We start from the raw sequence: 140,445 nt of genomic DNA, 5'->3' as shown, positions 1-140,445 counted from the left end.
TTTCCTTGCTATTCCCCTTGGCACTGCAGCTCTCTCTGTCTGAAGCCAAAAGACCCCTGGACTCTCTTTCCCAGACCACTGAACCTCTTTGCCACATGACTTTTCTCCCTGGGAACACCAATTCAGTGCACCAAAAACCAGGATTAGGGAATTTTTGACAAAATCCTGAAATATTTCAAAAGCTTAAAAAAAAAAATAAACCCAAACAACCCAACAGAATCACACCAATAAACCCACACACTTTTCACTACCTGGTTTTTCTCATCTGGTGAGTGTCAAAGAAGTCTTCCCTGAGCATCTTTTTGCGCTGGGGCACAGACAGAGTCTGCTGGAGTCAATGAAAAGATATTGCTAGGCCAGACTCATCGAGATTCCTGACATCTCATAGAGCTATTTCCCTATCTGCCCCTCTTTCCTGGCCTTACTGTCTTGCTCTCCCTTTGGAGGAAATTCCTTTCCTGGTGATAACCATGTCTGTAGCTCGTATTTCCTCTTTCTTGTTGACAGTTTTAAACCAATAGATTTATGAACTTTGAAGTAATAGAAATATTTCAGACATACCTACCCTTGCCCTTATCTAGACCAGGCAGGGATTTTTCTTTTGCTGGACACTGCACTTGTAACAGGAGACATTTGCCTTTCATCCCATCCTTTGGAAAGCCAAGCCAGCTTTGCTTAATGAGGGCTTTGGTAACCTCTGCTCATCCCAGTGTGAGTCCCACAGCTGTTGTGGCACTTTTCACTTCAGCTGGGCCCAGAGAGGTGAATCTGCTCTTGAGGTGGTGCCTCTGATGGGGGTGTGAGACCGGGGGTGATGGACGGGTGCTTAAGGAAGAAATTACAATTATTTCCCATCGAGGCTGGCTGGGACACCATGGGTGAGTGAACAGGTCCATGCCCTGCTCCTTCTTGCAGTCCCTGGCCCAAATGTCCCGCTCCACCTGAGAACCCCACGCTGCTTCTCAGATTCAGTTCCCCCCTTCAAAATGGGAATAAGCAGGTTTAAAGTGCTGCAGGCAGGGTCACCCCAGCCACAGCAGAGAGGGGACATCTGCTGTCCCCATGGCTGGAGTACGGCGGGCAGGGAGGATTTTGCACCTTCCAGCCCATCCCAGGGTGTCTGTCCTGGGCTGGACTGAGCACCCCAGAGCATTGCTGAGTGTAAATTCCTCCTTCGAGGACTTCACAGTCAGAAATTCTTCACTTTTCAACTCTGCAGGATGCTGAATTAATGAAGGAGGGTGGAGGGAGTAGCTGCTTCCTCTAGGAAGTGTTTCTCTCTGTCAGAGCTGATTTACTGCAGCCCATCCCACGAGTGACAGAGTTGGAGATAATTCCAGGGGCAGCAGCAGCACCTCCCCACCTGAATGGGAGTGCTGAGTCCTGGGGGTGTAAAACGCTTGGCACTAATTGCTGACACCTCCCTGAACTCCCGGGGGCAGAGAATAATGCTGCAGGAGGGACAATTTGGTGTTGAGATTTTGCATGGCTGTGACCTCCAGTGAGATCAATCTGGAGGAATCCTGTTCAAAAGCATCTCTAGGTAGGGCTGGATTTTAGGGGAGGCTGAGCTTTAGTTCCAGTGGTTCCAGACCCCAAAGTGATGCTGAGGATGAAGAAGTATCAGCCCTGCCAGGTGCTGCTGTCAGGTGGGAGGGTGGCACCACAAAACCTCCTCCTTGGCAGAACCCAGAAGCATTTCCTGGTGGGATGGGGAGGGTGTGAAGGCACTGGAGGACCCCAGGGTGCAGTGGGTGGTGCAGGGTTGTGAGGGGAGAGAGGCAGATCCAGCCCAAGCCAGCACTTTGCCCAGGAAAAAAGGATCAAAGGAGTGATCCCCAAAGAGCTGGAACAGCTCTGGGAGGCAGAAGGGGCTGCTGGCTGTGTGCTAAGGCTGTGCTTTTGGGGCAGGAGCCCAAATGAATCCCAAATCATGGAATGCTTTGGGTAGGAAAGGACCTCAAAGCTCATCCAGCCCCACCCCTGCATGGCAGGGACACCTCCCACCATCCCAGGGGGCTCCAAGCCCTGTCCCAGCTGGCCTTGGACACTGCCAGGGATGAGTGTGGGCACAGATCTGCACACACAGTGTTTGCCACGTGGTGAGCAGCAGGTCTAGTGGCTTTTTTTTCTTTTTAATTTTTTTTTTTTTTTTGTCCCAGCATTTTCCCCTTTCCTTACAGGATTCTGGTGGCTCTGATGCAGCAGTGCAGGGAGATCCCACACTGGTATTCCCCCAGCTGTATCAGCTGTGGGCTTAACAAAATAAATCATTTTCCAAGGCTATAAATCCCGGGCCTTTCAGCAGCTCCTACAGTAACTCCCATGTGCAGAACAACAGCAGGCTGTTTATCCAAACTCACCAAAGCCTCTGTAGCTGAGTTAATGATTTCCCAGCCACTCACACCCCGGCTGTGGGCTGGGAGCTGCTGCCCAGAGCATGGGAGAGGAAAGCAGAGGCTCCAGGGCAGGAGGAATTGCATTTCCCCTCCCAAAGCCCAAGCTGGGATATTTATAAAGTATTTTCTTCCTTCTCTGCTCCATGCTGGGATTCCTTTGCAGAGGCACAGGAGTTGGTAGGGGAAGGGTTAAGTGATGTGCTGGGATGTTCCTGTGCCTCTTGATCCCCAGTCTTGTCTCTGTTCAACATCTCCCCCTCTCTTTTGGGCTCAGCTCCTCTTTTACAAGGCTGGGCTCGGGGTTTCAGCCATCTCCCCATCCATTAGGGGCTGTGACAGCAGGTACCAGAGCACTTCAAAAGGACCTTCCCCAGCTCCCCTCCCCACCCAGCCCCTCCGACAGCAGTGCTGCAGCTCAGCAGAGGGGAAGCAGCTGCCCCGTGTCTTTGCAGGGCTCACCCACACCCCAACGGGCCCATTTTGGGGCTCAAGGCAGAGCTGAGCCCTGTGGCCACTGGTATTTTTTAGGGGCTGCAGGGCTGCTTGCCCAGAGAACTCTGCAGAGCAGCCCAAGCTGTCCCACCCCCAGAGGAGCTGGAGATGCTCTGTTTTATCAAACTGCTGCTGACCTCTTCCCCTGCACCAGCCAGCCAAGGCTGGATCATGTCCTGGCTGATCAGCAGAGCCCTGAGGAGCTGCACCAGCCTGGCTTGCAGCAGCTCACTTGCTCAGCCTGCCTTCCCTTTTTTTTTTTTTTAATTTTTTTTTTTTACTTCTGCATTTTTCCTCCCCTCCTCTCTGCTGACTCAGCCTCACGTTTCTCACATTCTCACAGCCTTACCGGCTGCCATCCCTCACCATCCCCCGGGCAGGACAGCTCTGCTCGTGTGTGGTCCTCACCTGGGGCAGCAGGGAGCCAGCCCAGCCCATCCCTCCTGCCCGGGCACCAGGCACTGCTGACCTGACAGCAGCGGCAAAGGGACATCAAAGAGCTGCAATGTTGGCTTGGGGATGCTCAGAGGGCAGCCCAAGAGGTGCCAGTGTGGTGCCTGGGCAGGGAAATTGGCAATTTCTTTCATTCTTTCCAAACAACCTATTCTTTCTGCCCCCCAAAAAGCTGAGTAATAAATAACCCTGCTATTTTTTAAGCAATATTGTTTTAAAGCAATTAAAAAAAAAAAAGAAGTGTTTCCTTTCTTTCCAAAAATCTATTCATTCTGCCCCTCAAAAAGCAGAGTAATAAATAACCCTGCTATTTTTGAAGTTACTGAGAAGTAGTTAGAAACAAATAGTAGTTAGAAACAAATCTGGAAGTGTGGTATGAACACAGAGAAGCTCCCAGACTCTGCCTGCAATTTCTTCCAATTATTAGTTTTTCCCACAAATAATAATGTAAAACCCCCACCTTCCTCAGAATCCTTCACTGATTTACAGAACTGGCTTCAGCTGCTGCAAAGCCCCAGCACAAAGCCCTCAGCTGAGTTCAGCTTCAGCTCTTTGGTCATCTGCCCTGGCTTTGCAGTAAAATCTTGTCCAGGTGATGGCTGAAGGAGCTGCAGATGCCTGCTGCCTGCCAGGAATGCTCACTGAGCCTTGCAGGGACGAGGAGCTCTGCTTTAATTTGCATTAATGAGTTACAGGGTGCCAGGTCACTGTGGGGCTGTGCCCCCTCTGCCATTCCAGAGCTCAGGTTTATGGCTTGTCCTTGTAAATCAGCGCAAAGCCAGTCCCAAAACATTCCCAAAGGGCAGAGGAGGCCAGGCTGCACCTGCCACGGAGCTCTTGGGGACATTTGTGGCTTCTGCTCCGTCACCCCTGGCCCTGCTGAAGTCCCTCTGTCCTGGAGGACCCAACTGCTGGGAATTGCTCCTTCAGGAACAGCTCCTGTGGAATTGCTCTGGCAGAATGGCTCTTAATGTGGGAATAATGACAGATTTTTAAAGGCAGAAATAGATTTCGACCCATGCAAGCCCCTGGGGAGTTCTTCCAATCTCCCCCTAGGAATGCTGATAACTTTTATTTTCTGTGCTTTGAAGGGAATTATCCAAAGGAAGCCACTCTCAGTTTATGGGATCAGTGTTTAAATGGGGCTTGACTGATAATTCAATGAATCGATTCTGTTTGTGGCTGGTTTGGAAATGGCTCTTTCAGGGCTCTCCCCAAAGCTGCCCCAGCACTGATGGCTCTGAGCACCCCAAAAACACAGGACCCAGGCATGTTTGGGGTGACAGAAGGGAAGGTGAGCAGCATTCCCTGCTCCAAATCCCTCCCCCAGCACCTGCTGGATCCGTTTCACCCTGCTGATCCCCAAACACCTCATGCAATGTCAGTGGCAGCATCCTCCCTCTCCCGAAATCTTCTTTTCAGATGGGGAAACTGAGGCACTTGTAAGCAAAATGAGCCTCCTTAATCACACCCAGGGCATTGCAGGGCAAGGCAGAATTCAGCCATTTAAATAATTCTGATTTCTATCACCCAGTTTTTAGGATGTTGGAGAAGCCACAGGACCCTCCAGAAAATGAAATAACATTGCCAAGGAGTTCCTTGTGCTGTCAACACTTCTGCCAGCTAAACAGCAAGAAATCCAAATTTTGGCAATTAAACCCTTCAAAAATTGAATGTCAAAGAGAGAAAAAGGCAAAATTGGGGCTTGGATCTCCGAGTGCTGAGCCCACATTTGGCTGAGCAGGGGCTGCTGTCACATCCCCGAGAATCCCTGTCCGTCTCCATCTGCCCAGCAGTGACAGAGATGGATGATGGTGGGGATGGGAACGTGCTGTCAGGCTGGGGCTGTCCTCCCAGGAGAAAGCTGGAGGCTCTAGGAGCCCCTGATGAAGATGTAAGAGCATGTTTGACACGCCAGCTCTTTTGTTGGGGCACTGGTGGCTCGTGCCACCCGCCTGCCACGCAGGAGCCACCACGCTCCTGCCCAAAAGGGTCACAGGCACGCGTGGCCCTTTCTCTGCCTGCAAACAAAGCTGGGCCAAGAGGAAATCTGCCCAGAGGAAAGCTTCAAGAAGCATTTTGGGGGGGGACATGGGGTAAAAAGACCAGAAAACAGCCAGGATGTGTAACAGGGGGAAGGATGCAGGGAGAAATGTTTGCTTGCCCTGCCAAAGTGGGGAAGGACGAGTGTGAGGCCTCAGGTTTGGCTTTTATAATTTTCAGATTCTGTGCTGCTTTAGTGTGTAGTTCTGAGCTTCATATCAGGGGATGGTGAACTCTTTTCAGAGCTGGGAGACAAAACAATTCCTGCTCTGCCTTGGGACCAAATGATCCAAATTTCAGGCCCAAGAGCACAATGTGGGACCAAATGATCCAAATTTCAGGCCCAAGAGCACAAACAATGTGGGCTGAAGTGAGAAAACAAGAAGGATGGGGCTTCATGGGTTAAAGCTGTAATTAGACAATTAACTTCAATATGCAAATGGAGCAGAACTGATAAAAGTGAGAGCCCCCGGGAGCGCTCGTGCATTTTGTGACCATTTTGGTTCATCTCGGGTGCAGCCCTGGCTGGGCTCTTGTGCTGCCCAAGGTGCATCCACTGAGGCTTTTAATAAATCCCTGCTTTATTCTGTAACCCTGTTCTAGGTCAGCCTTCCCAAGGCATCATCCCAAGAGGCTCTGTTGGGACAGAAGGATCTGGAAACCCCCTGGAGCAGAGCAGAGGGACATCCAGGCATCAGGAATTCACCAGGCACCAAGCGAGGAGCAGCCAAAGCCCAGAGGGGCAGAGCTGCTGCCCCTGAAGGAGTTAATTCCCTGAGGAGTGCACTAAGTGGTCAGCAGCCCAATAAATTAGGGCCTGGAAAGACAAACCCCAATCATCATTAGTCACGGCTCATTGGCCTGTTAAGTCTCCTCAGCTCAGCCGAGTTTATCTCTCCCCTCCCGCCCAGCACTGCCATATTTCATGCTCCCAAAACGACTGACCCGGGGGTCAGCCCCATGAAAGGCCCGTTCAGCAGCTCCTCCAGGGGCTGGGCTGGCCAGAAGCAGCCGGGGTCAGGAGAGCCGAGGGCTGCAGCAGCCAGGACCTGCTGCCCACGGCCCCACGGCCCCACGGGACACGCCAATCCCCCCAGGATCACACGCTAATTCCCCAAGGATCACACCCCAATCCCCTGGATCACACACCAATCCCCCCATGGATCACACACCAATCCCCCCATGGATCACACCCCAATCCCCATGGATCACACACCAATCCCCTGGATCACACACCAATCCCCCCATGGATCACACCCCAATCCCCATGGATCACACACCAATCCCCCCATGGATCACACCCCAATCCCCATGGATCACACACCAATCCCCCCATGGATCACACCCCAATCCCCATGGATCACACCCCAATCCCCATGGATCACACACCAATCCCCCCATGGATCACACCCCAATCCCCATGGATCACACACCAATCCCCCCCTGGATCACACACCAATCCCCCCATGGATCACACACCAATCCCCCCATGGATCACACCCCAATCCCCATGGATCACACACCAATCCCCTGGATCACACACCAATCCCCCCATGGATCACACCCCAATCCCCATGGATCACACACCAATCCCCCCATGGATCACACCCCAATCCCCATGGATCACACACCAATCCCCCCATGGATCACACACCAATCCCCCCATGGATCACACACCAATCCCCCCATGGATCACACGCCAATCCCCCCATGGATCACACACCAATCCCCCCCTGGATCACACACCAATCCCCCCATGGATCACACGCCAATCCCCATGGATCACACACCAAAAATCCCCCAAAAATGCCCCCCAAAAAAACCCCAAACAAAAAACTCACACTAAAACCCCAAAACAAACAAAAAACCCCAAACAAACAAAAAGCCCCCCCAAAAAAACCCCAAACAAAAAACCCACACTAAAACCCCAAAACAAACAAAAAACCCCAAACAAACAAAAAAGCCCCCCCAAAAAATCCCAAACAAAAATCCCACACAAAAATCCCAAAGCAAACAAAAAACCCCAAAGAATCCCCCCAAAAAACCCTAAACAAAAAACCCACACAAAACCCCCCAAACAAACAAAAAAACCCCAAAAAAACAAACAAAAAATCCACACAAAAAAACCCCTAAACAAACAAAAACCCCAAACAAATAATAAAGCCCTAAACCCCCAAACAAACAAAAAAACTACAGAAAAAACCCCGAAAACAAACAAAAATGCACCCAAAAATCCCCAAAAAACAAATAAAAAAACACACAAAAATCCCCCAAACAAACAAACCCACACAGAGCAACGACAACAAAAAACCCACAACCAAAAACCACCCAAAATTAAAAAAAATCACAAAAAGATTTGGAGCCCGTGCAGCAGAAGCTGCAACAGGTGCTGGGAAAGGCCCTGCCTGCAGAGCAGCAGGAATAGGGTGTGGTAAGGAATAACAGCGTTTGAAAAATGATTTTTGTAGGATATTTCCCCAATTCCCAGTGTAATTTGTGCATATAGGTATGGGAAAATACCTTGGAAAAGCTGGATAATTTGGAGTGGGATGGGAACTTGAGGGCAGCTTCCTCCATAGGATGGTTAAATTAAAGTTAAACTTTTGTTAAAGTTTCTACTGGAAGGCACGCAGTGGCTCAGGGTGAGCTCGTGGTTTTCATTCTGCAGCCATGTGGCAAATTAAAAACTCCAAAAATGCTCTTAAAAGAAAATTGATTGCCATGAAATTCAAATCCTGAGGATTAGCATCAAGTGGAATACTCACTCATCAGCAACACAGCAGGGCAGGGGTTCAGTTTTTGAGAAGGGTTTCTCCCTGGTGGGAAGGATAAGAAAGATGGTGAGGAAAATATAGCTAATTTTCATATTTTGGATATATGTTCAGTTCAGTTTTGGGCTACAAAAGGGCTCCTGACATTTCAACAGGAAGCTGTAAATATTTCAGAAATAATCCTCATTTGAATTGGTTGATTGAGACTCAAGGGTTTGACTGAGGAACAGCAGAGATCAAATCACATTCCTGTTTTACCAATCCCTTGGAAACCAAACTCCTGTTTTACCAATGCCTTGGGAGCCAAATTCTTGTTTTACCAATCCCTTGGAAGCCAAACTCCTGTTTTAGCATCCCCTTGGAAGCCAAATTCTTGTTTTACCAATGCCTTGGAAGCCAAATTCTTGTTTTACCAATCCCTTGGAAGTCAGACTCCTGTTTTACCAATCCCTTTGGAAGTTAGACTCCTGTTTTAACATCCCTTTGGAAGTCAGACTCCTGTTTTACCAATTCCTTTGGAAGTCAGACTCCTGTTTTACCAATTCCTTTGGAAGTCAGACTCCTGCTTTCCAGCCCTTTGGCTGCCAAAGCAGCATTGCTTTTAGGAGTTCAAAGCTGTGCCAAGATCTGAGAGCAGGGCAAGTTCACAGTGGAGGCAGCACAGGTGTTTGTTTCTGGCATTGCAGGTTTTCCTGGAATGTGCCTCTTCATCCCACTCCACAGCAACCTGTGCTCCTTTAGGCTCTGGAGGAAGATGTTGTACCCTGGAATATCATTTTCCTGGAGCTGGAGGTCAAATCTGGGGCTGAGCCCACGTTGCCATCCGTGTCTCTATTAAGGAAGGTTTCAAAGCAGCTCCCCCAATAACTCTGTCACTGAGCACCATGAATCAGGAGCTGCTGGCTCAGGGTTTTTCCTTTTTTTCCAGGCAAGCAGAGGGAGGGGTGAGTATCAGGGAGAACTCTGCCGAGATAATTCCTGCCCAAAGCAGCTCGTGGGGATCACATTTTAGCCCAGCTATTTGTCTGTCTATTTATTGCAGCGTGTCATGGGATGTTTGAACACAGAGCAATAGAGATGATGTGATTTGGGACATCCAATCTCCCTGCTCCCTCCCTAATTACAGGGAGGATAATGATGGGAGGATGCCAGAGGCACGCGTGGAGCATCCCAGCCCTGGAGCTCTGCCACGGGGGAGCTGAGGAGGAGGAGGAGGAGGAGGAGGAGGAGGAGGAGGAGGAGGAGGAGGAGGAGGAGGGCTGTGTTTGCTCCTCTTCCTGGGCTGGAGATGGGGCAGCTCCTGGCTCTGAGCACCGTTTGCAGCCAGGGATGTGCAGGATTTGGGTAAGCCAAGGCAGGAGTCTGAGCTCTGGAGGCAGCAGGGATGCTGAGGAGGGAAGGAGGGAGGGAGAGGTGTCCCCTCGCCTGGCAGGCTGGGGTTGGTTCTGGCTCCTCTGGCTCCCAGGGGTGCAGGATGGGGTCCCTGGGAGAGGGGGCTGCCTGGGAAGCTCTGCCTGTGGGATTTCAGGCAGCACAAGGAGGTGAGGGAGGTATTAGGGAGCTGGGGAAGGGGTGCCTGGGGAGCTCTGGAGTCTCTGTCTCTGTCCCCTTTTTCCATCCAGGCTTCCCCAGCCCTGAGCTCTGCTGTGTAATTGGGGTGACTGAACTGGGCAGGGTCATCCTCATCTCCTTCCCTGGGTGGGTCTGCCAGGAAAACTTCAAGCAAACAAAAAAATCTGTTCTAGATAAAAATCGTGGGGCTTTCCACAAGATTATTTTTTTTTCTTTACTTGGAGATGAAAATCTTCACTGAAACAACCCATTCTGGGAGAGTTTGTGTAAAACCTGCATCCCAGCAGGAGCTGCAGCCTCTGTTCCCAAGGGACGAGCCCTTCTGTCCATCCTGGATGCTGAGATGGCTCTGAGCCTCCAGCCACGGGGTTGGGGTGTCACCCCATGGATGCCACCCCCCTCCTGGAGCTGCTGGAGCAGGCCTGACCCTCCCAGCCTGCAGTTTGTGGGAGCCCAGGGAATTGGGCTGGGATATCCCAAACCCTGGCTGAGCACCCCAGAGCTCCCTCCCTGCTGGCCACCAGCAACTTCTGAGCACCAGGTGTGACCTGAGGTGGGGTGGATTTGTTCCTGCACAAGGGAGGTGAAAGTGGACAGCAAGGGAAGAGCCTGGGGCTGGCAGCAGCTAAGGCTTGGAATTCACATCCCTGCCCTCACAGCCTGGTGGAAAAGCAGCCCTGGGAGCGAGACAGGAGCTGGGACAGTGCGTGACACCTCTGCCTCTTTATTCCCTGGCATATAAAGAAGCCACTCAAGAAGTTGACATAATTAGCTGCTTCTGGTGGTGTTTCCATGCTGTTCCAAGGCAGGGCTGGGAGCTGCCGGGCTCTGCCTCCTCTCCCTTTTTCTGGGGCAGAAGCAAAGACTATCCTATTTTCCCTGCCTTTCCCCTCAGCCATCTCTCCCTTGCCAGCCTGCCTGTGCCCCTGAGGCTGCGTAAATGAAATCAGCTCCTTGGAAGGGCCTGGCTCAGCAAGGCACGGTGACAGCACAGTCCCAGCAGTGGGAGCAGGCAGAGCACGAGAAATGCCTGAGCAGGACGTCAGGCTCGGTGCTGCTGGAAAATTTACAGCCCCAGGCTCGGGCTCTGGGCCCCCTTTTTATTACATTTGACACCAGGCAAGCGAGATTGATTTACCCCCGTGTTTGCATCTGCTCCAGCAGGGCTTCTCCAGCTCCAAAGAGCACGGGGCTGGACGAGGAGCCATGGAGATGCCGGCTCTGGCCCTCAGCAAAGCCAGCAGAGCCAGGCACAAAGAGCAGGCGATATTTCATCAGCTTAGGATGGGATTTAGCTGTCCTGCAGAGCCCAGGGAAAGGAGCACAGCCAGCATTTCCCCAGGACTGGGGGAGTTAGCTGGATCTCCTCTCTTGTCCCCAGGTCACAGAGGCATTTTTAAGCTGTGTTTGCTGGCTCCTCCATCATCCTGCCTTTACCAGCTCTGCCAGCATGGAATCATGGAATATCCTAAACTGGAAAGTATCCACGAGGATCTCTGAAATCCAGCTCCTGGCTCTGCACAGGACAACCCCACAATCCCACCCTGTCCCTGAGAGTGTTATCATGACATTTGCAGGTGTGGGGCTGTGACCATTCCCTGGGCAGCCTGCACAGGGACACCTTAATAGCTGGCTTCCAGAATCACCCTGGGGTTTGGCAAGAGGATTGATCTGGGCTCAGGGCTTGGTGTGCTGATGTAGAAATGAAGATGCAGAAGACAGGAGATATCCCTTTGAGCCCCTTGCAGGTGGATTTCTTCATCCTGAGGCTCTCTGGGAGTATGAAATGGGGTTGCTGGAAGCAGGACAAGCTGCCAGGTGTTGGACTGGAGATGTCCAGAAGTCCCTCCCAGCCTACATGCCTCTCCAAATGCTGGCATTAAATGTCCTGAGAGATGCAGCTGCCTGCAGTCACCAAGAGTGGTGTTGGGATGTTTCCTTTTGCTTGGATGATTTCACACCTGGCACTTCACCCCTGCCCTCTCTCCTGCTCTGCCCCCAACTTGTCCACTCTTCCTCCAAAGAGAGCTGTGAGAAGTTTTGTTGCTCCCAGGCTGCCTTCTCATCCCTTATCCTCTCTCCTAGGAAAAGCTTCTTCTTGTATCTCATCCCTTCTCCCCTCCCCATGCTCAAGCTTTCATTCCTTGTCCTATTTCAGTTCCCTATTCCCTTCCTGAGCACACTCAGACTGGATTTTAGGGAATATTTCTTCCCTGAAAGGCTGGTCAAGCACTGGCCAGGCTGCCCAGTGCAGTGGTGGAGTCACCAGGGATTTAAAAGGAAGGGAGGGATTTAAAAGCCGTGTGGATGTGGCACTTGGGGACAAGGATTAGTGCTGGGGGATGGTTGGATGTGATGATCTCTGAGGGCTTTAGGATCACAAAAATCCCACGATTCTGTGGGCATGTGGAATGCTCCTTAGAGCCTTTCAAAGCAGGAGGGAGTTTGCAATCCTCAGCTGGGCTCTGTGGTGTCCCCAAGCCCAGGCTGGTAGTGCTGACAGTGGGAACTGCCTGGAGCATCCCTTCCCAACCTTTCCAAAGGTGGGAGCTCCACAGCCCCGTCCTGATGCCCACCCTGCCCCACCAGGGAGCTTCTCCTGGGTCTTGCCTCCTCTGGCTGGACTCTGCTGATGAGATCCTGTGATCTCAGTGTGGTTCTATCCCAGATGCCAGTGTAGGAACCAGGACATCCCCTCACCCATCTGCTCCCCACCAAGTCCTGCATTTAATCTCAGCTTTGAGTGGCAATATTTGCTTGGGCTCTGAGCCATCTCTGCCCTCTCCACGTGGAGGTGGCAGCTGAGCTGAGCTGCTGGGGCCCTTCCCTGCCCTGCATCCCGTAATTGGTCAAGTTTAATGGAGCTCCTCCACTTGCAATTTGTCAGGGCTTTATCTGAACATCTGCATCCCGGCCTCTTATTAAGCCCTTAGAAAAATAGAAGTGTCTGATGCCTGAATAGCTTTAAATTTGGAAGCAGAGTGGGAGTAGATGGGAGAAAATACATTGCCCTTGATGTAATCATCAGAGGAGGACAGTTCTGAACAATGACCAGATCGTCCTCGCCCCGACGATGACAGCAATTTCTGACTTATCACCCCCTAGCACTATATTAAGGCACTGAGATTACAGTGTTATTCATTAGCACCACATCTGCTGGAAATCAGCGTGGGGAAGGCTGCTGAGGGTGCTAAAAAGCTTCAGGATGGCACAGAGAGAACACTCCCCCAAAAGGGAGAATAATGTCCTTCCCCTGCCATAAACATGTGGGGCAGGCTCGGGCTGGGCTGCTGGGGACAGGGGACACTGAGAGCAGCAGGTGCCAGGCCTGCCCACCCCTGGGGGCTTGGCTGAGGCTCTTCCTTTTCCCCTGCCTGTTCCAAGTGGTCTCTTCTGTCCTGGCACAGCTCTTTGCGTGGCGCATCAGGTTTCACCCACGTCCCCACTTCACTTTCACACCGTGGGATGAAGATCCCGTTTCCTGCACGTTGAGCTTCTCAAAGATTCTCGGTCTCAATGCAGTCATCCAAAAAAAAAAAAAAAACTTTGGTTCCTAACAAATCCAGAGCAATAAAGGAGCTTTCTGCCATTTGTCCTGCCTTGCACAGAGACCTCCCTGCTCTAAGTGCCCCAAAAAGCCCTCGCCTTTTCTCTGACAGCTGAACTGAGCTCGTGGATAACTTCAGGAGTGATGTCCTGATTTTGTTTCCTGCCTGGCCTGCTGAGCAGCCAATCTCCAGGGCCCTCCTGGTTTATAGGCTGGAGGAAAAACCCCTTGCAGCAGAATTTGCTGATTCTGAGGTTGCAGCAGGATTTAAACAATTTTTTAGGACCACTCCTTGATTTTCCCAAGCAATTTCAGTCATGCAGAGAACACGGGATGAGGAACATTAGGGCTCCAAAGGTATTTCATGACCTTGTGGCTAAAATGCAGAACAAGCTCTGAACTCTGAGGGTCTCCTGGACCTGCCATGGTGGATTTTCTTCTATCCAAAGGCTGAAGGTGCTGTCTGAGCCTCCCCAGGCGCTGCAATCCATGGCAGCCAGGCTTTGGTTTCCCAGGGATGATGTGGAGGACGAGGAGCGCTGCTGGCAGGCATTGTGCTGATGTGTGGCTCTGCACGAGGGCTCAGAAATCCCACCCAGCCTTCCCTCAGGAGCCAGGGCCTCTGATCTGCAGAACCTCAGCTCGAGGAGCTTTCAAAGGACCATTTCAGCAGCTGGTGTGAACCATCCATCAGTGCTCCTGTCTTCGCTCTAACCCGCTCCATTCTGGGCTGCCTTAATTCAGTTATGATGAAATTTCGAGCAACTGCTCCTGACAAATGAGACTTCCTCTAGTGGGTTGCTTCTTTAAACTGTTAACACATGCTTAAATATTGTCAGAGCTCAGAAGGAGAACGTTTAAGTTCCCAAAGTTCCTTCATTATCAAAGGCAGCTGCTGGAGTGCAGGGGATCCCTGCTGCCCAACTGTGCATCCATGGGAGAGGATCCTGGCAGGGATCCTGCAGTTATAGGAACGAAGGCTACTGCCCTGGGAAAGGGGCTGGGGGCTGTGACAGCAGGGGTGGAGAACTGCTCACAGACAGAAGAGGAAAGGGCTGGAAATGCAGAGTGGACAATGCTGACTTCCAGGACATGGAGGGAGTCTACAAAGAAAAGATGGGGAGGGACTTTTTACAAGAGCCCAGAGTGTCAGGACACAGGGAATGGCTCCCACTGCCAGAGGGCAGGGTTGGATGGGAGATTGGGAAGGAATTGTTTCCTGTGAGGGTGGGCAGCCCTGGCACAGGTGCCCAGAGCAGCTGTGGCTGCCCCTGGATCCCTGGCAGCACCCAAGGCCAGGCTGGATGGGGTTTGGAACCACCTGGGACAGTGGGAGGTGCCCCTGCCATGGCAGAGGTGTGATGAGATGAACTTTAATGTCCCTCCCATCCCAAACCACTCTGGGACTGTGTGTGTGGCTTAGGACTTCTCCCCATTCCACATGGACCTCAAGGAGCTTTAGTTTTCAAGGAAAGGTCTTGCCATGAGAACAAAGGTTTTGTGCAGCTCCTCTCCCAGCTCAGCTGCCACGGCTGCTCAGCCTGTCCTGCAAAGAAAGGAGCCCCCAGGAGATTTCCCTTCTGCTCCTCCCAACCTTCCCCGGCCCAGTTTCCACTGGTGCTGCTGTGACAAGACTCTCTGGAGGGCACCAGGGGCTCTGGTGGCAAATCCTCATTAATTGATTCACCAGCAGCAAGGAAGAATCCAATCCAATTAGAGATAAATAATTGATGCCATCGAACGCCGAGATTGGGGCGTTATTGATCAAGGGCACGAGAGGGGCTGACAGCTGTTCCTGGTGTCAGAGCCACGGGGCCTGAACTGAGACAATGACCCCTCAGCAGCCCCTGGAGTGCCAGGGGACACCAGCCCGACATGAACCATCTGAGCTCTGCACATGGAAACCACCTCAGCTCTTTAATCCACACCGAGGGCACTGAAACCTGCAGAGCTCCTGAAGATTTCAAAGGATGCCTGAGGAATCAACAGGAGGCAACTTTTATCCCTGGGAGCAAACTTTAGTTTTTAAATTGACATTGGTCATCCTACTAAACCCATATCCTGGACAGAAATGAAATGTCCCCTCCAGAAGCACCAGCAGGGAACCCAGCTGGACAAGCAGGACAGGATAAGAAATTATTTTACTGCAGCTTGGTGGATTGGTGACTCCAGACAACACGGAAGGGAGCAAGAGGGAAAATCCTAATAAGAACGTGGCCTTGAAGGTATCCTACCCTGGGAGAAAGAGGCTGGGGTGTGTGGGGTGAGGATTCCTTTCCTGGGGATTGCTCCTCTGTGTCTTCCTAAGGGGGCATTTCAGGAGCTGGGTCTGGAATGTGGGCAAGGATTTTTTTGAGGAGGATCAGAAAAGTTTGGACTCTGCCCACCCCATCCTTTTCAGTGTTTTAATGGCTGAGGAATTGTTGAAAACATTTGAGCCAGACGGAGATTCACCCCCAGCTTTGGTGGAATGTGGGTTAGGCTCAATGGGAGTGGGTCCTCACAGAGCTCAGGGACAAGAGGGGGAAGCTGTAAGTGGCCCAGAGAAGTGAGGATTGCTCACTGATATCCCCTTGGAATGAGCACATGGGGATTTCAGGCAAAAGCAATCTGTTATTTCCACTCCAGGACATTTATTTTGGGTCAGGGTAGGGAAATTTGATTTATTTGCCAACGGCCCATCAGGCTGGTAAAATGATAACTCCCACACATGATTCTGTGTGTATCCTGACCAGGGCCTGGGTTGTGCTTATTACACTTGGCCACTCAGGGAGTTTTCTGTCTGCCCCCTCCCCTGAATTCACTGGAGTGAGTTTGCCCTGAGTGCTGCCAGGAGCTGTAAAACCACGGAGAGGGGCTGGAGCCAGAGCTGGTCCCAGCTCCTTGCAGAGCTTCCAGAGCACAGCCTGCACAGGGAAACACCTCAGGTCCTGTCCTCTGTTCAGGGACTCATTTCATGCCTCATCTGCCACGGATGGGAGCTGCTCCCAGCATCCCTGAACGGTTTGGGAGGGATCTTAAAGCCCATCCAGTGCCACCCCTGCCATGGCAGGGACACATCCCACTGTCCCAGGCTGCTCCCAGCCCCGTCCAGCCTGGCCTTGGGTGCTGCCAGGGATGCAGGGGCAGCCACAGCTGCTCTGGGCACCCTGTGCCAGGGCCTGCCCACCCTGGCACGAAATAATTCCTTCCCAATATCCCATCTAACCCTGCTCTCTGTCAGTTTGAAGCCATTCCCCCTCATCCTGTCACTCCAGTTCCTGATGAACAATCCCTCTCTGGCTTCCTTGCAGCCCCTCCAGATGCTGGAAGGCTGTTCTGAGGTCTCCACTCACCCTTCTCCTCTCAGCCCCAGCTGTCAGCCTGTCATCCTCATCCTCAGAGCTGTATCTCCCACAGAAGCAGGACAAGGGTTTCCCCAGGCAGGGCTGAGTGTGCCCTGTGTGATCCAGAGAGGTGCAGGGCAATGAGGATGAGCATTGTGAAGGTGCTTCATTGATGAGAGGACAAATTCAGATTTCCAGGCTGGATGAAAACAGAGCCAGTGGATCGGAGCCTGTCACCTCTGCTCTCTGGGGACCAGTGACAGCACACAGGGCATGGCTGCAGCTGTGCCAGGCAGTTTTGGGACGGATATCAGGGAAAGATTCCTCCCCCAGAGGGTGCTGGGCACAGCCCCGAGGCTGCCAGAGCTCCAGGGGCATTTGGACACTGCTCCCAGGAACAGGGTGGGATTACTGGGGTGCCTGTGCAGGAGACAGGATCAGGATCAGTGATCCCTGTGGGTCCCTTCCAACTCAGGATATTCTATGACCCAAATATCCCAACTCAGGATATTCTATGACCCAAATGGTGCTTTCCAGACCTGCATTCCCAGCTCTGGGCCACAGCCCTTCAGTGTTGGCTTCCTCAGCCCCAGAACTGCCTTGTGAGCTACGCTGGACCCTGTGAATTTGAACCTGTGCTGCTCTCAGTTCTCCTGGCTGGTTGCTGTGGGTGTGTTAGCACCAGGGCTGGCAGCTCAAGGCTCCTGCCTTCTACTGGCTCAACTCTGCTGCTTCTGCATATTGGGATTGGCCTGGCATCTTTTTTTTTCCAGGCAGGAAAAAGCTTGTTCTGCTGCTCTGGCACCACCACTGTAACAACCCCCAAGAGTGACTCTGAACACACATGCTCCTGCTCAAAGGAAGGAGAGAGTTTTCCTTTGTATTTATTCCCCAAAGTGGCCTGAAGCACCAGCCTGCTCCCTGGGCATTCTGCCGGCACAGCAGCCCCATCCCCAGCAATCCAAGGGGAAAGAGGTGCCAGAATCCAACTAAAAATCCCTGCTCCCAGTATCCCTGGCTGGCCGGTGCCTGCGTGCGAGCTCTGGGTGCCCAAATCCGCCCCGGGGCAGCCCCTGCCCTGCCCGTGCTGGGGATGCTGCATTCACTCCCGTCCAGGGCGTTGTGCAAAGCACTGGGAGGGATAAAAGCAGGGGAAATCCTCTCCCAGCCTGACCTGCGCTTGCTCCTTTTCCTGCTGCAGCCAAGGCTGCGTGCACGCTCCAGGTTAGAGCTTTTTCCGTGAGCACGCAGCATCTTCAGGAGGAGCAGGTGCTGTGCAAAGGCAGCAGCAGAGCTCACACATGGAAAACTCCCCCACAGGCGGATGGGAAACGAGTCCTGCTCCGAGGGAAGAGACCTGGGGGAGGTTTGCTCCCACCGAGGAGGTGCTGGCTGCAGAGATTTGCATATTTAGTGACTTCATGCACATCCACTCACCCACTTCCTTCCCCAGGCTCGCAGGGATTGCTCGTTATTTGTTTTCACAGCTAATTAAAACCTCCCCGAGCTCAGCCCCCTGATTAGGGAGAGAAGGCTGAGCCCACAAGCAGCCAGGGTGGAGGATGCCCCAGCCCACAGGCTGACCCCAGGCCACTCTGCAGACCCCACGCTGCAGTTGGGACATTATTTACCCTGATATTGCAGCGTTCTCTTAAAATATATTGAAGGAGAGATTGGGAAAATGAAGTGTATAAGATTTATCCTGCACTAGAGGATTTCAGCATCCAAGAAAGCCAGAGAGTCCAGTCCCTCAGACTTAATAGAAACCTCCTGCTTTATTAATGTTGCCTGATTTTTTTTTTTTTCCCTTGTCCACAGGTCCTGGGCAAAAAGTCAAAGCTGTATTTGAGGAGCTTTCCTGGAGGTTTTCATTAATAACAGGGCCAGGGAATCCACTGCAAATGTAAAAATAATAGATTTGAGAGCCCTAAAAGGATGGAGATTTACTCACTGTGGAAATATTAGGGAGAAAGCGGGAGTGGGAGGTTGCAGGGCTCGGCGCTGCCTGGCTGGGAGCTCTGGGAGCTGCTGGGAATGGCAGAGGAGGGAAGGTTGCCTCCGAGGGCTCTGCAAGGCAGCTGCCACTGCTGCGCCGAGCACCGAGCTCCGGGAGCCCCGGATATTCCCAAGGAACGGAGAATTTCCTTCTCGGGGTAACGGGAAAAGGAGGATGGAGAGCTTTCATCAGGCAGGGTGTTCCCCCTTGGAGCTGGAGGGGCAGGGTGATGCTGATGCTGATGTGGAGCAGGTCAGGAGGGACGCACAGGAATGAGGGCTGAGAGAGGGATTGCTGCTTCCTGCTGTGCCCAGATCTTGTGGGAATGCTGGAACCACGTCCTGTCCTTTGAGGGACTGCTCCTGCACCCCACACCCATCACCAGGCCACGCTGTCACCTCTGCTGGTGTCACCTCTGCCGGCAAACCTCACTTTGCAGAGCCAATCCAAGGAGTCCTGACAAGCATCAGCATTTCCCAGCCTGAATCCCGACACGTTTCAGTGGGTGGCAGCTCCAGCTGAGCCCGTGCACAGGAGCTCCTGCAAGGAAAGAGCCCCTGAGCCTCGAGGACAAGCGGCTTGCAGGGTTTGCCCTCCTCACCCCACTCCAAATTAGAGGAAGAAATCTTCTGAAGCTTCTTAGGATGGGTTGGTTTTACTGGTGGAAAATGGGTTTAGGTTACTCTGGAAAGAGGAACACAGCCTTTAACTCTGTGCCATCCTCGAGGTAGATGTGAAAACCCCCAAGGCAGAACTTCCAGCCAGCTGAGCCCTCTGGAAGCCTGAGGGATGGATGGAGGGAGGGAGCAGTGAGTTTTCCTTCCATTTGGACAAAAAAGGCAGCGACGCCCGCGGATGCAGACGGAACTGACTGCAGGGTCGGATGCCAAACGAGCCCTCCTAGGAATCCTGGGGAGCCCCTGCCAGCCCTGCTTCCCTGGCAGGCAGCGTCCAGCCTGCCCTGCAGCACTTCAGCTCCTCCCTCGGCGCATCCCGCAGCCCCCAGCCCCAGCCCGCTGCGCTGGTGGCCCGGGGGGCTGGAGGCATTTTCCCAGCGCTCTAATCTAACAGCACCAGTGGGAATGTTTACAGCACGCTGCCACTTGAGGGCTTATCAGTCTCGCTGCCTATCTCCCACCGCCCCAGCCTGATAAAGGGAGGGGCTGCTGGCACCCGGGGGAAGCGCCCGGAGCAGGGGATGGAGCTGGGGACCGGCCAAGCAAAGCCAGCAGGGCTGGGGACTCTTGCAGGGAGCCCCTCTGTGTCACCGAGGATGTGGTGGAGAGAAGGAGCAGAGCAGAGCGTTTCCCAAAGGATTCCTCAGAGCAATTTGGGAACAGCAGCGTCCAGGCCCGGGGCAGAGGGAAGATCTCGTGGAGGGGTGAGGGGGTGTGGGGGCACGGAAATGCATCCCTGGGAAAATTAGATGCATGCCCTGCAATCACAGATAATTTATGTGGGATCACCAAGTTATCCCAGCGCTGCCAAGGCCACCACGAAGCCATGTCCCCAAGTGCCACATCCACACGGCTTTTAAATCCCTCCGGGGATGGGAACTCCATCACCACCGCCTGGGCTTGACAACTCTCGGCTGTCAAGGGAATTTCCCTTTCATCCAATTTAAACCTCCCCTGGTGCAACTTGAGGATGTTTCCTCTTGTCCCATTACTTGGGGGAAGAGTCTGACCTCACCATAGTGGGCAGCTCCAATATTTCTATCAAGGAAACCAACTGCTGACACCTGCCTGCCTTGGGAACAGGTTTTCCCTAAATTAGCTTAATCAGCTGCGGATAAAACGCAGCTCGGCTGGGGCTCCACCCTCTGCTTCGTGTCGGGGCTGAGCCGCAGCAACTTGTGAGTGTCTGCAGGAATCCCGGAGGTGCGTCCATCCCTTACCCACCTGCACGCTTAAACCGCGCAGAGTCAGGGAACGCTCCATTCTTTTTCAAGCTTTAGGACGGGCAGGTGCCCTGCGTGTCCTTGCGGCCACCGGGCAGCCCGTGTGCCGCTCGGGGCGTGGGACACTCCACGATTGCCCTCTAGCGGCCCCCGGCCCGGGGAAGGGGCGCCCCCGGCCCGGGGCTGCGGGTGCCGCTGACAGCCCCCCCCGGCCGCGACCCCCGGGCTGGCTCAGCGCGACAGCGCCCGGCCCGCAGCGCCCGCTCCCCGTGGGACAGGGACACGGGCTGGGACACACACCCGCTCCCCGTGGGACAGGGACACGGGACAGGGGCACACACCCGCTCCCCGTGGGACAGGGACACGGGACAGGGACACGCACCCGCTCCCCGTGGGACAGGGACACGAGACAGGGGCACACACCCGCTCCCCGTGGGACAGGGACACGGGACAGGGGCACGCACCCGCTCCCCGTGGGACAGGGACACGGGACAGGGGCACGCACCCGCTCCCCGTGGGACAGGGACACGGGCTGGGACACGCACCCGCTCCCCGTGGGACAGGGACACGGGACAGGGGCACACACCCGCTCCCCGTGGGACAGGGACACGGGACAGGGGCACACACCCGCTCCCCGTGGGACAGGGACACGGGACAGGGGCACACACCCGCTCCCCGTGGGACAGGGACACGAGACAGGGACACACACCCGCTCCCCGTGGGACAGGGACACGGGACAGGGACACGCACCCGCTCCCCGTGGGACAGGGACACGGGACAGGGGCACGCACCCGCTCCCCGTGGGACAGGGACACGAGACAGGGACACGGGACAGGGGCACACACCCGCTCCCTGTGCCCCGGGCTGGGACAGGGACACACACCCGCTCCCCGTGCCGGGACACTGACATGGGACAGGGACACACACCCACTCCCCGTGGGACAGGGACACACACCCGCTCCCCGTGCCCCGGGCTGGGACTGGAGCACACACCTGATCTCTATCCCCAGGGCTGTGACAGGAGCAGAGCACTCGGTCCCTGTCCCCTGCGTGTCCCCTGGGCTGTGACAGGAGCACATACCTGGTCCCTGTCCCCTGAGTGTCTCCTGGGCTGTGACAGGAGCAGAGCACTTGATCCGTGTCCCCAGGTCTGTGACAGGAGCACACACCTGATCCCTGTCCCCCGGGCTGTGCCAGGAGCAGAGCACTCGGTCCCTGTCCCCTTTATGTCCCCTGGACTGTGCCAGGAGCACACACCCTGTCGCTGTCCCCTTTATGTCCCCTGGGCTGTGCCAGGAGCAGAGCACCCTGTCGCTGTCCCCTGGGCTGTGACAGGAGCACACACTGGGTCCCTGTCGCTATCCCCTGGGCTGTGACAGCAGCACACACTCGCTGTGTTTGTGGCTCGGTCCCTGTCACTGTCCCCGGGCAGGTTTGGGCTTCCCAGGATGGGTGCGCCCACCCGGCTCCATCCCAGCTCGGCTCTTGTGCCGCTGCCCCGCCCTTTGTGGTGGCTCCCCCACGCTGGGAATCTCAAAGTTGAAGTTTGGGACGGTGGTTGGAACAGGGAATTCGGTTTGGAGTCCTCCCCAGCTTTATTTGAGATGTATTTTTGCAGAATCACAGAATTATTAGGGCTGCAAAACCCCTTTAGGATCATTGAGCCCACCACAACCCTCTAGGCATGGTGACCCCACAGCTTCCAGGGCTTGATAATCCTCCTGGTGAAGAAATTTTCCTTAATATCCAACCTGAACCTCCCCTGGCACAACCCAAGGCTGCTTCCTCTCCTCCTGGTGGTTGTTAGCTGGGAGAAGGGAGCGATATTTTAATTTATTTGCGATAAGAAAGCGGCTGCTGCCCCTGGCAGCGTGGCCAAGAGGGATCCCCAGCTCCCACATGGGATTTAACAGAGTCTCCCAACACCAGAAACAGAAAATGGAGAGGCAAACTCAGGGAAGGAGGGAGGTTTGCAGAGGGAATGGACTTTGTGTAATTCCTGGGATTGATGGAGGGCCGTGTGAATGCAGGGAGGGAGAGGCTGGAGAATCACTTTGGATTTTCAAGGGTGCTGGAAGAACCATGCACGGCACATTTTGCCCATATTCACCCTCCCCCTTTATCTTAATACATAAGGACCTTTTGGAGAGCAAAAATTCCCTGCTCTTCCCAGAGTTGTGTTCCCAAAGTGTTGTTCTGAATGAATCCATCCTCCCGTGGAGCTGGGTGTTGCTATTCTGGTCCCTGCAGTAACAGGAGCCGTGTGCGTGACTTGTCAGGGCCTGCCTCACCCCAGACATGAGATCACAGCCTCGTTTCTCATTTATAAATAAATATGGTCCTGGCAGGGCTGGAGAAATGAGGGAAGTCTAAAGGAACGTTTCCTCCCTGGTGTGATCTCCCCTGAGGTGGTCCCGAAGGGCTGGGCAAGGGGAGAAGGTGCTGCAGGAAAGGGTGAAATGTGGTGCCATCCCAACCTCTGCAGATGTGTCTGGAGAGGTTTGAGATTTTGGGCTCTTCCTCCAGCCCTGGTTTATGTAGGGCAGGGATGGACAGCACTGGGATCATGATCCTGGTGTGTCCCACCGCCTGACGTGGGAAAGGGACAGGGCATTATGTGACACTTTAAAGTGTGTGGAAGTTTTTAATATCAAAGTGCCTCTAAGGAAAATCATAGATAATATTGTTTTTCTCCAAGAAGCAAGGACAGAGAAGGGAGCACATCACCAATGCATGCAAAACCAGCCCACGCTGTGACACTGAACACAAACTGCAGCCACGGGTGCCAGGTGAGGGATAAATCAAATGTGAGCTGTGGATTGCACAGAAAAACACAAAGGCAAGGAAAAAAAAAAAAAAAAACAAAATGAGAGACTGGGAAAGTGATGTAGAAAGTCAGAAGACCATGTGGGGGGGAAAAAACCAACCCCAGAGCAATAATGGGGGAGAGAAAATGTTTGGGAGAAAGCAAAAGGAAGTGAAGCCAGTGCAGAGGGTTTATTGTTCTCACCTGGAGTAGTTTATGTCCTCCATTACCTGAATCCCTCCCTGGGTGACTGTAGGGTTTCATTAACTCACTGTGTGACCCCTCAAGGGCTTTATGGCTCAGGACAGACCCCAGTGGGGATCATTCAGAGCCAGTGTTCCAGCAGCTCACAGGTGTCCCCGGGCCACACCAGCACAGGGCCCATCGTGGCTTTCCAGGCTGCAGGGCCAGAGCTGGGGTGCTCGGGTGTTGCTGCAGGGTTCTGGTGCTGCTTCCATTCCTCCCCTGGAAGCTGCTGTCCCTTCAGAGCAGGACAGGAGCACAGGAACATCCCTTAAAGCTGATTTTGCCATGCAGGAATCTCTTGTGTCCTCTTCCCACAGGCAGAGGGGAGGGAATGAGGAGCTGGGACAGGGACATCTCCAGCTGAACCCTGTGCCTGCATTGGAATTTTTCTCTCCCAGGGGAACCAGGGGTGAGGAGGTCTCATTTCTGAAGCTGCAGGCTCTCATTGTTGTCCCTCAGTGAGCCCAGGGACACTCAGTGCTGTATTTTTGTGCCTTCCAAACTGAAATCTGGATAACACAGCTCCCCCCTCCGAGGCTGATCCTTTCTTCCCTGACCAGCACCACCCTCCCTGGAGGCTTCCAGCCCCCAAACCCAGTTCCCCCGTGCTGCCCAAGACTCTGCCCTGCAGATCCCTCTCTCTGCCCTCCTGGGCTGGGTGGGGTGCCCTCTCCATGGGCACCCAGCAGCAGCTGCTGCTCAAAGCCTGCTGTGATGCTGTGCCAGCCCTGCGAGCGTGGATCAGGGCACCTCTCCTGCCCACCAGCCCGGGGGGAGCAGGAGCCAAGCCCTGCAGCACAAAAGGGGCTGTGTGGCTGCTGTTTGCCCTCCAAGAGCTGGAGGAAACTTGGCAGGGAGAAAAAAGCCTTTAGAAGCTCCCGGGATGGCCGGGATTTACGTTAAGCTGCTCTCAGGAATCAAGGGAATCTTGAGTGGGAGCAGGTATGGGCAAAGGGGATTTGTCTCCATATATCCAAGAGGAGAAAATCACGGTGCACAACTGCAGTTTATGTCCTCCTGAATCACCTTTGTCACCCGTGGGAGGCTGATCCTGCTCAGCTTAGAAAACACCTTTGGTTCCTGAGAGGACCTGGAATAAACCACCTCAGCCACGTATTTTTAACCTGAATGTCTTTAGGTCATGGAGAGCAGCAAGAAGGATGAAAACTCCCAAAAATCTTAGGGAAAAGGGGGCGTGGTGCATGTATGTGAGTTGCAGAGCTGGAGAACAAAACGGTTTGGAAAGAGGGGCAGGAGTAGATCGCACTTGAAGGCACAGAACATGGAAAAGCCTCTCCCTGGAGAAAGGAAAGCTCTGTCCTTGTGGCATTGTCCCAGGACTCGGGTAAAATGAACTTCCCTGGGGATGAAAAGCCTTGCTGTGAATTTATTCCCTGCAAAGGGCTGGGCCGTGGGTTCTTTTAGGCCTTGTGGTTAAGGGCAGGCTGTCCCCAGCCAAAGAACAAAATCAGTCTCCAGCCTGGCCTGACTGAGCAGGGCCTGAGCCTGCCCTGGGGCTGGGACATGGCCAGGAGGGTGGTGCTGTGTGCTGGCCAGGCTAGCACAGACCTGGCTTTGAGAGCCAGGAGCCTGCCAGGCAACCCCTGGATCTCAGCTCCCCTCTGGGGAATGCCTGTCCTGGTGGTCCAGCTCTCAGAGCCTCCTTGTGAGCGCTCCCAGGCTGAGCAAGGCACTTGCAGTGCTACAGAGAAGGCTGAGGAGGCTTTCCTGCAGCACCTTGTAACCCCTCTTACAGATCTGTGGGGGGGGATTCTCCTGCTTGCTTGGGCTTTATACCTTTAAATTTGAACCTGTTTTGCCCTTGGAGTGTTTTTTCTCCCAGTCCTGATCTCAACTCATGAGCCCTTCATTATTTTCTCTTTCCTCTGCCCAGCTACAGCAGGAAAGGGCAAATCAATGAACCTGTGGGTGCCTGGCATTTGGCCAGTGTCACACCAAGACAGACTCTCCCAATGCAGATCCCCTCTGTCCTGCTGTCTGTCCACTGTCTTCAGCTTCGTCCTGGTGCTTCTTCATTGTCTTCAGCTTCATCCTGGTGGTTCTTCAAGGTGGTTGTTGGGAAGGATGAATAAATATGGTTGCCTGGAAAAAGATGTACAATAGTACAGCCAGGATGAAAACAATCCCCCCACTGGTTGGACAATGCCCTTACCTACAGATAGGTCCAAAAGTCAAATGGACTGTTCCATCTCAACCCCCATAATGTACGGTTCATCCCACACCTGTAACCCTCCCCTGAAACATCAGGTGTCTGTGACCCCACTGGCCACTTTGAAGCCCCTTGATAAGGTCTCTGAGGGGCCAGACGCCCTCTTGGAACACCCACCCTCTTGGAACTTCCACCCTTTCCTGGAGCATCCTCTCTACCTCTGGTCTCTCCTCCATCCCCTCAAGCCTTGCCACATGCTGGGTCTGGCAGCTCCAAGCAGGACCTTTCTCCATCCGTAATAAACCTGATACCCCAAGAGCAGCCTGCAGAGATCTCTGGTCTCCATTCATCCAAGCTGTTCAGAGCCCAGCGTTCCCTACAGCTGGTGTCTCAGGAACCTCTGCTCTGAAGGGCATTTGTGTGTTGGAGCTGTACAAAAGTGCTCTTCTTCTGCCTCCCTGCCTGCCTAGCCCAGGGCTGTAACCTCAGCCCTGGCTCCGTGGGGGGAAGGAATCCCAGCCTGTCCACCCTCAGCCCAGCGAGTGGCACAGCTCTGGGAGCCAGAGCCAGCCCAGCAGCTGGGAATGACGGCATCCCGTGAAAGGCCTCCTGTCTGAATCCCTGGGGGCTCCAGGGAAAACCTTGGAACCACCAACTGTCCTGGCCGTGGTGGAGCAGCTCTGGTTAAACATCCTGCAGTACTGGGGGCACTCTGGCGCTGCTTCTGCACCTGGGTCCTGCCCATCTCCCCAGCTTTGGTGGCCAAAAACATTCCCTGGGGGTCTCCCTGCTGCTCTCCAGGCCCTTGGCTGCTGCCCACATTCCCTTTGTCCCCAAAGCTGTCCCTTTGCTTTCAGGCATTTGGCTTCCCGTGCCAGCTGCCCAGGCTGCCTGAAACTGTGAAACAAACCCAGGTTGGCAGCAATAACTGGAAGAGAGCAGCTCATGCCCCATGTTCTGTGCTCTCCCTTTTCCCTCCTCTGCCTCACTGCCCTCCAGGAAATCTGGTGGTGATTTATGGGCACTAAAAGGGAGAAGGAGCCTGAATTGGGACTTGCTTTTGCAAGCCCTCAGGGGAGCTTAGTGAGGCTCAGCTTGCCCGGAAGGTTTTCCTTGCAGGTGGGTGAGCCTTGCCAAGCTGAGAGGGGCAGCAGAGGAGAGTGAAACCATGGAATTCCTTCAGGCTCCTTCTGTGGGCAGAGCGACAGCAAAACCAACTCGTGAGAGCTCTGAAGTTGAGGATGGCTCCAAGCACAGCTGGCCCAGCTGCAAGCCATTCTCAGGACTTTTGCCACCAAATGTCCATATAATTTTATGGCTCTGGTCTATCCATCACGCCTAATACGTGGCTATATAAGCCAGGCTTAAGTAATGAGTTGTGGCAGGCTGTACATTTCTTGGTGATTATGGCATGTGTCATAAAGCAAAGAGCTGGAGGCAATAATCCCCTGGAAACACATTGCCTCAGGGTGTCTTGTTACCATTCTGAAATAAAATTACAAATGAAAAAATAATGAAAACAGTCAAGAACTCCAGCCATAGGTAGGGCAGGACTGTCAGGGAATCAATCCTCCAGCCCCAAACTGTGGGGAGCATTTAGATGCAGTGTCAGTACCCACTCTCCCACCCCATGGGTGTTGTTGACAGCCAGACTCTGGATGTTGCTGTCTCTGCCTCCAGTATCCTGGGAAAAGCAGCTTTTCCTTGGGGTGAGGGTTCCCCTGCACTCTGCTCACCCCCAGCTCACCTGGGGGATTTTCACCTCCTGGGAAATATTGGAGAGGTCTGCACTCTAAAGTCATTCAGTAAAAGCTTCCCTTTGAATGAGTTCGGTTTTGATGGCCCAGTTGGGTCCCTTCCAGCTCAGGATATTCTCTGACTCCTCTTTTATTTCCCTGCATTTAAGGTGGAGCAGCTTGTGAAAAGTTTGGGATAATAATCTTTCCTTTGCTAACTCCAGATCCTGGAGCCTGAGAGATGTGGAACCTCAGAATGGAGAGGCTGAGAGTGTCGCTGTCGAGGCAGGATGGGAATGAAGAGACTGACCAGATCAGAAGGCTGTGAGAGTAAAACTCTGATTTATTCAAAATACACTGCTCTTTTATACAGAGCTTCACAAGGATCAAATCCATCGGTTCTGAAGTGAAAACAATCCACACCATTGGTGCACAGCGCTTGACGCCCAGTGATAGAACTTAACTATAAACAATGTGAAAAACAAGAGAGATAAAGAATTATTTACATTCTTTTCCAACTCTTTCCCAGGCATCTGCCTGGCTAGAAACTCCTGTTTCTCTCTTTGACTGAATCTGAGTCCCACATGAGAGCACTTGGCATTTCCTTGGTTCCCCTTCTCCTGGCCTCCACTCTTTGATCTGCTCCTTTTGCAGGGAGCAAGAAGCTTTTCTTCCCAGAGAAAGGTGGGAAGAACAACTCCTGGAAGCACAGGGATACGACTGTCCTGCCTTTTGGACACAGCCAGGAGTGACCCAGATTGAATCAGTGGGGACCTTGAGCACGAGGCTGGACTTGAAACCCCCCAAGGATCCGTCTGAGCTGGTATTTCTGTGACTCCTCAGGAATTTGGTGCTTCTGGGGTGTTTAGGAGCACAAGTTGCCTCTCTTTTCCATGAAATCTCATCCATGAGGAAACCACTCCCACCAGTAGCAGGCACTGGTTGTCCCATGGGTTTTTTCTCTTTCCTCAGCACGAAATAAGGGATTGATCCTGCAGCCAGAGGTTTGTGGGAGGATTTTCACCACCCCGTGTGTGAGATCAACAATAATTTCTGTGCCCGTGCAGAGAATTCCCACTCTCCATGATGAGCCCAGGAATGTCACCTGCTCCTGTTCTTCTCCCAACAGAAGAAGATGCTGGGAAACTACAGCACAAGTTTATTTATTTCCTCTTTCTCCTCTTTTTGCTTCCCCCAAGATGAAGAGAAACACCCAACAAAGAAACTTCTTTTTTTTCCCCTTCTCACATCAACAGGATTTTCCAAGTGATGAGGGATGACCAAAATATGTCAAATGCCATCCCAAAAAGTCTAAATATCAAAATGGATTTGATATTCCACAGGATCCAGGTCTGTTTGCAAATTTGAGGTTTTTCAGGACAAAATCTTTGTCACCATTTCAATTTCCTCAGCTTGACAGAAATGGAGTATTTTCTATCTTTTTTTTTTTTTTTTAAAGAGAGCTTAAAAATTTTGGTGGAAATAATGGTCTTTCTCTTCTCTGAGAAAAATACAAGCTGAGGAATGCCAGTGCCTTGAGATCTGACTGCAGTCTTTTAGTTTGAAAATAACAAAATGAAATTTTTCCCTTCTGCAAAGCAATTAGAAACCAGCATTTTTCATGCAGGAAAATGGGAGAAAGTCAGTTAAGTGTGGAGGAAGTAAAAAATGTTTCCTGACTTTGGGATTAAAAAAAAATAATAATTTGTTTCAATAAAAATCTGCCATTTTACTAGGAGAAAATGTTTTGTTTAGATTTTTGTATACATAGTTGACATTTACCAGCATCAAAAAGCATTATGACATTTAATATATAATAATATGTAATTATATATTTTAATATTCTTTAAACAAAATGGTCCAGTGAAATAATGCCCAAAGTGAAATTAGATATTCCAGCAGTGCCTCTGGAAATCTGAGGAAAAGCTTTGAGCCTCTTGAAAAATTTCAGAGAAATTGAGAAGTACTTGCAAAATATTCAGATTTTGATCCAAGCGTGGGTTTGGAAGGAGCGAGAACTTCACTTCCAGGAACTCTTTGATCAACTCCTTTGGATCTGTGGCTCTCTAGTTGCACTTGGAACTCCAAAATGTGCTTTTTTGGTCATTTCCTTAAATCAAATTATCTCATCCCTCCAGAAGGAAAAGCAAAATTGGTCATTATCCTCATTTTACTGCCCAGGAAGCCAGGTTTTGGGGGAGGGAGGGCAGGAGGGAAGGCCAAGGTTTGGTGGCCAGCCTGGTGCTGCCCACAACGTGGATGTTCCCCCAGGCCCAAAGGAGGAACATTCTGGATTAGGGATTGTGGGAAGGACCGTGGCAATCAACTCCCTGGTAAATCCAATTTTGGGGGGTTTTGCTGTTCTGGAACCCCAATAAACTGGGATTTTTACACACTGCAGCCAGGCTTGTTATTCAGCTTACTGCCATTTCCCAGTTGGATTTTGCCATTTCCAGATTGAATTTTTGCCATTTCCCAGTTTGATTTTGCCATTTCCCAGTTGGATTTTGCCCTTTCCAGATTTAATTTTTGCCATTTCCCTGGTGATTTTTTTTGCCATTTCCCAGATGAATTTTTGCCATTTCCTGGTTGAATTTTTGTCATTTTCTGATTTAGATTTTGCCATTTCCCAGTTGGATTTTGCCATTTCCAGATTTAATTTTTGTCATTTCCCAGATTGATTTTACTATTTCTCAGTTGAATTTTTTGCCATTTCCCAGTTGAATTTTTTGCCATTTCCCAGCTGAATTTTTGCCACTTCCCAGCTGAATTTTGCCATTTTCCAGTCTAACCTCTCTGGCAAGGAGCTGCCCCCACCAAGAATTCCCTGAATATTCCCCAATTTTGTGTTTATTTGCTGCAAACTGGAAGCGTGGCCGAGCTGCTCAGGGTTGAATGAAGGTTGTGTCCTGTTTCCTCAGGCTCTCCTTGATCCTGATTTTAGGAGAAGCTTCCTGAAAATAACATGACAACTGTCGTTTGTCCCATCACATTCAGGTTTTGTCCCATCAAGTCACCCTCAACAGATCTGCAACCAGATTTGAGAGTTAAAACCTGTTTCTTTTTTATTTTTAAAGTGCCTGGTTTCGCCTGAAGGGGATCTCTGGAGTCCTTGGGAAGACTCAAGAGTGACTGAATAAACCGGGTTTTTTTAATATTAAAGTGTTAAAAACTGGTTCAGGGTGAAAGGGAACATTAGGAACATGATGAATTTCTTTCCCCCAAAATTCCTATTGAAAACAACCTTATGGATTGGCATCCATCAGGGTTTTTTTTCCATGGTAGCTAGTTTTAATAACCAAGATATTGATGTATGAGTTCTGGTCTCTAATGAGCCAGCTTTAGTTTGAAATTGTTGATAATAAATATAATAAATAAAATTAATATAATTTCCAAATTACAGTTAATCACAGCAGCTTTGCCCTTGCTGCATGAGGCCCTTTGACCCAAAACTCTGGTGGAGGTTTGAGATGAGCTGGAATTAAGGTTCTGGAGCAGGATAAGGTCCCACCTTCTGTATTCCGGGCTCTGTTCCTCTCCTTGGAGAAGCCAACAGGAGGAAGTCTCCACAAGGTAAGTGAATTCAAATATTTCTGCATTTTTTTGTCCTTTTCCGAGCACCATTCCTACTGCTGGATGTGCAGCTGGAGTCGTGCTCCCATTCCACTGATAACTGGAATCCCTTCCCAAACCTTCCCCATCCCAACTGTCCTTAGGAGGACCTGACTCCGCAACTCCCAGAAATGGCAATAACCGGGGCAGCTCTGAGGTTTCACCCAGCTGGAATTACAACAAAACCCTGCAAAAGTGACCCTGCAGAGAGATCCTGATGTCCTGTGGCAGGGACAGCCCTCAGTGCCAGCCCAAAGGGACTGACGGCGGGTGGGACAGACGGACACGAGAGATCTCTGCAGCCAGGGCTTGGAACTCGAGGTTTATTGCAGAGGGTGTGGAGGTGTGGGTGCAGGGCTCTGCTGGGGGCTGCCAGCCTTGTAAGATCAGCATGGATTCTATTGCCAGCTGTTGGAGGTGGGGCAGGTTTCTTCTCTCTCCCAAGAACAATGTCTCCCTCGGGGAGAATCTTCTGTTCATGGCCATTAATGACTCCCTGCATGACTGGGAAAGTTCCATCAGCCCATGGTGAGATGCTCCACCCAGAGGGAGGAGCCAAGCATTCCTACCTGCATAAAATCAGCACTTTTTGGGAGACAAGAGCAGCCCTTTGCTGGATTCCCAGAGGAGCAGCTTCTTCTCTGCTGGATCCCCAGAGGAAGAGCAGGCCCATCTACTCCATCACCAGACCTTCAGAGAAACTCCACCCTTCTGCAGATCCCTGCTCCAGCAGCATTTCATCTGCCACTGCAGGAGGAGCAGCCACCATTGAACTGGACTGTTCCCAACCCCCTGACTCCTCAGGGTGTCAGGTTTCTGACTCCAGCACTAGTTTTGTTTGTACTAATTACATTTTTTTTAATTTATTTTTTTCCTAGTAAAGAACTGTTATTCCCATTCCCATATCTTTGCCAGAGAGCCTTAAAATTTTGAAATTGCGGTAATTCAGAGGGAGGGAGTTTACTTTTTCCATTTCACAGGAGGCTTTTGCCTTCCTTCACAGACTCCTGTCTTGTCAAACCAAGACACAGCCACAGCTCGGAGCAGACCTGAAAGAGTAAGAGTGGGCAAGAGAGAGAAGTTCCCATTACAATACAATAAATTTTCCTCTGTGCTGAATATTCTGATTTTCACTAACCAATCTAGTACACGATACAAATCCTGTAGCATTTACACACAGCCTATAAGACTCACGACATTACCATACTGTGTTATATTTTAAACCCTAAAAACGACTCTTTGGACCCCTTCTGCCAAGCTAGCGGGGTCTGCTCTGCCCCTTGGAGCTGCCTGCAAGCAGAGGGTGTTGTTTCATCCAAAGGGAATCACCTTCAGCCAGCCATACCTTTGTTTTCCACTTGTTCAGTAACCAAGGCTTGGTCCTCAAAGCTTGCTTTCATTTCAATCTCGCTTACAGTTTCTACACTCTCAAAATCTTTTGTTAAGCAATCATATTTATGAGGCTGTCCTGTTTCATCTTCCCCGATAGTCAGGAATGAGGGAAGCAATAAATGGGCTCCTTGGCCACAAATGAGGAGTTAATTGAACACTTGTTTTCATTACTCCCCTCCTTGCACAAGACTGAGCCAGACTCAGATCCATTTGACAACGTGCTTCCCACTGGAGGAAAGGGGCATGGTGGCAATTTTTTGCCCTTGGTTGAGGCTTCCATCATTTTCTGCTTGGTTTAGGTGGTTTTTTGCCAGTTCTCTTTCCCCTTTTTTCACCAGATCCTCTCTTTTTCCGAGCATGGTGAGCTGGGAGGAGGATTTGGGGCACTGTCTGTGGAAAAGATGTCAATGGTGTCAAAGACTGGCCATATTTAGTCAATCCCAGAATTCCAGGATGGAATTTGGGTGGGAGGTTTTGGGGTGGGACCTCAAAACTCACCATGTTCCAACCCCCTGGTGGTTTTCACTATCCCAGGTTGCTCCAAGCCCTGTCCAAGCTGGCCTTGGGCACTTCCAGGGATGGGGCAGCCACAGCTCCTCTCGGTCAGTTCAGTTCCTTGGTGTCACATCCTGTGCAGCACCACAGACCATGGGCTGGATCATGGATTTAGGGGTGTTTTCCATCACATCCCTGCTGGCACCTTTGGATACTCCAGGTCTGGAGTGGCTTCAGAGGGTGCTGTGATCCCTGAGAGCAGGTAAATTGTGAGTGAACCTCCTTTTCCCAGGGGAAAAATATCTGCTGCTATGGAAAAGTGAGCTTTTAATCATCTTTAGCTGTCCCTGGCACTGGGAATTCCCCAGTCTTGCTCCTCCCTGGTTTGCAGCATCTCTGTCACCTGAAAATTTGGGAAACCTCCTAAAAATGATGAGAATAATGTTTCTGTGCCCAAGGAGAAGCAGGAACCCTGTGCTCAGTTAGGGACTGGTTTTCCCTGCCCATTTCTTGGTAGAAAGGACCCCTCTGGGTGCCCCATGGGTCTCCCCTTCCAGCTCTGATGTTTTAAATGGAATTAATCTCTTTTCCCTCAGGACTGCCCTTTCCTCAGCCCTTCTCCTGGGACAGTGGAACGATCCCTGCACGGGGCAGGATCTGACCTTTCCCAAGGCCATCCATGGGCCGATGGTCACCACCTTGCTCCTGATCTCAGGGACCCTGGTCCAGGAGCACATTTTGCAGCGAAACATGGAATTGCAGAGGAGATCTGATGCTTTCCTTGCCCTTTTTTGTCTCTCCCTCTCCTCCCCCAGCGTGGCCCAGCCCCAATTACAGCCTGGGGATGTTCAAACCCAACAAAGCCCCGTCCCCCGCCCTACAAAGGCGACATCTCCTGGGCTTGTGCCCTAATGAGAGCAAATTTTTTGTCCAAACATTTGAAGCGAGGAGGTGCCTTCTCCTGCCACCCCCTGCCGGGGCTAATGTCATTATCCAGTTGGCTCTGGTTGGGAATTAAAACAAGGGCATTCCCTTCTTTTAATGAGAGCTGACAGTGGCTCCAGCACTTCAGAAGGGAATTAGGGAAGGAGGGATGGCGCTGGGGTCTGTCTCCCTGGAGCCTTATCCACCAGCCCTGCTGCCCCGTGGGATCAAAGGCCACTTACCTGCTGCTGAGCACCAAATCCTTGGATAGCACGCTGGAAAAATGGCTTTATTATTTATTATAAATAACCATTTCAGCAGGCAAAGCAATCCAAGGATCCGCTTCGACAGGGCAGGAAAGCAGAGAGGAGCCCCTTGAGGTTTTGGACATCTTGGTCAGATCTAAAATAGGATTTTGGTGGGTTAAACATGGCCAGATTTTGGTTAGGACTTGGTGGGAACAGAAAATTGTTGGTGTAGCCAGGCTGGTGAAAATGTAGCAAGAGAAATGTTGTGGAGAAAATGATGCATATACTTGTTTTTTTTTTTAATTGAAAACTTTAAGTTTTCAATGGCACCTTTTGGGCTTCAGATAAGTGCTTCAGAGAAAGGGTTTTATTTTTAGAAATGAAAAAAATAAAAAGAAAAAGCTGATTAGAAATACCCACCAAAACCTCCCTGTGTCTTATCACTGAAAAACAGCGAGTTCAGCCCATCCTCCTCTCTGTCTCAGGATAGGTTTGATTAGAAACATCAAAAAAATGCGGGACAAAAATGTGAATTTTTAATCCCATTTTAAATGACCTTTACCCATGCGTGAACTCTCCTTTTGAAGTGCTGCAGTGGCTCTTGCCCAGTCTGCTCCGAGGGAGAGGTGCCCAAACAAAGGGAACCATTTGCACTGATGGTTACTCGTGGCAGGATTCCAGATTCCAGCGCTGGGACATGACCAGGAAATCCATTCCCTGGGATGCCAGGGCAATTCCTGGTGCTCTGGAGGTGGGGAGGAGACACTGAGCCACACAAAACAGCCCCCAGGGTGTGAGAATGGATTGAGCAGGCTGATTGCAGTGGTTGCAGGGAATTTTCTTGGCGATTTTTTGTGCTGGAATAATTTATGGCTGCCCTGGGAAAAGGACTGGGAGGAAAATGAATTCCTCCTTCATGGATCACAGAGAGGATGCTCGCTGCACTGCTCTGCCACGGAGCTTCAGGTGTAGCTGGGTGATTTCAGGAGCTGATACAGGAGAAATACAGCCCAAATCCCACCATTTCATGGAGTGGTGTCCTCCTGAGGAGCATCCCATAATAATTTTTTGTCTAGGAATTGCTAGCACGGATCTGGGGAGGCAGGAGAAGAAAATGGGAGAATTAATGGCTCTGGGGATATTTCCTTGCTCAAAAGGCCGGGTCAGAGGTGCTGCTGCTGGGGACCTGGTGGCTCTTGCTGTCCCCTTGGTAGCACTGGGACAGCAAATAACAGCTTTGGGGCACTCACCACACCAGGAAAACCTGGACAAAAGGACAAAATAACAGGTTCAGAACATTCACAACACCAGGAAAACCTGGAGAAAATAACAGCCTTGGGGTACTCACAACACCAGGAATACCTGGACAAAATAAAAGTTTTGGGGTACTCACAATACTGGGAAAACCTGGACAAAATAACAGCTTTGGGGTATTCATAATACTGGGAAACCTGGACAAAATAACAGGTTCAGAACATTCACAACACCAGGAAAGCCTGGAAAAAATAACAGTTTTGGGGTACTCACAATACTGGGAAAACCTGGACAAAAGAACAGCTTTGGGGTACTCAAAAAACTGGGAAAACCTGGGCAAAAGAACAGCTTTGGGGTACTCACAACAGCGGGAAAACCTGGACAAATGTGTTGCAGTTACAGCTGTGGTAGGGGAAAAAAAACTCCTTTCCCTGATGTGCATCACAGAGGGGAAAAAAAAATCTGCTTTTTTCCTTGAATTGGAAAGCTGAAAATGAATAATTAATTTGAAAACGAATGCACTTTTAGGCTTCTGGAGGAGAGGTTTTCAGTTTCAATGGCTATGTGACAGAGCTTAGGGAAAGCCAACGCTCTTAGGGGGAAATCTGCCCGGTTTGGTGCGGGGCAGGAGCAGTGGGAGCTGCAGGGAAAGGCAGAATTAAGGACCTGAACGTGCTCATCCACGTCCAGCAGGGCTGGAGCCATCCCATCCCCTCCCTGCAGGCTGGGAGCCCCTGGAGCTCAGTAAACAGCGTGAGGACAGCCCTCTCCATCAGGAAATCAATTCAATGGGAGCCTTTAGGTTGTTTTTTCCCCTCTTTTCCCCCTCTTTTCCATTTTCCAGGCAGGTGTGTGAGCAGGGCTGTGGCAGCAATCGCTTCTCGGGCAGCTGCTCTGCCCTCTGCTCAGAGCTGAAGTGCAGCACAGCCCGTGGCCCCGGGGTTTGTGTTCCACCCTGTCCCCCCATCCGCAGGGAAGCTGGGGATGGAGCTGGGAGGGATTCCAGGGTCACACTTTTGAGCTGTTTGCATCCCAAAGGAGGTGCTTTAGCCTTGGAGTTGGTCCTAACCAGCAAGACCCAGAGCAGGTTGTGGAGGTTTTCAAGCTCAGGGTGAAGGAGAGGAGGGTTTGGCTTCTAAGCTTGATCAGAGATGAGGAAAGGCAGAGAAGGGGGTTAAATCCAGCTCTGGTCAGGGAAAAGCACGAAAATGAAGAGGCAGCACAAGGGGTTTGGCACCAGGAGAGCAGAAAATTGATGGGTCAGGCTTGATGGGTTCAGCAGGGCTGGCTGTATTTGGGAGCAGACCTAGCCAGGGGGCTGGATCTGGGATTTGAGGGTGACACAGCTTTGAGACCAAATCTCTGATCTTTAGATACTCTTTGTCACTTGTCCTTGGTGGTCTGGGACCTTGCTTGCCTTGCTCCTCACGTAATCCCCCCAAAATCAAAAGTGCCCAACCCTTTCCACTGCTGGCTGCACAGAGACCTGAGCATGGGAGGAAGAGATGGCACTGGCTTAATCAGGAAGGGCCAAACTGACTTTAAGAGATCAAACATCACCAAGACATTGGATTTCAAAAAGCTTTCCTCTTTGAAAAATCAGGATATCCAGTGGTCTGGGCTGTAATGTCATGTTTTCATAAAGCAGAAACTGTCTGAGCCAAAATATCAGGTCTTCAATGGCTACTTGGGTCAGCAAGCCCAGTCATTCAGCCCAAATAATGGTGAGAAATGCCACAGTGAGGGCAGGAAAGGGGACAGAGCAGGGGACTGATGGCCTTGAGACCAGGTCCATATCCCTACCTGGGGGCTGGCAGAGGGAGAGACCTTGATATATCATCTGTCCCTCTGAACAACCCCAGGCCAGCCAGGCAGCTTCATTCATCTTCTCCTTCAGGCAAGGAAAGGAGCAAAGCTCAGCCTGGTCTGGATTCCAGATGTGTGGCAGTACCTGGGATGCTGAGGCTTAGCAGAGCCCTTGGATGTGGAGAGCACCAGGCCCTTCTGATCACAGCAGCACATTTGGGGGCACCAGAGCTGCTCCCTCCTCCGGAGCACCCTGCTCCACCTCCTGCTGGAGTTCCCACCCATCACCCAGTGGATATAACTGCTGCAAACATAAAGTGTTATTTAAATTCTTTCTCTGCCTAAAAGCTGAAGGAGAGAACTTCACACCACGGTCATTAAGACCCAGCTACCAAATCTACCTCAGCTGCTTTTAATCATCTGGACATCCCCTGAGCTCCCAGATGCTAGGCTCGGGTTTATTCCCCTGCAGGAACTTGTTAGGCTGTCAGCCCTAAATGTTCCAATATCCCAGGTGAGGCACCTCCCATCTTCATTTAATTATCTATCTCCACTCCTACATATATATCCAGTCTCGCAGCTTGTAGGGGAAAATGGATGGCTTGGAAAGGAAAGGATTGAGGAGAGTTTGCTTTGCCTTTTGTTCTCCAGCCATCAGGTCTGGATTGGAAACCACAAGCTGACAAAAAGGCTCGTGCTCAGTTCAGGGGGCTCGTACATCTGCTGCTTGCATGTCTGATCTGTTTAGGGCTGTGTTGGGCCACTTAAACCTGTGGTTTTCCTGCCCTGTTAACAAGGCTGATGTTGGGAAAGGAAATGTCATCCTGGTTCATTATTTCAGGGAGGGGATAGAAGGGAATCAGGGCACAGAACATCACCTGGCTTGGGCAAAGGGGGATTTTTCCTCTCTCTTTTTCTGACTTCATTTGGATTCTGAAGAAGAAAATTGCAGTTTCGTTCAAGCCAAACCTACATGGAACTATTATCTACAGAAAGCTTCAGAATGCTGTGGATTGGGGATTTTTGTCTGCCTGCACATGATGTCACCTTTTAACACTTGCCTGTGTCAGGCACCGTGTCTGCCCTCGGTGAGCCCGGTGTGGCCCCAGCACTGCTCTGCAGCTCATGCTCAGCTCGTTGTGTCCCCAGCTCAGTCCCTGGGAAGGAAAGATAAGGCCCTAAGTTATGTCTTTACCTCTTGGCTGTGTTTCCTGCTCCCCCCAAATTCGCTGGAAATGGGGAGGAAGATTCTCCAGGGATTTTTCTCCAGTTGCCTGCAAGCAGAGACTCTGCCAGGCTGGAGCATCCTCGCTCCCTGCTGCACAGCCCAGGAGGTGCCACCGGCTCTGGCAGGGAGAGGGAGGCTTTGGAAAACAAGCACATTTCTTCCGAGACCTCTGCTGTGTGTCAGTCCCTGCAGCCCCCAGCCCACCGCTCTTATTTCAGCAATCAGCTGCAAGACAAACCAGCTGGCCCCTGCCGAGGTGTGGAAAGTCCACCGGGGGATTAAGCTGGTCTTACCATCAGTCCTCACTTGTGAAAATACAACCTACTAAGTTTTCCTAGATGATGCAGTTTTCAATTGCTTTTGTTTGCTTTTCAGGCAGGTCTTAAATCAGGCTGTCAGTCAGGCTCCCTTCCTCCCCCCCTCGCCTCCGAGGCGGCTTCCAGGCGCTGCCGCAGGACTGCAATCTCTTTCCTAGTGCCATTTATTTATGGGGTTTTCCCTTCCTCCCGCTAGGAAGGGGGGGCACAGCGAAGCCCGAGCTCTGCAGCTCATTCCCTGCAGCTCCCAACCCGGGGTGCCGGGCAGGGATGCTGTCAGGGATGCGGGGGGACTGTGGGGACACTGTGGTGGCACTCGGTCTCCGTATCTCCAACTTTCTCCTTCACCATCTGCGATGCTACAGACTGAAGGGAGGGTGTGGAGATCGTTATCAGCGTCCGACAGAGCTCCCACACCGCTCTTCACACCTGCCAGGAGGATTTCCCGTGGAGAGCTGAGGGACAAGCTTTATCTGCCTTTCCTCCGCTCCCTCTTCTCCGCCCTGGGCTGTTACATCCCTCTCTTGGCTGCAAAACGTCTGTGCGGTGTCCTGTCCTAGTTGAGATGGAGACAATACAAAGCAACTCCCCATTTTCAGAAGGCTTCGAACCTGCTGTTATTACAGCATGCATGCTTTTTATACATTCTTCCAAAACTCTTAAGTTTACACTTCACTCATTGGTCAGGAAAGAAACAAAGTGCTTATTTGAATAGACAGCAGCAGGTTTCTCTTATTTATCCTTCTTTTTTTCTTGGTTTCTATGTCAACAAACTTGGTAGAAAATTCTTTCAGGGGGTAAACATGGATCCTCTTATCAAACTTCTCTCTGGCTCCCAGGAGTCACTGTAAAACCTCTTCCACAGCGTCCTGCACATAAAGAAGAGCTGAACTTTGTTAGAGCTCGTAGCTAGATTTCCAACAAAGAGCACCAAGGTATTTTGGAGGATGAAGTAGAGGCTGAGAGGTGCAGGGAGCAGCTCTGGAAGGTGCAAGCTGTGAGTGCAGGAGGAGCCGGCTCGGCCTCACACTCTGTCCCACCAGGCACGTTTTTATATCCTTAGGTGCTTGAGCACAGCCCTGTCAACACATGGGAAGGGAGGTGGTCCTGCCTGAGCGTGTGCAGCAAATCCAACACATCCCAGGCACACTCTGACTCTGCCTGACATCTGCAGCAGCTCGGGGACTCCAGGATGCAGCAGAGCTGCTCCGGGTACATCCAGGGAGGATGCTCCAGGATTTCTGCCCATCCAGAGTGTTATGTGTAGTAAACATAATTTGCGCCATTCCTTATATGAAATGTGTAATATTGGATACTTGTTAGATTATGCTCATTTGTATTAGCCCTCCTACTCTCGAAGGCGAGACTGGGTGTATATTAGAAACTGATTTACAAGTAAAAGGATGTGGAGATGGGCCATATCTGGAGAGATATGGGGACCCCAGGTGCTGATCATCGTGTGAACGACCTGAGATGGATCTCATGGAAATCCTCGGGCACATACATGTGAATGCAGCGTTCCTAAAGTAAATTTCATCAAGGGATTCAACAACTCCGGACACTGAATTGTTCTTCACCACCAAAAAAGAAAATCTATTAACCTATGAACTCTAAGTAGAAAAAAAGACTGATTGCTGAAATCTTGGCCTCAGGTGGAATTTTCCCTATAAAAACTGCTTGTGCCAGGATGGAGGTGTGTGGGCACAGAGGGAAACCTCTGCTGAGGCTGAATTCTTGTGGCACACCCAGGGCTGATCCCAGGCTCAGCTCTGTCCTTTCCTTGTGGCTGGCTAGGTAGAATTTGAATTGCAAAATAAATATTTTATTTTTCATTTTAATTTGGCTGGACAAATTTTCATTTATAACACAGAGCAAGGCCTGACCCAAATCTCTGGGCATGAAGTTACCTCTCTGAACCGTGGTACACAGAGGTTGCTGATCTCCAAGGGCCTCTACGAATCTGGCCCAAATCTTGCAAGCAGCCACATCTCTGGCCCCCACCCCGGCCTCAGTGTTCCAGGTGTTTTCTTCCGCCTGTGTCTCATAACACAAGTCACACAGGACAGAGCTCTTCCAGATACGGGAATCTGGGCGCCAAGCGCGCTCCCAGCAGCCCTCTAAATCCCAGCCCTCGATGTGATTGAAATTGCAGGGTTTGTGCCGAGGGGGAGGTGGGGGAGGCTGCTGGATTCAGTGTCACCTGCTTAACGAGCACACCGTGCTCCCCTTTCCCTGCAGGGACAGCAGCAGGCAGGGCCGGAGGGGTTTGGTGGCTCTGCTGCTGGAGAAGCCATTGCTCTGCTGTGGCTGGAATAACGCAGAGCTGGTGGAGCTGGGAGCCAGGGCTTGCAGCCTCCCCGAGCTCCTGGGGGAGCGCCGTGCTGAGCTGCTGGCACCTCTCACCTCTGATAAGGGAGAAGGCAGAGAAAACCCAGGGCCTGTCTCATGCTGAGGGAGCTGGATTTTTGGGTACAAGCCATGCAGAGTGGCCCCTTCCTGGCACAGAGGTGTGTTCTTGCCCTTAACACAGAAAAATGCAAATCCTGCTCTAATGCACCTCATTGTTGCCACAGACAGGCAAGGAATCATCCTCAAATGTTGGAATCTGTGGTATTGATGATCCCGAGGTTGTAGAAAGTCTCTGTCTGTCAGCCCCGCTGCCAAAGCAGAAGCCAGAATTGGTCTGTGCTGGTTTCCAGGTTGTTTATTCTGTTTATCTCTCACATGTTCTGCTGCCCTGCCCAGCTCTGTCCTGCAGGGCAGCGTGTGGGGCTCTGCCCTCAGTGGGATGTTACAAACATTAAATACCAGAAACTCCCTGGGCTGCATTTACAAGAACGTGCCAATATCTGTCACCTACGTTGGACAGTGTGTCCCCAGCCTGAACCAGCAGAAAAATGCCAACACCACAGTGAGACATGGAGGGCATGAAGAAGGAGAAAAAGGACAAGGCACACCCAATTTCCTCCATCTTGTCCCCTTTGGACCCCTCATCTAGAATCCTAAAATTTTACTTTTGCCCCCGTGCCACACTTAATTATTACTGATATCAAACACTCAGAGCTGGTAATCCATTCTGTAAGATTGAAAACTCTTTTCCATGGCCAGAGATCACAGACAGTGTCTCTGGGGGCTCTGTCCAGCGGGGTTCCTGACCCCTGCCAGGGTCCCAGACCTGCCAGGGCAGACAGAGGGAAGCTCTGGATTCCCACACTCAAATATTTTTTTAGTGAAAAGTATATCTACCTGGGCAGAGAAGCAAGGCAAGGTACCCTAAAGCTGCTTGAGGCCAGAGGAAGATTTGGGAATGCTGATATCCAAGTGATTGGTGGTTTTCTGGCTGGCTGTAGGGTGGAAGAAAGGGCTTCCCAGGCTTTTTTTCTGCTCTTGGCTGATGTGAAAATGGCTTGGGCAGCTGAAGAGTCACCATGCAGATGCATGGTCCCAGCAACACGGCTGACAGTGTAGCTGCCCCTGACTTTAACACCTAAATCCACAGGAGCTCCTCACTCAAAGCCTTGAGCTGGTTTTACATCTGATTTTAGCCAAGCCTGAACAACACTGGTGCTTAGTTAAAGCTTTGTTTTCCTTCTCTTCTTTGCATCTCCTCCCAAGCAGCCTGCAGATGGTTGGAGAAAGCTGCATCTTCCAGCACTCCAGAGAGCCAAGAGGGACCCAAATTCCTGGGCTTAGTGTTAGACTGGTTTTGTTCCTTGCAGCAGGAAGAAGAAAAACCCTGACTGAAACATGAAAGTGGCGGTGATGTTAAAGAGTCCAGCCCACAGAAGGAGGGGAAATACATTTTCCCCTGTGCCAAAGCGAGCTGAAACACCAAAATTCCTTGATGTGAAAGCCAGGTTGCCTCCCCACCACACATCTGCAGCACTGGTGCCTCCAGGGGGAAACAAGGCAGCCACAAGCCCTGGCAGCTGCCTCCAGCACAGCGTGGTGCCAGGCCTGGGGAGCTGGAGGGAGGAAGGCTGGGATGCACAGCATGGCTGGGAAGCCTTTGAGGGGTGCTCTGGGGGAGAGCTGCATCGTTGCCCCGCTAGCAGCATGGCTTGAGTGGCTTCATCCCCGGCAGCTTGAGCAGGGATTTATCCAAGCCCCAAACTCCCCAGGGATGTGGCTCACTCAGCTGGCTCAGCTCGAGGAAGAAAAAGCATCTGGCTGGTGTCAGAGCTGGTTGTGGCTGAGGGAGCAATGAGGCATCACTGCACTGTGCCTTGAACCAGGATCTGCTGGATCTGGGACCTCCTGTGTGCTCCCAAGAGATCTCCTTGTCCTGGGTATGCTGCTGGATTCATTGCTGATGTTACTGGGAAAATGCTGCTCAGGAGTGTCTGCCTGGGAGCTTGGCTGTGATGAAAATTGCAGCATCTCAAAGATGAAAAGGATTCCTGAAAGAACTCCAAAACACTGCTGTGGGATGCCAAAGGGTTAATGCTTGACTGAACTCCTCTTCCCATGCACCAGCTTCCCTGGGAACCTGGTTTTTAACCTGATCCAGAAAAATGGGGAAATGGCAAAGGGTTTATATTTTATTTGGATTAACCAGGAGCATCCAGAGGCAGCAGCATTCCTCAGGGGGCTCTGGTGGGGACAGCTGGAGACAAAGCAGGTTGTGCTGTGGGACACACATGGCACTGCTGTCCCAGTTATTGCAACAGACCTTGCAAGGGGATTTTGGAGCCACTGGAAGCAGAGCTGGCTGGGAACCTTTTTGATAAAGCACACGTTGGAGTCACTTGAAACTTCTCAGAGCAATGTGTGACGTGTGTCAAAGCTGAAGCTGGGAATGCTTCCCCCCATCAGAAGGGAGAAAAAAAGGGGATCGAGGAAGAGCAATGGATTTCTGGAAGTGAACCCAGGCTGAGTGCTGGCTCCAGCTCTCTGCAGTGGCCAGAAGCACAAGGAATGGCTGTCACTGATACCTCCTTGGCCACCCAAGACCCCTGATGTGGTGCCAGGACCCACCATGGTGTGCGTGTCCTCAGCGAGTGCCACGTGCCAGAGCCTCTGGTTCTGTGCATGGTGTCTTGGATAAAAGAATTTAGGTTAGAAGGGACTTTTAGAAGTCATTAAGTCCAATCCCCTGCCATGGGCAGGGCCATCTTCAACCTCAGAGCCCCATCCAGCCTGGCTTGGATGTTTCCAGGTATGGGATGAGCTGCCAGTGGGCAAAGCTCCTTAATCCCCACCTCGAAGCAAACTCTTGAGCCCAAGCCAATAACTCTCCCAACCCCCCTGCTCTCCTTTCCCTTTCTCTTTGAGAAACATTGTGGAGGTAGCTGCTTCCATGTGATGGGGAACAGGAACATTTGGGGAATTTTTCAGCAGGCCATCAGTGTTCCTGCTGCCCCGGGCATAGAGAGGCTGCTCTGAGGGTGAGCTCCTTTCAGCTGCTCCTCGGTGTAAATCTGACCCACGAGCTCACCCAGTTCATAGACACTGCCTGTTGGAAAGGCAGTAAATCAGCTGAAACCCTCAGTCAGAGCTGGCTTGGGGATGTTTTATGGTGGAATTAGAATAATGAATGAGGAGCCTGCTGTTTGTGTTAGTTTTGGCTTGGGAGCTGCAGAAAAAGTCTGGTACTGAACTTGGTGATAAACTCTCCTCCATCTCAGGTTGAAAACAACTTTTTAAAGCCTCCAAGACCCAGGAGGGTGAGAGGTTGGCACAGCACGAGCTGAGTGAGCACTGGGGCTGAGACAAGAGGCCTGGGTGTGTTTTGGGGCATGATGAACCCCCATTGCTGGAGGATCCAAGCTCTCCCAAGCTTTGGACACTCTCCTCCTCGGGGCTGACCCACCACATGCTGGAGGAGCAAAGTGAGTTGGCCAAACCTGTAAGAATCCAGCTATTTCCATGATCTGAGTACCAAAATGCTCTGGGATGCTTTGGGGTTGCTCCACACCTGGTGGCAGGTCACCCCTCACGTGGCCTTGGCAGGTTCCTTCCCAGCTTTGCTCTCAGATCCCTGCTTGAGCTATGGACATAAAATGAGCTTTGTGCCCTGACTCTGCCAGAGCTGCAGGGGCTGGAGAGAACCTGGCTGGGATCTTGCCAAGCTTTGACGTAGCTCTGGATGGCTCCTGGGTGGAGCTGGGCCAGTTTTCTTCTGGCTGGGGAAGATACTCTGGAAAATCCTGAGGAGCTGCTGTTAGTGGGACATGGTTTGGATGGATGGATGATGGATAATGGATGGATGGATGGATGATGGATGGATGGATGATGGATGGATGGATGATGGATGGATGATGGATGGATGGATGGATGGATGAATGGATGGATGTATGGATGGGTGGATGATGGATGGATGGATGATGGATGGATGAATGGATGGATGATGGATGGAGGATGGATGGATGGATGATGGATGGATGGATGGATGGATGATGGATGGATGAATGGATGGATGATGGATGGATGGATGGATGGATGATGGATGGAGGATGGATGGAGGATGGATGGATGGATGGATGGATGGATGGATGGATGGATGGATGGATGGATGGATGGATGGATGAATGGATGGATGATGGATGGAGGATGGATGGATGGATGGGTGGATGATGGATGGATGGATGATGGATGGATGGATGGATGGATGGATGGATGGATGGATGGATGAATGGGTGGATGGATGGGTGGATGATGGATGGATGGATGATGGATGATGGATGGATGGATGGATGGATGATGGATGGATGGATGGATGATGGATGGATGGAGGATGGATGGATGGATGATGGATGATGGATGGATGGATGGATGGATGAATGGATGGATGGATGGATGGATGGATGGATGGATGGATGGATGAATGGATGGATGATGGATGATGGATGGATGGATGGATGGATGAATGGATGGATGTATGGATGGGTGGATGATGGATGTATGGATGATGGATGGATGAATGGATGGATGATGGATGGAGGATGGATGGATGGATGATGGATGGGTGGATGGATGGATGAATGGATGGATGATGGATGGAGGATGGATGGATGGATGGGTGGATGATGGATGGATGGATGATGGATGGATGGATGGATGGATGGATGGATGAATGGGTGGATGGATGGGTGGATGATGGATGGATGGATGATGGATGATGGATGGATGGATGGATGGATGATGGATGGATGGATGGATGATGGATGGATGGAGGATGGATGGAGGATGGATGGATGATGGATGATGGATGAAAGGTTTGGGATCCTTCTTCTCCAAATCTTTACCCCAGCATATGGACCCAAATCCTAATTCTTCCACAGTATCAAAACCTGGCAACACTCAGTCTCATTTTTGCTTCCATGGTTGATTTTCTACTTTCTAATCAATGTCACCTTTCCAGAAATCCCTGCTCACCTGGCCTTGCTATTTTTCATCTTTTTGGTGTTTTTTCCCTCTGGATTTTTGAATTTTGCTTTCTCAAATTGTTTAAAAAAAAACGTTTCATGATGGGAAACAACTTTTGAGAGCTGCACAAAAGCCTCTTCCACCTGGTGAGCTGTGAAATGCAGTTTGCAGATGGAGCCTTCCCTTTGGTCCGTGTTGGATAAGCTGAAATCTTTGTGGGGGAAGCTGCTTATAGGGTGGGGGTTGAATTTCCAAACTTTGGAAAGGGGAAGGAATTTGGAAAGGGCAGGATTTTCTGCCCTGCTGCATCTCCTGTGAGTACCCACAGGGGAAGGGTCCAGCCTGGGCCTTTGCCACCATCCATCTCAAGGCCCAAGGACAGGAGAGTCCCCTGGCACAAGCGTGGTCCGTGCACACCCATTTTGTGCTCAGAGGCACAAGACAAGTCCCAGCTGAGCTCAGCTGGCTGATGCCAGCCTGGTCTGTCCTCCTGTCCTGGCTGGTAAGATCAGCATGGATTCTATTGCCAGCTGTTGGAGGTGGGGCAGTTTTCTTCTCTCTCCCAAGAACAATGTCTCCCTCGGGGAGAATCTTCTGTTCATGGCCATTACTGACTCCCTGCATGACTGGGAAAGTTCCATCAGCCCATGGTGAGATGCTCCACCCAGAGGGAGGAGCCAAGCATTCCTACCTGCATAAAATCAGCACTTTTGGGACACCAGAGCAGCCTCTTTGCTGGATTCCCAGAGGATCAGCTTCTTCTCTGCTGGATCCCCAGAGGAAGAGCAGGCCCATCTACTCCATCACCAGACCTCAGAGAAACTCCACCCTTCTGCAGATCCCCACTCCAGCAGCATTTCATCTGCCACTGCAGGAGGAGCAGCCACCATTGAACTGGACTATTCCCAACCCCCTGACTCCTCAGGGTGTCAGGTTTCTGACTCCAGCACTAGTGTTGTTTGTACTAATTACATTTTTTTTTTTTAATTTAGTTTTTTTTTTCCCTAATAAAGAACTGTTATTCCCATTCCCATATCTTTGCCAGAGAGCCTTTTAATTTTGAAATTGTGGTCATTCGAAGGAAGGGGGTTTACCGTTTCAATTTCACAGGAGGCTTTTGCCTTCCTTCACAGACTCCTGTCGTGTCAAACCAAGACACCTCCCTAGGCAGGAATTCCCTGGGGGATCCATCATGGGGACATTTTGAGCTGGTTTGAGGTTGTCTGGCAGGACCAGCAGGGCTTGGAGGGACAAGAGCACCACGAGGGTCCCTCTGTGTCTGTGCCACCACCACCAAGGGACAGCCAGCACCCAGCCCTGGCCTTGCCGTGTCCTTCCGTGCCCCTTCTCCTCCTTCTCCATCGCCCCTGAACCCCACCACGCTCGGTTCAGGTTGGTCCCAAGTTTATTTTGGAGCTGGACCAGCCTCCCGTGGCTGCCTCTTGGCAAAGTGGCTCTCTCAGGGGCAGCCTTTATCTCTTTGAAGATTAGGGGGCTTTAACATGTCTTTAAAGTGAATTTCATCCCCCCCCCCCCACCACTCCTCTGTTTTATTATGATAATTGATGACCAGCAAACTTTTCTTTTCCTTTATCTCTTAAATATGTTTCTTTACCCTTAAAAATGCAATATTTCTTTTAACTGGGAATATGGATGGGTCTGTGTGGAGCGGGGCTGCCTTGGAATCATCTGTCAATTTGATCGTGTAAAGCCTCTGTTTTCAGCTGGCATCCAGTGCAGATTTCAAAGCTGTGACTCACCCTTTCTTTGCAGAGTTAGGAGTGAAAAAAAAGGTAATAATTAAAAAAATAAACGTTTTCCAAGTGGTCAATTACTGACTTTTATTTTTGAGCCTCTGTATCAGGGAGTTTTGGGGGTGTGAGCTCAGGAAGGATTAAAAGCACTAAAAGATTTCAGTAGCAAGGGCTACACAATGAATGGTTGGCCTTGGAAAGAGGAGGTTGGAAGAAATAAAATTATTGTAAATGAAAGGCCAAAATTCAAAGTTTATTAATAAATGATAAGGCAGGAAAAGGGAAGTCATGGTAACAATAATATATAGTCAAAACATTTTATTTGAGTATAATGTAGATAAACGCATGTAGCAAAAGCTTGGAGATTAAACTGCCTTTTCCCTCCCTGCAATAACTGTATAAATAACTAAATAAATCCATATCTAATGGAAAAATATATAACTATAAATCTAAATAACTAAATTAAACCCATTCTCAGATGCAAAGGACGTGTTCAACTGAAACTCAGATATTTCAGTGAATATTCTCATATTCACTGAAAATTTGAATACGCTTTTTTTTAAAGCAAATTTCCCCCCAGTTTATATGATTTTACCTAAAATGCCATTTTAATCAGTGTGATCACAGCCCCACTGGGAACCAGTCTGTGTTTCCTGGGCCTGATACCCCACCCGGGGTGGTGCAGGGCTCCGAAGGCTCCCAGGAGGTGACAGTGACTCTGTGCTCTTGCCACCAGTGGTTTCTGTCCCAAAATTTCCTCAAGCCAAGTCTCCAAATTGTGCCAGGACAGAGGGGGAGCAGCAGCTCGGGGTTTCCTGGCTCCTCAGAGATTTTTGTGATGTCTCATCCTGGGCACCTTAAATCCACGTGTGGGGAAAGGAGGCACTAAAAATGAGCATTCATAAAGCCCGAGGAGCACCGGGGATGGCTCTGGGGCAGCAGGATTCCAGCAGCAGGGATGATTCCCAAGGGCTCAGGAATGTCACCTGTGCTGGGAGTGGCAGTGCCAGCTTCCAGTGCCCTATGCCAGAATATCCCTCTCCAGGATGGGTGAGCCCAGCTCCCTGCAGGTTTTTGGGGTGAACGCCACGGATGTTTGTGTTTGGAAGCTCCCACTGGGATCATTGGGAACCACCAAGGCAGAGTCAGCTCATGGTTAAACCACAGAATTGTTTGGATTTAAAGAGACCTTAAAAACCATCTCATTCCACCCCTGCCATGGCAGGGACACCTTCTGCTATCCCAGCTGCTCCAAGCCCCATCCAGCCTGGCCTTGGGCACTGCCAGGGATGGGACAAACCAGCTGCAACACCTCCAAAGACCCCAGAAAGACTGTGGGGCAGCAGAGCTGTGGTGGAGCCGGGGGTCAGGAGCTGGATGGGGATGCAGAAGCTCTCAGAGCACAAATCAGGACTTTGTAACCCCAAATTTGCCAGCAGCTGCTGATGGGAGCCCTTCGTGAAGCCGAGAAGAGCTGGCATTTGATGGCTGCTCAACCTCTGCAGGCAAGAGTGAGAGGGATGTGAAATGCAAAGATCCCACATGTCCACTCTCATTTACTGAATTTGCCACTCCTTGCAGCAGGCAGTGTCTGGAATTACTCCTTTCCTCAAGCACTGATGTTTCCCCAAGTGTTTTGCAGGTCGGCACCTCCAGCCTCCCTTCTGTGCCCGTGTGGGGAGTGCTCCTGCCCAGCTCTGCTGGCTCTTTGTGATCACCTGAGATGAGCCACTTTCGCCTTTCCTTTGCCATTTCAATGCCAAAATTCACTCCAAGCTCCACTTAGAAGTGCCTTCAATGTTGTCTGAGCCTCTGAAGACCAAGAGCTGCTCACCAGAAATGTGCCAGGGCTTCCTACACCCTCTGCATGTGGCCTAGACCTGCTGAGGGCTTGAAATTGGTGTTTTTCAAAATAGGGCTGGCAAACCCAGAGCGAAGGAGAAGATGAGATGGGGAGTGAAGGTTGGGAGTGAGATGGTGGGGTAAACAGAGAGGAAGGAGAGCAGAACTACCAGACTGAGCCCAGAACAGCCCAGAGTTTGGGTCTGAGAACAGGATTTTTGTGGTGACTCTGCGCTCTCTGGCTGATTTGAGAGTGAAGTGTTGGTACCCATCTCCTCCAAAAGCCTCCCCAACAGCAAGGGGTGCCTCACTGGTCATAGGGGTTTTCAAACCACCTCGTTCGAGGTGGTTTGAAAACCCCCATGACCAGTGAGGCACCCCTTGCTGTCAGGGGGGGCTTTTGGGGGCACCTCCAGCAGTAGCCACTGGCTGGGGCTGGATCCTGAGTGGAATCAGGGATGAAAAGCTTCATCACAGCTCCAGGGAGCCCACCCAGGGCCCTGCAGCCGGCCAAGTGCCAGGATGAGGATGGATCCAAGGGCCACTGAAAGCCCTCATCCAGCGTATATTTGGTTTGTCTTGTGTGACACAGAGAACCTGAGTTATTATTTGATCCTGCTCTGAGTAATAACCAGATAAATGGGCCTGCGGATTTCCAAATAAACACTTTAATAAATGAGGGGGGAATTAAAGGAGAGCTGCTCCCCCCCCCTCTCCCCTGCTGCCGATATTAATGTTCAAATGAAGGCAGGCAGTGTCTAACAGAGCCCCGTGTACTGTAAATACATTTCTTGCACTGTCACATATAAACACAGCAGAGACGGAGATCAAAAGGTCTCGCAGTGCCGAGCAGAGCCGTGTGATGAAGTGAACATGTTGCTTTGTGCCTGGGCTGGGGTGATGGGACGACTGAGAATAACAGACTGCCTGGAGACGGAGCAGCCCAGAAGGCCTGGGGGGCCTCAAAGAGGGGAAAAAAAAAAAAAATCCCCACTAGCAGCAGGAAAAATAAATAATTCCGTTATCTCTGATGAATTTCTGCCTTTGATCTGGCTTTTCCTCTCCCTCGCGCTGCCTTTTCGTTCCCTTTTCTCCCCCTTGCTCGCAGCCCCCCCAGCTCCCCCTCGGACACTTTTTTCCCCCCTTCCCCTCCGGGTTTGATTTATCCCACGGCGGCTCGGGGAGCCTGATGGGCGCTGATGGATGGGCAGAGCTCTTCTGCCCAGCCCTGCCCGGCTCTGCCGGGACATCCCGGCTTCCTCCCATTCCTGGAAAGCCGGAGAGCCCGCGGGCAGCGTTCGCTCCGTGCCTTCTGCTTCCCCTGGGCAAGATGCTTTTGTGCCTCTCCCAAAGCCCAGCCTTCCCCATGCCGGGGTTATTCGGCTTAACCTTGACAGCTGCTAAATAATTGGGTGTTTCTTCCACGGCCAGTGCCTCCTTCCTGAGCCACACGGGTGCCTCTGATATTTCCCTGCAGCATTGCCAGCAGAGGAAGAATAAAGGTGGGGTTTGGAAGCAGCAGAGCGGGGTTGGGATGGTGGAAGAGCCTGCTGAGGGGATGGACGGGGAGCAGGGATGGGATGTGGTGGGATTCGTCCTCCTCCGGGCTCGCCCAGCCACTGGGATGGTTCCTGCAAGGAGAGGACAGAGGAGCAACACCAAAATATTGCTTGTCTGCACCTCAGGCTCAGCTCAGCTCTGAAATTCGGGTCCTAGGAAGGCCCAAATTGCAGGAAAAGGCAGCAAAAGGGAATGACTCAGGGAGCTCTCAGGGCCCAGGTGAAGATGTCCTTTAAAAAACCCGAATTTAGTCTCTTTGTGCTTGACAATCCATCTGAACCACTCCATGGGCATGCTGCAACCCCCCACTCCTCTGCAGCTACAGAGGCAGCAGAATTGCGTGGCTCAGGCTGGAAGAAGCTCCCAGGAGCTGCAACAACCCCCTGGACACATCCCTGCTGCCCCACCCCTGCCCTGCCACCCCACAAACCCCTGGGCTGATGCATCCCCCGTTTCCTACAACTCAAAGCCAAAATTCACACAGTGCCTTGACCACTGCGTTGACCAAAGGTCCATTAAAACAAAAGCCTGGCAACTCTGCTTTGACATCTCCTGTCCCCCAGCCCAGCTGGTTAAAACTTCTGCTTCTACATCACACTTAATATTAACAATTTTCCTTAAAATCCCTGTGGAATACAGGACATTTCTGACAGATCCAGCCCAGCTTGGTCAGATGTTTTTATTTCTTCATGCCTGTGGTGCTGTTCTGGTTGGTCATTCCTGATTTTCCATCCCCTGGAGAGGTCTCAGCAATGGCAATCTCTCCCTTTGGGCTCTTTGGCCCTTAATGAACTCATCCTTTTTATTCAGAAGAGGATAACTTAAAAATTGATGCTCTACCTTTGGTGATTTGTATTTTAAGATGTTCACATTGATATAGATTTCACACATCCACTCCCTTTTGCAAAATCTTCTGTCCTCTGATCCTTTTATTTGTGCAATTCCCTGGTTTTGCTACCTACAAAAAGAAGTTTCTGCATGGATGAATTTTAAGGATTTTTGTACAGTCAGTGTGCTCATGGAACCTGCTGGCAGTGAAATCCCCCCAGACTTCTCATCCTCACCAAAAACTACCTAACCCTTGAAAATTCCTACATAACCAATGTTATAAAGCCCTAAAATCAGCCTGACTGACCCTGCAGGGAATTCCTGCCCTCAACACTCCCTGCAAGGGTGAAGAACTGATAGCAAAACTCACAAGGAGAAGAAATAACTCTGATAAGGGCCCAGAGCAGGTTGGAAGCAGAGCTGGGAGGAGAAATTTGGTCTCTCCCGGCACTTTTTGTGGAGCTGCAAGGTGAACAGTAGCAATTCCAGTGCCAGGGAAGGTCACATCCAGCCCCTGGAATCATCCAGATGTGCTTTGAAGACATCCAGAGATGGCAAATCCATCACTCCCCTTGGAGAGCTGTGCCAGCGTTAATCACCCTCACTTAAATATGTGTGCCTTGGCTTTGCTTGGAATTTGCAGGGCTTCAGCTTTTGATTTTTTTAATTTTTTTTTTTAATTTTTTTCCTTGCAGAATCCCAGAACCTTCCTGGCCTGACACCCTGAGCAAGGGCTTGGAGAGCTTTTCTGGGCTGCTTGTCTTGGATGCTTGAGTAATTCACTTTTTTTTCTACAGCTCAAAGCAAAACTCTGTCCTCTCATCATGACCTCCTTTTATTAACAATGAATAAAGAATTGTCATTCTAATTTAAATAAATAGATATATTTTATTACCCATGAATAAGAATTTTGGCATTAAAAAAAAAAAGTTCTGATTTAAATATATTTCCCCTGCCACTAGGTTTCCCTCAAATGATCACTCACAAAAAAAGACCCAGAAATCAACAATTAGGGAGGTGCCCTCTGTGTTTCTGTGGCATCATTTGGGTTTCACATGTCCAGGGTTCTGTGGAAAATACGACATCATTTGGGGAAAATACTTTTTAAATGTCATTTTATTTCCAGCCATGCACCACAGACCAACCATAGAACTCCACACACTGGAGAGACACAAGGAAATTGAGCTCCAGTCTGATTTTAACAAAGAATGGGATGTCCTGATGAGCACAGCTGGTAAAACACCCAGGAGGGAAGGAGAGAGGATTAATTAGCTGCCAGTAATCAGAGAAAGGGCAGGACTTTCCCTCCCTGGGGTGGCAAATCCTATATAAAGCCCAGGGACTGCAGCAGCTGCTGCAATGCTGCAGTGGGTGCTGGCATGGTGAGCATTCCCTGGGGTGGGTGGAGTTCTTTTCCACACGGAGAAGGGTGGGGAAGGTGGTGTTTGCTTGTCTGTGTTATTTTTGGGGGTAGAAATGTCCTGCCCTGGGCACTGCTGGTGTTTGGGGAGCAGCATTCAGGGGAGTGGCTGCAGGAACTGCTCTGAGCTGGACCAAGGGCCAGAATTAAGTCATTCCCTGTCCTGTTGAGTGATTCCATCGAGCCCCTTCCTCAGGCAGAGGCTGCTGTGTCCTTTTCCTGTCCTGTTCCAGCTGGATAATCCCTAAAAATCCTGAGAGCCTTGGCTGGCTGCAGAGCTGCAAGCAGGAAGGCACCATGCACGTGCTGGGTCCTAGTTTTGGGGTGTTGGCTTTTTGTTCTCCTGAATTCAGGTGGAGAAGCAGATCCCAGGGGCTGAGCGAGGCCTCTGCCCCAGTGGCCTTTGTGAGACTCTGTAAAATCAGAGTTTTGGGTGCGTTGTAAAAGGCAGGCTTCAGAGACAGCAAGATGGTGATTAGACACTAAGCAGAGGCTCAGCTGAGTCTGGTGTGTCCCTGAGCCCTGCTGGGGACACGGGGTGACAGACACCATGGTGAAGGTTTATAAGACCTTCAGAAGCCTCTTGGTTTTGGGAAAACCCCCCAGACTCTTTGGATGAAGCAGCCCATGGTGAGCAGAGCACTCAGGGGCAGCAGCAGTGGAAGCTACTGCCTGCTCTATAAAATAAATCCTCTAGCACAAATTTCTTGGGAAGTGACTTAACCTGGGAGGTTTTAACTCTGGAAGGTTTTTTTTTTCTGGGCTTTGACCCCCTGAATCTAACGGAGCCTTTGCTGCCCCTGATTTTCGGGCAGATGGAGATGGAGCTCTGGGAGCTGCTGGCAACCAGCTGAGCAGGCTGGGGCTCCCTTACAGCTGCTGGGAGCTGCAGCCTGAGGAGGAGGAGGAGGCTGCTGAAACATCTGGGGAGGAGCAGCTCGAGGAGGAGGCTGCTGAAACATCTGGGGAGGAGCAGCTCGCTGAGCACTTTGCTGAGTGACTCTCAGCAAGAGCCAGGCCCCGGCGGGGAGCGGCCGTGCTCAGCCAGTGCCTTATCTCTCCCCCAAACATCAGAGCCCTGATCTTGCTCCCGAGGCCAGGACCTGACAGCCTTGTACATTAGCACTTTTTTAAAGTGATGTCCACTTCTGAAATAGTACCTGTCCCGAGAGTGGTCACTTCATTTGACAAATGCCAGTGATGACAGCTGGAGGTTACAAAGTCCAGCCCAGCTCGCAGAGCTCGGGGGCAGAGCTGTGCTCCCCTTGGCTCTGTGGGGTTGTGTGGGTGTGGTGCCCACCCTGAGCCCACAGCCACGGTCCAAGGCCTGTTTGCACCTTGGATATGGGATGGGTGCCTGGATCCCACCGGCAGCACCGTGGGACAAACGGGGCAGCTGAAGGCAGGCAGAGAAGGAAAACGGGGATTTTCCCAAAAGAATAATGGGGTTTTGCCATCCTCTGTCTGCCCAGAGCAAGGAGTGAAGCCAAGCAGAAAACCCACTCATCTCCTCCACACACAGGAAGGTTGGAGCCGAAAGTTTCTGGATGAGGCCCCAGCTCCAAAGCTGCCCCTGGAGGTGTTTTGTCCTGGAGAGACCCTGGTGGCCCAAGGGACTTGGCTGGCTCCATGGGGTTGCTGTGGGCACTGTGCTGAAGGGCTGAGACCCCACACCTGAGGATCCCCTCCCTGCTCTGCTGGGCTGCCAAGAGCCCTTGTGCTGCTGCTGGCCTGTCCAAGTCACCACCAAAAGCTGCACTGAAGGAGCATGGCTGAAGTGACAAATGAAGAAAGCTGGGAAACACCACAGTTCGGGCTGCTTGATGAATTTTCTGCCTTTTATTTAAATAGGAGGCTAAATCCATCCACTCCCTTGGGTTGTGGTGGCCTGCAGAGGATTTCTCTGGCAGATGCCTGGGGGTGCTGCAGTGATGTTTGTGCTGTGTTTGGTGTGAACAGCCCACTCACAGCCCTGCCTGAGGGGTGCTGGAAGCAGCTGGGGTTTTCTGGCCACTTGCCTGCACTGTGGGATGCCCACCCACTGCAGGAGAAGTGAACTCAGCCCTGCAATTCAGAGGGAATAGACTGTGGATAGGAGCAGAGGGAGTACTTCACTCTTTTTGTGGCTACTGAGCCTCTCTCCAAAGTTCACCTCATTATTCCCATTTTCCCAGCAGGATGTTCCAGAGAACACGATGTGGCTGAGTGTGTGAATGCTGTGCTCTGGGGAACAGCAGCTTTGCCCAAAGTCCAATGTGTCTTGCACACCTTGGTGTGTTTGGCTCCTCGGTGCCAGCAATGGGCAGTGCCCAGCTGGGCATTGGACACCTCAAGGCAGCCAGGGACTCCTCCAAAAACCCCTCAGCATGGGAACATCTTCAGATAGAAGGAGAAAAAATGGTTTTTGGGAAACTTGGCCATAGCTGAACTCTCCTCTTGCTGATGGACAAAGGGAAAGGGTTTCAGTGCTCCTCAGGCCTCTCCCAGGCCCCTGTCTCTGCTCTCTGGGTTGATGCTCCTCTCTTCCCTGCTTCTCAGACTCTCCACAGTTTGGTCCCACACCCTTTCTCCTCTGCCAGCCCTCTCTCCCCTTAAAAAACGCTCATAAAGAATATCAGAAGCTGAAAAGGCTCCACAAGGGTCTTTAAGTCCAGCTCCTGGCCCTGCACAGGACAACCCCGACAATGCCCAGCCTTGCCTGCTGCCCAGGGTGGAACAGGGGTACCCTGAGAAAGGGTGGGTGTCTCTGCCCCCAGCTGGCCCAGGAAGGGGCTCCTGGCTCCTTTGTGCCCCTGGCAAATGGGGACTCGCAGCATCTTGTTCCAACTCATCAGCTCTTGGGCAATTTTGTGTGGGAGTGGAAACTGGATGAGTTTTTTCTCCCTTCACAGGCTCTCAGATGTTTTCCCCAAGCACCAGCTCGATGCCTTGTAGCCATCCCTGCATCTCTTGGTGCCCAGCTTCCCATGCAGCTGCCATATCTCCCTCCACCTCCGAGACCCAAGTTACAACACGAAACTTGAACACTTCTGGACAACTGGCACAGCCCAAGCTGAGCCTGCAATTTCCTGGCTCATAAAAACATGAGCTTCCTTCAGGCCCAGGTCTCTGCCAGGTCACACCGATCCAAGTCCCACACCACCTCCCCAAGGCCTCCCCACCCCCAAAATATTTCATGACACCAGCTATGAGCTTGATTTTTTTTCTTTTTTTTTTTTTAATTGTTCCATATGTTGGAGACACATGGAAAAAGGCATAGGAGAAATCCCCTCAGCCAGGGAGTGAAAAGCCCCCGAGTTTACAGGGTGTTGCAAATAATCTGAGGCAAAACAAATGTTTAAAGCTGCCTCAGCTGCCAATTTTGAGTGCATTATTTTAAATCTGGGAAAACAGGCCAAGGGGCAGTTGTTAATGGACCAGTAATTTTCTTCTTTTCTAGGCACCCCAGAGCAACAAATATCAAATATTCCTTGGGAAAGGAATCAAGCGTGGGGGCCTTTTTATTGAACATCTCCAAAGCCTTCATTGCCTCGCCCTCGGAGCGCTGCTGCTTCCAGCGAGAGCTTTTACGAGCAATAACCTGTTTGGGAAGCAGAGCAGGGAAGCCACACGGCCCAGTTTGCAGCTCATTGTTGGGGCTGGCTTTTACAAGCCCCAGTGGGGGCTCCCAACAGCTGAGCTTTGTGTAGCCCAGTCCATTAAACACGGCGAGCAGAGCTAAAGAGCGGCGGGGACGGAGCCCCGGGGATGCTGCCGAGCCAAGCCCTCTGCTCCTGCAATAAACTCCTGCATCCCTCTCACAATTCCAGCAGCAAACAGCCTGGGCACCGAGGCTAACGTATTGCTGAAGGGAAGGTCAAGTGTGGGAAGGGCCAGGGTTGGGATATTTCCTCGGGGTTTGGTTGTTGCTACAAGAGCACTTGGCCAAAGCGCTGCTGGCTCTGGAAATGAGGCAGGCCGTGTGTGTGTGTGACTTTGGGGTCCTTGTTGAGTTTTCTCTTCCTGAGATCTTGGTGTGCAGTGCAGGAGATGTGGCAGGACCCAGGGGACAGCTGGGGCTGTGCCAGGGCAGGTTTAAGATGGATTTCAGGAAAGGTTCTTCCCTCAGAGGTGCTGGCACTGCCCAGGCTCCCCAGGGAATGGGCACGGCCCCGAGGCTGCTGGAGCTCCAGGAGTGTTTGGACAATGCTCCCAGGGACAGGATGGGCTTGTTGTGGTGTCTGTGCAGGGCCAGGAGTTGGGTTTGATGGCTTTTGAGACCTTTGCACTCAGGATATTCCCAGGAGTTGGATTTGATGGCTTTTGAGACCTTTGCACTCAGGATATTCTGTGTGTGCTGGGCAATGCCCCCACCTTTCCCTGGACACGGTGTGGCCGTGCTGGCTCTGGGCAGCCAAGAGCACCAACAACCTTCCTGGAAGGTGCCTCAAACAAAGCCAGCCTGAATTTTGGGGATCTGTTATTTCTCTTTTGGGCTGCAGGAGAAGGAAGGAAGGCTGTTGCCTCCCAACCTCAGGTGAGGGACTCTCACTCTGTGGTGCTGTTGATGCTGTGAGAGGGGGGTAAAGGGATAAAAGGGATTAAGGACTTGGTTTTTACAACTCCCAGCTGCCCTCCCTGTGTGCCAAGGGCACTCTCTGCCTTGTTCACTTGCTGGATTTGCTGGTGTTTTCCCAAGAAACAGCCACCCAGAGCACTGAAATTCTTCCCTCAGCTCCAGCCCTTCCCTTCTCATGCAGCAGCGTGGAAATCCTGCAGAGCTGAGTCTGCAGGGCTTGGAGATCACCTGGCTGGGGCAAAACCCACCGGACTTGGTGGGGAGCAGGAAAAACCAACAAACCAATATTTTCACATTCAAATTGGCCTGGCTGAACCCTCTGCTGTCCTTCCTCTGCAGGGGCTGCCCTTGGTTCTCACTGCTGTCACTTGAGCTGAACATCTTCATGTCATCTGGAGAGGACCTGTGTCTTCTTGCCCTTCCCCCCACGCTTTCAGTGTTTTACTTGGAGGCTTTTACCTGTTGGCAGCTCCTTTTCTCCCTGCCAAGGCTGGGGGAGGGAAAGCAGTTGTTAGACAATGCCCAAGGACTGTGGGCTAACACCGAGGCTGGGTTGCAGTTTTCATCACTGTTTTTAGATGGTAAAAAATAGAGATTTGACAATCTGGGTGTGCTGTGGGAGCTCCAGGCTGTAGCATATTGCTGGAGAAAAGTAAATTTCAGCTTGGAATCCAAACTGTTCACTTCTAGTGTTTGCAGAATTGTCCTGTCATTTGTCTGCTTTGGAGCAACCTTGTCATTTAATTGTTTTTTATCTTTGAGGTTTTTGTTTAAACCAATTGAATTACTTCAGAGCAAAATAGCTTGAGTCTGTACTTTAAATACATTTCTGATTTATTCACTTGCAAACCCAGGGTTCTCTGGTGTAAATTGTGATAATTCCACTCAACCCCTCTGTGATAATTCAGCTGCACATTTTCCTGTACAGGTACCTGCTATTGTCCCATCGCTGGAAGTGTCCAAAGCAAGGCTGGACAGGGCTTGGAGAAACCTGGGACAGTGGAAGGTGTCCCTGTCCCTGGCAGGGGTTGGAATGAGACATTTAATGTCCCTTCCAACCCAAACCATTCCATGATTCTATTGCACTCCCGAGGTAGAAGGCTTAAAATGATGAGTCTGAAAAGAAGTTATTTTTTATCTCAAAAGTCTGGGCTGCAGTTTTCTGTGTTGAAGGAGGAAAAACTCCCGTTTGTTATGGAGTTCAGGACTGGGACTTGCAGGGCTGGGCTGTGCCTAGCATCCCGCGGTCCAGCGCGGGTCGCGGAGGGATGCTGCAGCCGGGGGTTGCCATGGAGACGGACACCAGCGAGCCCGGGATGCGATCTGGTCCCCGGCGATGTGGCCGGGGAGGAGGGGACGTGGCCGGGGACCCCTCGGGGCGCTGCCCCGGCCCCGCCGGAGGGGATGGCGGGGCGAAGGGGGCGGGTGACACCTCGTGGTGGCGGCTCCGGCCGGGGCCATCCCTGCATGGGGACACATTCCCGGAGCTCTCCTGCCTCCGGGACCATCCCGCTGACATCCCTGCATGGGGACACATTCCCTGCTCACATCCCTGCATGGGGACACATCCCCTGGGAACTCTCCTGCCTCCGGGACCATCCCTGCATGGGGACACATCCCCTGGGAACTCTCCTGCCTGCACAGCCCCGGCTCGGCCGCGGGGGGAGGATGGAGCTCAGCCAGGAAGCCCCGGTGTCCTGCAGGAGGCAAAAAGCCATTTTTCCCCCTCTTGCACCAATCCCCTGGTCTGTGGGTGTGAGTTTGGTGGCATGAGTTCCCTATAGTTTGAGTCTCTTTTTGGGGTGGGACCTTTTTGCTTCACCCAGTTCTGGGTGGGAGCAGGACTTAGAGTAGAGCTGGGATTTTGTGTTTGAAGGAGGATTACAGCTGTAGGTACTTCAATGCTGAATTAATCAAGCGGATTTTGTAGTGCTGGAGGGAAGGAGATATGGAGTGAGACCCCACTTTGGGGGTTGTGGTTCTCCTTGCCCTCATGAACCCCTGGTGGGTCCCCACAGAGGCTTTTGAGAGCTCCTCTCTGGGCAGCTGAGTTCATGGGCAGTTAATGATTCGAGAAGGATGGAAAGGTTTAACTCTACCCTGCCTCAGCCACCATTTTTCTGGTTGGGTGGGCAGGAGGCTTAAAATGCCACTTTGGCTGGCAGAGAGATGGGGGCCAGAGGAAGGGCAAGGAAAAAAGCTTTTACTTCCAAAAATAACTCTGGAACAAAATGAAGAGGGCAGAGGGCAAGCAGGGAAAGGGAGAAGTGCCTTCTCCAGGGACCAGCCCTGGGGTTCTCATCCTCTGAGTAGGAAAACTTGGCTGTATTAAAGACAGTCCCCAGCTGCAGAGCTAAAACAGGCACGTGTGAGAGCAGCAGGGGATGGTGGCACAGGGCACCTCACTTCCAAGCTCAGCAGCTCCCAACAAACTCCTCTTTTCCAGCTGGGACGTGGCCAAGGCACCCGTCCTTGCCTTGTCTCTGGTGATGCTGCAGCTGCTCCCCAGCCCCAGCACTGCTGTGACCCTGGCACTGGGCAGGAGAGGGCACCGAGGGGCTCCTGTGTCCCTTTTCCATGGATGTGGTCACATCTTGTGGTCCTTAATGCATGGATGTCGTCCCTTATCTGTGGCAAGCACATTTCTCTCTTTCTCAGGATTTTTCATAGAGGTGCACAGAGAGAAATGAAAGAGAAAACAATTTCTATTTCTGCTCCTTGTTTTTCCTATGTGGAATGTGTTTGGAGAATTGTTTACCTGCAGTGAATGCTTGATTGGATTCTGGTGAGGATTGTTTGAGCCTGGTGGCCAATCCAACCCACCTGGGGCTGGACTATAGGGAGAGGGTCAGGAGTTGTGTTAGAGTTAGAGAAAGTAGTATGTAGTTTTAGCATCCTCCTTTTATATAGTATATTAATGTATTTTAGCCATAGTTATAATAAAGAAATCATTCAGCCTTCTGAATTGAGTTAGACATTGTCATTTCTTCCCATTGGGTTCACCTACATTTACAATACTTATCCATGGATGTGGTCCCTTATCCATGGCTGTGCTGCTCCATGGATGTGCTGCATGGATGTGCTTGTGGTCCCTTTCCCATGGATATGGTCACATCTTGTGTCCCTTTCCCATGGATATGGTCACATCTTGTGTCCCTTTTCCATGGCCGTGGTCCCTTCTCCATGGCTGTGCAGCTCCATGCCCATGGGTGTCTGGCCTGGAGATGAGGGCTGGCACTCCCCGAGGCTGGGAAGGGCTGTGCTGTTCACCAGGGAGGGAGGAAGGGTCAGGCTCTGCTGAGGACACCTGAGGGCTGGGGACACATCTCCAGCCCCTCACAGAGCAGATCTGGACAGAAGGAGATACCTGTGGTGGTCGTGGGGAGCTCTGGCTGGAAGTGTTGCAGGTGGGACAGGAGGAACCTGCTGCTTTATTGATTATTCTTGCTGCTTTTTTAGTTTTTTGTCTCACCCCACTTGATCCAATCATCTATTTCCCACCTTCAGGAACTCGGGGCTCCTTGAAGATCCTGTTCCCTCCAGCTTGGCACTGATCCTGCTAGATCCCTCCTGTCAGAGGCAGCAATCCCTGACCCATGGGACCCAGGAGCTGGCAGCTTTTGACCAGGAAACCAGGGAAAATGGGAAAAATTCCTGTGCCAAAATGGCAAAAAATCAGAGTAACAGCCCAAAGAGGATCTCCTGGCCAAGAGCAGCATCCCTGCAGGGCACAGGGGCTGTCCTGCTCCGTGAGTGTCCTTGCCTGCATGTCCCAGTGCCTGATGCTGCAAAAGCCTCTTCCCTGAGAGCCCTCCCACCAAAACTGGGATTTTCGGAGGAAGATGCAGAGGGTATTTCTCAGAGCAAGCGTTGGTTGGGTATTGAATTGTCAGTGGTGGCCAGGAAATGCTGCTATTCCTTCCCTTCCCAGAGCTGGGAGATGATAAACACTGGGGGCTGCCTCCATTCAGCTGTGATCCATCAAGGAGGGGGGGCCTGGCCCCAGAGAGGGGGTGAGGAGAGGTCAGTGATTGTGTAAACAGGCACTTTAGAGTTCACCCCGAGCTGGTATTACTGTAATTCATTAGAGGTGTCAGCCTGCTTTGTAGTTCCTTGCTTGGAGAGCCCCTTTGCCTGGCAGCTTCCAGCACCCAGCTTTGCCAGCAGAAAAACAAACCTTTGCAGGAGGCAAAGTTGTAGTTGCAGCACCACCCTTAAGTAAAATAAAATTTAAAAAAAACAGCTTTAAAAGTGAGGTCTGGTGGCTCTGCTCATTTCCTGGCCGGGCATAGAAGCTTCTGCTGCAGTGGGGAATCTGGGCTTGGAGAAGGCTCTTTGCTCCTGCCAAACACGTGGGAGTGAGGTGCAAGGTGGTGCCTGAGCACCTCTGCTGGAAAGAAGGGATTTGTTTAGGGAAAACAGCACGAGGGCACAGAGCACACTGTGCTCTCCCACAGCCAGCATTTGCTTCAAGGAATTCCCAACCCTTCCTGGGCAGGACCTCAGGGACCACAGGAGCTGCTCCCTGTGGGCTGACCCGCCTGTGTGGAGCATCCTTGGAGCAAACCACCTGCACCAAACCTCACCAAATCAACGTTTTGTTCTGGCCAGGGCAGGGTGGGGAGCCTCCTCTGCAGCCCCACTGGGATGCTGGGCTTGGCAGGGAGCTTGGTGTCACTGTCAGCACCTGGGATGGGGCAGGGCTGTGCAGGGACCCTGCCAAGCCCTGGAGGAAGAGGAGGAGGAGGAGGAGGACTGGAGCTCTCCCCACTGCTGGAGCAGCTTGTTCTGCTGCAAAACAAAAGGACACCCCAATTCCTCCTCCCAGCAGTGAGGAAGCCCAGCATGGGATAGAAACTGCCAGAGGTGTCCAGAGAGGCTCACGTGGAGCCTACAGATTCTGGAGAGGATGGAGCACTATGGGAGAGCCCCACCACTCTGGAATGGAGGTGGTGATGCTGAAGACAAGGGGAAAGAGAGGGAGAAAAGTGATGTTCCACTCTGCCCAGAGGGTAATAACAGCTCCCCTTCCAAACAAATTATCCCTGCAGGTGTGCTTGGAGCAGCAGAGGAGGGGATTCTGCAGATGGAGGTGATGGCTGGCTGCTCCTCCCCAGACCCTGCAAGAGAAACCACATCCCAAAGGAGGGGCGGACACCCAGCCAGGTCAACCAGAATCCCAGGCTTGTTAAGGAAGTTTGTATTAATTAGAGAAATGTGTTAATACCGTGGGAAAGCCACCAACCCTGGAATGCTGTGCAGACACCTCCTGCTCCCCCTGGAACAGCTCAGTCCCTCCTCACCCCAGCCTTCCCCACTCCCCCCTGCACTGACCTCTGCCAGCTATCACCCCGCTCACTCCCATCTCTTTTTCACATCCCTGGGCCCAGAGGGTAATAACAGCTCCCCTCCCAACCAAAATATCCCTGCAGGTGTGCTTAGAGCAGCAGAGGAGGGGATTCTGCAGATGGAGGTGATGGCTGGCTGCTCTTCCCCAGACCCTGCAGCTGTGCCCAGGGTGCAGCAGCCTCCCCAGGAGGGATCAGGGCCTCAGCTGAGTGCTGGCAGGAGATGAGCTGAACATTGGGGGGGTCCTGCTGGGCTCTCCAGCTTGCAGGGTGTCGCTGTGTGGGTCCTGGTCAAGTCCAAGGTCTCCTGCCAGTCCTGGTGCAGAGATCTGAGAGGAGCAGGCAAAAAAATGCAGAGAATTCAGCTCCGTTTGCAAATGTGGGGACCTGGTGAATCCCTCCACAGAACTGGATTTCAGCATCATCCCACAGGTGGCACAGCAGCCTTAGGTTTGCACGTTGGCAGGCACTAATGAAGGTTTCTTTACCCCTGGTGCCAAGCCCTGTTTGCTCTCACCACACCCTTGCCAAGGGAGATGCAATGTGGTACCTGGCCATGCTGGTCTGGACAAAGAGAACAGAGCCCCCCACTGCTGAAATTCCAGAATTGGCTTGGTTAAAGGCTGGCTTTGATGATCCTGGAGGCCTCTTCCCACCTTAATGATTCCATAAATCCAAACAAATGCCTATTAAGCCAGGTGACAATTTCTATTTCTCCCTTATCTGCCTCCAATCTAATTCAGTCCCATCTCCCCACTCACCAAACTCACCGCTGTGGTACCAGAGTGCTGCATTCCCAAATAAATCCAACTTTTCCCACCCCACTGCCAGGGACTGTGTGTGAAGCACTCTGAGATGGGCCCATTCCTGATGCCTGGGAGCTGGAACAAGAAAAGTGGCAGCTCTCTGCTCTGTAATTGCTAAAAAACCATCTGGCCTTGCTTGTGCTGCTCCCACAGAGGCTCACTGAGGAGAGAGGGTGCCCTGCATTCCCACATGTGGCATTTCCCCAGGAGAATTGTACAGGGATCAATTGTGATCAATTATTGAGGGAATTGTGCAGGGATCCCAGGGCCTTTGGTTCCCGGCCAAGGCAGGCAGGTGCTTCCAAAATTGCCCTGCTCAGCCTCTCTGAGAGGGAAAAGCGTTTGCATGATGCATCTGGAGGAGGAGGAGGGAGCTCAGCCGGGGTAGGTGACAAGTCCCTGGTGGGGGCTGCCCTGTGGCCTCGTGTCACAGCTGTCCCTGTCACATCGGGCCCTGCCCGTGCTGCTGTCACCGAGTGTGGCCCTCCCAAGGTGTCAGTGGTGGCTGTCACCCTGCGCTGCCTCAGAGCAGCCGTGGCAGTGCCCAGTGCTGTCCCCTCCCCGCCACAGCTGCCCGGCCCCCACTGCTGCCCCTCCCAAATCCCCTCCACCCGTGCCTGGGGATGGGATGGGATGGGATGGGATGGGATGGGATGGGATGGGATGGGATGGGATGGGATGGGATGGGATGGGATGGGATGGGATGGGATGGGATGGGATGGGATGGGATGGGATGGGATGGGATGGGATGGGATGGGATGGGATGGGATGGGATGGGATGGGATGGGATGGGATGGGATGGGATGGGATGGGATGGGATGGGATGGGATGGGATGGGATGGGATGGGATGGGATGGGATGGGATGGGATGGGATGGGATGGGATGGGATGGGATGGGATGGAGCAGCTGCATCCCTGTGCTGAAGGTTCATTTCACAGCTTGGGAAGCCTCTGGCCACTTCCAGAGCCCCCACAAAAGTGAGGGTCCTTGGGTTGTCCTTACTGCTGGAGCACAAATAGTCCAGGTGTGGCAAGTGCTGGCACCCTGGCTGTGTCGCCAGGCTTTTCTCTGTGCCTCAGTTTCCTTCCCTGCTCTTTGGTGCAGGATAATGGGGGCTGTGGATCTTGGTTTGTGGGGGGTATTTTGGCAGGGGACCCCTTTGAGCTGGGACTTGTATGATGTGACTCTGTGGGGATGTGGCGGTGCTGATCACACCATCCCTCCTTATTGAACCTCATTTTTCTGGCAAATCTTTCCAAGGAGTCTTCAGGTTCACTTGCTCCCTGGGAACACCTAGCACCTCCTCAGCCCCATATTCTGTGGGTCTGGCACAGGGACACCCTATTCATTCCCCTGTCCTGGTCTGGAATGGGGCACCTGCAGCTGGGAGGGCTCAGCCTGGGGAAAAGGAGCCTCAGGAGGAGCTTCCTGCTCTCCACAACCCCTGAGCAGAGGCTGGAGCCAGGTGAAGGTTGGTCTTTTCTCCCAGTCAATAACTGACAGAGAGGAAACAGCCTCAAGTTGCACTGGAGGAGATTAATTTGGATATTAAGGAAAATTTCTTCCTGGGAAGAGTGTCAAGCACTGGCTCAGGGTAGTGTGGAGTCCCAAAGCTGGAGGAATTTAGAAATTGGGTGAATGTGACACTGAAGGATGTGGTTGGGCCTGATAATCCCGCAGAGTTTTTCCAATCTAAATGACCCCATGAGCTCAGCCAGCCCCTCTTGTCCTGGCAGCCTCTCCAGAGGCCTTCAGCTGGTGGTGGAAGCTCACTGGGGAGTCATGGGGGATCCCAGCCCACTGCTCCCACGGCTCCCTGCTTCCCCATCAGCTCTTAAACCCCAAACTCTCCATCCACACACAAAAACAAAAATGAATGCTCATCCCTGCCAGATTCCCAGCCTGGTGCAGGAACATTTTCACGTCTTTATTTTCCCAGGGTTTGCTGATAAATCCTGTCTCGGTGGCCCGGCTGTGATGGGCTCGTTATCAGGCACGGCAGGGCGAGGAAGCGACCTGTGACCCGGCCCGGGGACAGGGGTGACCCCGAGGGAGCTGCCCTTATCAGCCCTGGTAAAACTGCCCTTTTCACCATGGCACAGGAGCCTCGCCAAAGCCCAACAGCCATGGGCAGGAGGAAGGTGTGTCCGGGCAGCACCAGGGCTGCAGGAACATCAGGCACACGCAGTGGGATTATTCCTGCTGGGAATGGAGGGTGTGCTGAGGTTGGGAAGAGCTGGAGTGAAAGCCACGGCCACGGAAGAGCCGAGTGTTGCAGTGGAGAAGGGCTGGATGGAGCTCGGGGAGGGGGATGATTTGGACAGAAGCCTTGCCCGAGTCCCCCTGCTCCTCCAGGCAGCATTCCCACCTTTGGGATTGGCAGAGGGACGGTGACACGGGCCATCCTTGGCACCGCCACCGCACAGCTGGCACGGAGCAGGGCTGGCACCGTGTCCCCGCTGTCCCCGCAGCCCGGCCGGCTGTCAGGAGGGGCCCGTTTGTCTTCTCTTCTCCTCCCAGCTGTTTTTAGAGCAAACGACCTTTCCATCCATCTTTTTGGAGGTGATAAAAGTCTCAGGGCGTCGCTGCCCCTCTTTCCTTCAGGGAGGAGCTGCAGAGTTCGGAGGGTGGGATGATGGAGTGTCCTAGTTGAGATGGAGACAACACAAAGCAACACACTCCACTTCCAGAAGGCTTCAAAGTGTTGTTATTATTATAGTATGCATGCTTTTTATACATTCTTACAAAACTCATAAGTTTACACTTTATTCATTGGCCAGGAAAGACAAACAAAGTGCTTATTGGAATAGTTGCAGGTTTCTCTTATTTATCCTTCTTTTTTTTTCTTGGTTTCTATGTCAACGACCTTGGTAGGAAATTCTTTCAGGGGTAAACATGGATCCTCTTATCAAACTTCTCTCTGGCTCCCAGGAGTCGCTGTAAAGCCTCTTCCACAATGGAGAAGCACTGAAGAGATGGGAATTCCATTTCTTGTTGCAGAGGATAACGGGCTGCTCAGCACAGAGCCCTGAGGCGGATGGGGCAGCCCTGCTCCCCTCACCCTGCTGGGCACGGGTCCCTCCCTGTGACGGAGGGCTGTGCCTGTGGGGGTCCCTGAGCGACCCCCCAGCTCCCCAGCAGGGATTAGCTGGGATGGGTTTCTGCCAAGGCCCGGCTGTCACTGTGTTCCCACCTTTGATCAGGAGTCGGCATTCCTGAAGTGCTCCATCTCCCACATGTTGTGCTGATCAAAGGCAGCTGTTGCCTGGACCCTCCCCTGAGCCCATTTGCACACACACACACCCAAAAATACAGAAATAAAGGAAACTCAAGGCGGTGGAAGGGGTGATGGATGAAGGAGAGACCGGGCAAGGGCAGCAGCAGGAAGATCCCTCTCCCTGGGCTCCCCACGGAGGGTCCCATCCACACCCCTCAGGAAGGCTGGTGGGGAGTGTGTCAAGGTCTGAAGGGAACTGCTGCTTGGGGAAGCTTGGAAAATGAGTTGGATGTTATCTGTCAGCTGGAGAAGACTCTGCTGGGTGGGTGACAGCAGCAGCCTGGGCCAGCTGCAGCTGTGGCAGAACAGAGCCAACATCTCCCCCGGCTTTAGGTGGGGTCAGGAGAGAGCCTGGATCATCCTTTGCTGTAATCCCAGCCCAGTCTTGGCAGTTTGTGGGTGCTCAGTGCCAAAGTCCAGCCCATCTCCTCTGGGAGACACATGGGCTCTGATGAGAGGAGTGATGCAGAAGGGATTTGTCCTCGTGGATCATCTCCTTCAGCTCTGCCAGCCACCACCATCCACTGCTCCAGAAGGAGAGGAGGAAGGTCTGAGACCTGCTCTGGTGGTGGCTCCTCTCCTGGGCAGGTGTGGTCCCATTAACTCTTCTGGCAGATGAATTAATTGTTGCTCATGGACAGGGTTTAACCTCTGCTCCCCAGCTGCTGTAATGCAAAGCACTTGGATTATCTGGATTTCCAAGTCCTTTGTGAATCCTCCTCCATGGCAAGCCAAGCTGGCATCACAGCTGTTTGTGCCCGATGTGAGGGGGAGAATCCCCCCTGCCCTTCCTCATCCTCTCCCCTCTCTGCTGGCACTCAGCATTGCCGTTTAGCTGGAATGCTTTGAACAGACACAATCTCCACCAAAAACCTGCAGGTAAAAAGAGGGCAGAGAGCAGGAGCATGGACACACTCCCAGCCTGTCCCTCAGCTGCAGGTTCAGGTGAGGTAGGTGTGCTTGGAAGCCAAATTGTGCTGCCCACAGTGACACTGCAGCAGTCACACCCCCAGGCACCATCCTTGCAGCATCCTGTCCTGCTAGCAGAGGGTCTGGCAGGCCAGGCTGGGCAGAGTGCCAGGGATGAAGCCCTTCAGAAGGACAATTTTCCCTCCTCCTCCTCCTCCTCTCTTGGCTCCATCCCATTGTGCAGCACACAGTAGGGACAAGTGTCCTGGGCACTGCCTTTCCAAGCACCAGCTCTATCCTTAAAAGCAGCTTTTTATCTCCTTCAGGACTGTCAGGACAATTTGCTCATACAAGGAGGCTCTGGCCATCTCCCCTCCCAAAATTTAATGTCTCCAGCAGCAAAACTGAGGAGGTTCAGGCAGCATTTCCTATGGTGTTGCTATTAGAATAATGTTAAGGACTGAAGCAGGGCCAGCACACCAAGAGCAGGCTGTGATTGTTGCTGGGTCCCGTTTATCCCTGTCCTTGCTGCTATCTGTGGGTGAATTTAGTCAGTAGAAGGTCCTCAGCCAGGTAACAGCCTTCTGCAGCAGCCCCTCGAGGCTGAATTCCACTCATTTCCCACATCTAAATGAAAAGAGAAGGACTCAAGGTCTGAGTGCCAGGGAAACCAAGCACCTCCTGTGCTTTCTGCCATGGAGGGCTGTGGGTACACTCAGAACCCCCCAGAGCCCCCAGAGGTGCTCAGCAGCATCCTGTGAGCAGCGGAGGCTGCCTGGCGTGGGGGAGTCTGTCACAGCCAAGGTGACCCCGGCTCAGAGGGATCTTTTACCTTCCCTGAGCACCTCCAGAAGCGTCCAGCGGTGGCCGAGGCGCTCCCGATCCGACAGGCATGAAGGGCACCCTGGGGCTGTGCTCGTCCTTCTCACGGGGCTGGCAGTGCCAGGCTGGCCAGGGCAGGACACCACACAAGCAGCTGCTCTGGCTCGGGGTCATAGCTCTGCTGCCTGGCACGGCATGAGCGGCACCTGGAGAAGTCAGGGGGAACCTCCGGTGCCCCTTCGGGCACAGAACAAGAGAAGCACCTCTCCAAACACCACAGCAGCCTTTGCTTCTGACCTCTGCCTTCTCTCCTGCTCTGCAGCAGCTTCTTTCTTTTCTTCCTCTCCTCGGTAGCACTTTTCCCCTGGTGCCCTCACACCCCGGAGCACAACATCCCTTTGTCCCTCTGCCCACACCTGCCACTCCCTACAGAGACCTGGCCCTGACCCCGTGGTCCCCAGCTTTGCAAAATTCAGTTCCTTGGCTGCAGGCAGCCCATAATAGCCCCTCACAGCCAGGTGAGCCCTGCTCTGGTGCTGGGCAAGGCCAGGCACAGAACACACTCTGACAGTTCCCTGGCTGGAGCTCACCCAGGAACCCCATCCTGGCGCTCCCTCGGGGCTGTGGAGCCCTGGGTGCCCCTGTGTGCCCAGCGTGGCTCTGCAGGGTGAGGGAGAAGGGACAGTTGTCACCTGCACCCTGCCACCAGTCTGTGGGCACCTCAGCATGGAGTGGGGGGACAGCAGACAAGCTGTCCAGACAGCACCCGGCTGGGGGGATGTGTCACCTTTGCTGGACCTGTCACCTGCAGTCACCCTCTGTCTCTTGCTGCTCTCAGCCAGTCCAGGGAGCAAAGCCTGGGCACAGCCCTTTCCCTGCCCTGCCCCACCCAGCCCCCTCCTGCACCCACCCCAGCACTGCTGTGGGGACAGGTGACACACAGTGCGCTGGGACACGGCGTGTCTCATGCTGCCACCATCTAAAACAACCGTTCCCATGGGGAAAAACATCCCAAATCATTGGTTTTGACTCTTCCCCTGCCTCTGTTTTAGAGCATGTCTGGGTGGCCTGCCCCCAGTGAACCATCCACTCTGGCTCTACAGTGCCTGGTCTGTCCCCTGCCCGTGCCCTGTGCCAGCAGCACGAGGGTTAAGGATGATTTTCACAGCAGCCATTCAAGCACTGGGAACTTTCCAAAATGTCCATTGAGCACTCTCAGGACACGGCTTCAGTTTCCCTCATCTGCCCAGGGCTGGCATCTCAGGCTGGAACTGAGCCTGCCTTGGGAAGGACCTTCCATGGTAGAGCACAACCACCTGCTGAAGGGGCAGATCTCTTATCTCTCTGATCTCCTTAAAATCCCCAGTTCTCCAGAAAAAGGATATTCCCACTCTTAACATTTGTAAACTAAAAATCTTGACCCACCTTGAGGAGCAGAACCCACAAAGAAAATCAAATCTGAAGTCAGCATGTGTAAATCTTGTGCTTCTGTACTGAAGCTTTGCATGTGGGGAGGGATAAAATCAGTTGTTTTCAATTAAGTGAGACCAGGATTGGCCACGTTCCTGCATGGCCACTGGAATCAAGAGTCAGCTGGGTACCTGGCCTGGTCTCAGTTAAGCACTGCTCTCCCAAACTTCCCGGGAGCAGAGGGAGATCTCTTTCTGGTCCTAGGCGTCCTTAGGGGTCACACCTGTAGTGACTGAGCACTGGGGCCAAGCTCCCACCTGGGCAAAACCAACCCCGATTGCAGAAAAGGCAAGGGGGAGGCTGCAGGTGCAGCTGTACTGGGAGGTGGGGACCTGCCCAGAGCTCAGGAGCTGGACACGGGCAGGATCCATCCCTGCTCAGGGACCAGGAGCTGGACACAGATAGGATCTGTCCCTGCTCAGAGCAGAGCTGGACATGGGCAGGATCCATCCCTGCTCGGAGCAGGGTTGGACACGGGCAGGATCCATCCCTGCTTGGAGCAGAGCTGGACATGGGCAGGATCCATCCCTGCTCAGAGCAGGGCTGGACACGGGCAGGATCCGTCCCTGCTCAGAGCTCAGGAGCCGGACATGGGCACACGGGCAGGATCCATCCCTGCTCGGAGCAGAGCTGGACACGGGCAGGATCCATCCCTGCTCGGAGCAGAGCTGGACACGGGCAGGATCCATCCCTGCTCGGAGCAGAGCTGGACACGGGCAGGATCCATCCCTGCTCGGGAGGCAGGAGCAGGCAGGGCCAGCCCTGTCTGGGCACTGCTGCCAGCTGCACGCAGCAGGTGAAGAGGACACGGGACACGGGCAAGAAGACAGGGGACAAGTGTCTCGGAGGGGACAGGAGTGACAAGGGCAAGGTCTGGACGCGTTAGTGATGGCGTGAGGGTCCTGTCAGTGCCAGCCTTCGTGCCAAGTGACAGCCCTGACAGCCTGGCAAGGACGAGCAGAGGGCGAGGGGGAGGCAGCTGTGTGCCCGTGTTGTGACACTCTCGGTGAGGGGACAGAGGACAGCTCCCCGGCAGCCCCAGCCGGGGCTGCGGCTGGCGGGGGCTGTGCTGTGCGCTCGGAGCAGGGCACTGATGGCGTTCGCAGAGCATCCTGCTCCCGCTGCCCCGAGCCTGCCCTCCGGCGCTGCTCTGCGGTGGAAAATGCATTTCCCTTGCTGCTCACCGGGGAGAGCCGCGGCTGCACCCCGCTCCTGCCGGGACTTTGGCTGAGCTCCTTCATCTCTTCCAGCCGGGTCTCGTAAGCTCTCGGATAAAAGCATCACCCCTGGGACAGCTCAGCTGCCTCAGGTGGCACAAAAGTAGCAGGATGGCTCCCGTGACAGTGCTGGAAACAGAAAAGTTTTAATAAAAGGCAAAATAACAAAGCTCTTTACAGAGAAAACACGAGCCAGGGCAAGAGGTTCTTTCTCCTGCTAAAACACTTCACAAAAGCGATTTACTTATTTTGTTCTCTTCTTTTTCTAGGGAATTGCTTAGGCAGGACTTTTTGGCTTCTATCCAATTGTCTATCCTTAAGTTTGAGGTGAAGTCCCCAAGGTCTTATGAGGTGTCTTTTAACCGAATTGAGGGGAGAAACTTCTGGGCTTTTTTTTTCCTTTTTAAGGGGTCAAAGGATAATTTTTTCCTGTGTCAGACAGGCAGAGCAGGGCTGAGGGCTCTGAGCAGGAGGAGATGCTTGAAGAACAGTTCTGCTCGGCCTCCAGCAGTGGATAATGGAAAAATAAAATACCCTGAGTTGGAAGGGACCTACAAGGACCACGGAGGTCCTCTGGGGGGAAGAACCTTTTCCTAATATCCAACCTAATTTCCCCTGGCACAGCTGCAGCTGTTCCCTGGGGGCACAGCAGAGGTTGGAGCTGCCCCTCCTGAGGAAGCTGTAGGTGGATGTTCAGGTAGGAAAGGATCTGCAGTGTTTAGTAACCCTCCAGGGATTCTTTTTATTCTGTGATTTTGGAGCTCTCACAGCACAGCATCCTCTGGCTGTGGGGTTATTTAGCCGTGCCTTGGAGTGAATCTGCTTTTATTCATAGAATCATGGAATGGTTTGGATTTGAAAGGACCTTAAAGCTCATCATACTCCATCCCATGCCATGGCAGGGACACCCTCTGCTATCCCAACCTGGCACCTTGAAAACATCCAGGGATCCAGAGTTTCCCTGGACTAGACCCTCTGTCCCCCTTCTGCATGACTTCTAGGTGTGACATTGAGGCTCTCTGTGCCATCCCCCCGTTATGTGTAGTAGATATAATTCACGCCATTTCTAATATGATATATGTGATATTGAATATTTGTTGGAGTATACACGTTTGTATTAGGAGTGCCCCCACCCTTGCAGGAGAAACCTGGTGTATGTTGAAACCCGATTTACAGGTAAAAGGGAGAATGACCTGAGATGGATCTCATGGAAATCCTCGGGCACATACATGTGAATGCAGCGTTCCCATAAATTCCATCAAGGGATTCAACAACTTGGACACTGAATTGTTTTTCATCACCAAAAGAAGAAAATCGTATTAAAATATGGAATCTGAATGGAAGAAAAGACTAATTGCTGAAATCTTGGCCTAAGGCGAAAATTTCCCCATAAAACCGGCTTGTGCCAGGATGGAGGTGTGTGGGCACAGAGGGAAATCCCTGCTGAGGCTGAATTCTTGTTGCACACCCGGGGCCGACCCCGGGCTCGGCTCTGTCCTTTCCTTGTGGCTGGCTAGATAGAATTTGAATTGCAAAACAAATATTTTTTTTTTCATTTTAATTTGGCTGGACAAATTTTCATTTATAACACCCAAAGGCAAACTCGACATCTCTGGCGAGCCTTTGGCTCAGCGGCCGGCCGGAGGCGGGAGCGGCGGGCGCGGAGCTCCCTCCTGCGGCCCCGCCGAGCAGCGCGGGCGGGCCGGGAGGCTGCGGGGAGCTCTGCGGGGATCTCCGCGGGGAGCTCCGCGGGGAGCAGCGGGGCTGCCAGCGCCTCCTCCCGCCGCCCGCCCCGCCGGGCCGCCCCGGGCCGGGGCCGCTCCCGCCGCCCCGCAGGCCCCGTTGCTAAGGGGCCGTTGCTAAGGACCAACATCCGGGTCCCCGCGCGCATGCGCGGCGCCGCGCGCGGCCCACGTGACCCGGGAAGATGGCGGCGCCCGTGGCGCGGCGTGCGCGGCGCTGAGCGCTCTCTCCGTGCCCTCTCTCCGTGCCGCCTGTCGCTGCCATGTCGCGGCTCATCGTCAAGAATCTCCCCAATGGGGTGAGGCTCTGTGCTGTGCCGGGTCTAGGATGGGGCTGCGGGTGCTGCGGGGGGGAAGCGGAATGCCGGGCAGGGAGAGGCAGCGGGAGGGGAGAGTGTGGTGGGGATGGGGGAGAGCGGGGAGACGTGCAAGGAGAGAGGGTTTGGAGTGGTGGGAGGGTGAGCTTCTTCAGGAGATGTGCCGGGGGAAGGGGCTATGAGGGGATGCGGGTTGCGGTCAGTGCTGGGGTGGGGAACATGGGGACACTTCGAGGGGAGGATGGTGGGAGAGCTCCTGGAGGAGTCAGGAATGTGCAGGAAGCAGCTTGAGGAGCATGGCTGGCAGCCCCTCAGCATGGGCAGTGCTCGTTGTGGTCGCTGTGTCCCCCTCGCTGTCTGGGAGTTGGGTGCAGGTGCCCTCGGTGCTGCTGTGCCCGGCAGGATCCCGCCCTGTTCCCCATCCCCACGTGCGGATTCGGGGGTACAAGAGCAGGTTCGGTGGCTGAAGTGGGGATTTGGTTCCCAGTGTGCTTCCTGCAGCCTTCCAGAAGGCTTTTGAGACAGAATATGTTGGGTTGGACTTGTCCTCAGCGGCTGTGTGGGGCTGATTTCCCTTGCTGCTGCCTCCCTCCTTCTCCAGATGAAGGAGGAGCGTTTCAGGAAGCTCTTTGCTGCCTTTGGCACGCTCACTGATTGCTGCCTCAAGTACACCAAGGATGGAAGGTTCCGGAAATTCGGCTTCATTGGCTACAAGTCAGAGGATGAAGCTCAAGCAGCCCTGAACCACTTCAACAAAAGCTTCATCGACACCTCCAGACTCACGGTGAGCGGAGCTCCAGAAATATCTCCCTGAGACTCCTAAGGAATGGGGTCTTAGGGGGAGATTCTTCCCTGGGAGGGTGGGGGGGCCTGGTGCAGATTCCCAGAGCAGCTGTGGGTGTCCAAGGCCAGGCTGGACGGGGCTTGGAGCACCCTGGGACAGTGGAAGGTGTCCCTGCCATGGCAGGGGGTGGCACTTTAAGGCCTTTTGCCACCCAAACCATCCTGGGATTCTGTGCCTGCCCACTCCTGACTCTCCCGTGGTGATTGAATGTGTAGCTCTGTGCTTTTAAAAGTTGTTCCTGCACACTCCCTCCATCCCATCAGGAATTGCTGAGTGGAGTTCCCCAGCAGTTACAGCCCTGTGTTTAATGACCTGACTCATTCCAGGTGGAGCTGTGCAAGTCTTTTGGTGACCCTACAAAACCCAAAGCCTGGAGCAAGCACTCTCAGAAGGCCCCTGCCTCAGAGAAGCAGACCAAGGAGCCCTTGGCAAGTGCAGCTCCTGCAGGCACAAAGAAGGTGAGTCCTGCCTGATTCCCGGGGCTCTGCTGGGTGCCAGTGCCAGGGGAGGGTGGCCTGGCCGTGGGGAAGGGGCAGAGCAGCTGGCACACCAGATTCTGGACTCCTGGTGTTCTGTGCCTCAGGGTCTGTTCCCTGTGCTGCTGGAATTGCCTGTGCTTCTAATAAACCTCTCTGGGTTTTTCCCAAGGGTAAAAAGAAGAAAGATCCAGTGGATAACTTAAAGGAGGTGAGTTGAGGTTGGACTGCTGTCCCTGCATTCCTGCTGCTGAACTGCTCTTTTCTGTCCTCCTTCCCACGCTGCTGATTCAGGCTGGGGCAGCCCAGTTCTAGTGTAAAAAAATCATTTTAACAATCCCAACACAGGGATCCAAGTTTTTAATGGTCAGCTGCTCCTGTGAGCACACACTGCATCCAGGTCTGCTCTGTTTCAGCAGTTCTGGGGTTTAAACATATGTGAGTTGTTACATTTATCTTACCTGTTTTTTTCTCTTTTATTTCCTCTTTTTATTGTTTTGTTTTCCTCTCTAAAGTAAATTTTCTAAACAGCAATTATAAAAAAGAGTAGGAATGAGACACCTTTAGAAGACTTTAATCACCTTGTCAGTGAAAATTGAGCTCCCCTTAAGGGATTTTTGGTTTTAGAGTGCTGGAAATGAGGTGATGTCTTGGATTTCAGATTCACTATAAGTATTTTCTCTTTTTTGGGGGGGTTGTTTTTTTTTTTTTCCTTTTTGGGTTTGTTGGGTTTTCTTGTTTTGTTTTGGTTTTGGGGTTTCTTTTGTGGGGGGGTTTTGGGGTGGGGTTTTTTTGGGGTTTTTTTTTGTTTGTTTTTGGGTTTTTTTGTTTGGTTGGTTTTTTTTGTTTTGATTTTTTTGGTTGTTTTTTTCTTTCCCACAGCTAAAGGAAGATAAAACATTCCAGGAGTTCCTGGGGGTTCACCAGAAGCGGTCCCAGGTGGCCACTTGGGCTAATGACACCTTGGCAGAAGAGCCTAAGAAGGCAAAATCAGCAGCAGCAGATTACCTGAACTTTGATTCAGATGAGTCTGAGGAGCTGAGTGAGGGTGGGGATGAACCCTCTGAAGATGAGGAGGAGATTAAAGGTACCCGAGGGAGCTATGAGCCTTTGCTTGTGTCAGTCACAGTAACTCCTGCCACAAGGAGTGACAGATTGGGCTCAGTGCCACCAGGAGGGTGGGCTCTCACCTTTCTGCGTGCTGGCAATGTCTGCCTGTTTGCCCACATTTGGGGAGCTGTGGCACATGCAGTGTCTGATATTTGGGGGGTGCCATTTGTGCTTTCCCTGTGTCATTAGGGAGGAGTAACAGGACAAACACCTGCAGCTTTCCTTGAAGTGCTTTCCTTCTTGCAGCCCCTTTCATCTCCAGGATTTCCAGGGCTGGATGTGGTTTCTGATGGTTTAGGGACCTGTGGGTGGCTGGGAGCTCACCTGGGCTGCCTTTTTGGATGTTTCTGGAAACTGGGCCTGCCAGGGTGGAGGGGAAGGGACAGGGCTCAGTGTCGTGGCTCCTAAGAGCAAATCTGGAGTAGTGGGTGCATTCTGAAGGCTCCCAGCCTGGTGTGTGTGGTTTGGAACCCAGTGTCCCTGCAGCAGGGTTGGGTGTGGGTTTGGAGCTTTTCTCCCTCCCTCCCTCCCTGGGATGTTCTTAGGCTGCTCTGGTGGTGTGAGTGGTGTTTTCCCTGCTGCTCCTCCTCTCTCCTTGGGTAACTCAAGTGCAGGTGTGATTGTGTCCTTTTCCCTGTGAAACTAAACATTTCAAACCCTTCTCTGAGGCCTGCTTGGGATATTTAGTTAAAATTGTGACAAAATACATTGTCCTGCAGTAGCTCAAACCCCTCCCTAATGTGTTTTATACATGAGCTGTTGCTTTGAAATCAGGCTGTCAGTCTGGAAGTGCCAAGATGAAATTGCCCTGCTGTTCTGAAGCCTTTCCCATGGAAAATGTCGAGGATGAGGAGCTGATGGTCATGATTGTGTCAGTTCTAAGCTTTCTCCTGACCTGGAGGGAGAGCAGCAGCATCTGTGTGAAAAAAACTTCCCTGTTCTCTCCTCTCTCAGGAAAGAAAGAAGGGAAGAAGGCAGCTACCAGCAAAGGCCTCTCAGATATGGATTACCTGAAATCTAAAGTGGTGAAGGATTCTTCCTCCTCATCCAGTACAGAGGAAGAAACAGAGACTGAGGAGGAGGAAAGTGAGACTGAGGAGGATTCAGGCATTGCAGAAACCCCCCCAGAGAAAAGGGGGAAGCCAAAAGCCCAACAAACAGAGCAAAAAACACCAGCAGGGAAGAAGAAAAAGGGACCCACACTAGAGGTACAGCTGAATTAAGATTTGTCTTCTTTGAAGGAGCAGCTTTATTGATAGCAGGTGTCTGACAGTCCCTGCAGGGATGAGCTGACAGCCTGGGAAGGCTGCGGGGCCCACTGGGTACCAGCTTTCCTGGCCTTCTTGGTGTGACCCATTTACAAATTTCATTGAATCTCAGGGCTGACTAAGTTCCCAAAGATAGGACTTCCAGATAAGTGCTGCTAGTGCCCTTCTCAGAGGCTTTTTTGCAGGAAATGCTGTTCTGGAAACAGCAGAACTCAGTGTTTCATGGCAGTGTAAAAATGGCACCTCCTGCCCTGCAGCTGTGGCAATCTCTTGATACTCCCTCCCACTGTTCAGCCTCTTGTTTGTTGGCCAAGCCCAGCTGGTTGTGCTGTGATTTTTCTTCTTTCACTCAGCTTTTTGTCCCTTTTTCCTCCTCCTCTGTGCAGAGCCAGGCCAGCCCAGGGGAAGCCAGCACTGCGTTCACAGTGAAACTTCGTGGGGCCCCCTCCAGCATCACCGAGGCAAGTCTGGTTTCCCAGCTGGGGAGGAAGGCTCAGGGGTGGCTCAGGGTGTGCCTCTGCAAATGTCTGCAGAAACTGCTCACTTCTCACTCCTTTGAGGGCTGTCTGGGTGATCAGGGGAGCTGTCTTTGTGCAGAGATCTGGGTGTTTTATATATAAAAACCTAAACCTGCAACTTGCTGCTTTCTGTATCTGAGAACTTACTCAAACTTACTCAATTCTTCCCACAGCAAAAAATTCGGGAATTTTTCTTCCCTCTGAAGCCAGTGGCAATTCGGATGGGAAAAAAGGCCCAGGGGAAGAATTCAGGTGAGAGCTGTGTGTGGAAGGGGGGTGGGATCTGTGAGTTAGGGCACCTCTTGATCACCCCTCTGCTTCTTTAGTCTGCAATTCCATATCCCTGGCTCATGGCCTGATTCTTGGAGACCTTTCTGTGACTTTGCAGCTCTCCTGCCCTACTTGCTGCCCACAGGATGCCGTGGGCAGAGTAATGTTGGCTCTGCTCCCTTAGGAGTAGCAGCAGGAGTGTTTTTTTTTTATTGAGCTGCATCCAGAACTTTATTCTGAACACCCCAAACCATGCCTAGGAAAAGCCTGTTCCTCTGGGATAGCTGCAGCAGCCCAGGGCACTGTGCTGATTTGTGTGAGCAGGTCCTTGGAGCTTTGCTGTGTGCTCCTTTCCTTTAATAGTCTAACGGATGCACCTTTTATTTGCTCTCAGAGGCACCTGTGAAAGCCTCCTCCAGCTGCTAAGTAAAGTTTTTGTGATTTGTATAAAGAGAATAAGCTTTGAAAAGGCAGCCTTCCAGTCTGACATGGTCATTTCCAGGCTGGATTGAAACTTTCTATGGGAGCTGAATGCTCTGTCTATAGGAATCTATATTAAAGCAAGCCCAATTCACCCTTAATTACCCAATTAATGGCTGTGTGTGTTCCCCACATGATGCTCAGTTGAACCTTCCCTTCCTCCAAGGTTACATCTTTGTTGACTTGAAGAGTGAAGCAGAAATGCAAAGGGCCTTGAAGCGGAAAAAAGAATTCCTGGGTAAGGGCTGTTTGTTCCTCCTCGTTCCAGCCTGGGAGCTCAGCTGCTCGAGTGTTCCCTGCACAAGTAGCTCTGTGATTGGAGTTTTTCCCAGGCAGATGGGGGGTTGTTCCTTGGGATAAGTCAGGTACTGTGACAGGAGTGGGGTTTCGGGGCCCTCGTGTTTTGCCGTGTGCTTGAGGTGGTTCTGCTTGGGGTAAAAATAACACTGCTCGAGTCCAGCCTTGTACAGACAGTGCTGCAAGGCTGGGTTGGAGCCCTGGGCTTGGCCTAACCCTTGGAGTAACTTCTGAAATTCTGTTTGCAAATATTGTGTGGGCTGGCACAGACAGGCTGGGGCTCTCTGAAAGGAAAGGGGGCTAGTGTTGATACCCTGATTTTTATGAAGAGTGATTCTTACAGCCCCCACCTCCCCCTTATTTTTGAGTCCTGCTCAGAGCCTGTGGGGCTATAATTGTGTCTAACCCTGGGCTCTCTGTGATGCCTTGAGTTTTATCTTTCACATTATCCAGATTCTGTATTGCATTAGTATATAACTCTGAACTTCATATCAAGTTCTCCTCACAGCTTAGTTAGACAAAACAATCCTTTTCCAGTTCAGGCCCAAAAATATAAACAGCAGCAAACTGAGGGGAGCAATCTGGGAAGATGGGACTTCATAACCTGAAGCTGTAATTGGACAATTAACCCCAATATGGAAGTGGACCAAAACCTATAAAAGTGTGAAACCTCATGACCCGAGGTTGGAGCCTCAGCCAGGCTCGTGTACAGCCCAAGGTGTATCCTTTGAAGCCTTTTCCATAAATTCCTGCTTTATTCCTTTACCGCTGCCTAGCCTCTGCTCTAGGCAGCCACTCAAGGCATCATTTGCCCGTGGGTGTTGTTTGCTCGTGGCCTTGGGAAGCATCCAAGGTCCCTCTGTGTTCTTTGGGCATCAGGTGGACGCTGTGTGGAGGTTTCCCGGTGCAGGAACACCCCAAAAGAAACTGTTCCAGCAAAACCCGAGCACCAGCCCTGGCAAAGGACACTGAGGGATGATGAGGAGGAGGAGGACTTGTCTGAATCAGGGAGACTCTTTGTCAGGAATCTGCCTTTCACCAGCACTGAGGAGGACTTGGAGAAGATCTTTTCAAAGTATGGTGAGTGTTTGCCATGGGACTGGAACTTGCAGGACAATGTCTTTCTTTTGTCCAGAGGTTGTCCTGCTGGGTGGGGATGGACAAAGCTCTGTGTCCCACATCTCTTGGACACGGCCCAGCTCCCATCATCTTTATTTTCTGGTGTGATCATGTGAGCCTGCTTGGCAGGGGGCTTCCTGCAGGTTAGAGGTGAATCCTTGAGATCCACTTGGAATCCCAAACTTGGGGTGTCAGTTTGAAGTTTCCCTCTCCTGCCTCCAAATTAAACACATTTAAGGTTATCTTGGCATCCTGGGGCAGAGAGGGTGAGGTTGTGGAGGTGTTTATCCCTGACTGAAGGTGAAGGCAGCTGCTCAGAGCTTGCCTGGTTTGTGTCACCTGTCAGAGCCCATGAGCTGCCACACATGGACTTGGGCTGCTTGTGCTGTCCCTGCTTGTCCCTCTGCAGCTCCTGGCCCAGGCTGGTGGCTCACCACACATCCAGAGCTGCTCCCTCATCCCTGCTTGTGCCTGGGAGGTGCCAGTTCAGAGCTGTGCAGAGACATCTGTGACCACCGAGCTTTGCTTCCTGCAGGACCCCTCTCAGAGATCCATTTCCCCATTGACAAGCTCACCAAGAAGCCCAAAGGATTTGCTTTCATCACCTACATGATCCCTGAGCATGCTGTGAAGGCCCTGGCAGAGCTGGATGGGCAGGTGTTCCAGGTACAGCTTTTCCTCTGCTGTGGGCTGCAGCTGGTGGGAATGGTGGGTGGGAATGTGGCTGAGAGTTTGCTTCTGGGCTCTGTTCAAAAGGTTGAGGCTCTCCTGCAGGTTCTTTTGGCAGAGTAGCTTGGTTTGAGCAGCTTTGCAGACACCAAAATCCTGGTAGAGGTGGGGAAGGATCTCCGAGTCTGCCTCATGCTGTGTGCCCACTTTGACTTGCAGTTGTGGCTCCTTTGGGAAGGAAAATTCCCTCCTTCCACCAAGGCTGTCTGACTGGGAAAGGTGCCAGGAAATTTCCTCCATGTGGACATCTGTGGATTATTCCAAAGCTGATGGACCTCTCCTTCCTGTCTTGCAGGGCAGAATGATGCATCTTTTACCCTCCACGATCAGAAAGGAGAAAATGGAAGATGGAGATGCAGAAGAGTCTTCCTCCTACAAAAAGAGCAAAGAGGCCAAGGACAAAGCCAACAGTGCCAGGTACAACACAAGCTGCCAGATTCCCAGGAATGCATGTGGGATCTTCACAGGGGCTGCAGAGATTCCCAGAGTTGATGAAGCATTTGCTGTGCAGCTCTGTTTCCTTTCTCTCTTACCTCCCTGACTCCTCTGCCCAAGTAGCTGCAGTAGCTCAGTGAGCAGCAGAAATTGAGAGGTTTGAATGGCTTTGGTATGAGTTACCTCTCTAATAAGAGTTAGTCTGATTCTGTAATTCTTCAGAGGGTGCTTTCAGATCAGTTGGGCCTTGCTCCTCTGCTTGGCCACCTGTAATTCTAAAGCTTGTAGAGGCTTTTTCTTGCTGTGTGACAAATCAGTTTGAAATAAGTGGCTGATACTTTATATCTTGAAGGGAAAAGGGTGCAGCCTTGCCTACATGGAGTTGGTGGGTTTAGGAAACCAGTTGGAAAGGTGTGTTCCTCTGAGCCATTACCTGAACCTCAGCTGCAGAGCTGTGACCACTGAGGTCTGGGGAAGCAGAGCTCAGCTGCCTGCACTGCTTCCTCTTTGCTCCCCAGTCACATCTCTCATCCTGTCCCTTCTCTAGGGATCTTCCACCCTTCTTTCCCTTTCTCTTCACCCTGCCTGCTCCTGGTGGTGCTCAGAGCTGCTTTTTCCCAGGATTGTTGGCTGGAGGGCCCCATGCCTGACCCTGGCTGTGTTTTCTCTTGCCAGCTCCCACAACTGGAACGCGCTGTTCGTGGGCACAAACGCTGTGGCTGATGCCATGGCCCAGAAGTACAATGCTGCCAAAAGCCAAGTGCTGGATGCTGTGAGTTGGGTTGTGATGGATCAGCTGGGGTGGGACATCACTTTCCTGCTGTTTCTTTGTGGCCAGGGCCTTCCTGGTCTTGTACAGGAAAAGCCTCTGTGCATCCGTGGGCACTGCAGAGGCTGGGGCCTGTGGTGCTGTAGCACCTCTGTGAGTTCTGAGCCTATTGATCCCTTGGTCCCCAGCCTTCCTTCCCACTCTGCTTTCCTGTGGCAGAATTTTGCATTTCTACGTAATTAGAAGTTGGTGGGAATTGACACCCTAAAGCTCAGATCATTCTTGGAAATTTCAGTTTACTTTAGGACATGTTTGAATTCCAGCAGCTCCAGAGGAGCTGGAACATTTTACCTTCCAGCTGCCTGCCACATTCCCTTTGCCTGTGCTCCTGAGAGCAGCAGGTGACTGAATTCTTGCCTGCAGGAGAGCAAGGACAGCGTGGCAGTGAGAGTGGCTCTGGGAGAAACAGAGCTGGTGCAGGAGATCCGCCGGTTCCTTGTGGAAAATGGGGTCAGCCTGGATTCCTTCAGCCAGGTGAGAGGCTCAGCTGGAGGCACCAGTGGGGATCCACCTCTTCCAGTCCTGCTGTTCTCAGCTCTCTTGGAAATTGGGAACTAAATCCTCAGCATGTTGCAGGATTGAACCCTCCCTGATGAGTTGGGAAATGTATCCATTTGAAAATGCAGAGGCTCTTGGGTGGATGAAATCCATAATATGATGGCATGAGGATGGTGGGCTGTAGACAGGGAAGGAGCTCTGTGGATCTGCAGCTGAAACCTCCATCCATGAGATGTTGTTGTAGTGGGATGTGGATTTTCCAGGGAGTGTTTTCTAAATGCCTCTCAATCCTTTTGGATCTGGGAAAGGAATGACACAGAGAGAGGGAGAGCACAGCCTTGGATCTGAAGTCTATGTAGAAAATTGCTGGATTTGCTCTCTTCCATCCCATATTCTTTCTTTCCCTGCTGGCTGTGTCAGGCTGCTGGAGAGAGGAGCAAGACAGTGATCCTGGTGAAGAACCTCCCGGCGGGCACGAGCCCCCTGGAGCTGGAGCAGCTCTTTGGCCAGCACGGCGGCCTGGGCCGGGTGCTGCTGCCCGAGGGAGGCATCACAGCCATCGTGGAGTTCCTGGAGCCCACGGAGGCCAAGCAGGCCTTCACCAGGCTGGCCTACTCCAAGGTGGGGGCACTGCCTGGGCAGTGGGACCTTGGTGAGTTGGGAAGCTGCAGGAGGGCTCGTTCTGAGCGTGGGGGCAAAGGGAGTGTGGGAAAGGTTATCCCAGAGGCACTGATGTTCCCACCTGTGTCCTGTGGATTTAGGGGGGTGCCTGGTACAGCAGAGCAGGGCTCAGCCTGCAGAGGATGCTGGAGAAGGGGAGTGTGACACAGCTGGAGGGTTTCTTTTCCCTTTCACAATCCAGGAGTGATCCATGGCAGGCTCTGGTCCTGTCAGGTTGGATCCTTTTGTCACACAGTTTAGGCTCTGGTCCTGTCAGGCTGGATCCTTTTGTCACACAGTTTAGGCTCTGGTCCTGTCAGGTTGGATCCTTTTGTCACACAGTTTAGGCTCTGGTCCTGTCAGGCTGGATCCTTTTGTCACAGAGAGTTTAGGCTCTGGTCCTGTCAGGCTGGATCCTTTTGTCACAGAGTTTAGCCACTTGCAAAGGTTACTCAGCTTTTCCACTGCTGTTTTCCATTAGAGAGCGAGGTGAAAATGAAGCTGAGAGCAGAGTTTTTCCTTCAGGCTTACCCTTCACTCCTCATTTCTTTCCTGTCTTCTCTTCACAGTTTCATTCCGTGCCCTTGTATCTGGAGTGGGCTCCAATGGGGGTTTTCCTCAGCCCAGCCCCTCAGAAAAAGAAAGCTGGGGTTCCAGGAAGGGAGGATAAAGCAGGGCTGGTACCAGGTAAGATCTCTGGCTGACTTGCTGGGGGTCTCTGTGTTTCTCTGCTCTTGTGTCAAGCTCCAGGATATGTTTTGTCTGGGTGACTTCCCACTGTGAGGGCTGATCTTCCCTCCCTAAGTACACACCTTTCTCCCCGTCCCAAGGGCTCCTCCACAGTTTGAATGGGCGACTCCCCCAAAATTTGGCTTTGTTGCATCTTACAAAGTTGGGTTTATTCTTCTTGGTTCAGGTGATGCTACAAAAGACTCAGAGGAAACAGCAGCACAGGAAGAAGAGGAAGAGGAGGAGGAAGAAGAAGAAGAAGAAAACATTCCTGGGTGTACCTTGTTCATCAAAAACCTGAACTTTGCCACCACAGAGGACACACTGAAGGAGGTGAGCAGTAAGGACACAGTGTTTAAAGGATTTCAGCTGCAGCCAGTGTGATCTAGTGGGAGATGAGTGAGCACTGGGTTCTACTGGGACTGGGAACATCACTCCAGGTGTCAGTTTAGACAAATGCATCCGAAACTGTTTTGGTGGGGTTTAATTCCACCTAGAGACAGGTGGAGGCAGTAGGAAATCTTCCAATATTCCTGATTTCCCATGTTTTCTGTAATGCTTCTCCTCGGGACAGGCAGTGCTGCAGCTCTGCCACTGCTTCCTGTGTGAGAGGCAGTGAATGAATAAATAAATGATGATTTCTGAATGTGCTTTTCCTCTCAGCTTCTGCTGGCTGTGCTGCCTTGTGCTGCTTCACCTCAACGAAGCACTTGGGAGGGAGCATGGCATTCCTGAAGTTATGTGTGGTGTTAAGAGCAAAATAAGGAAAAGCAGCTGGAATTTCCCATCTCTGGCACTTCTTTTAGCTGTGTAAAATGCCACATTCCATGGCCCAAGCATCCTGGACCTGTGAGGCTCTGGAGACTCTGCTCCAGCTGTGGACAAATAAATATCCAGAGGAGAGCTGGGACTTGTCCCCTCTTCTTCTTGTGGCTTTACAAGGGAGTCAAATAAATAGCTGGCTATCTTCTGGCTCCCCATTTTTGGGAAGAGCTGTCCTCTAGGGACATCACAGGCAGCACCCACCCTTAAGGCTGAGGGCATCTTGTAATGCAGAGTGTTCCTGCAGAGCCATCTCAGATCTCTGCACTTTCTGAGGGGTGGTGGAGGATTTCTGGGAAGGCCTTTGATACCTTTCAAACTCTTTGTGCGTGTGTGGCTGTTTGTGCAGAAATAATTTGATGGGGAGAGGCTCAGCTGCACTGCTGGCAGGTGTGTGCTGGGGAGGTGGGCCTGTGTGGAAGAGGGCCACGCTGGCAGTTGAGTTACAAGCCTGTGACAAAGGGAACTGAATCACGTGTCCAAATTCCTTGCAGACGTTTTCCAAAGTGGGAGCCCTGAAGAGCTGCACAATATCCAAGAAGAAGGACAAAGCAGGTACTCTAGATGTTGCTGCTCAATTCCTTCCCTCAGCTGAGCTGAGGGCTCAGGTGTGGCATTGCTTCAGCACTCATCTGGCTGAGCATTTGTGTTCCTGCTGGCAAAATCCTCCGTGCTTCCACAAGTGTTCCCGTGGAAATGGCTGCAAGCAGCAGCCAAACCTTCCCCCAGGGTTCCTTCTGGAAGGTTAAACTCCATTGTGGGGTTTGTGGAGATGTGGCCTTCTCTTGAGAGCTTGAGATGGGAGAAGCCAAACTCCTTCAGGATCACAGAAAAGAGTGGGATGCAGGCTGACAGGAGCCAGTGCCCCGTGATGATTAAACCCTGCATTATCCTGGAAATGGCCAGCTCCTCAAGGATGCCTGGCTGAGAGCTGTGCTGAGTGGGCTTGGTTTGCCTTCTCCCTGGCAGCCCTGAGCCCCCCAGGCTGCAGGATGAGTGGCTGTGCCTGCTGTTGGCTGCTCTCACTTCCCAAGGAGTTGGATTAAGGCAAGCACTGGCTGGAGGGGCTGTGGCTTCTCCCTGGGAGCTGCACAGCTTTGTGCCATTTCCCCTTGACAGAGCTTCCCTGTGTGATACTGAAACTCAGATCTGCTGGGAGATAAAGAATTAAAATGAATTCTTCAGTTCTGCTGGTGGGTCTGAGCAGGCAGCACCAAGTGTGGGCTCATCTTGTAGCACCTGATCCCTTCTGGCACTGGGGTCATCTCTACACTCTGCCACTCCTGAGGCTCTGAAGTTGAAGATGGGGTGTTGTTTTCTCCCCTGGTTATTAATTGTCCCTTAATGATGGTTGCTGTGTTAGGCAGTGTGTTCCTCAGGGGTGTGGTGGGATTCAGAGGGGAAGAGATGTCTGCCCACTCCAGCTTGAGGGATGTGTGTCTCCACAACAGCATCTCTTCTGCTTTTGAGCAGCAGTTGCTTTGCAGAGTTTTGTTTAAGGAAGTTGCAACTGAGATGATGCAAAGCAAAACATTGGTTTTGTGTGCAACATCTGTTATCCCCTTCTCACATCTGCACCAAAACCAGCTGGTCCAGAGCAAAGCCTTGCTCAAAAAACTCAGCCAGGGTGCTCATGAGGTCAGCCATGGACAGGCTAACCTTTTCCATGGGATGTTAAGCTTTTGTCCCCCAGTTTTGACAATCAGTGCTTGCTCCTTCTGTTATCACTGCTTTCTTACCAAGCCCCCTGTCTCTCCTGACAGGCACTTTGCTTTCCATGGGCTTTGGGTTTGTGGAGTACAAGAAGCCAGAGGGTGCCCAGAAAGCCCTGCGCCAGCTCCAGGTGAGCCTGAGCCTGCCATTCTGGGGTTCTTTCCAGAAACTTCCTTCAAGCTGCCAGTTCAGAGTGTGGCTGAGGATGTCAGTGCTCTGGGTTGCACTGGACAGGTGGAGAAGCCTCTAAGTTGGGCCAGGTTTTTGAGGGAAGAGGGTTTGTAAAAGGACAGACTGGTGGAAAAGGGTGTTTCTTGATGCTGATCCAACGTGGAAATCCCAGAAAATGTGTAAGGATTTGAAATTTCATGAGTTTTCCTGTCAGGTGCCCTTTGCAGGAGGCAGAGACCCAGATATCCCCTCACAGAACAAACACTGATTAATGTTAATTCAGTGCTGCTTTGACTTCTAATTCTTCTAGGTACTTATTTCTATTAACGATATCCTTTTTTTTCCTGCTGTTTCTTTGTTTGCACTCCCAGGGCTGCAGTGTGGATGGCCATAAGCTGGAAGTGAAGCTCTCAGAGAGAGCTGTCAGGTGAGGCTCACCTCTGCTCTCAGTGACATTTCAGCTGCACTAATCCTTGGGAGCTTCTTCCTTTCTCCCCAGCATCCTGAGGGTTGTGGCCAGGAGTGCTCCAGCTGGTGAACACATCAGCCTTTGCTCTGCTTTACTGACTCAGTTTTGCTCAAAAGGAAAAAAAAAAAGAGGAATGAGCTGAAGCGGGGCCCCAAAAATGAGTCCAAAGTGAGAACCAGGCAGAGTTTTCTTCTCTGCTCAAGGAAAAAATCTCTGCTTTGGTGGCAGTTCAGGCAGCACTGTGAATCCCCAGGGGTTTAAAAAGTTCTTGCAGAGAAATCTTTTTTTGGTAATGAAGTCTTTTACTTGTTGATCTGAGATAACAGGAGCTTAAGAATAATATTCTAATCAATGAAGACAAAATGAGATTTCTTGCTTGATAAAAAAGTTTGGATTTCCCTCCTTTGGTCTGGGTAATCAGGCACAGAGGAGAAGGTTACTTGTGGGTGAATTTACTTAGAATTAGCCTCAGTTTTTAGGGATTCCTTCCTAGTTCTTACTCAGCACAGAATATTCTAACTGTAAAGTTGCAAATTAATCCAGGTACTTGGATGTTGGCACCTAAACAGTGTCCTTCAGACACTCTGGAAACCCTACTGGAAGTGATATGTGTTAAATGTCAAAATTTGTTTGAGAATCTGGTTCCTGGGGACCACAGGCAGTCTGACAGCTCCCTGTATCTGCACTTTGTATTTCAATTCTTTCATAAACCGTTTTTATCCAGTCTGATTTTGAAAATCCCTTCAGCAGGTATCCAGGCCACAATGGGAAGTGCTTTGCTTTATGGAATAAGCTGTTGTCTTTTGTGTTAGGTAAATTCTGACCTTGTCCAAATGGAATACAATTCCAGAGGTAAAAGAAATTTAATACTCTGTTACAAAATTTCATGTACTGTTTTATAAGCCAGGAGGAAAAAAAGGCAAAATTCATTTACATTAAGCTGATCTTAAAAAATATATTCATTAATGCATTCTCCTGACAATTAAAGGGCAGGATTTGGTGAGGAATGTGGCAAATGTGAGATGAGGACCTCAACTGGAGCAAGATGGGCTATTTCATTTCCAGATGTAGGACTTAAGGGTGGTTAGAATTTTATCCTTCTTGGTGTCCTGTGTAGCATTGCCACTGGCACAACCCAGGATGCTAGTGTGAGCTGGTGCCTCAATTTTCCACGTTCCAAATCCTGGGGGGGGCACAGGACTTTTGCTGCTCCCTGGTCTTTACCTGCCCTTCCTGTTGCTTCCAGGCCTGCTGTGAAATCAGCCCGGAAGAAACAGATTGCCAAGAAGCAGAAAACTTCCAAGATCCTGGTCAGAAACATCCCCTTCCAGGCCACTGTCAGGGAAATCAGGGAGCTCTTCAGGTAGGAAAATGCTTTGTTGTGTCTGTGGGTCACTCTGGGGCGGAGCTGCTGTGATTTTCATGCGGGGTCTTCCTCACATTGTAAATATTGTGAATTCTTGTGGAAGAAAACAGGGATTTTGGGATCACCTCTGCGTGTCCTCAGCCTTTTGTGTTGTGATTTAAGCCTTGTTCCATCCTGAAAAATAAGAGGAACTTTGAAAAATAAGTGGAACTTGGTGAAAGGAAAACCATCCTTGCTGCTCCCAGACAAGAATGTTTTGCTCGCTGCCCCAGGCCGTGTGCCTGCTCTGCTGTTGGTTTGCAGGAATTGTTGATTTTTCTGCCACAGGGTGTTATGCTGGGAGGTGGCCTCTGGGTCTGTCCTAGCAGAATTTGGGTGCTTTTGTCACATCTGGGGCATTCCTATGCAAAGGGGAAATTTGAGGTATTGCTTAACCCTTTAAAGCATTCTCAGTGCAAACCCCTGGCAGTGATTTGTGTTTCCCTGTGCTGATGGAATTGCACCTCCTGTATTTGTGTGAAGATGTGCTTCCTGTGTGGCTGGGGGGCTGTTTCCTTGCAGGCTGTGAGGGAAGCTCTGTGTTCCTACACTCATTTGGGAGGAATTCCAGGGGTTTCACTAAAGGCAAAGCGTGGCTTGGCTTTTGGACAGGGCTGTGATGATGGCCACAACAGCACGATGCCTCTAGAAGAGCAAAAGGTTTTTCTTGTGCAGCTCGGATGCTTTTGCTTCAGTTGTGCTCTGAGGGATTCAGGCAGAAGCCCAGGGCTGCCAGTGCCCATGCTGAGTTTCCTCAGCACGTGGAGCTCTGCTAATTTAAATCCCAACACTCCGAGCTACAGATGTGACCCTCGGAAAGCTTGAGCCAGCAAAGCCAGGACTAAGGTGAAGTTCAAGGTGTGGGAGGGTTTGCACATCACAAGCACAGAGCCTGTGGGGGGTTTTTGGTGTGGGTTTGTTCCCTCCTGTCTTGTCTAGCACCTCAGAGCTGTGGAGAGGAGGGGCAGGGGAAAATCTGATTAATATTGCAGCTTCCAGCTGGTGACGGCGCTCTCAGAGCATCCCTTTCATTCACCTGGGATGTTCAGAGCTGGGGTTTATCCTCCCAACAAAACCCAGCAGCTTGTGGGGACACATTCCTTTCACTCCTGCCATCCCTCCTTTCCTCCTGAGCAGCCCAAAGCAGGCACAGCAGTGCCCAGCACCTCACCCTCCTGCACTGCTTTGTTTGTGCCTTTAGTCGGCTGCCTTTGCTCTGGCCCTTTGGGCTTGCTCTGCATTTAGGAACCTGCCTTGGTTTGGCTTTTGTTAGGGATTGGTTGGGAATGGCAAGCAGTCCTTTGGCAGTGGAAGGGCTGGCAGAGCTGCAGGGGGCACTCTTAGCCTGCCCAGGAAAGCCAGCCTGGGGACAGCAAGGGACAGCCAGCCTGGGGACCACCGGGCCACTCAGCCAGGCATCACCACGCAGGGTGACAGCCCCAGGCTGTGCAGGATGAGCTTCTTCCCTATTGTCTCCCCTGCTCCAGAGCCACCTTCCAGCCCTGCAGCAGGAGAAAATTCAAGAAATATAAATTTCAATATAAATAAATACTAATTTTAAAACAAATATTAAATTAGGAATAAATATTAATTTATGTGTGTATTTATTCTACATACACACACATATTATATACATCCACATAGCATCTATATATATGTATTACCCTAGAAAAATACATAAATTATGCCAATATTGTTCAAAAAATATCTATAACACATTATATGTGTGTAGATATATTTATTTTTCCTCCCAAACAAATATTTCCACATTTTGAGCTTTGTCAAGGAACTCAGCCCCCTTCTCAAATGGCCCCACAGGAGGTGTTGATGACACTGGAACAGCAAACCAAGGGATCTGGGTGTTCTGAAGAGTGGATTTTTCAAGCTGCTGCGCCTGCCCAGCTCTGGCAGTTCAGGGATCCCTGCCCTGGCTGGTTTGACACTTTTGGATCTTGTTGTTTATGGATCCATCACTGAAATGCTCAGCCTTGCCCTGCACCATTGCCTGTGCTCCTACAGCAGCCTGGAGGAACTTCTTCATTCTGCAGTTTGGGGATCCCAAATTTGTTCTGTTTCCTGGATTGGAGAAAGGTGGTGCTTAATTAAGGTGTTTGAGGGGGGTCAGGAATGCTCTGATCAACAGCTCATGTCCTCTGCCCGACAGATAATCCTCTTCTGGCAGGTCCACAAGGCTCAGGTGCTGCCCTGCTCCCACCCCACCCCAGTGGCTTTGCTGGGGTGTGACTGGTTCAGAGCATGTTCTGCCACGTCCTCCTGGAGGTTCTGGCTTCTCTTGCACCCTCAAGGGATTTATTTATCTTGTTTTTTTTTTTTAAGATAGGTGTTATCTTCTTCAGAGGGAGAAATGCAGTTCAATTATAGGGGCCGCTTTTGGGCGAGGTGTGAAGATTTAGCTTTTGTGGGTGCTTTTTTTTTCACCCATTTTTGTTCTTGATTAGATCCTGCTCTTCTCTTTACTACCTGGAAAAATAACAAAAGGGAAATGGTGCTTAGTTCTTTGCAAAGAGCCACAGTTAGGGGAGGAGAGACAAAGGGATTGCTATCCCATGAAGGCTGCTAATTTTTCCTACCAAATTGTGGGGCTTTTATGGCAAGACTTTTTTTTTTTTTTTTTTCAAAAGGAACTCTAGACGTGGCAAGCTGAATTGGAGATCTGTGAAAGGCCACATTTTCACAGATTGGAGCCCTGGCAATTTCTGAAAATTGGGCTCCTTTAAGAATCTATCACATGAGATCCATGCAGCCTTCATTGGGAGTTCCAATTAACTCTTTGTTTCAGGGCACCCCTTCCCTCTGGCTGCACCAACTCCATGAAGATTGAAAATCAGGCTGTTTTGCAAGTGGTTTATAATGTTTTGAGGAGATGGGGGTTTCATTTTCCTCAAAAAGGGAATGATAAAATTTAGAAAAACACTTCTTAAAGGATTCCTGCCCAATCCAAGGCAACCTGGGGAATGGATTCAGTCCAGGGTGTGCTTGGAGTTTGGCAGAGCTGCTGGTCATCCCACCCAAGGATGGAGTTTTTGGAGTTGTGTGTTTGGGGGAGGAAGTAGTTTCTTCTTTTCTTTGTAGGATTTATCTGAGAACTTAACTATTTTGGTTTTATCTTTGATTTCTCCTCAATTTGCAGCAATTGTTAGTTCCAGCTCTGCCCTGACAATTAGCTGAGGGAGATCAGGACTCGGTGTGGAAGGTGGTTTATCATTGTCTGGCCATTCCTTGCCTTGCATCTGTAGGAACTGCAGTCAAACACGTTGCACAAAGCTGTTAAATCACAAAATTATCATCAGCTGGGAGGGCTGGACTTTAGTTTGACTAAAGAAGCAGTGAGCAGAAAAGCAATTGAAAGGTACTGTAGGGCAAAGAACAGGTTTTCAGGTGCACTTATCTCCATAGCCTGACTTTGCTGCAGAGAAAGTAACTCTGCTTCTTGCAAAGACCTTTGGGGGTGGGTGTCTCTTTTAATTTTATCTCCTTTGCTGACTATTTTCTTTGTCTTGACAAAGACATGGCATTTACAGCATCTGGCAAAGCAAGTGTCTGGGCCTGATGAGGAGGAAAAAGAATTGTTCCTTCTGATGGAGGGGAAAAGCAAAGTGGGACAAGACTTGGGAGTCAGCCCCTTCGGGGAGAAGAAAAAAATCTCTGCAGGGAGATGCAGTGGATAAACTGGCAGAGAGATTTTTTTTTTTTTAAGGCAGTCTTTAGGAAGTTAATTTTATAAGATGATGCCTTTCACTTCTTCTGACCTATTATAATAAAGTGTAGTTACCAGAATGGGCTTTTCATTTCCCATTATAAAGGACACGGTGGGATAATGAATCCGTCTGCCAGACATGCTTGCTGTTCACACCTTTCTCCCAGTAATGGAGTCTACATGACTGGAGACAATTTCTCTTTCCCCTGTTGAAGATGTGGAAAATCTGTGCTGGTGAAAGACACAAGAGGAGAAAAAAAAATTGAGGAAAAACATGTGAGTTTGTTAAGCAAGTGCTGGGCAGAGTTAATTAGAGCATTCCATGCAAACAGAATGTCCAGTGCTGCCAGGATTGCTGGGTTTCACTTTTAAAACCTTCCATGTTGTGCTAGAAATGGCTCAAAACCAATTGCTGCTGCTTCTTAGCTGCTTGAATTTTGTCCCCATGGTGTCCCCCTGCAGGCAGTGGGGCCCAAGGGCTTGGGGACAGCTGCAGAAGTCACTGGGCTGTGAGGGACTGCCAGGGGTAGCAGAGGGGCTGCAGGTGCTGGATGATGTTTGGGAGAAGCCAGGAGGAGACATCTGAGGCAGGACAGAGCTGCTGATGTGGTGGGGTGGCAGAGGAAGAGGCAGAGCAGGGGGCTGCAATGCTGACACCTCTGCTGGTCCCACAGTGCTCTGCTTGCAAGGAGGCAGTGCCCAGGAATGAGTCTTGGAGAAGCAGGAAGCAGCTGGGCCACCCTGAAGCCACCCAGCAGGGCTGGGATCCCACCTTGCTGGCCTCCCCTGAGGACTGGAAGGACTGTGCAATGTGCACCTTGCCTGGAGACACAGGCTGAGCTGGAAACCTGCCACAAACAGCTCTGGGAGCAGGGATTAGAAGGGGTTTCAGTGCTCAGATGTGTAGTGACAGCTGGAAGGTGCCTCTGAGTTGGATGTGGTGGTGAGTAGGGTCACCACATGTTCTTCAGGAAATAGGTGGGGCCATGAGCTCCCCAGGACATCATGTGCTGCTTGGCATCCCAGCACATGTGTGGCTGTGCTCTGGTGTTTCCAGCACTGGGCTGGATTCCCAAGCCTTGTTTTGGCCTGCCCTTTGGCATAACAATATTTTAGGGCTGCCTTCTGAGGGTGCAGCCCCTGCTGGGAGCTGGCTCAGGGCTGCTGCTGAGGTGGTGGCACAGAGGATGTGGTGCCTGTGCTGCCATTCCAGCTCCTCACTGGAATGAAGGGGCTGTCCTGGGCTGCCCAGAGGCTCAGGGGAAGCCTGCCTGCCTCTGGGGGCTGCAGGATGCTCCTCTGGTTGAGGTTTTTCCTCCTCTGTCCCTGTCACCCGTTGGCTGTGGGGTCCCATCCACGCTGTTTGAAGGTTCTCACAAGGATGGCACCTCTGGATGTGTTGAGTTTGGTTTTGGATAAAAGGAAGCTGCCTGGCTGATGGCTCTCTGTCCTGGCTGAAGGGCTCAGCCCCACTGTTTGCTGTTGTGTGTCTCTGCCTTGCAAGGGGAGCACAGGACACGTGGGGCTGTTGGAGTGAGTCCAGAGGAGGCCTCAGAGTTGATGGAGGGGCTGGAACCAGGCTGGGAGATGCAGGAGAGAAGGCTCCAGGGAGAGCTCAGAGCCCCTTCTAGTGCCTAAAGGGGCTCCAGGAGAGCTGGAGAGCAATTTGGGACGAGGGATGGAGGGACAGGACACAGGGAATGGCTTCCCAGGGCTGGATGGGATATTGGGAAATAATTCCCCCCGTGAGGGTGGGGAACCCTGGCGCAGGCTGCCCCCTGAACCACCCCATGCCCTCTGCTCTTCCAGCCCTTGGCACTGTGTGCCCTGGATCTCCTGCACAGCTGGTGCCAGGTGCATCCTGGCAGCCTTTTACCAATCCTGGTGTTTCCATGCCCAAACTGCAGTGCCAGGACAAGTTGCACAGGAAAATGCAGGGTGCAGGAATGTGCACCAGCCTCATGAGCTGCAGGTAGGAATACAGGATCTGCTGGGCTGCTTTTTTTCTCTATTTCAAACAGCATAAATTAAACTAATTTTATTTTTTTCCCCTCCTTCTTCAGATCTTCTCCTTGTGTACTGGAAACCCAAGCACAGCAGAATTGGGTTGATATTCAGAGTCCAGAAATGGAAGTGGCCACTTTAATTTGGCCACTCTCCAAAGCCAGCCATGGGGTAGGGGAGAGGGAAATGGGTTTGCAGTGCTGTTTTTCAGTTTGAATCATAAAGGTGTTTAACATAGATAAGGAAATGTTTAACTCTGTGTTATCTTGGCAAAGTTGCTTTAAAAGGTGGCTCTTCCCAAGAGCAGAAGGAAGATTTTCTTTTTTAGCACATCCCTTTCCTGGGTTTGAATATTCATTACATACTTGATTTTTATATTTATTTTTTTCCCCCTTTTCTGCTCTCCGTGTACTCCAGGTCCCTTTTCTGCCCTCCCAAAACCTGGATTTGTCCTGTGCAAATGAAGGGAATTTCTGGGCTGCTTCCTCCTGACTCCTGCCACCTCTCTCCAGGGCATCCAGCCGAGCTTCCCAAGGGAACTTTAATTAGCTTTCCACACAAATTCCGCTGCTCAGCGACGTGAAGGGGCTCAGGAGGGTGGAGTGAGGTGGGGAAGGGGCTGCTTTTGGAATGTCTTGTTCAAATGCCACTCTGGGGTTCTGCTTTGGGATTTGTGCCATTTTTTCAGTGCAAAAAAATTTCAGATGTGGGCAGGCGGTTCTCCATAGGGAACAAAACCAAAGCTTGCTTGTGCTGTCTCCTGCAAATAACCCACTCAGGGTTCTTAGTGTTACAAGGTGTCTTTTTGTCTGAATTAAGAGGAGTATGTGTGTGTCTAAGAAAGGAAAAACATGGGATTATTTTTTGCCTTATACTGCGGCCAGTTCTCGTTCATTCTCAGAGTTGGCCCTTTGGGGGCTGGCAGCTGGGGCACTGCACAATCTATAATGTTAAAATTACACTGGGCTGACTTTTGAGCTTGTGTCTCAGCCTTTCATCAAGGTACAGTCAAGATTATTATCTCCTTGCTCTTAAAATTCCTATGTCTGTTGGATTTGTTAACTCCAGTTCTTTCCTGGTGGTTTTGATGCATCCACCCCCCCTGTCTTTCACTTGTGTGGGTATTTTTCAGTCTCACTTCACCAGAAGGTCCTGAACAAGCCTCTAATGAATCACAGCTTTCTCCTCACGATGACATCGTGTCCTTTATTTGCATCTCTGTTTGCATCATTATTTTTTTAACCTCATGCCTGCTGCAGCTTTTCTCCCTCTCCCAACCTGGGGGTTTTTCAGCCTTGGGATGTGATTGCAATTAAAACCCTTCCATTCCAGAGTCTCTCACCTCCCCTGAGGCAGTGCCTGTGCCCAGGGCCTTTGAACTGTGCTGGCTTCTGCAGCTGCTGGCACCAGCAGCATTTCTGTCTGCACCTTGTTTTTCCTGAAGAAATCAAGTTAAGGCAGATCAGGATGACCATCTGTCTTCTCACCTCTCTTTCCTCCTCCCCCAGCAGTATCCTGAGCACTTCCAGGCATCTGGCAGAGGACAGGAGATCTTAAATTTGCTGCAGTTAAGTCCAGGAGGAAGCTGCTGAGCCTTGTCCTCTCAGGAAGGTGCTGGTGTGGGACTGACCCTTACCAGGCATCCTGGGATTCACATCAGCTGCCCATGAAGATGGGATGGTTTTTCTGACCACATTCCCATTTATTAGATACCAGGGAAGCTGGAAAACCACTTCTTGTGCTGCTGCCCATCCGTGGTGTGTGCACATCAGGCTGTGGGCTCTGGGCCTTGCCCAGGGGTGTTTGGAGGACAGCCTTGGGTCTCCTTCAGCCTCTCATCTTTTTCTTTTTGTTTTTGATATCTCTTTGTGAAACCTCACTTGGAAAAGCAGCAGTGTTGCCTTTCCCAAACCCAGGGGTGCCAATCTCGGCATCTCAACAGGCTGGGGCTGCTCACAGGCAGCACCACTGACATTTGTGCCAAAATCCACCCTGCAAATCCCATTCCAGGTGGGCTCCGTGGCCCTTCTCTGCTTCCCTTCAACCCACCTCTTGCTCTTCCCACTCTTTGATGCCATGCCAGCAGCTGAGGGGTTAAAAGAGTCTTTGGGGGGGCGAGGGGGTGGGGATGAGGAGTTTCAGCTGCTCATTACTCACTGCCAACTTCCCCCAAAATCATATTAATTTCACGCTGTCACGCAGGACTGCGCCGTCTCTGCCGTCAGCAGCCGGGAGGGTGACGGGGCTGGGGGGAGCGTGGGTGCCCCTCACCCCCCTCCATGGCTGCCTTTTGGGGAGCTCACTGCTGCCTCTTTCCTCACCCAGGTGGGGCTGGGGCCGCTCACCTTGCAGGGGGATGTGGGGAGCGCCGTGGGCTGCCTCCCCATGATCATTTTCCACCCCGCTGCTCGTGCAAAAACCCCATGAAATTGGGTCTGCTGCAGCAGTAAGGGCTGGAGGGGGAAGGAGGGAGGGAGGGGAGCTGCCAGCCTGCCCTGCCCTACCTGTGCTCAGCAGGGATGCTGCTTAAAAGTTGCTTTTTAACCACTTGCCTCTCTTTTTTAAGGCCAGCGAGCTCAGCCCAGCTCTGCCTGTAAAGACTGAGCTGCCTTTGCCTCCTGTCTGATTTCTCCCCCTTTTCTGCTGTTTGCTCAGTGCATCTGCCAGAGCTGTCACCTCTGCAGGGACTTGCTGCCATCAGCTGGGCCTCTGACAGCTCCCACACAAGCTCAGCATTGCTGAGCCCATCCTGGCTGAAGCTCACTCTCCGTGGCAGACATTCTGCTCTGTCCCCTGCCATTTGGATTGTTCTCACCCCTAGAGCCCATCTCACCTTTTTTCCAGGTGTGTGCTTGCTTTTTTTTTTTGTGGGTTGTGGCTGGAAGGATGATCCTTTCCCCTTTTCTCTCATCGTGGCCACGCTTCTTGGAGCTCTTGGCAGGGGGGTTGGACTAGATGATCTCCAACCCAAACCATCCAGTGACCCTGTGGAATCCCTGTCCTCATCCTGCACTTTGAGACAGGTGGGGAGCAATGAGCTTTCCATGAAATGGAGTGGAAACATCACCACTGAATCCCAGACTCCCTGTCCTGTCTTCTGGGACTTTTCCAGGTGACTGTAAAGACAAATCCCACTGTGCAAAGTGGCCTCTGAGCTTTGCTGTGCTCAGGGCAGGTCGGCAGGGGGTGACCAAAGGTCTGGGAGCAGGAGGAGAGCTCCCATTGTAGTTTGGGCAGCAGCCACACCTCAGTTTTGGGCACAAATGGGACTGCCAGCAGTGAAGAGACACCTCTGCTTCCAGCAGGAGCAGAAAATGGGATGTTCTGCTGTCTGTGGAGTGTGGTGGCTCCCAGCCTGCCTCAGCAGGGAGCTGTTCTGTGCCTGCTCTTCGTGCTGTGCCCGCTGTGAGCCCTGGCAGGTGGCACACGTGGCCAGCCTGGGCTCTGGGGGACAAGGCTGAGCTCAGGAGAGCTGGGCAGCCGGGCTGTGTTGGAGTCCCACCTTCCCCCTGTGCTTGTGTGCATTTCATCTCCCCTCCGTGTTTCTCCGTTCTCCTGATGAAAATAATTAATCAGGTTATTTTTCTAAGTCATCCTGCAGCTTTACAGGGACAGGACTTAAATAAGGATTCTCTTTAAAGCAGAGCTGGGTTAAAATAGCTGTGTGCCTATAAATATCTCATTGCTTCTATATTTATTCTCCAGCTCAGTGCAGGAGGTTCTACAGCTGAATAAGAGATATTTCTTTATTTTTTTTGATTGTTGATGCAGCTGGTATCTTTAACAGCAAGGCTGCCTTCTCCAGAGGATGCCCTGAGTACACCTTTGGGTTCCTTCAGTGTTTCCTAGTTGCTAGTTGTACAAATTTCCTCTTGTCTTTGAAAGGAGCTGACTCATAAGAATCCTCCAGGAGCAGAGATTTGCACCAGACTCTCCTGTGAGCACTATTTTTAGCATAACTTATTTTTTTGACCAGAGCTGCACTCTGATCAGGATTTTCAAAAGAGCCCAGGAGAGATAAATCCCCAAATCTCTGCGCTGTGGGAGCTGCAGGTTCCTTTGAAATCCTGACCCTCTGGTGATTAGGGCAGTGACTTGGTGGCTCCTAAGCCCTGGTCCTGCAAGGTGCTGCGTGCTGGGAGAATTGTGGCTTAGGAGTGTGAGCTCTGAGAAAGGCTTTGCAGGCATTGGAGGCTCTTGTTGAAGGCTGTGCAAGGATTGAGATTTCCTGAGGGTTGGGTTGTAGGGGTCTGTAGGTGACTGCTGCATTTGTACATCTCAGGGACAGCTGCCAGGGCAGCGTGCTTTGGTCCTGCTGTGCTCCAGGGAGGTGATGTGGATGAAGATCTCCTGATAGAGTTGGTCCTTTCTCCACCATCCCTTCTCCTTTTGTCTCCCCCAGCCAGAAAAAAAAAAAAAAAAAAAAAAAAAAAAGTAATTACTATTAGGAGTAACAGGAGTAACTAGTATTCTAGTATTACTAGTAGGATTAAGAAGGAAGATGTTGGATAGGTGAAATAAGGGGATTAGAGAGTGGCTGGCCCATGGCAGCAGAGGGGACAAGAGTCCTGCTGTGACCAGAACCAGCTCAGAGCTCTGTAAGATTGCCCAAGAGAAGAAAAGCAACAACAAAACCTGAATAATATTAAAGTGGGATTTTCCACCTCCGTCCTGGTTTGGGGTGACCTCTTCCATCACACACCCACCAATTATCTTTGAATCCTCTGAGTCACTCTTTTGGGGTGGCTTTGAACTCCCAAACTCATGTCAGTGTTCACGTTCAGCAGTGCTGCTTGAACCTAGGGCTTACTAAACTTGTGGTGTTCCCTGTGCCAGCTCTGCACCTTCTCCTGGCCCTTAGGAACTGGGAATTGTAGGCATTGAGGTGTGACATTTCAGGAGGAAGTCTGTTCCTGCTTTCATTAAGCAGTGAATCATCGTTGTCTGTAAAGCATGGAAATAAATGTGGAGAATAGGCAGGTGTCTTCCCCAGGAGGTGTCAGCGAGTCCTGGCTGCTTTTCCTTGATGTCACCAAGTCTAAAATAGATTTATGGCAAGAAGTGGATTAAAAAAATACTTCCCACCCCAGTGGTGCAGGCTTGTCCATCAGCAAGGAGCAGGAAACCAAGCAGGGCACGTGCAGTGCCCCGTGGGCAGGCACGGGTGGGAAGGGACATCCCGGGACCTTGCTTTGCAGTCGGACCAGAAGGAAGATGGGAACAATTCAGGAGATGGCCACATCCATCCCTCCATCCTAAAGGCACATGTGAGGCTCCTGCTGCAGGGGCTCCAGGGCTCTCATTCCTTTTTTCCACACTAAAATTCCAGCGTGGGAGCCAGCTCTGGAGGGTAAAATGATTGTGACAGTCACACCAGGTACCTGCCTGCCCCCAGGAGCTGGAGAATCGGTGTGGATTGGGAGGAGCAGGGGGCAGAGGAGCTGCAAAGGGAGCCTGCAGGGACATGATGCTCCTGCCACCAGCACAGCAAATCCAGGCAAGGGAAAAGCCCCTTTCCCCACCAGCCTTTAAAGCAGATCTCTCCTGATGTTAAAACCTCCCAAAGTTGGATTAAACACAGCAAAATTAAGAAACCAAACCTGGTTGCAGCACCTGCATAGAAATGACTTAAGTGGAGGGATATTAAAATTTTAAGACTTGCTGCTGTGCTGCTGATGGAGGATTTAAAAAAAATAATAATTACTGTTGGGTGGTTTTTTTTTTTTTCTTTCTGCTTGGTTTTCAGGATTGGTTTCTGTTTAGTGTGCGGCCTAATTGCGTAATTACACGATAGACTGGAGTAGAATTTAGTGTGTGTAATACCAGTTATAAAGAAGAGCCCTAATTATGTAGATCTTCTCAGGTAAATAATACATCAGGGGCATGGAGTGGCCTAATTACTGTTCTGAAAACCTGCCTAATGACTAATTTACTTGGAATTTCAGAACGCTTTTGATAAGGTCCCTCATAAGCAACTGTTAAGGAAAATAAATCGAGAAGGGATAAAATGTTTTGCTGTGTTTTTAAACAAGCCAGTTAAGCCACAGGAAGCAGCCACTGCCTCCTGATCCAGCATCTTGAGGGAAGATCCCCTGGCTGCCTCCTGCTCTGGGGCCAAAGCTTTTGTGTTCCTGATCCTGTTGCCATGAGATCCAAGGGAGGCTGCTGCCACTGTCCACTGAAAATGGGATTTGTAAGTCCCTTCCCAGCTCCTTGGAAGAAGCACATCCGTGTCCACATGGTCCCTGGCACTTGTAGTTGTGGTGTTGGGCATCTAAATAATTCCTGAAGATCAGTGCCAAAACTCGATAAATCCAGGAAGAACTAAACTTGGAGTTCTCCAGAAGCGCTGAGGGAGCGAGGCTGATCCAAAAGCTGGAGCAGCTTCCCCAGGACTGTTTTCTAGTGGATCTCATGGACTTCCTCCATGAGGAGGGAAGTCCAGAGCTGGGACCAGCAGCAGTGTTATTCCAGGGAGTGTGTGAGATGCTGCAGGAGGGGAGGCTGGCTTTGGCCCTGCCCCAGGAGCCTCTGGCAGCAAGGACAGGTGTGCCCAGAGAGCTGGGCTTGGGAAGAGACCCACAGCTTGGGGCAGCCAAGGAAAAGGAGAAATCACATAAAGCAAAACCCAGCTGTGCTGCAGCAGCAGACCAAGGGGCCTCCAAACAAAGATGATGCTCCTGGGCAAAGAGGAGAGGCAGCTGGAAAAACTGATGATCCATGGTAAAGAACAAGGTGCAGACGTGGCTGTCCCATGTCCCCCTGGCTTTTCACACAGATTTTGCAGGAGCTTTGATTATCCAGCAGGACATGAACGAATTTGCACTGGGATCTGCTTCCTGGTGTCACTTCATCTGGGGGCCAGGGGGACACTGCTCCCCTGCTCTGCTGCCAAATCCCTCCACCCACGGCTCCACCAGAGCAGGAGGGAGCCACAGTTTGACTGGGCTCCAGCATCCAGAGGTTTCCCTCCCACCTTGTCTTCCTGTGCCTTCATTTGCTGATTTTCAGAGGTGAAGGAGACATTATTGATGCTGCTGCTGATAATGGTAATAGGGAGATGGGTGCCAGATAATTCCTGAACTCTCTAACAGGATTTAAGCTAACAAGAGAGGAAGGCTTTTTTCCTCCCTCCTTCCCTTTCCCTTCCTCCTTTTCAGATATTTCCTGTGCTGGGGATAACAACACCAAGGAGTGTTAAATTGGCTCTGAATGTCCACCCCTGGCTGTCCACATTCTTGTAACGATTTCATTAGCTTGAATTATCCACGTTATTTTCTTGTAATGGGATTAGCCATCCTGGAGTCAGCTGAAGTCTTGGAGCAGGAGGCGGGAGGGCCCTTCTGCTGCGGATCCCATTAACTCCCTCACGCAGGGGGTGGAACTGGCCATGGCTCAGCCCAGGGGCAAAACCATTTGCCAGGGTCCTGCCTTCCTGGAGGAGGAAGAAAGAAAAAAAAGGACCATTACTGTATTTTTTTTTTCCTCCCCCTTTTAATCAGCAAATGCAGAGGCAGAGAGCGGCGGGGCCGTGGTTTTCTGGAGGGGGAAGGTCCTGTTTAGGGGCGAGCGGGAGAACAAGAACAAAATGAAGAGGAGCACTGCAGAGGGACTGAGTGAATTCCAGGTGGCTGCAGCGTGGCTGAGGCTGTGCAGAGAGGGGAGGGAAGGCCTTGTGTCTCTTTTGGACTCGTCATCCCTGCCCAGAGCCATTTGGGATGAGTGGTCACGCTGCCTGAGCTGGCCTGGGGCTGCCAGCAGTCACAGGGGTATTTGGGCAGGGCTTGGGATAGGAAAGCAGCAAAAGGAGATGGTGGCAGTAGATGGCAACCCAGGAGAAGCTTGGCAGCCTTGATAAAAGGTTTTCATAATCAGTTTTTCAACGTGGTTTTGCTGTTTTGTTTTTCTTGAAGGAATATAAACCAGAGAGGGGGATTTAGGACTGCTCTGTGCAGTGGGACCTCTGTACACACCTGCAGAGCACTCAGGGTGATTTTTGTGGCTCTTTTCCAAGGTGTTCTGTGGTTTTGGCAGTGCACAGATTCATGTTGTCAGTTGTGCCGTCCCCCTCTTAACGTGGCAACCCAAGAGTCCTTGATCAGCTCGTGACTCGGGGTGCACCAAGATCAAATGAGATGAACACACCTGTGTGTTTGGGACTTGAAAATACTCATCAGGGATGGACAGGCCTGCCTGCCCCAAGGGTTTTGCAGTTTAAATGCTGCTCTTTGAGACAGGGGAGGGGTTGAAATGGAGGGAACACTTCCCAGCTGGAGAGATGTTTATAATTTTCTTGGAAGAAACTTTTCCCTGTGAAGGTGGGGAGGCCCTGGGACAAGGAGCCCAGGGAAGCTGTGGCTGCCCCTGGATCCCTGGGAGTGCCCAAGGCCAGGCTGAACAGGGCTTGGAGCAGCCTGGGATGGTGCAAGGTGTCCCTGCCCATGGCAGGAGGTGGAACAAAATGGGCTTTAAGGTTTCTTCCAAACAAACCACTCTGATTCAACCCATGACCGAGCTGCCTGAAGCTGTGGGGTTTTCTGGAGAGCAGGGAGGAAGGAAGGGGAGGGAAGAGGTTTTCTGGAGCCCACCTGTATGCCCATTCTCCTCTGTGCTGGTGGAGGATGTGCAGGCTCCTCCTGGTGACCAGGCAAAGCCAAGTGAGCCGTGGGTTGTCTCCCGAGCTGGAATGTGCTGGCTAATAGCAATATAATGTCCTATAATTAGCAGGCAAAGGACTTGCCTCCCAGCTGGCCTGTGCCAGAAGGATATAATTACAATCCCAAGGAGTGCTGTTCCTCTGACCTGCAGCCAGCTTGCAGTGAGGAGGAGAAATCTCCTTTTCCTCCCTGTGTTCAGCCAGGGAAGCAGGATGGCAGCTGGAGGAGCTGCCAAAGCAGCAGGAGAGCAGCTGATAGCCAGCAGTGCCATGGAGAAATGCTGCATCTCTTGTGGGTGGGAGGGAGGAGATGGCCCTGCTGGCATCTCTGGGATGCACCCTGTGTTTCTGCTGAGCTTGGAAGGGGTGACTTGTCAAAGGAGAGCTCGGGGCTGTCTCTGTTCTGCAGCCCTGTGGATCATGGCTCAGCCAGGGCCAGCACAGGCTTTTTCTGGTTTCCCAGCAAATCTGGATGGGCACAAAACAAAGGTTCTCATTTAGGAAATAGGAGTTGCAGTGTTTGTGGAGGCTGTCATCCCTCCCAGCCAACAGCAGGAAATCGTGCCAAGCCTGGGAGAGTGAGGCGTGGGGACAGATCCGCCAGCCTGGCTGGCAGGGCCTGCAGGGACAGGGAGCCCAGGCAGAGCCACATCCTCCACTCCTCTGCCTTCCCCTCCTGGTCCTGATTCCACCTGGGATTTCAGAGAGTAGCCGTTGGACACCATTTTTCATGGATCTGTGGAAAGGAAGCTGGGAGCAGCTGTGTGCATGGCAGGTCACCAGGGGCTCTGCCATCCTGCTGCCTCTGCAGCAAAACTCTGCTTTTGGCCCCAGACCTTCCTGTGTTAATTGTGAGCAGCTCCATGGGGGTTTCACAAGAGATTTGGGATTGCTGCACACCTTGGCCACACTGAAATCCCATCCCAGCGTGGTGCCACCAGGAGCTGTGGGCATGTTCTGTCAGAAGTCCAGCTCCAGGCCAGGCACAGGGGTCTGCTGGGCTCTTCAGGACCGAGGTTCAAGTCTTGTGCAGAGTTAAGCCAGGCTGACTGCAAAACAGTCAATGTCTCAAGCCTGAAAGGGCTCTGCTCCCACAACCACCAGCTCCTTCAGCCCTGGTGCAGGGCCTCAGGAGCACTTGGAGAAGGCATGGATGGGTGGGTGAGTATAAATCCAGAAACCACTCTGGTTGACACTCACGGATGCTGGAAACCTCCCTGTGAGCCATCCTGCTTGAGGGAAGCACCCTGGCCTGGTGCTGTGCTCCATGTTGGCAGCAGGATTGCTGATCTCTGCCCACTTTGAGAGGAGAGAGGCACCAGCAACCAGAGAATCCCCTACCCTGGGCTGCCTGTGGGTTTTTCACTCCATCTGTGCCCATCAGAGCTCTGTGCTGGAAGGGGAAGGAGCTGGCAGCGCCACCAGGTCTGACTCAATGTGACACCACAGCCATCCCAGCCCCTGGGAGCATATTTCCAAACAGCTCCATGAGATCTTATGGCAAAGCTGCTTTCTTCCCTCCCATGCCATTATGCTCTGGTGTCACCTGGGTGATGTGCCCCGTGCTTTTCCTCCTCCCATCCCCATTGCAGTGGCTTTGCCCGTGGCACAATCCATGCCTGGCCGTCCTGGAGCCAGGATGCAGCTGGAGTGGGAGCAAACCTGTCAGCACCTGGCTTCCCTCTGGCTTCCCTGGCTAGGGAGCCTGCCACTGCAGGGGGTAATTGGGTTTCCTTCTGCCTCTGCCTCTCTCCTCCCTCAAATCCAGGAGAAATAATTGGAAAGGAGAGGTGTGAGTCTGTGCCTGGCACCGCAGAGGAGAACATGAAAGGCCGGAGCTGTGCCTTCATTCGCAGCTCCCGCGCTGGTAATTGCTGTGTTGTGGTTTCTAATTAGCGCCGCAGTGGGGGGGATCTGTCCCCCTGCATGGCCCCACTGGGGTCAGCCTTGTCCCCCCGGCTTCCCTCACCCCTCCACCTCGCCTGTTCCCTGGATCCATCCCTCTGGAAGCCCCTGCTGGCTCCCAGTGCCCAGGAAAGCTCCTGCCAGCCCTGCTCTGCACTGGAGCAGGTCTCCGCTCCCTCCACACCTCTCCACGCGTGGGTGGCTTGGACCGCTCTGAGCTGGGGAGGGAGAAGGGGCCAGGTTCTCCCAGCTCTGCCCAGGCTGATGTGGGTCAGCACAGCTTCCCTGGCACGCTGAATCCAGAGCCATCCTGCTCCTCTGGGTACCCCTGGCCCACCCTCAGTGCTGGACCTTGGTGTCAAAAGGACACGTTGGTGTTTCAGTGCACACACTGAGCGTTGTCCGAGACCTCCCTTTGAGCAAATACTCTGCTCCTGTTCCTTCAGCAAATACTCTGCTTCCCCCAGGCAATGTCCTTGATATTTTTCATGGGGAGAGAGAGACTGGAGCATGCCCATGGCTCCTACCTCCCATTTTTCCTAGCTAGATGGGCACCTCCATGGCTCAGAAGCTTTCTCCTTGCCTCTCCCTTCACCCAACTGCAGCATTTGAGGTGCTCCAGGGACCCTGGGAGTCCCTGTCACCCCCAGCCCGTTGCAAGAGGACCTCTGGAAGCCACAGGATCCGAGCATTCCCAGCAGCTGAGGCTGCTCCCTCTCCTGTGCTGGGGTTTGTTTGTTTGTTTGCGTGGCTCCAGCTCGGAGGGGGCAGGAGGGAGAGGGAGGGAAAGCACCGAGCGGGAGACGTGCGGATTCATTTTGAAGCTTCATAATGGTGCATTTACACACCACGTTGCCTAAGGAAATTGGGTGGATGAATGCCTGGTCATGCTGCCAGTGCAGCAGGTTAACTCCCAGGATTTAGCTTATATCATTTCACGAGAGCGTTTATGGCCTTTACTGTGTTTATTCCCAGGTGCTCTTTGGCACTGCTGTATCCCAGGCTCCTTTTGTGTATGCACGCCTGTGTGGAGATTTTCAAATAAAATAACACATCTCTTCAGACCTGGGCCACATTAAATATTTATTGCCTGCAGTTTGTGCATATGTGTTTGATAAATGGGTGCAAGGGGAGGGGAGGAGAAGGGGAAGAGGGAGCTTGGCAGCAGGGAAAGCGTTGGCTTTGTCCTGGAATTTCTCCAGGGGATGGCACTGGAGAGGGGAGTCCAGCACGTGCTGCCCTTGGGGCTAAGAAAAACATTTTTAGGGTTTTTGGACAAAGTGGGGTGGCTGCATGCTTTGGTGTTCAAGCCACAGGTTCCTTCTAGTGGAACAGGAGCCCCCTTATCTCCTCATTCTTGGCTTTCCATTGACGCTGCAAAACCTGCCTGAAATGCTGTTGGATGTGGAGGTTGTGTTCTCCTAGATTCGCCTATTTCCCTTTCTACATCCAGAAAGCTCAGATCAAACCAGTTTATTCCAGCACAGAAGCTGCAGGATGGGAGAGGCTGAAGGGTTAGAGCAAGGAAATCCAATCATAAAAAATGCCCAGGATCCCTGGACTTGGAGGGATGACACCTCTGGGGATGGAAGAGCTCTTCTGGAAACAGAATAATTCCCTGTGGGGCCATGCTCTGTGTCCTGCCTGTATCCTGTGCACTCCAGCCCCTCTTTAAAGGTGCAAATAAATCTGTTTCGGTGGGATCTGGAGCAGCCCTGGTAACCTGGAGATGCTTTACTCACCCTGAGCAGGGCATGGCATCCTGGCTGATCTCCTGAGGGAAGGAGGAGCAAAGCAGTTACATTAAGGAAGTTTTCTGTATTGTTAATTTTACATCCAGAATTATCCTTGAAATCCAAGCTGATTTTTTAGCCCATTTGCTTTGGAAATGGGGCTGGCAGGGCAGCAGAGTGGCTGCAGGCCACCTGATGTCAGTGACCCACTCAGTGTAGGCCTGCAGCTGGCACTGCCAGGGTTTGTGGGGCAGGGGTGACTCTTCCCTTCATCTCATGCTGTCCCTGCTTTTCCTTGGATTCACAGCACCTTTGGAGAGCTCAAGACTGTCCGGCTGCCCAAGAAAATGGCAGGAACAGGATCCCACCGGGGCTTTGGCTTTGTGGATTTCGTCACCAAGCAGGATGCCAAGGTGAGCTGTGCCCTTCTGCCTCTGCCCCAGGTGGGAGGGGAGCCTGGAGGCTCTGTCCCTCTGAAGCTTGGACCAGGTTTGGGCTGGTAGCATTCCCCAGGAAAGCTGCACTCAGGCTGAAATCCCCATGTGGGCAGCAACAAAACCCACAACCCAAACCCTAAAGGGGATAATTTTGGTGCAACTGGTAAAATAACTCAAAATTCTTATAATACAGAAGGACAGGAGCTTGTTTTTCATGTTTGTCAGCAGCAAGGTGAGACAGGATGGTTTTGACCCAACATTAACACATCAGGAAACCTCTGCACATGTCCCACCTCTGCCACCGCCTTGATTTTAGGGGAGTTTTGGATATTGTGGCTGCTCCCTAATTTGTAACCTGTGCAAGGCTTGTGTTCACCGGTTCTTCTGTGTGTTTTGAGAGCCCCCTGTGAGCAGCCTTACCCTGCTGCTTTCCCAGTGACTGTGCCAGAGGATCAGTAGTTATGAATTGGCCTGGTTCGTTTATTTTTGAAAGCTTTCCTATACATTTAAGTTCCATGTTTTTAGCAGAAACAAAGGGATTGCAGCCTGTCTGATGATATCCTGCTCTTACCCTTTGTCAGAGGTTCTGGGGCAGGGTGGATTTCATCCTGCTGCTGATTCCTGGTGATTTGGGCAGAGTCTGGAAGGGAGTGGCTGTAAGCACAGCCCATAGGACGTTAACTGCTGGGGGAAAGGGACCACATGAGCCCCTAAAACTCCAGATTTTCCAGACTGTGAGTGCAGATGAAGCAGAGAGGAGGGGGGAGCCAGCCAGAACCTGTGTTTATGTTTTTAGACAGCATTCATTGATCTAGGATCACAAGGGACTATTAGATCATCCCTTCCAGGCTGACCTCCTGTATAACACAGTACATGGAGTTTCTTTGCTAGTCCAGTATTGATCCTAACTCAAACTTTCCTCTGTTCAGCTTCCCTCCTCCCCTTGGGGGGTCAGCTGGGGGTGCAGGGTTCCCCCCAGGAGCCTGGTTCCTCTCCCTTCACCTTGAGCTATGCCTGTGGCTCTGCTTAAAGCAGCTTTGCTTTTGCCTCTGCTTCACTCCACAGTCATTCAGACTTTGTTGCTGGGGTTTGAAATAATCTTTTCCCAAGGAAACTTTAGGCTTTGGATGGGAAGGTACATAGAGGGATCTGACTGCTTCTTTACTGCTGCTGTCTGGGGGAAACAGGCACAGGCTCGGTGTTTGCTTCCCATTCCTTTTCATCCCCTCAGGGGCTGACTCCAGCTGCACTGGAAAATGGGAATTCAGTGATAGGCAGCCCAGCTACGGTGAGGGGAGAGAGCCAGGCAGGGCTCTGGCCCAGGGCACAGCTCCCAAAGCTCAGGGAGGGGAGCATGCAGGGAGAGAGCTGCCCCGTGGAACAGCTCTCAGCGGGGTTTTCTTCTTTCCCAGCAAAGCAGCTCTTCTTCCTTCTTCATATTTTTTTTCCACCCTCATCTCTTTGAGGGATTTAATTGTCTCACAAGTGGCACATCAAGTACACTCCATTGGCCGTCTGGAAGAGGATGCACGGTGTATTGATGAATAGGATCCTGAATATTGTAAACACGCTCATAATTGGCTTAGAGTTTATTGCTGAGTGAAATGAGAGAGGAGGGGAGTGGGCCTGGAGACCTCTGAGCTGAATGACTGTCAGTGACGCTTTTGCTCAGAGTGGTAATCTGGAAATTGCTTATAAGCATCTTATAAAACATGATGGGTTTGTAATAGAATAGTTAGGCTGCCTTTGTTGGGCATTTAAAGCCTGTGACCTCCCGTGTTTGTCTTTTTCTCTGAACAAGCACGGCTGCTGTGGGAGCGCACATGGAGATTTTCCACAGCCAGCACGGAGATGGGGACTCCTCCTCCCAGCTCCCCGATGCTGTGGCTGCAGATCTGCCCCATCAGGCTTGGCTTGATCTCCTCAGCCTCCCCTGCAACTCTGATACACTGGCAATACCAAATTAACTCCAGTTAAGGAAGCACTAAACATTTCCTGACGTTCCCTGTGCAGAATTGTTGCTGAATTGTTTTTATTTTTGAACTATTAACCGGGAAGCCGAGTTCCCACTTTTCTCCCCTGTTGATATAAAAATACATCTGGCCTCCAAATAGAAATTGCCCATTTGGGAGAGACAGCAAATGCTTTCAAAATGCACACACACGGAAGGAAAAATCCTTGTGTGCAGCTGGCATCATGGAGAGCATCCTCAGCTGGGACCAGCTCTTGCAAGGGAGGGATATTTATCAATCTCCTAATGTTGTTGACCCTTTGTCCCTCTAATGATTCCAGCCTGGAGGCTCTTTGGTTGAGTATTTAATAGGGCAAGGGGGAATCTGGAGGCAGAGCAGCACTGTCCTCCAAATGAGAGCAGCAGTCAGGGCTGGCGCTGTCACCCCCGCGGGTGACAAACACTGCGGTCCTGTCCCTGCTCCCGGCCCTCCCAGCACAGCAGGCTCTGCCCCAGAGCTCTGCCTGCCTCATCCCTGGCTTTCCTGGGGGTTTATCAGCCACCTCTTCACTTGGAAATTCTCTTTCTGGATGCCACAGATGTTTTTAAGCCGCTGTTCCAGCCTCTCCCTTCTCCCGCTTTTTCCCACCATGCTGAGCCGCAACGTTAAGGTTGAACTAAACTTCTCAAAAAAATGCTCAGAAATGGCATTTTTAAGCATGCTCACATCCTGTTCACGAGGAGGAGAAGCCCACAGTGTTTTCATGCAACCCCTGAAGCATCTGGAAAGGAAATGAGGCCCAGGAGGTTTGCCAGGGATCTGCAGGCTTCGGGTGGCCTGGCAGAGGGTGTTACCAAATTTAGCAGCTTCATCAGGATCGGGTTTGGGATTTCCAGAGGAGCTTTTTGTGCCAAAGGCTCTCCTTAAAGGTGTAGGAAGATATGGAGCCCTGGGAATCAGAGGGCTTTTGTGGTGAGTCTCTCTCTTGGATGAGCAGACACCACACCTCCCTTTATCCCTCATTTGGCTACAACTCCACAAACCTCTGGCCTTTCTTTGTTCCTCCAGAGAGGTGTCCTGGGAAGGCAGATGCTCACTTAGAGGAGCTGCACCCCAAAAATAGCTCTTGCTTTTTGTGAAAGCAGCCTGCTTCTCCTCATTTCATACTTGTCACCTAATTAAAATATATTTTTTCCCTACCTATCTCTTCATTTGGAATAGCAGCAGTGGCAGATTTCCTCTGCTCCCTGGAAGATTTCCAGCAGTGTGGATGTATGGGGATGGCATTTCTCCCCTTCATCCCTTTGTCTTTTAAATCATCAGTGCTTTCTCTTTTTTTTCCCCTCCTGAAAAAGTCTTAATTCCTGTCAGAGCAATGAACAGCTAGTTTTGTCTTAGCTTGTTTCAAAAGAAGTGCCTTCCATGTGTTTGTCACCTGAAATGTGCAGCTTCCCTTCTGCATTCCCAGCTCCTGGAGCCCATCTGGAAGATGGGGAGCAGAGATCTCAGTACAGGCTGGAGTTTTCCTTCATCCTGGGTGCAAATCAACTCATTCTGGGGATGTGTTTGGCCAGGAAGGGCCAATGTCACCAGGTTGGTGGCAGATGTGTCTCACCCAGCGGGTTTCCTGCACTGAACACAACTTGCTGGCAGCACCTGCCTTCTCTGTTGCCCCATGACCTTTCCCAGGGCTGCCAGCAAAACTAGAGGATTACAATCCTGTGAGGAGGAGAAAGTGAGGACAGAGAAGTAGCTCAGAGGATCAGAGCCCACCAAGCGCCACGTTCATCATGGCCTGCCCTCCTCCATGACTTGTGGAGCACAGATGGGCTGTGTGCTGTCACCCAACTTTCCTCTTCCTTGTGCTGTGGGAAGGAGGAATCCAAAAATAGGAATTAACAAAGGAAATGCAGTGTTTAGAGCTGTGGGTTGTGTGCCAGGCTTTGGAAAAGGCTCCTTGTGCCAACGCAAACATCCCTCATAACTCCCTCCCTCCGCCTCTCCCCGAGTGTTTGTTTAAGCCAACACATTGCTCTGCTAATTTGGAGATAGGCCTTGAAAACACAGCAGCAGCAAATAAAAACAGCTGGAGCCTGCAGCTCTTCCAGGAGGAATGTACCCCTGGAAAAGGGGGCACTCTGCCCTGCCAGGATAAGGGGAATTTCACCCATGCCATGGTGGAGCTGGTGCTCCTTGTCACTGTTTCATAGCACATGAGGGTTGTATGTGAAAGGACTTTGGAAAGAGAGGAAAACTCAGGTTACTGGGTGCTGGTTACTGAAAATGTTTTTTTTTAATGGGTTTCATAACCCAGCAGCTCAAGGAGGGTCCTGCTGTGGGCAGCAAAGCAGGACAAGCCCCTCTGCCCACAGATGTGGCATTTGGGGACAGCTGCAGTGGTTCAAATCTGCTTTGAGGAGGTGGCTCAGAGAGATGTGGGCTTCTACAGGACAGCCTGGGAGCTGGTTTGGGGCCTCCAGATGGGAACACAGGTCCCTGCAGGCAGCAGGATGTGTGTCTGATCCTACAGTTGACATTTTTGTTCCAGGGATAGAGTTTGCAGAGCTCGAAACTTGAGCTAATCTCAGCTTTAGCTGGGTTTTTTTAAAAAGCATTTGGGGCATTTCTCTCCCCGTGTGTCCAGCCTTTACTGTGGAGCACTTTGTGGGCCCCTGAGGATCAAAATATTTGGCCAGTGTGTTTGTGTATTTGCATTATGGGCCCAATCCTGCTCAGCGCTGAATTTCCTTGAAATTCTGTGGGAAATAAAGACAAAATCAAACTTCCCTGGACTGAGTCAGTGTTTTCTGGGTGTCTGCTGGTTGGCTAGGGGTAGAGGAAGCCATCTGAGCTCTGGTTGGCACGTTTGTATTTAACATCAGCAAGAGATTCCAGCTGTATGGATGTTACTAAACAGGACCTAACACCAGGAAACCTCTGGATTTCTGCATTAGAGCAAACCACCAGGCAGAAAGAGCAGAGCACTTCTGTGCTGGCTTCTGCTCTGCCACATTTGCTGCCAGCATGGCCAACTCACCAAATGGTTGACAGGAGAAGGGCAGTTTTCCATCTTGCTTTCAGAGCAGAAAGGAACTTCTCTCTCAGAGCTGAGCCGTGCTTTGCTGTGTTCCAGCAGAGAACAGGGTGCTAGGGAGCCACAGGGTCCCACCCAGCGCTGACCCAGAGCTCCAGAGGCTGCAGCATTCCCAGCTCAGCGTGGTCCCATCCTGTGCTGGGCTCCAGCCTGCCCCCCAGGAGCAGCAGCCAGCAGCAGTGGTGATGGGAATGTGCTCTGCTGCAAGTGCAGAGAAGATAAATGACCGAGTCAGAACCTCTGATGGAGATGGATCCTGCCCCATCAGAGCAGAGCCCTCCGAGTACAATGTTCTCCGGTGGCCCTTTCCGCTCCAGGGCACAGGGAGTGACATTTTTGCCTTCCCTCCTGTGAACCTGTTCTTATTTCCTCCTTTAATTTATTTTTTTTTCTCTTTTAATCCTGCAGAAAGCCTTCCAGGCCCTGTGCCACAGCACTCACCTGTACGGGCGCCGGCTGGTGCTGGAGTGGGCGGACACGGAGGAGACGCTGGAGGCCCTGCGCCGCAAAACCGCCCAGCACTTCCACGGTAACCCTGCTGCCACCGCCAGCCCTGGGGGCTGCCAGCTCCCTGCTGCAGCCCCAGCATGCAGGGGGAGGCAGCAGGCATCCAGGCCAGGCCTTTGTCTGACAGCTCTGCCTGTGAGCTGGGAACTCTGTGTGTGCCAGCCGTGCCCGGGCACCGCGGTGCCACCTGCCAGCCACGGCGTCTTTGCTCCCTCCCCTGGCTGCTGCCAGGTGGGGACGGGCTCTGTGCACGCAGCACATGGGTTTCAGAGGGAAAACTGTGTGCTGATGGGCTGGGATGCAGAAGGGGCTGCTTGGCTCAGGCTGCTGGGAGTGACAGCTCTGCAGATGACAGCACTGCAGGCTCCTATTGACGGCCATCGACAGGCACAAATGCATTGCTTGGCAAATATTTATGTAGGAAGGGCTCCCCTGGGCTGCAGGGCTAAGCTGGAGATCAATGCTCCTCCTCCTGCATCCCCTCCCTGCTTCCCCTCTCCATCACCACATGCCTGTGGCCCAGGGGTCTGGCAGCAGTTGTGGGGCTGCACATCCCTGGTGAGGGGAGAGCAGCACATCTCGGTTATTCAGGGATCCTGACTGATCCAGTGATCCCCATGTGCCTGAAATAGTGCAGGGCTGCTTATTCCATGCTGGGAAAGCTGCAGTTTGGTGGTGGCAGGGCTGAGGGTGGATGTGCCCAGAACCCAGCACTGGAGTCATGCACGTGTCATGCATGTGAAGCTCCACCTGGGTGGAGAAAACAGCAGGTGAGATGTTTCAAGCACCCAGTTTGATATTCAGGATCTTCTTGCCCCCTTTCCACTCTGCTCTGTGTAGGGAAATAAGCACTCTTGGCTTTAGGAGCCTTGCAGACTCTCAGCAGATGTGGCTGTGAGCTCTGCCACCTCCCCCAAGCTCTGTTTATTCCTGATTTTTGCCTGCCTTTGCTCCAGCCTCCTTGTCTGGGCTCTTCCTCACTGAGCTGGGGCCTTGGGGAGGGCAGCAGGAAGAGCATTTTCACATCCCAGCAGGAATGCAGCCTTGGAGCTGAAGTGGCTCCAGGGTCTCAGCTGAGAAACAGGAGCAAGGCTACACTCCCTCCCCATCTTTAGGGATGGGAAATAGGATGGCAGCACAATCCCTGCTGTGCTCCAGCCTGTCTCAGGAACTCAGTGACTCCAGGCCTGGCCAAACTGCCAGTGGCTAATGCTGTGGCAGAGCAGGGTGTGCCAGGACGGGATCTGTGCCAGGAAAGCCGGGCTAGGGCACACCTGTGGGCACCTGGGACCAGGTCTCGGCCTCTCTGTGCCACACTGGAGGGTCACAGGTGGGATTTTATTCCCCTGTGGGGTGCCCAGTGGCTCTGAGGTGAGGAGGGAGCTGCACCCTGTCCCTTCTGTGGGTGTGCAGAGGGTGATAGTGATAAAGAGGGGAAAAAAGGCTGGCACCACTCTGCCACTCTGCAGCCCTCTGGAAGGGGAATGCTCCTTCAGCTTTCCTCCCTGGCGTGGCTAGAGGCTGCTTTTCCCACATGGAGCAGGGATGGGGAGGATGCAGAACACACACAGCACCCAACAGCCAGACCATGCATCTCTTTTCACTGCTGGTACAGCCCAGAAACCAGGCTTTTTCCTACTGATCCCCATTTCCCCAAGTCTCCTCCTCTCCCCACAGGGCACAGGAGCAGCTCAGACATCCCTGTGCCGTGTGTCAAGGTCCCATGGGTTCTCTCCCAGCACAGTGTTGGTGAACTGTGAGGGTCTTCCCACAGCTGCAGTGGCCATGTCCCCATCCTGAGCTGGGAATGGGAAAGAAAAGAAAATATCAGGTCTTCAAGCCTCAGGAAACAATCAAGACCGAGGTCTGTGGTGTCCCCAGCTCTAATGTCAGTCTCATCATCTTTGTCTTAGTATTTCATGGTCCTGACTTGGGCTGTGACAGACGTGTCCTACCACTGACTGCTCTCTGCTGCAATTACACAACTTATTTCTAGAGACCACTTGGAGAGATTGGGCTTCCAGTTCCAGGTCTCTGCTGTTATTTGTGAAGGAGAGGTCTGGTCTCCCAGATCTTTTCTCCATGCAGGCATTTGTCATGGCAATCAAGCCACTTCTGAGCCGACTTTTCAATAGGTCTAATAGATGTAATAAAATGGAATAGGCTTCCTTCCCATTTTGTGTAGTTTTCAGGTCATTCTTTATGGCTTGTTCTGAGGCTTTGTCATGTTCCAGGAGAAAGTGAGGAGCCAGGAGTGGTCACTGACTGCCACGGGTGGTTTCAGTAGTTGTGTCAGGAGTGAAGCCACAGCCCAGCCCTGAAGCCTGGCACCTCAGCGCTGTCCTCCACATTGGCTCCCAGCCCAGTCTGGGAGGGATTTAAGGCTTTTTGCTCATTTCTGAGTGTATCTGCTCTTCATCCTGGGACAGGAGGCTCTTATATTAGGGGAAAAAAAAAAAAAAGACAATTTGAGTTTTAATTTTTAATTTGGAGGACCCACTGCTGCAAGGTGGTTGAAGGGCCCGAGGGCCTGGCCAGGGACAGGCTCTGTGGATAAAATTAGTGACTCAATGTGGGAAGGAGAAGCCAGGGAAAGCCTGGCCAACAGTTGTCCCTGGAACCTCTAGTGCAGCCTATAACCTGGAGTGGGGCTGTGACAAACGCCACAGCAGGGCAGGGACAGGTGACAAACACTGCCAGCAGCAGCATCTCAGCCCAGCTTGGGCAGGGGGATCCTCCCTTTGGAAAACAAGGATCACTGAGGCTTTGTTGGAATCTGAGCTATTGATGATCCCGAGGTTGTAGAAAGTCTCTGTCTGTCAGCCCCGCTGCCAAAGCAGAAGCCATAATTGGTCTGTGCTGGTTTCCAGGTTGTTTATTCTGTTTATCTCTCACATGTTCTGCTGCCCTGCCCAGCTCTGTCCTGCAGGGCAGCGTGTGGGGCTCTGCCCTCAGTGGGATGTGACAAACATTAAATACCAGAAACTCCCTGGGCTGGATTTACAAGAACGTGCCAATATCTGTCACCTACGTTGGACAGTGTGTCCCCAGCCTGAACCAGCAGAAAAATGCCAACACCACAGTGAGACATGGAGGGCATGGAGAAGGAGAAAAAGGACAAGGCACACCCAATTTCCTCCATCTTGTCCCCTTTGGACCCCTCATCTAGAATCCTAAAATTTTACTTTTGCACCCGTGCTACACTTAATTATTACTGATATCAAACACTCAGAGCTGGTAATTCATGCTGTAAGATTGAAAACTCTTTTCCATGGGCAGAGATCACAGCCAGTGTCTCTGGGGGCTCTGTCCAGGGGGTTCCTGACCCCTGCCAGGGTCCCAGGGCAGAGAGGGAAGCTCTGGATTCCCACAGGAAGCCAGCAGGGTGGCTGGCCTGGCTCTGGGACCGAGCGATCTGGATTTGCAGCCCTGCTGCCCGTGGGTCTGCCCTGTGCAGGGGCATCTCTCCAGACCCGGCCCTGCATGCCCAGATCGCAGAGAAGGGGCTGGGAACGGCTCCAGGCCCCTTTGCTCCCTGGCTCCGTGCTGGGGGAGCCGGGCAGGCGCTGGCAGCCCTGCCATGCCCTGCTCTCCCCGGAGCCCGGGGCCGTGCGGGGAAGGCTCTGCCTCCCAATCCCGGCGCCTCAGCCGGCTCGGGCGGCCGCCGCTCTCCCGCCAGGCCTAACTTGGGCAGCCAGCTGTGCCGGGCCGCTTTTCCTGCTCCTTGCCATCGATCAAAGAATTAAATTGACAGATGGGGAATTTCGCCACGCCGGGAGGGGAAGCAGCGACCTGTGGGGGGGTTGTGAGGAGGGGGGCGTGTCGGAGGGGGTTCAGCTGTGAGGGCTGTGGGTGGCTGTAAAGCAGCCGAGCCCCGCTGTGGCTCATCCCTGCTTATTTACAGTTGTTGTGGAAGCAGGGGGTTGCCAGGGAAGCCATGGTCCCGATCCTCCTGACAGGGAGGGAAAGCCTGCCTGCCTCCATCCCCTTTGGCAGATCGCTCCTCCTTTGGCCACAGACCCCCAGGTTTCCTTGTCCCACACCTCCCATCCGCTGGGCTCCCTTCTTTCTCCTTTGTCCTGTCCTATTTTATTCTTTTTTTAATTTATTTTTTTTTCTCGAGAGCATCTGTAACTAATGCAAACACATGCCGGAGCCGGAGAGTAAAACCCTGCAGGATTAGCGTGGCATCCACAACCCTGCCACGTTCTAATCCCGTGGTAATCCCCCTCCCAGCCCACCCCCGCCGGCTTTGCCCATTGTTTAAAGGAAGCAAATGGGATCGTTAGCGGGCAAACCTTAACCGGCTTGGAGCAGCAGAACGGAAGGAAGTCGAACCAATTTGCTTCCCCACCCTCCTGGGTTTTTATTTTCCCCTTGTTAGGCAAGAGGGGGGATGCTGCTGGTGCTGCCCATGGTGGAGCTGGTGAATGTGGGGGATGCAGTGGGGGGATTTCCCTGCCAGCCCCCTGCCCTGGCAGGTGCTGCTCTGCTGAGGGATGCTCCCAGTGCACCCAGTGTCCCATATCCTGCTTCTCCTCTGCTGTGCAGCCTCAGCATTGTGGGATCCCCACCAGGGGCCTGCCAGGGTCTGGTTGGGAAGGGGTGGCAGGTACAGGACACGCTCCTGCAGTGGCTCTGGGAGATGAGACCACATTTGATGCCATTCCAAAGCAGGAGAGCTGGGAGCAGAATAAAGGAGAGGGAGAACTGCTGAGCTGGCACCTTCCTCCAGGGTGGGTTATCCCTTGTGCCTATAGGTGACTGAACTGGGAAGAGCTGCTGGAGGGTCTTGGGGTGGCACCTTGTGGCCCCCATGGCTCCCCCAAGCTCGGTGGGGTGGGTACTGGGGGGGCAGCAGGGTCCATCAGCACCCTCATCCCCTCCCATCCCCACAGCCCCCAGGGAGAAGGGAGGCAGGTTCTGGCTCTCTGTCAAGGAATTAATTGAAAAATAAAATCATTAGATGGGAACTCCAGAAATGCAAAATTGTTGGGAGTTGGGGGGAGGCAGAGGGGGGGGGGATGTGAGCTTTTGTCAGGTTAATTTCTTCTGTATTGATGTTTTGTGACATTTACTTGTTGTTTATCTCCCGCAGCAGCTGTAATACTAAAAGAAAATGCACAGCTTGTTCCATTTATTTATTTTACACCTTTTCTTTAGTCCTATGGTATGTTTGTTTGTTTGAGAAACCCAGCGAGGCTTTTGATGTCTGAAAGCAGGATTTAAACAGCTGTTCTCCATGTGCTGCGAGCGAGCTGGGGAGCCAGGGGGGGAGAGGGGGCTGTGCCACGGCTCCTGCCGGGAGGGCACTGCTTGCCCAGCATAAAGGAGGATATCAGCCTCAGATCAGGGACCAAATGGCTTTGTCACCTCACAGCCAGGCTTTGGGATGTTCCCTCAGGTGCTGGCAGCCCCCCTGTCCTGTGTGCACTGGGAGGGATGTGTGCAGGGTGCTGTGTCCCTCGGGAGCTGAGGGATGTGCAGGGTGCTGTGTCCCTCGGGAGCTGTGGGATGTGCAGGGTGCTGTGTCCCTCGGGAGCTGTGGGATGTGCAGGGTGCTGTGTCCCTCGGGAGCTGTGGGATGTGCAGGGTGCTGTGTCCCTCGGGAGCTGGGCAGTGCCAGGGCAGCGCTGTGGGGCAGAGCAGGGACATGGTCCCAGCCAGGTGAGGGATGTGCGCTGGGCTGGTCTCAGCCAGGCTGTTGGGGCTGTGTCCTGCCAAGAGCCCTGATGAGCTCCTGGTTAGGCTTGCAGCCATGTTTCCACATGTAGATTGTGAATTCCATGATGAATTGGGGTCAGCAGGAAGGGTTGGCATCACCATCAGCTGTGTGGGTGCTGTTTGCTCCCAGCCTGTGAACCAAAGCACGGGTGGGAGGTGTTGCAATCCCAGCTCCTTCCAGGACCTGCCAGGGGAGGAGAAGTAGATGATATTGACCTTCACTTGGCAGGGTATCCTGCTCCCTCCAGCCTCCTCAGCCCCTCCCAAGGTGGGTCCAAGTTGTAATTTTTGCTTTTCTCTTCTCCCCCTTCACTCCCACCTGGGCCTGGACAGACTCCCCGAAGAAGAAAAAGCGATCAGAGATTTTGAATGAAATCATGGAGCACCTGGAAGAGCAGGACAATAACAAGGACGAGGACATCTGACAACTGCCTGGGGTCTGCTGAGGTGGGTACTGGGGCAGTGAGGCCAGGATGGACACAGCTGGCCCTAAAAGTCACAGTGTCCTGGCTTGCTGCAGGATCAGTAGTGCCAGAGGCAGGAGAAGGTGGAATTCCAAAGGCTCAGCAGCCTCCAAGCAGGAATCCCTCCCTTTGCCTCTCTCCCCTGTGACCCCAGAGCTGGAGTTACAACCCAGATTTGACTCAGTTTGAGCCATGTTGAAATCCTTTTGAGACCCCCCGAGCTCACCCTGTGTGGGTTCAGGAGAGGTGAGGGGGTCTCATGGTGTCCTTTGTCTGTGTTTGTGGCCACAGTGGGAACCCTGAGTGTCTGATGGGCCCCTGTTCACAGCATCTGAGCTGGGTGAAACCAGCACTGCCTGCTCCATGCAGGGCCACTGCAGGAGTGCCAAGGCTTTGGGGTGCCATCTGTCCTCCTCTGATTTGGGGATGCTGTGCACACCTCGCCCAGCAGGCAGCCCGAGGGCACGTGGTGCTGCTCAGAGCCCAGCCCTGTGCTTGCAGATGTGTCCTGTCCCAGCTTTCCTGCAGAATCCCAACAGGGCTCAGCACTGGGCTGCAGTCCCAGGCTGAGCTCCTGCTTGGGGACTAGAGGTGTGACACCCCTTGCTGGTCCCCCAAACTGTGCTGCAGCTCCAGAGCCCTGCTGCTGCCACGGAGAGGCTTCCCAAACCCAAGAGCAGCCACTCCTGCCAGGACCTGGCAGTGCTGGCTCAGGGGACAGAGCAAAATTCAGGACTAGCCCTTTGGGATGTCTCAGGGCTTTGGTGTGAAACCCTCATCCTGTGCAGCAGGGTGGAAACTGAGGCACAGGTGTGGAAGCAGCGCTGGCAGAGGGGGTGGCAGTGCCACCTGCAGTGGTGACAAGCTTTATTCCCCTTTTTTTTGCTTGGCATTGATGAGTGGCATTCCTGTCCCTGTTCCCCACTGCCTTCACCAGGGGGTCACTGCAGGGAAAGCTCAGCCTTAGCCCAGTTAAATTCCAGTTCAGCAGGGATGTTTGACCACCCTGGCTGTGCAGGAGCAGCCCCTGTCCAGCACAGAGGACAGAGGAGCTGGGCAGGGTCTCCTCCAGGCACATGCATCACCCAGCACATGATTTCAGCAAAGCTCTGCAGCATTGCAGGTTGGACTTGGATTTTCCTCTGGGTTTTTTTTTTCCTGTTTTTTTTTTTTTTTTTTTTTTTTTTTTTCTTCCTTTTTCCCTTCATTGTCTTTTGTGGCAGGGCAGGTTTCTTGCTGAGTGTCTCTGAGGTCTGCAGCGGCGACGAAAAGGATTAGCACAAGCAGAGCATGTAGGCTTTAGAGAACAGAGCAGAGTTTGGTTTCAACATCTAATTCAATTTGTTCTGCCGAGATTGAAATATGAAATGGTTGCCAGTCAAACGTTCAAAGGGGGAGGAGGGAGGAAAGAAGAGAGGGAGCCTTCTCAAATTTAAATTTTAATGAAAATTAATTTAACCCTTTGATATGTTTTAAAACATGTTATTTCCCAGGCTGGGAACAGGCTAGAAAACATTCATGAGGGTTTTTTTTTTTCCCTGTACCTTCAAACATAATGAAGATTTTCTTTTTCCCTTAATGATACTTATCTTGTGGAGCAGTTTGACATTGGTTAATTTTTCAGGCAATTTGGTATCAAGGAAATCTGTTTGATGTGAGCAGGAGGGGGCTGTGTATGTGTACACAGATATATATGTGCCTGGACATTAATTATGGAAGTGCTGATCACAGCTCTGGAGAACAGTTGGAGTTAATTCCTGCTCCACTTCTTTGTTACGTATCGAGAATCCCACACGCTGCACCCCTAAAATTACAGCAGGAGTTTTCTAAAAACGAGCATACACCTGAATTAAAATGATCACTTAAACAGGTCTGCAGAAATTCAGCACTCCCCACTGGCTGTTTTCTTTTCCCCCCCGATCTGAAGCAATCTTAATGATAAAATAATGCAAACTCTGTTACCTGTCCATGGAGCTAAAGCAGGGAGCAGCCTCCCCCTGGTCCTTAACCTAGCTGTGCTGCTGGGAGGGGATAATTTCTTTTCTGCTGTTCAGGAAGGTTTTGTCTGTACCAAATGATTGCACACTGCTGGTTCTACCTGGGCTGGGATGAGCTGTAGCCCTGTCACCCCTCAGCTGCCCTGTGCTCCCTGGGCAGAGCTGGGCACAGGGGGGTGTGATGCTCATCTGGGTGGTCTTTTTGGGGTGTGAGTGCTGTAGCCAGGCTGTGCTGGTGGCAGAGATGAGCAGCTCCAAGCCAGAATCACCCATCAGCTCTGGCTCTGCAGGTGAGAGCTGGGGCACAGCCACTCCAGATAGGCTCTCTGGGCTGTGCACAGCCTCTGCTCTCCCCACCAGAGAGCTCAAAGCAGTGCTTTACACTCAGTTCTGGCTGCTGGGATGTGCTGCAGGGTCCCTGGGGGCTTGAAGCCCTCTGCCTTGGCCAGTGGGTGTCTGTCAGGTTCTGACAGCTCCATGCAGGGTGAGACCCTGGCGAGCTGGACAGGGCAGGAGCTGTGGTGGCTGCAGCTGCTCCCCAGGCACGCTGCAGATCCCCCTCCCCAGGGCCAGCTCTGCAATTGGATTAGGAATATCCAATTTCCCTCCCATTCCCATTCAAATGCAGCTTTTTTTACTGAATGAGAGGGTTAAGGGGTTTTAATGTAGAAGCAGCTCTCCCTCATTGCTGCCAGAGGCCTGTGTGGGCTTTTATCTCCTTACGGACACAGCCAGCAAAGCAAGGTGAGGCACGGATCTCCAGGGAGCCTGGGTCTGCTGGGCACTGCCAGCCCCTCTGCTGTGCCACGGTGCCCTGTGAGTGCCCAAAGTGACCCATTCCCTTTGGAAAACTCCTGACCACCATCTGTGTTTTCCTTTCTGTGCCACAGGAGAAGGCAGCAGAGCTGGCAGGGACAGGCAGGCAGCATCTCTGAGCTCTTGGTGGTTTCTTTTCATCACTGCACTCACTGCTCCTACAGTTCAGGAATTCCAGCTCTTCTCATCCCTTCAGGCCCATCTTCCCTGCTCTTCCTCCCAGGTGTGTCCCATGGAATGAGGTCAGGGAAGCACTTCAAGGCCAAGCAGGCACAGTAAATGCCATTCCCTCCCCCTTTGCAGGGCTGCAGGAAAATCCTGCCTCCCTGTGTCCTGCTGCTGCTTTCCAGCACAGCTGCTGACTCCAGGAGCTCTGGAATCTCCAGAGGCAGCTTCAGTTGGACTTCAGGAAGAATTTGCAAATGTAGATTGAGAGAGTTGACTTGGATGCTGGCTGGGAGATTTGGGGAGCTTCTCCTTAATCCCAGAATCCCAGGAAAAGCTGAGTTGGAAAGGACCAATATTCCAACACATCTGGACTTTACCCTGGGTCACAGCATGACCACTGTTTGGCACCACATTCCAGCATCCACCAGCACCTTCCTCAGCAGAAAATTCAGCAGGAGGAGGAGGCAGCGTGCAGCTTCCCTGGCTGAGGCACTGCCTCCTGTTTTCCCTAAATATATGCATTGGAGAGGAAGAGAAACCGCATGGCCGGGCTTGAGAGCTCAGCCTTCGCCAGCCATGAATAATAATCAGGCTCAGTAATTCACAGTAAATAGGGATCCAAATTGGCTAATCAGGGAGGCTTTCACCCCAAACTGGAGCTGGGAAGGGAGACAGAGCACAGCAGTCGCTGGGGGTGTGCAGGGTGTGACCTGAATTGGTGACAGACGGGAAGTGATGCCAGCACGGGAGCAGGGGCGTGGGCAGCACCCTGGAGAAGGGAGGGTCTCACCTCCCCTGGGAGCTGCAGGAGCACAGTCCCTGCCTTCCACGGGCCATAATTAGTGCACTGTAATTAGGTTTGTCTCTCTGTTCCAGCCCCAGGACCATGGTGGGCTGCTGGGGATGAGTGTGGACCAGGGGGTACAGAGCCAGCGTCACCAGGTCCCCACATGTGACAACATCCCCAGCTCAGGGTTTAGCAAAGCTGCTGGGACAGAGTGGGAGGGCAGTGAGGGCTGTGGTGTGTGTCAGGAGAGGTGATCTGGTGGGGAAAAAAGGTTTTCTTTGTGTTCCCTCAACTAAAATTTGGCATTTTCGGGTTCATTTTCTCCTGCAAGAGCAAGCAGGGCAGTGGTAGGTGCTGTGTTCAGCTGCAGTGGGTGGGGCTGGGGGTCTTCATCTGCCAGCAGCATGCTCTGACAGGCAGGAAACATCCCATGGACACCCCCTGTGAGCAGGGAATGGCTCCCAAGTGCCCAGCACTGGACAGAGCAGTGACAGGCAGAGTCCTTCCCTGCTGCTTCCCAACAAATATCCTTCCAGCAGCATCTGACAGCACTGTTAGATCAAGTGAAGATAAAACCATGGAAAAACCCCTCAGCCCAGACCCGCTGCAGACCTCAGCCATGGTTTGGGCTATTTAAATATGTGGAGTAGGAGCTGGAAGTGCAGCTGATGAGGAGCTGGAGGAAGGCTGCCCCTGCAAGGTGTTTTGCAGCTGCTGGATGACTTTGGAAATTGGGGAGGAACCTCCAGCCACGTTCCCAGTCCCCTCAGCTTCCCTGTCTGGGGCAGCACAGTGGCTGCAGAGCACCACACTGCTGCTTGCCTCCTTTCCCAGCTCTCCCAGAGCAAGGAATGGCTCTGCATTCACCTACACCACAGCAGCTCTGTCCAGAGGCCATTTCCCTCCTGCCCTTTCCCACCCTTTCCCATCTCTCACCTCCTGGATTAAGAACATTTCCCCAATCCAGCACACTGGGAGGGACAAAGCAAACAAACTCCTTTAGCTTCCTTTCCTCTGGGACTTGGCTTCTTTCAGTGGCGGGGGTTTGGGATGTGCAGTGCTTCTCCTTGGGGTGGGATGGGTGCTGCTGGATGCCTCAGCACCTCAGAGCCTCCCCATCCCTCCCTGACAGCTTCAATCATCCCTCAGAGCCCAAAACTGGGGTGGGGTTTAGCAGGGGTAACAGCTTTAGGAGCCATGAGGGATGGTGAGTAAAGCAGGCTCCTGCCTCTCCCACATTTGGTGACCCCAAATCCTTTTGGAGGTAAAGTGTAGCCCCTGATAACAGCCATCCCCCTGGTGCTGGTAGGGCTGAGAAATCCAGGGCTTTTCTACTTCATCATCTTGGAAACCACAAAACTTTTTGCCACAAAAGGCAAAAATCCCTCCAGGAGAGATGTGGGGCTAGGCAGCCACCCCCTCAGAGCCATCCTCTGCCCCCAAAACCCAGCAGCAAAGTCCAGGCTTAGCCTCAGCCTCAGCAAGGCTGAGCCCACACTGGAGCTTCACACCTGGCTGGGACAGGGATCTCCCCTGGTGTTTTGGACAAAGCATTAATTAGTTTTTGCATTTTGTGGTTTGGTATTAAGCTGATGATGTAGAAAACTTTGAAATTTCTTTTCTCCCCCAGGCTCTGGGTGCATGTGTGGGATGAGCTGCTGCCATGGGCTCAGCCTGAGCTGGGCCCCCCTCTAGCCCAGGGCTGGGAGAGTCCTGTGGATGTGAATAACCCTGGAATTTCCAACAGAGCAGGCACAACCCATGGAGTTACTTTGGTGGCCCCAAAGTCTCTGTGACACCCAGTGGGGAGGCAGGAACAAGGCAGGAGATGCTTTAATTCCACTTTCAGCCCATCTCACCCCAGGAAGCAGCAGGGTGGACTGTCCCAGCAGCAATTCCAGCCACGTGCCAGAAGAACTGGTGCAGGGCTGCAGAGGCATCAGCCCGGGGGGTGTCACAGCCCATTCTGCCCCCAGCAAGATAAACAGGACAGGCACATCAGCCCTGGCAGCTGCAGGGCAGAGCAGGAGCTGAAAAACGACACCTGGGGAGTTTTATGATTTAAAAAATGAGAAACCAAATCAGCCCGGTGTGTCAGCTGGGGGTCTCAGGCCTGGGTGGCAGCAGGAGGGGCCTCAGCAGGCAGGAGCCTTGGACTTCGTTAGGATTCAGCCCTTGGATCTCTCCCTTCCCTCTGATGGCTGAGTGTGATTGACACTTACAAATTACCCAGCCAAAAGTGTCGAGTCTTTGACCCCTGAGTAACATCTTTGGCAAGCCTGAGATTTGCCAGCGTTTTGTCATCTAATTACTACAAATCCCTTGAAAATTCACTGGCTGGTGAATTTTTAATGCGGGACAATTTCAATGTGATGCAGGGCCCAGATGGGCACGCGCGGGCTCCTTCCCTCTCCCCCCACCCCGCTTCCCTGCCTGCCCTTCTCCTGCTTCCCTCCTTTTTTTGCTCCCTTTTTCCCCCCATCCCATTCCTTATCTCCCCCCTGCCTCTCTGCATCCCTATCCATGGAAGTGTCCCAGGATCTCAGCTCCTCCTGGGCTCTCCATCCCAGCTCGGTGTCCCCCCAGCCCAGCTCTTGTCCTCGCTGAGGGGGCTGCCACATAGAATTAATTGTTTTCTTTTAATTCATTTTTTTACATTTTAAAATCATTTTTTCCCACCTTCTCAGGTCTGTGGCTGATGGATGGAGCAGGAGAAGCCTCCATGAGGAGCCAGCCCACTTGTTGCCAGTAGAGTCCACTCATGCTGTGAACCCAAGGGCTGATTTATGTCCAGGTCCTGGAATTCCCAGCCTTTGAAGGGCTTTAAACTCAGAGAGGAAGGAAAACCCTTATCTGCTGGCAGCTCATGAGCATCACTTCTTAAATCCAGGCATGGAGTGATTCCCTTCATCTCAGCCTAACCTGAGGGAAGAGGAACCTGGAGCAATGGACACTTCCCTGCAGACCTGGGGACTCTGACAGAACCTGCTTTTAATATCTGAATTAATTCCTGTACATTTAAAACCACATTCTGTACATTAAAAACCATATTTTTAGTTTCCCAAACTGAGCCACGTCTCAGTTTTGGTCGGCTTTGTTTCTTCTCCACAGCCAGGTAGTTTTTTGGGGCCAATAGGGAGATGGGAGCATTTTGGGGGCCAATAGGGAAATAAGAGCAGTAATTCCTGTACATTAAAAACCATAGTTCTTGTTTCCCAAACTGAGCCACATCTGGGTTTTGTTTGGCTTTGTTTCTTCTCCACTGCCAGGTAGTTTTTGGGGCCGATGGGGAGATAAGAGCAGTTTAGGAGGGAGGCCTGGGCTTTGCTGTGCTGGGCTTTGTGCCTGTGTCATTTCTGTCCCTGCTCCCAGGCAGTCGCCTCCCGTCTCTCCTTTCCCAGCTTTCAAAGGGAAAGAGGCTTTGCTTTTCAACCAGGGTACTGCTTTACATATGTAGGCAGCTGATAAAGTATTTTCACTTCGCCCCTTTCCCCTCTGGGAATCGCTGTCTTACGGCAAAACTGTTTTGTCTGACAAGGGTTGCAACAGATTACACATGTTGGCTGCAAACACGGGGCCTTTTTTTACCCCCTCCCCCCTTTTTTTTTTCCTTTAAAAAAAAAATAAAATCTCTATCTCTGCAGTGCCAGGAGGAGCTCTGTCTTGCCTCGAGCCCCCAGGAGCAGCCCCGAGTCAGGATCTGCTGGTGGCATCAGACCCCCTGGGTGGTGCCTCTGGCCAGATTGGATTTCTCACTGAGGTGAATTTGAGCCTGAATCCATGAAAATGCCACTGATTCCATCAGGGCTGAGCACATCAGATGGGCTGGCTCAGGGTTTGGGGTGGGGGGAGATTTAAGGAGTCCTCAGCATCCGAAAATGCTGCAGCCACAGCATCCCTGGAGGGCAGGGGGAGTCAGTGATGCTGAAGGCCAGGCTCCCAGTGCCACACTGGGGACCACATCTGATCCACTCAGCAGCTCGGGGACATCCAGGACACCCCTTCCCAGCCCATGGGCCACGGGTTTCTCCCATCTCCAGCTGGGATAGGTTTACAGTTTGCTTTTCAAATCATCTGTTCAGGCATTGAAAACCTTAAAATCCTCAGGTGGCACCAGCAGGAGATGAGCAGCGCTGAGAAACCCCTGCCAGGTTTGTCCCCTGGCTCCACCTCCTGAGCTGCCCCTTCCAAAAACCATCCCTTGTCCTCTCAGCAGCTCTGGCACCCGGAGGGAAGGGCTGGGAGAAGGTGGGATGAAGGAAACACCAGGATTCAGGGATGTTTTGCTGCTCAGAAGCTGCACACCAGGATTGAGACGTGCCCAGATTTCAGAGGGAGAGAAATGAGGACGCTGCAGTGGCTTGGAATGGGGACTCAAATCTGGGGGTGCCAGAGGAAGGTTTGGAGGAGGGGAGCCCTGGGAGGGGGGCAGCTCATCAACTCACCCAGGCAGTGCCTTGGCTGCTTTTTAAAGGGGAAACATAAAAGTTTATGATGGGTTTGAAGGATTAGGACCTGGAGTCACCCCAGGGTGCCTGGAAGGACCCAGCAGTGCCAGCAGCTCTCCCTGTGCCACCACTGAGGGACAGCTGCCTGCTCCCAGACCTCTGGGGACCAGCACTGGGCAGTTTGGACACATCCTGAGCTGTGCTCAGCCCCAGGGAGTCCCTCAAGCCCTGGATCCAGCCAGCCTGGGGGGATCCCACTGACATTCCTGTGGGACCAGCACCCTCAGAGCACAGTCTGCCTCTGGGCACCTCTGCTGGGCATTTTCACACCCAGGGATACCCAGAAGTGATGCAAATCCTTACCTGCTCCTTTCCACACTTTCCCATGTTTTTCCCCCATTTTCACATCTTCACTCATGAAATCCCATGGAAGCAACAGGTCTGGGCCCAGGGAACGTTTGGCTTGCCCCAAGTGGTTTGTGGAAATAATTAACTTTGTGTTCTCAGCTGAAACCTGCCATGGCAGCCCGGGGCCTGTGCCATCCGTGGGGGATGGACTGGGAGAAGCACGGTTGGAAAACACAGGAGGAACCAGCTGAGAGTGACCCTCCCTGGGCTGTTTCTTGGTCTGTACCTGTCCCTCAGGCTGGGCCATGCAGTTCTGGGGACATCCTTTGTGCCCCTTCCCAGCTTCTCTGTGCCCCACGGGAGCCAGGGATGGGCACTGCCTCCTCCCCTGCCCGTGTGGGTGCAGCTCTGGTGCTTTTCCCATCTTTCCCCAAGGATTCCTGCCCCTCAGGCTCCCATGACCTCACCCCACTCCTGTCCCTCAGCCCAGGGCACTGCTGCTCATGGGGTGACACTGCTGGCCTGGACAGGGCCCCCCGCACCCCAACACCCCCCCAGGGTCTCCCCAAGGCTGGAAAGGTCCTGGTGCCCCTGGCACTCCCTGGACCCCCCGCTCCCGTCGTGCCTGGCTGAGGAAGAAGTAATTAGTGCCGCTTGCTCCAGCAGGCAGTGCCCAAATGTCAGCAATAGCAGAGTCATTAAGACCCGGTTTTACTCTGTGTTTGCTCCCAAAGTCTGTGTGTGAGGAAATTTTGGGGGGGGGTGAATCCAGCTCCAAAGCACCAGGAAAAGTCCCTTCCCCTGGCTGTGCTGCCCATCTGCTGCCTGCCTCAGTTTCCCTTGCATCACCTCTGTAAAGGACCCAGCAGAGGGGAAGATCTCAGGGTTATGTGATGGGGGCCAGTGCTGCCCTGGGGTATCCCCAGCATCCCTGCTTTCAGCAGCTGGGCTGGGCTGGGGTGGCTCAGCAGCCAGGAAAAAGCTCCTGCTCCCATTAAAACCACATCAGCCTCAGTGAGCTGTCCTTGCTTGGTGCCCACCCGAGTGCCCCCACGCTCCCAGAGCTGCTGCCCCAGGCCTGGGCAGGTTTTTGGGCACAGGCAGGCACAGGGTCCTGCAGCAGGAGCGTGCTGCAGCCTGCTTCCCATCCCTGCACCAAGCAGGAGAGGGAGAGAGCGGGAGGGAAAGGACGTGTCAAATCAATCATATTTAAACAAAAGCCTCTTCGGCCCAAGGGCCCTTTTAAAAGCTGCTTATTTAATTAAAAGTCCCATTTTCCATATTTATGGCCCTTATTCAGTTAAATATTAACCGCCTGGGCCAGGGCTGGTTTATTCTTTGGGAAGAGGCAGAGTTGGGAGGTTCATTAGGAGGTTATCAGGCAGATGGATGGACGGAGGGATGGACATGGATGGATGTGGGACAGCACATGTGGGCTCGTGATGGTGCCTGGGGGCTGTGGGGGTGACACCACCACTGCCCTGTCACCTTCCAGCAGGACACAGGGTTAAAAACAGGGGAACTGGGGCTGTTGGGATGGTGTGGGAGATGAGCAGGGACAGCTCCTGTAGGAAACCACCTGAGGCACAACACCAGGCACAGTTTATGCACCCAGATCCCCTAAGCTGTGGCAGAATGATCACCAAAACACCTCCGTTTTTCCCTGGGGCCACCAGTTCCTGGCCAAACCCTTGCCAGGACTGTTTTTCCCCAGGATATTATTGCCAGAAGCGTGTGAGATCCGTGGGTTCTGCTGGGTTTGGACATCTCAGAGCTGGGCAAGACCTCACTGAGGGTTCATCTGTGGTGTCACTGCTCCAGGCTGGAGCTGGGAACAAGGACCTCTGGGGATGTCCTTGGAGCCATGGAGCGGCCAGGGCAGCTCAGCTGGCCCCAGGGAGTCGGTGATGTGGGAAGAGAAGATGTGGGAACTAGGAGAAGCCGGAATTTATGTTTGGGTTGGAAGGGACCCTCAAGACTGGGTGGTTCCACCCATCCCCATGGGAAGGGACACCTTTCCCTAGAAGGGGGGAAGGGAAAACCAGGGAGCAGAGGAGCAGCCGTGCTCCAGAAGGTGTCCATGGGGCCAGTGCCTCACTGGCCTGGTGCTCACCCTGCCATGGGGCAGATGGGGAGCCAGGATCCAGTCCTTGGGGCTGGATCCTGCAGGAACCCTGCTCTGGATGTGCTGGGACGTGCCCTGAGAAAGCTGCAGGAGAGCAGAGGAGCTCATCCAGATGGACCAACATCTTCCTCTGAGCTCTGTCCACCCTTTTCCCCTTGATTTTTCGGCAGCCCGTCGAGCAACCCCGTGCAGCTCCTCTCCGTGCGCGGCAGGGACTGCAGGAGCATCACCTCCATCCCGGCAGGGTGCACACAGAGCAGCTCTCCTTTTCCCTTCCACCCTCACTGATAGGACAGCAGGGAACTCAGGAGCATCACCTCCATCCCGGCACGGTGCACACAGAGCAGCTCTCCTTTTCCCTTCCACCCTCACCGACGGGACACGGACCGGCAGCAGAGCCCGGTCCCTGCCCGGGGAGGGTGGTGCCGGCGGGGCAGGGAGCGAAACGGAGCCGGAGATTTCCTCCGGGGAGCGGGGGCTTGGCTGGCGGGGAGGGGGTGCCGGCAGGAGAGGGAGAGACACCGGGTTATCAGAGAAGTGTGAAGACAATAATGCAATCTGACATTTCTGAAATGAGACCCCCCGGTTGCCCTGGCAACGGCTCACGTGGGACCGGCTCCCGGGAGACGGCTCCGAGATGTGCTATAAATGATGTTTGATTAGAATTTAAATCATTTAGGCGGAGAGAAGATAGGCCTTTTGTCAGCGCGGGGACCCGCGGGGGTCACCCCCCGGCAGCTGCCGGCGCGGGGAGCCGGCCCAGGGGTGCCCCGGGATGGAGCCCGACCCTGCCGGGCTCTGACCCCTCCAGCCGGGACAAGAGGGAGCTCCCGGCCACAGCAAACGCGGCACGGCAGCAGGACGGAGCCCCGAGTGCCTCTGAGCCCTGGCAGTGCACCTGGAATCCACCTGGCATCTCGGCAGGGTCACCTGAGCTTTGGGGTTTCTCCCTCAGCCGGGGCAGAGCCACCAAAACTCTGCCCTGGCTTCTGCCAGCTGAGAGCCTTGGCTTTTTTTCCGTGCTCTAATTGAGATAATGACACTTCCGAATTCATTCTGCCTCCCTGAAAGTTCCCTTCAGGTGCAGGAATGGTGGCACCTCCACGGGGAGCCAGGCTGCCTCGGGGACACGTCCAGGCCTTGCCACCACCTGGGAAATTCTCCAGCATCCAGAGCTGCTTGGGGGCAGGAATATTGCTGGACGACGAATCCCTTGAGCATTCCTCGCTCTTTCACTCCCTGGCGCACACAGTGAAGGCCTTTTTTTGCTGCACAAAGCCTTCCTTGGGATGAAATTTATTCCCCTGGCTGCGGGGGCTTGCAGGACGTCACGCGCGGAGCAGCAGAGCTGGAGCGGGGTCAGCGGCCGTGGTTTATGTTCCTGCCTCGGCTTTATGGGCTGAGGGCTGCAGGGAACCAGTGCAGGGCAGCCCCACCTCGGGGCAGGGGCTGTGCTTGCTGCTGCAGAGGGGTTGGGCTCACCCCAGTGCTGCCCAACCAGCCCAGTGTCAGCACCCAGTCCAGTGAGGAGACGACTAAAAGGCATCTGGACTTTCTTCTGAGGTCTCACGGGTGGTGGCACCATCAGAGCCAGGAGGCCGCCCCATTTTGGGAAGCTTTGAGCTGTTTATTTGCTTTATTATCAACCAGCCTGGACCCTGGGCTGGGGCTGAGTGAGGAACAGAACTCCCCAGCTGGTGGGACAACGGTGTTAGAAGCAAACCAGCAACAGGAAACTTCTTTTCCTGGAAATTTTTAGAATTCTTTGCTCTTTAATGCCATGATTTAGAGCCAATGAGTCTTTAGAGCTTGCTTTTCAACTCCCCAAAAATGCCATCTGATCATGAAATTAGAGCTAAACTAATACGTCTCAACAAATATTAATCTAATGAATTTAGCTTCTTTCTGTTTGCGGACCAGCAAAGAGGGGAATTGCAATGTTCTCATATGTATTAATTATGTGAATGTATTCAGCAAACCTTTCCTGACTGCCTTGGTCATGAATATTCTGAGTTTTGTTTCGTGGTTGTGCCCACCCTGCACATTCAGCTGAGGGTTTGGGGGAAGAGTTAAACCAAGGGGAGCCTGAATCTTAAAATCATTAAATGGTTTGTGTTGGGAAGGTCCTTGAAGCTCATCCCATCCCAACCCCTGTGGTGGAAGGACACCTTCCACCAGAGCAGGTTGCTCCAAGCCCATCCAACCCGGCCTTGTCTTGCAAGCTCTGAGCTTTGCTGTTGAGTTCCCCACTTCTGATGGTCTTTTACTTCAAATGGACTCTGGGTGTCTGTGGGATGAACTGGGTGGGAGGAGAAGCCTTGAACGATGCAGGTTCTGGCTGTGTTTTGGGGTGAGGGATGCACAGGGCTGGGCTTGGGGGCTGCAAGAGGCTCCTGGATGCCTCTGGGTGGTTTTGGTGGGATCTCCACAACTGTAAAATCACTGATGAGCATCTGTGGTACCTCCAGCCAGGTCTGGGGTGTTGCACTGGGATTTATTGACAGATGTTGTATTTGGAATGGTGGTGAGATCTTCAGCTCAGCTCTCATCTGGGCAGGGCAGTGTTGGGGCTGCTCCCCAAACCACCCCAGCGAGCTCTGCCAGCCCAAAATCCCTGCTCCTGCTCTTGAGTGGGGCTCAGAGCCAGCCCAGGGGCTCAGACAGGACCCCAGGAGCCCTCTCAGCTGGAGCCCTCCTGTCAGAGCCGCCTCTGGAGATGGGGTGTGGAGCAGGAGGCTCCCTGGCAGGTCCTGCCTGCTCCCAGGGCACAGCAGGGCTGCTCCTCCCACGTGAGCTCAGGTGCTCTGCCCAGCTCCGCAGCCTCTCTTCTGGGAGAAGCCTGGCACTGGGGCTCTGGGGGCTGGATTCTCCTCCTCCAGCTCATCCTTTGGGATTTGGGACCCCCTGTTTGGAGAGAGGGGCTGTGTGTGCTTTGCAGGACAGGCTCAGGGTGTCACCTCGTTAATTGGCACAGGCTGGAAGTGCAAACCCCGGCAGGAACGGGCTTGCCCTGCCCTGGGAAGCTCTCCTGGGCATGCACAGAACGTGTTGGTGCTGCCAGGAGGGCCAGCAGGAAAAATAACGGGGTTTGCTGCAGATCAGAAGTGAATGAAATACCCCCTGATCCTCCTCCAAGCCGTGTGCCGCTCCACAGAAACACAAAACTGCTTCTTGTTGTGGTTGTTCTCTTTGCTTTTGGGGCTCACCCTGCACACACAGGCCCTGAGGACACTTCCCTGGGTGCCACCAGCTCCTGCCCTCCTGGATGCTGATCCCTGGCAGGCCGTGAAGGAGCTGAAGAGGCCCAAGGTAATAAAAACTGATCCAGAGTGGATATAAAACTAAATATACGGCTGTGTCTGATTAAAGACAAATTATTTTTGGCAAATATTAATGTTCCAGCAGGAGTGGCACAGCAGCCACTTCAGCGCTCCTGGGAACATCTCTTTATTTCCTTGCAGCTTTTCAGTGTGATGTTTGAAATACCCACCCAGGACTGCTGCATCCTGCTCTGGGAAAGGCACCTGGGGCTTCGGACAAGGACAGGGAGAGGCAGCCCTTGTCACCTCCCTGGCACTGGCTGATCCCTTTTTCCTGCCTGGAAGTGTGGGGAAAAGCTGTGTTTGCACCTCAGCTGAGGTCTGCAGCACCTGCCTGGTGTGGAGAGGGTTTTCCTACTGGGAAAATACCTGTGCAGGGAGCTGGGAAGGTCAGTGCTTTTGTTTTTATCACAAAAAACCTGCTGGCAATGGAGAGGGGAGCTTCTGGTTGTGGTGGCCTTGGGAAAAGCTGATTCTTGGGAAGGGTCAGGGCTGGTTGAGGGTGGGTGCTGTTACACTGGCTTGCACTGGAGAAAGCTGGAGAGGAACTGGTAATAAAGGCCTGGAGTGCTGGGGAATGGACTTACATTGACAGAGGGCAGGGTTGGATGGAATATTGGGAAGGAATTGTCCCCTGGGAGGGTGGTGAGCCCTGGCACAGGGTGCCCAGAGCAGCTGTGGCCCCTGGATCCCTGGCAGTGCCCAAGAAAGGGGCTTGGAGCAGCCTGCAACAGTGGAAGGTGTCCCTGCCATGGCAGGGCTGGAATGGGATGAGCTTGTAAGTCCCTTCCAACCCAAACCATTCCATGATTTCTGAGCCCCAAATCTCTGCAGACGTCCCCGGCAGAGCGGAGAGGTCCCAGCCCCGCTGCTGGGAGGGCTCTGAGCAGAGCCCGGAGCCGGAGCTGCTGCCGGGGCCGGGAGTGGCAGCACCTCTGGCTGCCCGGAGCACCTCGGCAGCACCGAACGCTGTGGCCCCCGGTGACCTGTGACACCTGAGCAGGAAAAGCAGGAAAAGCAGGAAAAGCAGGAAAAGCAGGAAAAGCAGGAAAAGCCATCTTCCCGCTTGGTCTGGCTCCTCACAGCCGGCTCTGGCTCACGGCAGGGCTGAGGGGGGTGACAGACGCCAGCCCGGGGACACTCAGGGCAGCAGCTCCTGGAGCTCTCCTGGAGCTCTCCTGGAGCTCTCCTGAAGCTCTCCTGAAGCTCTCCTGCTCCCACTGTCTCCTTTCCAGGTGTCCATTTCCCAAAGCAAACCTGTGCTCAACCCTTTGCACACTCCAACCCCTGCAGGATCCACCTCATGAACTCGCCTGTTTTTTATCTTTTTTTTTACTATATCTATATTTTCTTTATCTCCAGACATTTGCTGCTTCCCCTGGTGCTAATGCAGGCATCTTCCAGCCCCAAAACGCCTCCGGGGCAGAGGCAAATGGCAGGGATAGCTCTGCAGCCTGCCGGGACAGCGGGGCACCGGGAGCAGATGGGGCCGCTCCTCCTCCGCCAGCGGCAGCTCCAGCCGCTCGGGGCCTCTGGTTCACCCACCCTCTGACCCCCTCGGCGATGCAATTCCTCCTCTTTTCCCAGTTTTTCTTGGAGCATCTCCGCATCCCAGCCCTGTTTTATTTATTATTATTATTATTATTATTATTATTATTATTATTATTATTATTATTATTATTATTATTATTATTATTATTATTATTATTATTATTATTATTATTATTATTATTATTATTATTATTCCGCTGCCCAGGAAGATTCCTTTTGGGAGCCCAGGCTGGGGCTGCTTGGCGCTGCAGGAGCCTCCCAGCCGATGCCGGTGTCCCGGTGGTCGGCCCGGGGGTTTGCGGGCTGGGGAGGACGGTGATGCTCGCTGGGAAGGGAGAAGAAAGTGGGCCAAGCAAAGCCATTTCTGCAATTGTCTCGCAGCTCGAGAGCAGAAATCCCTTCATTTCTCCGAGGGAAATCGCGGGATGGATCCGTGCCGGGTCCTGCTGAGGCAGCAGTGTGTGAGAGGAGGAGTTTTGGGGTGGCTCGGGGGGTCCCACACCTGGCAGTGCCATGAGGAGGGGGCTCTGAGGCCCGGACCCGTTCCGTGGGGTCTGCAGGGATTCCCTGCTCCTGCTGCTGAGGGGATGGGCACCTGGAGGGGTGGCACGGGGTGGAGATTCTGCCTGCTCCGAGTGACAGGGGACATCCCAAAAAAGCCCTCTGGAAGCGAGCAGTGCTTGGATAGCCACGCTTTGCTGCTGGGCCCTGCTTCCCAGCCCTCCTCCAGGTGAGGGATGTCCCTTAGCATCCCCCACCCGCTCTTCCCGGTGCACGGCTCCGAGCTGGGGACGCAGCAGCGCCCCGGAAAATAAACAACCAGAGCTTAGTGAAGCTGTTCTGCCAAATTTACACCCTTTGCCGGCGCAGGGAGGGGGCGGCAGGAGCCGCGGCCGCTGCCCCTGATGGCCGCATCCATCACGGGGTACAAATGGCCGCGCTCCCGGAGGTATCGAGCGGGGACGCGGCGGCGGTGGCAGCTCCCCTCGTCCATCACCGGCCGGGGACAGCGCTGGCAGCGACACCGGCAGCTCGGGGGTGCTCGGGGAGCGGGGGGAAGCGGCAGCATCCATCCCGCAGCTCTCCCTGCCGGCAGCCCCGCGGGGACCGGCGTGGCACAGTCCCCTTTGATTTGCGCCTTTGGAAGGGACTTTCACAGGGATTGCTGCCAACTTTGCGGAGCTCGGGAAGGCAGCATTGCTCCAGCTCCTCGATTCTCTTGGAAGCCGCGGTGCTTCTGTCTCCCAGCCCTTGTTTTGTCTCCGTTCCCATCTCCTCCTGCACGCACCGTTCGAGTGCCTCTCACCTGTTTATTTCCTCTAATGGCATCAGGCTACAAGTGGCTGAACAGTTAAAATGAGCACCATCGCGATGGGTTTCTCTTTTTTTTCTTTCTCTTGCATCCACGCTGGAAATGAAGATTTTTTTTTGCTCTCCTCTAGCTGCATTCCCAAGGGATCGAGCCTGTCCCTTTCCCTCTGTCCCCTTCTGAATGTCAGCCAAACTCCAGGAATGCAGAGGGGTCTGGAAATGCAGAGGTCTTAAAATGTGGTGCTCCTGTGCTTTTGGGGCGCCCGGAGGGAGCAGATCCTTGGATTTGTTCACCAAATGGAGCTGGAGGAGCAGTTCTGGGGCTGGGTGCCCCCCCTTCTGCAGAGAGAGAGCTTCAGAACGGGCATCAAACGGGGTTTGGAGGGCAGGGACGGGGTTGTGTGGACCCCACCTTCTGCTTGGTGCTCCCGGTGTTTTCCTGGCTTTCCTCAAAACCCCCTGCCTGCCATCCTGCTGGGATGGAGGTGCTGTGCTCCTGTGAGCCCTGGGAACCAGTGGGATTCTGGTTCTGGGAGCACGGAGTGGCCATGGAGAGCAGCTCCTGGCTGGGCTGGGGGGTGTTCTGGGGGACAAAGGATGGGGGGTTCAGGCTGGCACGGGCTGCTGTGTCCCCGAGCTTTCCCTGCACCATTATATAACTCCATAGCCACATATTCCAGCTGCCTGAGTGATTAATGCAGCTTGGCCCCTCCAAGTTTATTGCTCAGAAGTTCAGACCAGCTTCAGACCCAAAAAAATGTTGGTTTCCCCTCTCTGAACTGTTTTTCTCTGGTGCTGGCAACCAGCAACTGCAACATCCCAAACCTAGTGAGGACGGTGAGGGATCTTCCTCCTCAAGGCAGGCTGAATGAGGGAAAAATAAACGAGATTGCAAACAAACCTCTTTTAATTTATGGGGTTAACAGAAACATCTCTGCTGGATTTGAAGGAAACAGATAACATTGCCAGGCCCCACTGTGAATGAAGCCCCCTTTCTGCTGTCCCTCCCTTCTCCCCACTGTCCCCAAACAAACCATGAGTGGCTCCACAGCTACAAGACTTGAACACACTCAGAATGAAGTGATTTCTGAGGCAGAGCGTGTTTGGGAGAGGTGGGAGCTGCTGGAGGAGATCCAGCCCCTCCAGCCGGGGCTGCGTGGCACAGCTTGGGGTGCCAGGGCTTGGGGATCACTCCCAAGGTGGCATCTGCTGGCCTTCATGGGATCCCAGGCGGGCAGGAGCCCCTCTCCGTGCCCTGGGGCTGGCTTGGGCATCCTGCACAGCAGGGACAGGGAAAACTCCCGTAAGTGGGATTTGGGGGGATCTGGATGGTGCCGGGGGGGTTCCCCACAACCTGAGCTCATAGTGCCCGTGTCCCCCCGGCCCAGACCCTGCACCCCAGCTCTTGTCCATCCCCAGCTCCTCATCCATCCCCTGCCCTCATCCATCCCCTGCCCTCATCCATGCCAGCCCTCATCCATGCCAGCCGGGCTCTCCCAGCTGCAGGGCACCTGGAGCCGGGTTTGCTCCGAGCTGTTGGTGCCTCGGGCCGCCTCTCCCGCCCCGGCTGGGCGTGCTCCATCCCCATCCTCCCCCAGGGCTCTCCTCTCCTGTTTCTTCCCTCACAGCTGCTTTCTCCTTCTGCTCCTGCTCCCCTCTCGCTCCCTCCACTCTGCCTCAGAGACACACATAACTCTCCCGTGAAATATATACAGTGTAAATATATAAAAAGCCGGCGTTTGCCTGCTGCTTATGTATTCATGAAATAGTAAATAAATTTTATGGGATAATGTGAAGGCTGCCAGGGAGCAGGAGGATGAAAACTAACCCCTAATGAGGCTCCGTGTCAGTTTGGCACACTCGGGATCGATCTGCCGCTTCCATTTAGCGCCCGAGCGTGGGGGGAGGAGGCGCTGCCCCGGCGGGGACGGTCACCGGGTCGCGGGCTCGGCGGGGCAGCGCGGCCGGGGCTGCGGCTGCGCCCCGGGGCTGCCGGGCTGGCTCCGGGGCAGCTCCGGGAGCGGCGAAGCCGTGATGGAAGCGTTCGTTCCCGGGGAGAGATGTGGGGGCAGAGGCAGGCAGGGATGGAGGCAGGGATGGAAGGAAGGACACAGGAAGGGATGCAGGAAGGGATTCAGGGAGGGATGCAGACAGGGATGCAGGAAGGGATGCAGGGATGCAGGGAGGGATGCAGACAAGGATGCAGGGATGCAGCAGGGATGCACAGATGCAGACAGATGCAGACAGGGATGCAGGAAGGGATGCAGGGATGCAGGGAGGGATGCAGACAAGGATGCAGGGATGCAGCAGGGATGCACAGATGCAGACAGATGCAGACAGGGATGCAGGAAGGGATGCAGACAAAGATGCAGGGATGCAGACACGATGCAGACAAGGATGCAGGGATGCAGCAGGGATGCACAGATGCAGACAGGGATGCAGGGATGCAGCAGGGCTGCACAGATGCAGACAGATGCAGACAGGGATGCAGGAAGGGATGCAGACAAGGATGCAGGGATGCAGCAGGGATGCACAGATGCAGACAGGGATTCAGGGATGCATGCAGACATCCCTGCACAGGCTTCCAGGCCGCAGAGGGGGCACTGCCCTCAGCAGCAGGAGAGGAGCTCTGGGGTGCCAGTGTGGGGAGGGGCTGCAGAGCTGGGCCCAGCCGAGGGAGAGCCAAAGTGCAGCTCCCCTGCCAGGGCTCCAGCCCAGCTCAGGAGGGGCCGGGCTCCATCCTTCCACTGAGACCCTCCCGGGGGAAAAGGAGCTCCTGGGGCCTGCCCAGGGCTGAGCAGAGCTGGGCTCTCCCTGCAATCCTCCCCAGGGAGCAGCAGCTCCAGCAGGGATGGAGGAGGGTGATGGCTGCCCCAGGCACGTGGAGGTGCCCTCGATCCCATTCTCTCCTCCCGGGAGGAATAGTGGGAACACAGGGTGTGGAGAGCACTGCAGGGGGGAAGGGCTGGGCTCTGGGAGAACCCACAAAAGCCAGTGAGACCCTGGGCACCCCACAGCCCTGTGGGACTCAGCCCTCCCACAGGCACTGCCCTGTGTTGGAAGGGCTGTGGGTGCAGCACAGCAGGATTTGCCCCAGTGCTGGGTCTCCCAGCCCTGCCTGCTGCAGCAGGGGATGGTTTGGGGTTATTTGGGGTATGCTACAGCTTTTCCTTTAATTCAGTGTTTGAGGATAACAGGGGAAAGGCAGGAAAAACGAGTGTGCGCTTCCAAACACCTGGGGGTGTGGGAATCATCGGGCACACCTGAGAAGCTCCCTCACCCAGGGAGGGATTTTAGGATTTTTTGTAGCTAAAAACCCAGCCTGGGTTGGAAAGGAAGCCGAAATGTTGGTCTGGTTAGTGCTCAGAGTCAGCTGCAGGTCAGCAAAGTGGGAACACCACACGAGGCACTGGGCTGGGCCTGCATCTTTCCAGGCACCCCTGGAAAATGTGGGGCTTCATTTAGAGAACAGCCAAAGCACCTGCTGGAATACCAGGGGGATGAGAGATATTTACACACATAAATCCATTGAAGTTTTCTCCTCTTTGCTGTGCCCAGTTTGAAGGCACCTCCTGGTGCAGAGTGGGGGAGTCCAGCAGTGCTGTGGGATGCGGGATGCTGCTGCTGGAATTTTGGCTTTGGATGGGTTTTCCATTATGGAAGTGAGGAAAAGCAGATGGAGATGCAGACAGGGATGCAGAAACTTGGGTGAAGCAGCAGCTTTTCCCCTCCATCATCACCCTGCCAGCATCCTCACCGAGCTGCCCCACGCGAGGCACAGGGCTTTGGAAAGTCACCATATTTGGGGTATTTATCGCGCTGTTTCGTCCCCAATTCCCATCCTCGTCCGGAGGAGAGCTGGAGCCTGCATCTCGGGTGTTTGTGCGCCCTGTGGGGAGCTGCAGGCAGGGCCGGGCTCAGCCCAGCCCCTCTCCCGCAGCCCCGCGGGGCGGGACGAGCTGCGGGTGCCGCTGGCTGCCCCCAGCATCCGGCCCCAGCCCTTCCCTCCCTCCCGCGCCGCCTCCTCCCTCCCTCCTCCCTCCTTCCCCCCTCGTAGTTTTTTTTTTATGGACGGAATGAGATGGAGAAGTAAAAATTATTAACCCCGAGGTCAGCGCTGGCTGCCTCATTCCTCTCTAGCTTCAAGCACTTTCTCCCTCATCTGTTTCACAGACAGCGATGTTCGCCTCAACACATTTGCATATACTTATTGCATTTTTTTAGTCTTTATCTATTTATTTATTTTTAAAGAGACAGAGCTGCTCCTGCCTCTTTTTCTCTTTTTTTTTTTCCCCTCCTGTGAGTTTTCTCCAGCCGCTCTTTGGGATTTGATTCAGGCACAGCTCGCTGAGGGAGGCAGGGGAGTGCAGGACCTGCAGGGATGCTGGGCTTGCCTCTCCTCCTCCCACCTTGATTTCTGCGCTGCTTTTTCCACGTTTTCCCTAGGAAATGGCTGAGTTGTCCCTCTTGGCTGCGGAGGGAGCAGGAGCAGGGTGGAGGATGGCCAGAGGGATGGATCCATCTTGCTCTTCATGGCCCTGCTTCCCCCTGGAGAAGCGATGGAGA

General features: G+C 52.6%; 1 protein-coding gene and 1 long non-coding RNA gene across 2 annotated transcripts; one reads left to right on the top strand and one right to left on the bottom strand.

Moving 5' to 3' along the window:
• Positions 1–65,039: 65,039 nt before the first annotated feature.
• Positions 65,040–71,069, bottom strand: LOC146765997 (uncharacterized). The gene is made up of 3 exons (XR_014958652.1): positions 70,652–71,069; positions 69,237–69,432; positions 65,040–68,368 (listed from the first exon to the last, which is right to left on the bottom strand). It is a non-coding gene; the product is annotated as an uncharacterized LOC146765997 (long non-coding RNA).
• Positions 71,070–73,829: 2,760 nt separating this feature from the next.
• Positions 73,830–125,842, top strand: RBM19 (RNA binding motif protein 19). Its single transcript, XM_021549838.3, has 25 exons — positions 73,830–73,954; positions 74,574–74,756; positions 75,143–75,274; positions 75,465–75,503; positions 76,175–76,379; positions 77,357–77,610; positions 78,057–78,131; positions 78,362–78,440; positions 79,105–79,176; positions 80,115–80,315; positions 80,890–81,020; positions 81,379–81,500; positions 82,194–82,290; positions 82,711–82,821; positions 83,266–83,466; positions 84,075–84,192; positions 84,422–84,567; positions 85,551–85,611; positions 86,820–86,899; positions 87,312–87,367; positions 88,656–88,772; positions 107,138–107,243; positions 112,722–112,842; positions 118,878–118,991; positions 125,464–125,842. Exons 1-24 carry the CDS (start codon positions 73,919–73,921, stop codon positions 118,967–118,969), a joined length of 2,835 nt encoding a protein of 944 aa, XP_021405513.3. The 5' UTR covers positions 73,830–73,918; the 3' UTR covers positions 118,970–118,991; positions 125,464–125,842.
• Positions 125,843–140,445: the final 14,603 nt, after the last annotated feature.

The sequence above is a fragment of the Lonchura striata genome, chromosome 15, assembly GCF_050655825.1.
Source record: "Lonchura striata isolate lonStrDom1 chromosome 15, ASM5065582v1, whole genome shotgun sequence".
NCBI classification, from domain to species: Eukaryota; Metazoa; Chordata; class Aves; order Passeriformes; family Estrildidae; genus Lonchura; species Lonchura striata.
The sequence above is the reverse complement of the archived record's forward strand: the minus strand, read 5'-3'. Positions and strand labels throughout refer to the sequence as shown.

What these genes read in the sequence shown, in the direction of transcription:
- RBM19 (XM_021549838.3), top strand. Translation starts at nt 73,919, where the DNA reads ATGTCGCGGCTCATCGTCAAGAATCTCCCCAATGGG. An exon ending in TCAAGAATCTCCCCAATGGG is followed by an intron (nt 73,955 to 74,573) that starts GTGAGGCTCTGT and finishes CTCCTTCTCCAG; the next exon opens with ATGAAGGAGGAGCGTTTCAG. An exon ending in AAGCCCTGCGCCAGCTCCAG is followed by an intron (nt 86,900 to 87,311) that starts GTGAGCCTGAGC and finishes TTGCACTCCCAG; the next exon opens with GGCTGCAGTGTGGATGGCCA.